Source organism: Artemia sp. Qi Xiang Cuo, chromosome 6 (assembly GCF_049724085.1).
Source record: "Artemia sp. Qi Xiang Cuo chromosome 6, ASM4972408v1, whole genome shotgun sequence".
In the NCBI taxonomy this organism is placed as follows: domain Eukaryota; kingdom Metazoa; phylum Arthropoda; class Branchiopoda; order Anostraca; family Artemiidae; genus Artemia; species Artemia sp. Qi Xiang Cuo.
This window is the reverse complement of record NC_142799.1, coordinates 37,539,631-37,683,809: the sequence shown is the minus strand read 5'-3', so window position 1 is coordinate 37,683,809 and position 144,179 is coordinate 37,539,631. Positions and strand designations below refer to the sequence as shown.

At 35.0% G+C, this 144,179-nt stretch overlaps 2 protein-coding genes and 1 pseudogene across 4 annotated transcripts in view; 1 reads left to right on the top strand and 2 right to left on the bottom strand.

Annotated features, from left to right (window-relative positions):
• The window catches only part of LOC148951192 (membrane metallo-endopeptidase-like 1), a 130,355-nt gene extending 97,150 nt beyond the window's left edge, over nt 1-33,205 (bottom strand). Inside the window, exons 1-4 of the mRNA XM_089091022.1 lie at nt 33,183-33,205; nt 8,684-8,778; nt 3,794-3,955; nt 3,012-3,095 (exon numbers count right to left, since the gene is read on the bottom strand). Coding sequence (XP_088947148.1) covers nt 3,012-3,095; nt 3,794-3,955; nt 8,684-8,778; nt 33,183-33,190 — 349 coding nt within the window. The 5' untranslated portion in view covers nt 33,191-33,205. The remainder of the gene's footprint in view (nt 1-3,011; nt 3,096-3,793; nt 3,956-8,683; nt 8,779-33,182) is intronic.
• Nucleotides 33,206-41,283: 8,078 nt separating this feature from the next.
• LOC148951190 (prefoldin subunit 2-like) lies at nt 41,284-118,785 on the bottom strand. Of its 3 annotated transcripts, none has more exons than XM_089090174.1 (4): nt 118,718-118,785; nt 76,307-76,459; nt 69,574-69,697; nt 41,284-41,501 (listed from the first exon to the last, which is right to left on the bottom strand). In XM_089090174.1, the coding sequence occupies exons 2-4, from the start codon at nt 76,435-76,437 to the stop codon at nt 41,334-41,336; spliced, it is 423 nt and encodes a 140-aa protein (XP_088946300.1). In that variant the 5' UTR covers nt 76,438-76,459; nt 118,718-118,785; the 3' UTR covers nt 41,284-41,333. The 3 variants fall into 3 exon arrangements, with proteins under 3 accessions (XP_088946300.1, XP_088946302.1, XP_088946301.1); XM_089090176.1 differs by having other exon boundaries at nt 118,727-118,745; XM_089090175.1 differs by lacking the exon at nt 118,718-118,785 and adding an exon at nt 103,321-103,398.
• Nucleotides 105,943-106,131, top strand: LOC148951191 (small nucleolar RNA U3; annotated as a pseudogene).
• Nucleotides 118,786-144,179: the final 25,394 nt, after the last annotated feature.

Below are 144,179 nucleotides of genomic sequence, written 5' to 3'. Positions count from 1 at the left end.
ACCATTGAGCCGGGTCACTCCTTACTTACAGTTCGTTACCACGAACTATTTTATATCGCAGATAAACGCTTTTGACAACCTTGGACTTTTGGTAATGGATTCCATCGCAAGTATTCGTAAACCTGGATATCAATTTTCATTTTATTTTAAAGTGGGGCCTAGATAATGACCTCATTCTTTGACCAAGTTTCAAACTCTTTGAATCTCGAGCCTTAGCGATAGTATTTTGAATTCGTACAAGTCCTTGTATATTACGAAATTATGTTATTTTCTTCCAGCCAAAAAGAGACAATAAATTTCCTAGGACTTATCAGGAGTGTATTAACTTATGCAATATTTTCACTCTAGTTTTTACAAGACCTAATTATGTTGAGCATTCAAATGTTTTATTTATTTTGAAAATCCCTTTATCAGATTTGAACTTCATTTTTATTTTGACTTCAGAATCATTATTTGTCCTAATATATACAACTGCTTTTTGCTTATCAGTTATGATGCATGGCGAAACATTTTTCTTTAAACAAAACGATAATTCAAGAGCATAACTACGAAAATAAAGTAAATCAAAAGGATAAGAGGATGTCTCAAATATGTTTGCTATAGTTCATATAAAGGTTGTTATTTCCATTCCAACGCTGTTGTGTAAAGTACGCATAATCCAACCTATCTATTAATCTATTGAAATATTGTGGAGAGACTTTATTTAGAGCTGAGTAATAGATCTCACATCAAGCTTATGACCCCTCCAGGTTTTCATTAATGAGAATCTGGATGATCCAGGTTGGTGACAGGAGCAGTGATTCTCTCGCAGACTTCCACTCTAACCTACCAATTTTGAAAAGACCATTTGATTTTTCCATTTATCTTTCACCTCCGCAGTGTCATAGCCTGGATTTCATTTAGAAAGGAGAAAAACCCTTTTTTGGAAGGGGAAGAAATTCACCCTAAACTCTCCAGTTTGATGGGGGGAGGGGCCTTCAAAACTGCTTCCTATCTACATCACCAAGAAGAATAACAAGATTCACCCTAAATTTTTGGCTACTTCTGTCTCGTGCTCTGATTTATCTGATTATTTTTGAAAGACAAAGTCCACGGAAGATACTTTCAGGTCTGTGAACAAAAATATACACAAGAACCTGGGACAGAAAACAATCACCCTCTTTCGCACAGAGTGCTAATATAAAGATTTTTGTTCTTTACTTATGTTCAATTTTCATTTCTTAATCGTTACATTAAAATTTACTCTGCATAGTGTGGTTTTTAATCAACTCCCAACTCAAGCAACTGGCATCCTAGGCAACAACTTCTATAACACAACACTCAATCTACAAAACAATAAAGTCAGAGATATCCAGGAATTGTAAACGAAAAACTCCAGAATATGTCCCATACTCAGCATGCCACCAGTCTTTAAACCGATCTAATAACTAAGTTATATCAGTGCTTCCATTCCACTAATGTGGGAATAAAGTATTTACGTGCGAAAAAAAGAGTAGAATTATAGTAGGATACAATCCGGAAGTAAGTATGTTATCGTTCTTACTATTTGAACAGGAATGTTAACAAAATTGATTGATTCTTACGATATATTACCAGTGTTTCCACTTCAAATTTTTTCAATTCCTAAGAGGCTGCTTGAAAATCCCTAAAAATCCCTATTTTCAATACCAAAATCCCTAAAAGTTTACCCATGGAAGTCCAAAAATCAACCAAATGACACGATGAGCGCTAGTCAACTTTAGCACTCCACTTGGCGTCTTGATGGATGTCACCCAGTTCCAAAAATCAAACCTTCAGTCCTTCCCCGTTGGTTATTTTGTTTCAAATTTCGCGGGTCTATCCAAGTCCGACAAAAACAAGAACGTTTGTCAATTGCTTTTCCCGAAATCCCGCAGTTGTATGCAAAATTCCTATTTCCATGACAAAAATCCATGGGCTCGGCAAGGAAAAAAGTGAAAAATCCAAGTTTAAAGTAGAAATAAAGTACTATAATAGGTCTAAAAATATTAGAAAAGAAACGTTCAAAATAAAGTAGTCTACTCTAAAATATAGTAGAAATGGACGCACTGGGTTATATGTACCTTCACCTTAAAGAATCAATAAATAGTATTGACGGGATAGAACCCTCAGGGAGCTGGGTGCCATGGGCGCCCATATGGGGGGGGGGCTCTTGCCCCCCCCTGGCAAAATGATGCTGCCTTATTTTTATATTTTTTTTCTGAGATTTCTATTATATAGCATTAAAAGTAGCAATTAGACGAAGTTTGCCCCCCCCTGTAATTCAGCTTATGGGCGCCCATGCTGGGTGCACCACGAGAGCTTTTGTTGAAATACTCTTGCATAGCATTTCTTTGCTTCAGATGCTCAGAGCGAGTTGTGTGTAAACTTCTTTGTCTAATTGTCTTGACAAAAGGAAGTCAAAGAAGAGAAAACTCCTTAGAAGACAAGTGAATAAAGTTTTAATAGACAAGCACTGAAGCTACATCAACCTTACCTTTGGGGGTAGTAATTGGTCTTTGATGGTTCTTCAGGCTGTCGTTACAGCCTCACTATGGGTCCTTTAAGTGGTACTAAGTTAAAGTTCTGGTGTCCTACCTTTTGGTTGTAATTCTAAAAACCAAAATGGCAATTATACCACATAAATCTTTAAATGACGAAGCATCTGCAATTTTAATTACGTTGAAGAAGCAAGAATTAACTATTTTGAAATTTCGTAAATTCCAAATGGTCTGTTTTTGTGACACCTGTTAATTGGAAAACTTTTTGGTGGATATGTTCAATCAAAATTAAAGATAAGAAATGAAGTAACTTTCTTAGATTTGATTCCTTATTCTTTAGAAACAGGGGTCGAACTAACTAACTTTTTCACGACAGCACAATTATTTTGCTTTAGAATATTGAAAAATCTACCAGTCAACTTGAAATACTCGTGTTTTTGTAAAAGTTATTCGTCTTTCGTTTTTAAGTAGATAGTTTAATTCTTTCGTTTACATTTTAAAGGCCATACTCACCAAAATCTAGACAGGCATTATATAGTTCCTTTGCTTGGTTAACTGGGACAGGGTCGGCTTCATCTACTGGGGCTTCAAGAATAGCTAAAACAAAGAATTACTTTTAATGTCTTTTCAATTTATTCATTTCCAAAAGAGGAGAATTAGTAAAAATTGTGTTATTAAATGCAGGCATTCGATTTGTTAGAACAGCCCGTTAGCCCTTCAAAACATATATTTACAGCTTGGTTATAACTCAATAATAATCAAATAAACATAAAATACAAAAAAAAAACGAACAACAAAATAGTAAGAAAAAAAGAACGTAAATAAGATAATAAGATAGTAAGAAAATAAGAAACTAAAAAGCAAAACGCAGGTAAAAAGGGACTGCTTTATTCAACGTGAGTTATTGCCTAGGAAATGCTCCTTTGCCGGGTACTTAATTTGATGAAAGGTTTCTGCCTCTTTAATGCAATCTGGGAATAAATAGAAGCTTAATTGACTCAGGTTTCTAAAATCCTGGCTTGTTCCTCCTATAATGAGAACAGAAAACAAATCTTTTGAATAAAAACCTTAATAACCTTCAGCAGTACATTATTTTCGGCCGAGGGGCTTAAAAAATGTTAAATGAAAATATTCACAAAAATAGATGGTCATGGTCAAAGGATTTTTGCACCCACTCAACAAAGAGTGGGCGCAAATCCCCCCTCCTTTTTCTTACGAATCGGGTGATCGCAGAAAGTTGTGAAAGGGCTTGCTTTCCATTAGGACAAGATATTGGAAGTGAAAAGAAAACTTACTTTTTAAAATGGCATTAAGCTCGTTTCTCAGAAGATCAAAGTTTCCCCATCTTGACTTCTCCTCAGGGATAGGATTCTTCTCTATCCAACCTCCACAGGCATACTGAAAAAAGTCAACACATGGGTCGGCTGTCTGGTCCATAGCCTCAATCAATTCATTTGCTTCATGAAAAAGTTTCGTAAGCAGAAAAATACATTAGAAAGGAATTGGTGATAATAGTTAATAGGTAACATATAATTGATTGTAGGAAAAGGAAATCAGATTTCCAAGGATATTGGAGAAGAATAATAGAGGGACATTCGTTTTTTAATGATATTAAAATAAAAAAAATTGTCTTCTTGCAGTTACAAATTACTGTTCAGTTGATTCTGAATGAAAATCACTACTTTCAAAAGAGTCTTGTGCCAGAAGTAATTGTCACTAACACTCGTTTGTCCTAATTCAGCCATTTGGTTTTTGGCATTTTCCTGTTAATCATTGTTTTTCTATGTATCTCTTGTAGGTTTATGCAAATTGGGTCTTAAGTAGGTACAAGGTACTTCCGTTTCTCAAAAACTTATTTTCTGGGTTGTCAAGTTTACCAGTAGTTTTTTGACGTTTTAATCTTTTACATTAATTTCTAAGTAGCTCATACTACCGTATTAATATAAGTAATTTTGCTTTGAGTAAGTTTTTGTTCACAATTTCCTGTAAATTAGTTTACGGCTAGGTTAAATTAATTTAATTAGTTTAATTATTTTGTTTTGTAAGTTATATTCTAACTACAAGTAACGTCAGTTATGTAAATTACAAGTTACAAGTTACACAAGTTTGTAAATTATATTGTAACTTTGTTTAGTTACATTAGTTAAATTATAACAAATTAGTTTAGTAACAATTAGTTTACATAAATTAATTTGTTTAAATTAGAGCAAGAATTCAAGAAGCAAAACTTTAGTGATTCAATCTAAAGAAGAGTTTTTTGCACGGGTGAGGGGGCAAATTCGAAAAATGCAAAACATTTTGATTATATGAACACACAATAGAAGACACGTTGCACATTTTGAGACTGATTGACAAGGTCTGCTACCTAAGGAAACCTACGCTGCAATGTTAAGTCTAAGCTATGTTAATGCTAAGTCTAATGTTAAGCCGATACGTCAGGTCAATTTACGTCACGTTAGATTATGTTTGGCCGATTTACTTAAGAGAATATCTCATCGCTTCAAAACATAGCCTGATGGAACGGCAAGTCCCATGTCGTTCAACTAAAACCGGTAGAACGCAGTTAAAATGGCTTTGATCTGGCTTGAGACTTTTACAAGCTCCCTTAAAAAACGGTATAGATACTCGCTATAGTTCAGTGGACCTGGAAAAGGCTGTTCCAAACTGGGTGATTATGGTTCGAAATCTTCTGGGTGCCCGGAATTAGTAGCTATACCTGGTTGCGAAGCCAGAAAAAGTAAGTGCACTTTGAGAAAAACTGACTAAATTCAATAAAAGTACTGACTGACAGAACAGGCAGAAGATTTCCTAACATCAGCGGGTGTTCCCCAATGTTGCTTCTTGTCACCCCACCTTTTTAACCCGTTCCTCAACGCAGCGCTATCACTTGCAAAAAATGTACACGGTGCAGAGATTGGAGGGAAGTTAATCGATAAACTGACGTATGCAGATGACATCGAGAAAATCAAAAGCTAAGAGCATCTACTCTAAGCTGATACCGATGAACTAGTGTCAAGAACTGAGGCTTTTGGGATGGCAATTAATGCAGCCAAACCCTACGGTTATGCAGGTGTCTAGAGACCCTGCTACAAGAGCTGTGCAGCTGACAATAAAAGGGGAGCCAGCAAAAAATGTTAACTCCTTTGTCTATTTAGGGAGGCTCCTAACTTTTGACAACGACTGTTCAACAGCAATCAAGCGGAAACTTGGCCTGGCTGGCGCCAGCTTCTAGGACATCTTGCCAATTTAGAAAAGCAAGGCCTTGTCAACTTCTCTAAAGGTACGACTCTTCAACTCCTTCATGATCCCCATCGCCTTACACTTAAGCGGAACTTGGTCAATAAAAGCTGATGATGAGCAAAGAATTTCCGTATGTGTAACTAAATACCTTAGACGCGTTGCGGGGATTACCTACGTTGACCGAGTCTCCAAGACTCTCAAACGAAGGCCTTCAAAGACTACTCCGTTGCCCCCGAACCATCATGGACCAGATCAAAAGCCAAGAAGTCCACTTGTTTGGCCATATTCAGCGAATGTCATCAAACCAGCTACAAAAAATTATCTTTGAAGGACGGGTTCATGCCACACGCACCCTGTGAAGACCTCATAAGAGATGGGCCGACAACTTCCCGGCCCATAGCCTCCCCCAGCTACTACATCTAGCGCCAAGCACAGAGAAATACAGGGAAGACAGAGGGAAATTCATCGTCTACTTAGAAGAGAAGAAGTCCCAATGCAGCCACAAAGGACATACGGGACGTAAGTCAAGTACAGTAAATACAAAATTAAACAAAATATTTATTATGTGTTTACCATTGATTTATTACTGGAATAAATACCAGATACTATATGAAAGGTTTTGCAATACGCTAGTAGGTGAACAGCTACAAGGAATCTGACAAAAATGATGACAACCAGTGTTGATATTAGAAATAAAATCTATTCATAACAAAATAAACGCACAATGAACACACAAGGCTCCTTGGTCTGTAGATGAGGGGGAAAGACAAACGAGCCATTTAATCTATAATTAAAAGATAGCAGATTAAAATTGCTGAATAGAAGAAAAAATAATCAAATTAAATACATTCAATGGATTAAATAAATGGATTAAATTCCAATCAATTCTACAAAACAAGAGTAACCTATAAGAAGAAGACTTTTTAACAATTTTTAGAGCAATCTAAGCGAATCCACCTTTGAGCTTATTCAGGCATCATATTCCAGACAATATGACCCGGTTTGCCTGCTTCAAACATCTTAGAAGCCCTTCCTTGCTGGTAGCAAAGTTTCCAGTGCAAGAAATTCGCAAATACACATTCTTTCTATGTAGTCTATTATAAACTTATATGTCTATGGTACTCACAATAGGTAAATGAAATACCATACAGTTTGTCACTTAAAAAAAATGTTTTATAGTATAAACTTGATAGAGAATTATGACATGTTAAGATACGAGGCACAATAAACTGAGAGCGTTGGTCTAGCAAATGGTCCCTATGAGCTACTAGCTGAACAGACAACCAAGACCAAACATAGCCACCTTTTCTAATAGAATCTATCTGCAAACGATGGGTATGTTACATGACTAAGGGTTATTGCCCCTGGGGTTTTAGGGGTGATGTCGATTCTGGAGGCAAACTTACTAGACACTCAATGTCCTAAAAAAATGTCACCTCGGATTGTCTATCCAATATTAGGGGATTAGAGGAGCCGGAAAGCAAAAAAGGGCAAAGGAGGGAGACTGTTTACCCTCCAATTACTTTTAGCACTAAAAAGGGCGCTAAAACTTTTAATTTAGAGTCAAATGAGCTCCCTCTCAAGTTTCTACGACCCCCGTTCATATGAAGTGGTCAGGGGAAAGGTATTTTGGCCCTTTTATTCCTCTTTGTCGGGTATCGTTTGGGTGGAACTGATATTGTTTTCTGCTATTTTTCCTCCTGCATTTCCTCCATGAGCCCTTTATAAAAAAGACTCAAGAGATATGAGTTTTGAGCCGACCCAAAAAGAAATTTGGCCCTATTTTGGGCCCATTTTATGTGGGTGCATTCCTAGGAACATTTTTTTTTTTTGTATATTGGGTTTCTCTAAGCTAAAGACTTATGACTGTAAGTGTAAAAGCCTATTTAAAAACTTGGAAAGAAAGGAAGTTTTAAGATTAGTCTCTGAGCAAAGTTACCCCCCTCCCCCTCTATATATTATTTTATAATAGAATAATATCCACTCTCAACTTGTAGCTTATACGGTTAGATTGCCATTAAAACAAAAAACTTTTTCCCACGCCTGTATAAAGAATTTTTGAGAATTTAAAATAAATGTTTGGGACAAAGAGATGAATCTAGGCACTATTAATAAAAACAGATTAGTACTAAGAACAAAGACTATTAAAATTGACAATGTAATAAACCTACATTGTAACGCATTACGAGTAATACTAAATTACTACAAGGAAGATACAGGGCGGCACGCATGATAAAAATGGCGGTTAAGCTCACCTTAGTTTCGGATGTTCAGGCTTTCACGACAATTCAAAGGCAATTTTGCCCATAGAGACAGAACGTCAAGAGGTTAAAATCTTGCCAGTTTTCGCTATTTATTCAATTCGTCCATTGAAACATCGTTTGAATCCATAAAACTGCGACTTCCGGTTAACGGCAAAATCAAGCTCAAAAATTTTACAGAATTTAGACTGTTCTTTTTTATATCTCAATGACTGTCAAACGTCCATACTCAGGTTTGTTGACAGTTTTGAATCGTCTATTATGCAGAGTAGAATAAGTCTGACCAGTTTGGACGTTTAAGTATCGCCCTGGCATAAGGGAGAAATTATCACACGACCAGGGCCGTATCCAGGATTTTTTCGGGGGTGTTTTACGCAAGGATTTTTTTTCGTGTACCCCGTACACAAAAAAAAAAAAATGCGTAAAAGTTTGTTTATATCCATTTTTGTTACTTTTTTACGCGTCAGACAAACATTTCGGGGGGGGGTCACCCCCCCCTCTGGATACGGCCTTGCACAGTACGCACGGTATAAAGCGCTTGGTGACAAGGACCTGCTTACTGATTTTAAGTGAAAAGTATAACTACAAAAGGTTTTGTCTGTTTTTCAATTTTGCGCTATAGTTAGTAAATTGTAATATTCAGAAGAACCGATTTCCCTAACACAAGAAAAAAAACTCACTTACCAGCAAAAGCGCATTCCGGGGTGTTACAAACTTCTTTTGTTGAAATCAAGCTCTTTGCATTAACTGCAACCACACAAAGTACTAAGCTCAGGAGCCTTTAAAAAAATACCACTGAACATAAAACATATGAAGACATGATTTACTTCATAATATCGGAGACGATAAAATTGAAAAAAAAAAAAAAATATTATGTGGAGTTCAAGACTTGCTAATTTCTCCACAAAGAAAAATTTTGGTTCACAAAAAGTTCTTTTGACAATGGTATAGGTATAGTCAGTCATTTTAGCCAAAACAAGGTAAGAATCTTGGAATTTGAGATAGTCAGCAATAAACTCGTACAAGTCTTTATTGCGACACCCTAAAATTTGTCTCCAATCCTAAATATAGTAGGGCATCCGCGATTACAGATTTCAGAGAAAGGTCAAAGGGAAAAAAGTGATGTTTTTCACATTCTTTGAAATATCTCGGTTCCTGTGACTTTTCCATTTCACAATCCCCACCGAAAACAATTTTGGAATTTCTATCTTTTACCGTTACTGAGAAAGAGGCCGCTGACTTCGACCCCTCCCCCAAAACACGACTTCGAAATCAGGAGTGTTGTCCCCAATACAGTTACGAGGGGCATTTTTTTTTTTTTTTTTTTTTTTTTTTTTTTTTTTTTTTTTTAACAAAACAGTAATAATGAAAGTAGAATTACAGTACATATCCATCAGATAAGTGAGCAGGAAGTTATTTAGAGGTCAAGAAGCTATCTTAGTTGAACAAGATTATAATAATATTCAAAATTATGAAATAAATAATTACATTCCTTATATTTTGTCTGCTTCTAATATTACCAAATATCAACACAAATATGTTAGTAAAAATATATTTAATTTCCCTTGATTCTCGGTCATTTAGATCAAACGCTACTAATAAAAAAAACTGTATTTCCCAAGGAGGAGGAAGGTCTAAAAAAGGATATTCTAGTAAATAAAACTGTTTTGTTCATTGTAATGATAGTACTAGGAAAACAAACCTGGCTGAAAATGTACTGCCAAAAATCATACAAAGCGGAATATATATAAAACCTTGTTCCTGTGGCAAATTTTATATGGACAGAACACAGTGAAGTTTAGAAAATAGACTACAACAGCGTAAAAATGTAATAGATTCTTCTCTAAATGTAATAAAAACCAGAAACCTTTGATTCAGCAGTCGCAGAACATTTGCTTGACCTTCCACACAATAGCATATGATTTGATCAGTCAAAAATAATTGATAATCGTGATGGGCTTTTACAAAGTTTTAGGGAAATAATAGAAATAAAAAAACCATGGGTGGGATAGTATGAATAGAGAAGAAGGGGAATATAGACTGAATCCTATTTATAAAGAGAGTCAAGACTTAAATGCTTCAAATAAAGACATTCCGGACAATCAGTCCCAAACGAGTTTGAACCTTATAAATAAATATCAAAGTGAAATGAACTTTGGAAAGAGTCAATGCGCTTCTGCTAGATTAGCAAACGAAAAGATACATGCACTTTATCGAACAGAATAATGTTTTCTTGGCCTGTATGTAATGATATTTGTTTTAACCTGGGCATATGTAAGTTGATTATTTCATTTTGCAAGATTTCATTATCAAACCAACTACATCTCTACTGTTGCTTGGATGCATTGTGATTTATCAGAGAGACAACCTCATTTGTCCCACTTGTGAGTAGGGAAAGAGGTACCATTTTGCTTGCTGCCATAGCAATTTCTACATTATTCTATAGAAGCTCTACGCCTTTTCAAAGAGATTCAGAGCTCCCTCACATAATGGAATTTGAGGGTCGATAAAGTGAAATTATGTCACTATTCTAGTTTTTTTTTCTAAACCAGTATTGCCTATAACTTAATAAAGGGTTAAGGTGATTAGCGATTACGAGCGAGGATAGTACGAATTGCTTGTGAAAAACCCCGGATGAATTAGTTGAAAATAAAGTTCTAACAAGAAATGTCTGAAAATTAACGATAGAATGACATTGTGACTTGACCTTGATTTACTTCTCCGATGTGGTCTGTATAATACAAAAGTAACATTTGAAAAGTATTGTCAATTTAAAATAGGATCTAATGTTCCCTTCGTTCCCCCATTTCTGAGGGCAGGGGAGGGTAGGAGAGGGGGAGGGGGAGTCAATTTTGGAGTTAAAACAAAAAATACTCAGAATCGAAAATAAATGAGATCTGCCTCAAGGGGAAAGCTCAGAAGCCCCTCGTTCCCCCATTTCTGCGGGCAGGGGAGGGGGAGGGCGAATCAATTTCAGAGGGAAAACCAAAAATACTCAGACTCAAAAATAAACGAGATCTGCATCAAGGGGAAGGCTCAGAGGCCCTTCGTTCCCTCATTTCTGAGGGCAGGGGAAGGGGGGAGATCTGCCTCAAGGGGAAGGCTCAGAGGCCCTTTGTTCCTCCATTTCTGAGGGGCAGGAGAGGGAGGGGGTCAATTTTGGAGGGAAAACCAAAAATACTCAGAATCGAAAATAAACGGGAATCTGCCTCAAGGGGAAGGCTCAGAGGCCCTTCGTTCCCCCATCTCTGAGAGCAGGGGAGGGGTGTGTGTGTAAACTTTGGAAATAGGTTTTTCTTGGTTAAAACCAATAATTAAAATTCTAAGTATATGTCAAAAGGTTCAATTCCTAGTTAAAATCCCATTTCCTTGATAACTAAATTAATTCTGAATATTTTCTGTAATTCCTGGAAGTTGACAGATTAAGGTGGAACAGTTCTGTCAAATGCCCAGATGTGTATCTGAATATAAGTTACCAATTTAGATTATTTGAGTCAGTTCGAATTCTGTATCTGTCCGCCATATGTACCTTCACTGTATTATATGTATAAATAAACGTTTTATACTCTAAACACAGACTATGTGATGGTTAGAGGCTCTAGGTATCCTCCATCGATAGAACCCAGATAATAGGTCAACGCTACCATAAGGCCCTAAAAAGAAGAAGTCTCACTGTACAGAGAAATAGACAATTCAGAGAGAAGTAAACAAAAAAAATTTACAAAGTGGTGGCAACAGTTTTTGCCGGACAGGATTGCAGTAAACATTTTATTTTGAGGCCCGTCACCTACAAGATTGCAGTAAACATTTTATTTTGAGGCCCGTCACCTACAGTGTCGTCGTTCCAACTTCAGTTCCAGGTTCCAGTTCAGATCTACTTCAGTTCGAGGTTCCAGCTTCAGTTCCAGGTCTAAGTTCATTTCTAAGTTCCAGCTTCAGTTCCAGGTTCCAGTTCAGTTCTAGGTTCCAGCTTCAGTTCCAGGTTCCAGCTTCAGTTTCAGGTTCCAGTTCAGTTCCAGGGTCCCACTCCAATTTAAGGTTCCCGTTCCAGACTCCAGTTTTTGAAAAAAAAAGTGAAGAACTTCGAAGGACAATTTTCGAAAGTAAGTCACGCATTTTAAGTTCGCACCCGAGTAGGAAATCTGTTAGGAAGGTTGAATAACGATTTTTCCTTGTTTTTAGACCGTTGACTTAATTAATTTGTTTTACTAATATTTTTTTTTTCTCGTTTAAAATGAGCGTGATTCCAATTTCAGATCCTTCAGATCCTGAATTTAAAAAAGATATTGCTTCATCCTTCTTCAAAGAAATAAGAAGTAAAGGTTTAAGTATCAATTTGAATTTTGATTCTTCAAGTCGGGACTATAATCCCACTTAAATTGTAAAATTTTTGACTACTGTGGGTAATTTAATGGCCAAAGAAAATGCCACGGTAAGAAGTAGTTTAAATATTTGGGATAATTCTGAGGATGATATAACAGATAAACAAATTGAGGATAAGAACAAGGAGAATTTGAATCAAAGAGTAATTGGGTCAGTAATGGATCCCCTGGGAAATATTCCAGTTCTTGAAAATGCAAAATTTATAAAACCTTTTTTAGCCAATTGAGAAGGGTAAAAACATTGCTAGGCTGGTCAAACTCGCAGGTGATAAATGCAGTACCGATTAGAGTAACAGGGCCATTACTTAATTTTTTTTGAGGATAGAGAGTCCTCCAATATTATAAATTCAGAGGAACCTGAAAAGGAAATGACGCAGGCATATTTACCAGGAAAGACAGCTGGAAAGAAATTCAAAGATTTAGCTGAATTGAGGCAATCATCCAATGAAACAGTGTATCAGTTATATAAGAGGGTGGAGATTGCCACAAAATCATATCGATCTGGGTATGGCAGATTAATATTAGTATGGCGGATAAATATTGAGAGATACTTATTAGAAAACCAGGATGTTTACAATTCCCTTTATGAAGAGTATAAGATAGCGCAGCGTTTTGAAGTTATTGAAGACGCAATTGGTGAAGAAAAGCAGGAATTTTTTCAGCAACCGTAGATACTGAATTTCGTTGGACAGGACAGAATGAAGAACTTCGTCAGAACTGGCCTGACGTAAAACGTGACCAGGGGGATAGGTAGATTTTTTTTTAGTGCAGGATATAGGGATCATATTAGGAATTTAAGTAGAAATTTTAGGAAAAAAAAAATTATGACTGAGAAACTGAGAATTTTTTTTATAAGGCATTGATCTAGAAAGGTATATTATCAAGAGAGACGAGAAATTTATTATTAGGAACCGACGTAATGAGGCGTTGTGTCGAGAGAGATAAGGCTGGTGAAGGGGCGAACTATGGTTGACCGAGGGACCAGATAAACTGAGAATTTATTAGGAACCAACGTAATGAGGCGTTGTGTCGAGAGAGATGAGGCTGGTGAAGGGGCGGACGACGGTCGACCGACGGACCAGCGGTTAACAGGTTACAGAGGATCCTGAGAAAGGAAGGTCTGAGCGGTTAACGGGTTCAGAGGATCCTGGGAAAGGAAGGTCTGAGCTCCCATGGGCGAAGAGAGAGGTAGGCGGTGGATCACCGAACCTCGAAAACCCTGCAGGTTTCGTACCATGGAAAATAGTCGACAGGGCGGAAAAGAGCGTGCCAGAAGTCGACAGGGCGGAAAAGAGTTCCGTGCCAGAAAGGAAAATAGTCGACAGGGCGGAATAGAGTTCCGTGCCAGGAGTCGACAGGGCGGGAAAGAGTTCCGTGCCAGAGAGGAAAATAGTCGACAGGGCGGAAAAGAGTTCCGTGCCAGGAGTCGACAGGGCGGAAAAGAGTTCCGTGCCAGGGGGAGTGACAGATAAAAATTTTGTGTCTTGGCTGCTGAAAATTTTTGACGGCCTGTTTCTGAAGGAAGGTATTCTTTATTGTTATCCGCTAGGAGGCGTTGGCAAGGACAAAGGGATCCCTAACACAGCTAAAATAGTCTTGCCAAGTGTCCTAGTAGATTCGGCAATAAAACTAGCTCATGATAGGAAAACAGAGAAAATCTCAAAGGTTACAATATAATAAAAATGCTGTAGAACAACCAGTATTTCGAGAAGGGGACTTAGTTTGAGGATAGCTTATTATAGAGAGAATTGAAACAATTATTGAGATAAGTAGAGTAAGATGATTATAGAGATTAGTATGTTATTGTAGTATAAACGGTGTTGGGAATTGATGTCAAAATGAGGATGTAGCTAGTTTTTATGCTGATTAACTGGACAGGAGAAATGATTTCTTTGAAATAGGAAAAATAGAAAGATAAAAATGACAAGCGAAAGATATGTTACCAACATTTCTCAAATGATGTATCTACTTCCTTTTTGATATCTTATAAGTAGTAAAAGAACCGAATAATTTGGAAAAGAAAGAATTAAAGCTTTAGGTAAAAGGAAAGTAAAGGAAAATCTCATTGTGTTTCTGTTGAAGATTATCATTTTTGTTTAAGTGTTCTGTTCAAATTTAAGTTCTTTTAAAAGATATTCTGACGATGTGCAAATTTTCCTATTAGGTGTAGCTATGCGACTTTTATGCGAACTCAGCAGGACAATATAAAGTGAAATGAAAGTGCCAATTGGAAAAATATAATATCTTGTGACTTGTTGATTCAGTTTTAGTGTCATTATTTTATTTTATGTTTTTGTTAATTGTACCTTTGTTTTAGGATATAAAATCGTTTTTTTTTGGAAAAAAAAAGATTTTGGAAACCCCGGAGAAAATCTATAAACTTTGGAAGTAGGGTTTTATTTGTGAAAAACAATAATTAAAATTCTAAGTATATGTCAAAAGGTTCATTTCCTAGTTAAAATCCCATTTCCTTGATAACTAAATTAATTCTGAATATTTTCTGTAATTCCTGGAAGTTGACAGATATAGGTGGAACAGTTCTGTCAAATGGCCAGATGTGTATCTGAATATAAGTTACCAATTTAGATTATTTGAGTCAGTTCGAATTCTGTATCTGTCCTAGCCATATGTACCTTCACTGTATTATATGTATAAATAAACGTTTTATACTCTAAACACAGACTATGTGATGGTTAGAGGTTCTAGGCATCCTCCACCGGTAGAACCCAGATAATAGGCCAACGCTACCATAAGGCCCTAAAGAGAAGAAGTCTCACTGTACAGAGAAATAGACAATTCACAGAGAAGTGAACAAAGAAACTTTACAGGGGGAGGTCAATTTTGGAGGGAAAACCAAAAATACTCAGAATCGAAAATAAATGAGATCTGCCCAAAGGGGAAGGCTCCGCGGCCCTGACGGTCCCCCTGGTCTGCGAGCCGGGTAAGGAGAGGGGGGAGTCAATTTTGTAGGGAAAACCAAAAATACTCAGAATTGAAAATAACTGAGATCTGCCTCAAGGGGAAGGCTCAGAGGCCCTTCGTTCAACCATTTCTGAGGGCAGGGGAGGGGGAGGGGGAGTCAATTTTGGAGCGAAAACCAAAAATACTCAGAATCGAAAATAAATGAGATCTGCCCCAAGGGAAAGGCTCAGAGGCCCATTCGTTCCCCCATTTCTGAGCGCCGGGGAGGGGAGGGGGGAATCAATTTTGGAGGGAAAACCAAAAAATACTCAGAATTGAAAATAAATGAGATCTGCCTCAAGGGGAAGGCTCAGAGGCCCTTCGTTCCGCCAATTCTGCGGGCTGGAGCGGGTGAGGGGGGAGTCAATTTTGGAGGGAAAACAAAAAATACGCAGAATCGAAAATAAATTCGATCTGCATCAAGGGGAAGGCTCAGAGGCCCTTCGTTCCCCCCATTTCTGAGGGCAGGGGAGGGTGAGGGGGGAGTCAATTTTGGAGGGAAAACCAAAAATACTCAGAATATAAAATAAACGGGATCTGCCTGACGAGAAAGGCTCAGAGGCCCCTCTTTCCCCCATTTCAGAGGCCAGGGGAGGGGGAGGGGGAGTCAATTTTGGAGGGAAAACCAAAAATACTCAGAATCGAAAATAAAGCATGATCTGGAACGATTTTCAAAATCAAATTTAATTTTCATTGAATACTTTTCATTTAAACTTAAAATACGCTAAAAGATGGTTCTTGTGAAACTATTGCAGTTTATACAAAAATGAACGATTTTCAAAATAAAACTTAATTTTCATTGAACACTTTTCATTTAAACTTAAAATACGCTAAAAGATGATTCCCGTGAAACTATTGCAGTTTCTATAAAAATGAAGGATTTTCAAAATCAAATTTAATTTTCATTGAATACTTTTCATTTAAACTTAATATACGCTAAAAGATGACCTCCATGAAACTTTTGCAGTTTCTATAAGAATGAACGAATTTCAAAATCAATTTAATTTTCATAGTGCTGTACTGTGGTACGAATTGCTTGTGAAAAAAACCAAATGAATTGGTTGAAAATAAAGTTTTAACAAGAAACGTCTGAAATGTATTTTTTGTGGGGGGTGGGGGCGATGACAGATTGTTTTAGTTAAATGGAGTCGAGTCGCACGAGGGGTCAGTTGCACGAGGGTTCAGTTGTATGGGGTTTCGGGTATACAGGGGTGCAGTTCCATGGGGGGAGTCAGTTGCACGGGGGTTTAGTTAAATGAGGCTTGAGTTGCGTGGGAGTTGAGATGCACGAGGGTTCAGTTGCATGGGGGTTCAGTTACATGCGGATCCAGTTACATGGGGATTAGTTAAATGCGGTTGAGGGTCAATTTTGGAGGGAAAACCAAAAATACTCAGAATCGAAAATAAACGGGGTCTGCCTCAAGGGGAAGGCTCAAAAACCCTTCGTTCCACCATTTCTGAGGGGCCGGAGAGGTTGGGGGTCAATTTTGGAGGGACAACCAAAAATACTCAGAATCGACAATAAATGAGATCTGCCTCAAGGGGCAGGCTCAGAGGCCCTTCGTTCCCCCATTTCTGAGGGCAGGGGAGGGGGGAGGTCAATTTTCGAGGGAAAACCAAAAATACTCACAATCTAAAATAAATGAGATCTGCATCACGGGGCAGGCTCAGAGGCCCTGCGTTCCCAAATTTCTGCGGGCCGGGGAGGGGGAGGGGGAGTAAATTTCAGAGGGAAAACCAAAAAGACTCAGAATCGAAAATAACCGGGATCTGTCTCATGGGCAAGGCTCAGAGGTCCTTCGTTCCTCCATTTCAGAGGGGCAGGAGAGGGAAGGGCAAACCTAGTTTTTTTTTAGATTTTCGTGGGTGTTAGGTTCCTGGGATTTATTATTTGAGAAGTTAACTTTAGTATTTCATAGTTTGACTTGCCTGAAATCATGAATTAGAATATTTAATTGGCTGTCTGGGGATTTTCAGACCTAGGTTTTTTAGATTTTCGTGTGTGTTTGACTCCTGGGGTTTATTATTTGAGAAGTTGACTTTAGTATTTTGTGGTTTTACGTGCCTGAAATCATGAATTAGAATATTTAATTAGCTGTTTGGGTTTTCCGACATAGTTTTTTAGATTTTCTTGGATGTTAGGTTCCTGGGATTTATTATTTGAGAAGTTAACTTTAGTATTTCATTGTTTGACTTGCCTGAAATCATGAATTAGAATATTTAATTAGCTGTTTGGGGATTTTCAGACCTAGGTTTTTTAGGTTTTCGTGGGTGTTTGTTTCCTGGAGTTTATTATTTGAGAAGTTAACTTTAGTATTTTGTGGTTTTATGTGCCTGAAATCATGAATTAGAATAGTTAATTAGCTGTTTGGGTTTTCAGACCTAGTTTTTTAGATTTTCGTGGGTGTTAGGTTCCTGGGATTTATTATTTGAGAAGTTAACTTTAGTATTTCATGGTTTGACTTGCCTGAAATCATGAATTAGAATATTTAATTGGCTGTTTAGGGATTTTCAGACCTAGGTTTTTTAGGTTTTCGTGGGTGTTTGTTTCCTGGAGTTTATTATTTGAGAAGTTAACTTTAGTATTTTGTGGTTTTACGTGCCTGAAATCATGAATTAGAATAGTTAATTAGCTATTTGGGTTTTCAGACCTAGTTTTTTTTAGATTTTCATGGGTGTTAGGTTCCTGGGTATTTATTATTTGTGAACTTAACTTTAGTATTTCATGGTTTGACTTGCCTGAAATCATGAATTATAATATTTAATTGGCTGTTTGGGGATTTTCAGACCTAGGTTGCTTTCGAAAACCCGGATGAATTAGTTGAAAATAAAGTTTTAACAAGAAATTTCTGAAAAGTATTTTTTTGGGGGGGTGGGGGCGATGACAGAGTGGATGTCTTAGACTAGTTATAATGCTGTACTCTGACATAGAGAAAATCTAAGTATAAGAATGAATAAATTCTCTATCAACATCTATTGACGGATACTTGAGATAGCATTGACAAAATCAAAGTATCATAAGTAGCAAACTCTTTTTTGAATTCAACTCATGGATACACAATACAGATATTATAAAAAAATTTGTAATTTCCAGACTTCATTTACATGCAATACATACCGAGAGTTCAATGACTCCTCCCCGCAAGGACTTCCAAGGGTTTTATGACTCCTCCCCACAAGGAATTCAGATGGTTTTAGGACTCATCCCCCTAGCCATAACTCCATTCAACCTTGAGCGAAGATATAAAAGTTTGATGAAGTATTTTTCTACTTAACAACTACATTAATAACTTCCAAGATGATAGGACTGTATGACACAGAATTTATCAGTTACCGAGAGTTCAATGATTCCTCCCCGCAATGACTTCCAAGGGTTTTATGACTCCTCCCCGCAATGAATTCAGATGGTTTTAGGACTCATCCCCCTAGCCATAACTCCATTCAACCTTGAGCAAAGATATACAAGTTTGATGAAGTATTTTTCTACTTAACAACTACATTAATAACTTCCAAGATGATAGGACTGTATGACACAGAATTTATCAGTTTGAAAAAATCATCTTGTGGTGTTATATTTGAATGTGCATTTTTATTATTGTGTATGGAACTCGAAGAAATTGACTGTTATCATTAGATAATGAACTAAAATATGTTTGAGTATGATAAAAACTTGTGTAGTACTACTTTACGTCATATAAAAAGACTGAGATTCTACGATAGAGTGATTACACCACTTAATAATGCTGGTCAGGAACTGAGAAATGTTCAGGAGGAACTCAGTGAAATTTGCAGCTTTTTCGGGGTTGAAGCGCTCTACGTAAAGGGCAATGTACCTACAGATAAAGTTTTAATTCAAAAGTGTGACCCTAGGATTCCACTTTTCAATCTAGAAGAGTTTAAGTGTCCTAAATTTGAAGGGGGTTATCACCGTCCTGAAAACGAGGTTAGGTTCTTTGCACAATGGATACCTAAGAACATACCCGATCGTGATAAATCCATAAGACATGGTAAAAACTATTCTATATCATGAGACCATCGTTTGTGGATGTTTAAGAGTGAACTCTAAGTACTATTTTTATGTAAACATTTGTTGTTGTTTTTTTTTTTTTTTTTTTTATAAAAAAAAATATGTTAATAAGTTTAAGCAATAAATATATTTAAGCTTAACCCGTCTTTATTATTTAGAATAGTTCTATTGTAAACAAGTAACAAACTCTTTCCTGAAGTCACCTCTTGGATACACAATGCAGAAACTTCATTTAAGAAACTATGAAAAAATTGTAAGTAAGTAAGTAACAAATTATTTCTTGAAGTCACCTCTTGGATACACAATACAGAAATTTCATTAAAGAAATTATGAAAAAATTGTAAGTAAGTAGCAAATTCTTTCTTGAATTCCCCTGTTGGATAAACAAAGACATTTCGTTCAAGAAATTATGACAAAATTCTAAGTAAGTAACAAACTCTTTATTGTTTACACGACTTAGATACACGATGTAGAAATTTAATTCAAGAAATTATGAAAAAATTCTCAGTAAGTAAAAATTTCTTTCTTGAAATCAACTCTTGGATACACAATACGGAAATTTCGTTCAAGAAATTATGAAAATATTTGTAAGTAAGTAACAAACTCTTTATTGATTTCACCTCTTGGATATACAGTACAGATACTTTATTCAAGAAATTATGAAAAAATCGCAAGTAAGTAACAAACTCTTTATTGTTTTCACCTCTTGGATATACAATACGGAAATTTCATTCAATGAATTATGAAAAAATTGTAAGCAAGTAACAAACTCTTTCCTGAAGTCACCTCATGGATACAAAACGCAGAAACTTCATTTAAGAAATTATGAAAAATTTGAAAATAAGTAAGTAACAAATTCTTTCTTGAATTCGCCTCTTGGATAAACAAAAGTCATTTCATTCAAGAAATTATGACAAAATACTAAATAAGTAACAAACCCTTTCTTGAATTCGCCATTGGGTTGCACAATACAGATATTTAATTCACGAAACTATGAAAAACATTGCAAACAAACTCTTTCTTGAACTCGCTTTCTGGGCAGACAATACAGCAATTTCACTCAAGAAATTATGAAAAAATTGTAAGTAAGTAGCAAACTGTTTCTTGAATTCTCCTCCTGGATGCACAATACAGATATTTCATTCAAGAAATTATAAAAAAAATTGTAAGTATGTAACAAACTCTTTCTTGAATACACCTCTTGGATACCCAATACAGAAATTTTATTCAAGAAATTATGAGAAAATTCTAAGTAAGTAGCAATCTCTTTCTTGAAGTCCTCTCTTGGACACAGAATACGATACGGAAATTTTATTCAAGAAATTATGAGAAAATTCTAAGTAAGTAACAATCTCTTTCTTGAAGTCCTCTCTTGGACACACAATACGAATATTTTTATTCAAGAAATTATAAAAAAAGGAAAGTAAGTAACAAACTCTTTATTGATTTCACCTCTTGGATGCAAAAAGAGACATTTTATTCAAGAAAGTATGACAAAATTCTAAGTAAGTAAAAAACTCATTCTTGAATTCGCCGTTTGCATGCACAATACAGAAATTTCATTCTATGGGACCTCTACACGTGATTAAACACGTTTTGAAACTACATGCTATTACCTCTACATGTGATTAAACATGTTTTGAAACTACATGCTATTTGCTTGCCTTTCCTTGGTACCTTTCCAAACGAGCGGGGATTCCCTACGAGTTCCTACACATTGTAAAAAAGTGAACAGTACGAAAACTCCACGTTTTCAACCAGACTGGTTTCTTAGACAACACCCAGACTGGTTTTTTAGACAACTTCCATTTTTTGGGACCAATCAGAGACAGCGAAGGTTGCTCAATATACGATACGTTGATTGGTGATTGGTTACACACCGCGACGGCGCATACATAGTGAGAGAGACATGCAAAGTCGACATAGCTTTATTTCATTTTTTTAAGGTTAATTTATACGAGGTTACGTGCACGCACGTAACCTCGTCTAAATTAACCTTAAAAAATGAAATAAATCCATGTCGACTTTGCATGTCTCTCTCACTATGTATGCGCCGTCGCGGTGTGTAACCAATCACCAATCAAGTTATCGTACATTGAGCAACCTTCACTTTCTCTGATTGGTCCCAAAAAATGGATGTTGTCTAAAAAACCAGTCTGGGTGTTGTCTAAAAAACCTGTCTGGTTCAAAACGTGGAGTTTTCGTACTGCTCACTTTTTTGCAATGTGTAGGAACCAGTGGGGAATCCCCGGTCTGAAAACCCAAACAGCTAATTAACTATTCTAATTCATGATTTCAGGCACGTAAAACCACAAAATACTAAAGTTAACTTCTCAAATAATAAACTCCAGGAAACAAACACCCACGAAAACCTAAAAACCTACGTCTGAAAATCCCTAAACAGCCAATTAAATTTTCTAATTCATGATTTCAGGCAAGTCAAACCATGAAATACTAAAGTTAACTTCTCAAATAATAAATCCCAGGAACCTAACACCCACGAGAATCTAAAAAACTAGGTCTGAAAACCCAAACAGCTAATTAACTATTCTAATTCATGATTTCAGGCACGTAAAACCACCAAATAATAGATTTAACTTCTCAAATAATAAACTCCAGGAGACAAACACCCACGAAAAACTAAAAAACATAGGTCTGAAAATCCCCAAACAGCCAATTAAATATTCTAATTCATGATTTCAGGCAAGACAAACCATGAAATACTAAAGTTAACTTCTCAGATAATAAATCCCAGGAACCTAACACCCATGAAAATCTAAAAAACTATGTTTGAAAACCCAAACAGCTAATTAAATATTCTAATTCATGATTTCAGGCACGTAAAACCACAAAATACTAAAGTTAACTTCTCAAATAATAAACCCCAGGAGTGTAACACACACGAAAATCTAAAAAACCTAGGTCTGAAAATCCCCAAACAGCCAATTAAATATTCTAATTCATGATTTCAGGCAAGTCAAACTATGAAATACTAAAGTTAACTTCTCAAATAATAAATCCCAGGAACCTAACACCCACGAAAATCTAAAAAACTAGGTTTGCCCTTCCCTCTCCTGCCCCTCAGAAATGGAGGAACGAAGGACCTCTGAGCCTTGCCCATGAGACAGATCCCGTTTATTTTCGATTCTGAGTATTTTTGGTTTTCTCTCTGAAATTGACTCCCCCTCCCCCTCCCCTGCCCTCAGAAATGTGGGAACGAAGGGCCTCTGAGCCTTCCCCTTGATACAGATCTCATTTATTTTCGATTCTGAGTATTTTTGGTTTTCCCTCCAAAATTGACCTCCCCTCCCCTGCCCTCAGAAATGGGGGAACGAAGGGCCTCTGAGCCTTCCCCTTGAGGCAGATCTAATTTATTTTCGATTCTGAGTGTTTTTGGTTTTCCCTCCAAAATTGACCCCCCACCTCTCCTGCCCCTCATAAATGGAGGAACGAAGGGTTTTTGAGCCTTCCCCTTGAGGCAGATCCCGTTTATTTTCGATTCTGAGTATTTTTGGTTTTCCCTCCAAAATTGACCCTCAACCGCATTTAACTAATCCCCATGTAACTGGATCCGCATGTAACTGAACCCCCATGCAACTGAACCCTCGTGCAACTCAACTCCCACGCAACTCAAGCCTCATTTAACTAAACCCCCGTGCAACTGACTCCCCCCATGTAACTGAACCCCTGTATAACCGAAACCCCATACAACTGAACCCTCGTGCTACTGAATCCCTCGTGCGACTCGACTCCATTTAACTAAAACAATCTGTCATCGCCCCCACCCCCCCCCCCCATCCCCCCAAAAAAAAATACTTTTCAGACGTTTCTTGTTAAAACTTTATTTTCAACTAATTCATTTGGTTTTTTTTCACAAGCAATTCGTACCACAGTACAGCACTATGAAAATTAAATTGATTTTGAAATTCGTTCATTCTTAGAGAAACTGCAAAAGTTTCATGAGGGTCATCTTTTAGCGTATTTTAAGTTTAAATGAAAAGTATTCAATGAAAATTAAATTTGATTTTGAAATTCATTCATTTTTATATAAACTGCAATAGTTTCACGGGAATCATCTTTTAGTGTATTTTAAGTTTAAATGAAAAGTATTCAATGAAAATTAAATTTGATTTTGAAAATCGTTCATTCTTATAGAAACTGCAATAGTTTCACGGGAACCATCTTTTAGCGTATTTTAAGTTTAAATGAAAAGTATTCAATGAAAATTAAATTTGATTTTGAAAATCGTTCCAGATCATGCTTTATTTTCGATTCTGAGTATTTTTGGTTTTCCCTCCAAAATTGACTCCCCCTCCCCCTCTCCTGCCCTCAGAAATGGGGGAACGAAGGGCCTCTGAGCCTTCCCCTTGCGGCAGATCTCTGTAAGGGGGGGGGGGGTCTTCGCATGGTGAGTAAACCATGTCCAAAAAAATCCCATATACCCAAGTACCCCTAAAAAAGCAACAATAGACGAAATGAACCAAGTGAGAGATATATTTACAAAATCCTGATTATCGTAATAAAATATACAAGACAACACAGGTATAAGAAAAACTAAGATTTTATTATTAAAGAAGAGAACCTTTTAATTAATAGTTATTTCATATAAACTCAATTTTCAATGATTATTATTCATAATCGAAGATCATTTCTTCTTCTATAATTGCATGAAGTAAGGTTTTTATTATTATTTAAGGAAAGCAAGCATAATAATTAGCATATTAAGACTAATATGTTCCTGCTTACAGGAACTTAATAATAATATCAAAGAGTAGGATATATATATGTATATATATATCCATTTACTAAGATTTTATCATAATAAGATTAAGAAAGAGCAAGGAACATATTAGACTTACATTCTACATGCATACGAAAAGCTTGAGCAAAGCCAAAAACCCACCTGACTTCTATGGTCAGTCTCATGCTATATAAAAGGATATGTTCTGTCAACAAACGTATCTAAATTCAAACCTTCTAAGAAAGCGTGTCTTGCAAAATAAGGAAACTGTCTTAAAAAGAGAAAGGGTTACAAAATTAGTTCATCAGAAATATACTCTGAAAGAACATTGGCTTAAGCCGGATTCGACCAAATTCATAGCAACTTGATATTAAATTTTAAAATTAGAAGGACATTTCTTACAAATCCGACCTTGTAATATAAGCTTGCGTAAATGTTTTTAAAGATATTATTATGCTGATATCTTCAAATAACTATAGAAAACTATTATGGTCTTCCCACTCAATGGCGCTGGCCTTTACACGGATAAATCACGAGACAAGAAACAGAGAAACACAGAATTAAATACATAATTGGTATACAGCAATAGAAAATCAATTGAACTTTAGGCTGCAATGCTATTGAATGAGTAAGTGACCAAGAAATTGCAAGACCATTAATAGACAGAAGATTATCAGCACAAGGTAGCTTCTGTTCGCTAACCTTTAATGATTTAATACTCTTTTATTATTTACGGTTATGGGTCTATTTTCCTCACATCTGTTATCGTGCATTATCTTGTCATTAAGTAACACAGAAACTTTTTACAACACGATTCACTTTTCTTTTCTTCACGCCAAGTTAACGTAATAAGGACAACGAAAGACTATAATTTTTGTTATAAATAAAGGGTTCTATTATTACATACATTGTTATATTAATTGGTGCTTAAAAGTTAATAGAAACTCAGTAACTAGGGAAGAATCACACATAACCCAAACATCAAGCTAAAACATAACCAAAACCACCTATCACAACTAAATCCGTCACCGTCTTTCTAAGTTAAGTACTAGCTACATCTATTCCGTTGGGCTAAGGGCAAGAGAAGAAAGCAAGAAAAGATCAATTCTAATGAATTGCAATTTTATATTTTTATTCAGTGACCATACTCAGTTGACCAGTTCACTCTTAATTTGGAATCAAACTTCTCGTCTTATGTATTTGTGGTTTCCTAATAATATTGGAATCCTTTTGCTACAATAGCATAATTAACTAAATTAACTTATCCGTCAATTCCCAAACAAAATGCAATTTAGTCATTTACTTTTTTTCTCAGATGTTTAAATAAATTTATATATTTATATGCATATTTTTTTTTCTGTTTATTATTTGCGCGGTACACAATTCAAAATTAACAACAAATTCCTTAATAACGAAGTCCTTATTTTAAAAAACACAAAACTGTCGAGTTTTCACAACGTTTTCTAGTAGCTGGTTTCGCTACTGAACAATAAATAATCATGAAATAATTTTTAGTTGCCTGGAATCATCACTGTAGGCAAACTTATCAAAATAGATGGTTAAGAGAGCACTTTTTGGTTTAGCCTAGAATGTTTATTCGGAGCATACTGTATTCTATACAGAATGCCATCAATCTTTTTTTTAATAACACTTTAATAATATTAACGAACCACGAAGAGACTTTCTCAAATATCATATTCTTTTTTTTTCAATATACCTATCATCAAAATTAAAAATTCTGTATACACTATTCACACCGCGGATTGGCCAATCCTTCAGGTTCCCTGGTTCACACCAGGTATGGGGGGTCAGTATCCTCTTATAACCTAGCGGGCTTATCATCTATAGAGCTCCTCTTTTGAGCACGGTTGTCTTTTAACACATTTAGCTCTTTCAATAAATCAATATTAAGTCTCGTCTCGGGATCCCGTAATTGTCCGTGGTTTAATTCCTCAGATTGCAGACCTAAGTAATCTACATTAGGATTACTAATAAAAAAAATGCCCGCTGCTAAAATTTCTAGTTCGTTAAGAACCGGATATAAGGTCTGACTGCCGTCTATAATCTCTCGACTTAGCCTTCATAAAATATTAAGTATCATCTTAATCTCAGGAATATGTTTCATGCGTAAATAAAGGATTATCCATAATAAGTAATGACATCGGGTACATCTTTCTAGAGAGATCCCGATCTTTACATAAATATCTAAATTTTTAACATCCGCATAAATATTACACAATCTTCTCCAAATAATACTGAATCTGAGAGCTCTTCAGAGTTTTATATAAGCCGTATGGCTTCCTAACGATAGAAGACTGCTTGGAAAATGGTTTAGAGAAAACTCTACTAAAAAGAAAAAAAAACGACTCCCATTCTTCCGTCATCCTTTTCATGACAAAGAACAGCCCCGGCTCCATTTTCAGAGGAGTCAACAAATAATTTAAAAATAGGAATATTTTCAGGCCCGTCTATTCTTCTATAGCATCCAATTTGGATACTTGAGGTCTAATTTTGTCAGGCGACATGAAATATCTTAATACAGGAATATGTTCTTTAAAACTTATGATTTAGAAGCTAATAACTAATTGTTGTGAGTTTTTAAACGCCTGAAAAATATCTTGACATGAAATAAACGCTCATTAGGTTAGGTTTTATTTAGTAAATATATCATTAAAAAAATGAAAATGAAGGAACGGTAACTTTCTAGAAATAATTTATCCATGAAGCTAGCGAAAGCTTTTGGCCCAAATACACTTCCTTGTGGTATTCTTGTGTATCAATGGCTGCGGCCAGTTAAAAGGTGATAAAAACAAAAAGAATTTTTGGTACCTTTCATCAATGGAAATTTGAAAAAAAAAAACTGCGCAGGTCAAAGTCACTATATAACAGTACTTTAGACAAATTTTTAAAATTTAAGAATTTCAAGGTATTAGGAATGCTTTATTTCAGGTTATTATTAATTTTACGTAAATTAATTAGAAATCGAGTATTTTCTCTATTAAGAGCCTCATTTTTACTGACAGAATGTTTCCTTATAAGGAAAAGAGGAGAAGGGAAAGGATATGCCCTTTACTCTACTATATTGGATTTCAGCATATAAATGTTCTTTTAGCACAAAGCCATTTAATGAGGGATTCTAAACTGCTTAGGTAATTTAAATTATGTTTCAAGTGGTGCATCAAGGCTTAAAACCCGTTAAATTATTTTTACATCGGTCATACGCTTCTTTAGAAAAGCAATTGTCACTATTTAAGAGCAATTGAACTAGCTCTCGGAAAACAATTATTTTTTTAATTTTAAAGTTAAACGTAGTAAGAAATTCTTCATATTCTGGTTTTTGAACAATAATTAAATTATTGTCCTCAATTATTGAGATATTTTCTTTATTAACTAGCTTACAATCTATACTTTTTAAAATCACTAATACATACCTATCTGCTAATCCATCACTAAACCTGCTTAATCCTTAGCCTTGGTTCAAAATTCTAACTTCCTTTCACTAAAGTGAAAGGGACTGTCTAGTCCTTCCATCTTTTTGAAATTTAGGAGTACGGCGAAAAGCAATTGTCAACTACCAAAAATCCCCGAAAAGACTAAGTATTATTTTACAATCTATCATTTTGAAATATTTGTGTAATATATGCGCAATCCTTTTTTTTTTGCGAATAAATATTCTTATACTCTCAGGTAATTTTTGTTCAAAGGCCTCTTATTTAAATAAATCAATAACTGAAAGGAGGCATGCCCTCCCCGGGACATTTTTAACTAAAGAAGAGTAGGTCTCAAATTCTGCATTAATACGCATAAAAAAAAAATCCTACCACCGGCTCATTATTTTCATGTGTAACTTGCATAATATGTTAAATGTTTTCGGTCGGTGAAATTTTATTAAGAAAAGCAGAGGTTTAATGAACTTCTTTTTATAATGGACAATGGATAATACTATAAGCTACATGTTGGAATACTGGAGCTGGCGTAGCTCCTGTATTTAGATTAGAAGCTTGCCCAAGGGCTGAAGCTTCCGGTTTATCACTTTCCCGAGATAGGGACATTACTTAGGGAGAAATTAATTACAGCTTACCAAACTTAAGCAACCAATTAATCCTGTTTGAGTGAACTGGAACCGAGGAAAAGGCAACTATCTATACTCGACCAACCAACAATTCCTTTATGAGGGTACCAAATTGAGCAATATCCAAATATTATTTGACAGTTTTTATTATTGCGGTTAGTCTTAGTTTTATAAATCTAAAAAAAAGCATAAGCGTACAGGCACGCAGTGAAGACGGAGAAAAATTAAAGGGATTCAATTAATTATGGTAATTTAAGTATTAAAAAATCTACAAAAAGGATTTATAATCAAGATTCTGCTCTCTCAAAATTAAGCGTAGCGTTAAAAAGAGGCGCTTTTAATGCAATAGAATCGCATCGCGTTTTCGCTGCCACCATTTTGTAGGAGGGGGAGGGGTCTTCTCATGGTGATGAATACCTGCCCAAACTCAGCCAAGAGATCCGAGTACCCCTAAATAAGCCTCAATAGACGAAATGTACCAAGTGAGAGATATCTTGACAAAATCCTGATCATCGTAATAAAATATACAAGACAACACAGGTATAAGAAAAACTAAGATTTTATTATTAAAGAAGAGAACTTTATAATTAATAGTTATTTCATATAAACTCAATGTTCAATAATTATGATTCATAATCGAAGATCAATTCTTGTTCTATAAGTGCTTGAAGTAAGGTTTTTATTATTATTTAAGGAAAGCAAGCATAATAATTAGCATATTAAGACTAATATGTTCCTGCTTACAGGAACTTAATAATAATATTAAAGAATGGGATATATATGTATACATATATATCCATTTACTAAGATTTTAACATAATAAAATTAAGAAAGAGCAAGGAACATATTAGACTTACATTCTACATGCATACGAAAAGCTTGCGCAAAGCCAAAAACCCAACTGCCTTCTATGGTCAGTCTCATGCTATATAAAAGGATATGTTCTGTCATCAAACGTATCTAAATTCAAACCTTCTCAGAAAGCGTGTATTGCAAAATAAGGAAACTGTCTTAAAAAGAGAAAGTGTTACAAAATTAGTTCATCATAAATATACTCTGAAAGAACATTGGCTTAAGCCGGATTCGACCAAATTCATAGCAACTTGATATTAATTCTAAAATTAGAAGGACATTTCTTACATCTCATTTATTTTCGATTCTGAGTATTTTTGGTTTTCCCTCCAAAATTGACTCCCCCCTCCCCCACCCCTGCCCTCAGAAAAGGGGGGAACTAAGGGCCTCTGAGCCTTCCCCTTGGGGCAGATCTCATTTATTTTCGATTCTGAGTATTTTTGGTTTTCCCTCCAAAATTGACTCCCCTTCCCCCTCCCATGCCTTCAGAAATGGGGGAACGAAGAGCCTCTGAGCCTTCCCCTTGAGGCAGATCTCATTTATTTTCAATTCTGAGTATTTTTTGGTTTTCCCTCCAAAATTGACTCCTCCCTCCCCTCCCCTGCTCTCAGAAATGGGGGAACGAATGGGCCTCTGAGCCTACCCCTTGGGGCAGATCTAATTTTTTTTCGTTTCTGAGTATTTTTGGTTTTCCCCACCAAATTGACTCCCCCCCCCCCTCCCCTGCAAGCCGAAATGGGGGCACCAAGGGCCACTGAGCCGTCCCCATGAGGCAGATCTCATTTCTTTTCTATTCTGAGTATTTTTGGTTTTCCCTCCAAAATTTACTCCCCCCTCCCCCTCCCCTGCTCTCAGAAATGCGGGAACAAATGGGCCTCTGAGCCTTCCCCTTGGGGCAGATCTCATTTATTTTTGATTCTGAGTATTTTTGGTTTTCCCTCCCAACTTGACCTCCCCCCCGCCCCTGCTCGCCGAAAAAGGGGAACGAAGGGCCTCTGAGCCGTCCCCTTGAGGCAGATTCCCGTTTATTTTCGATTCTGAGTATTTTTGGTTTTCCCTCCAAAATTGACGCCCGCCCTCTCATGCCCCTCAGAAATGGAGGAACAAAGGGCCTCTGAGCCTTCCCCTTGAGGCAGATCTCCCCCTCCCCTACCCTCAGAAAAGAGGGACTGACGGGCCTCTGAGCCTTCACCTTGCTGCATATCTCGTTTTTTTTTTCGATTCTGAGTATTTGTTGTTGTCCCTCTGAAATTGTCTCCCCCTCCCCCTCCCCTGCCCTCAGAAATGGGGGAACGAAGGGCCTCTGAGCTTTCCCCTTGAGGCAGATCTCATTTATTTTCGATTCTGAGTATTTTTTAGATTTACATCCATAATTGACTCCCCCTCCCCCTCTCCGACCCTCCCCTGCCCTCTGAAATGGGGGAACGAAGGGAACGTTAGATCCTATTTTAAATTGACAATACTTTTCAAACGTTACTTGTGTATTATACGGACCACATCGGAGAGGTAAAGCTAGGTCAAGTCACAATGTCATTCTATCGTTACTTTTCAGACATTTCTTGTTAAAACTTTATTTTCAACTAATTCATCCGGGTTTTTCACAAGCAATTCGTACTATCCTCACTCGTAATTGCGAATCCCCTTAACCCTTTATTAAGTTATAGGCAATACTGGTTTAGAAAAAAAAACTAGAATAGTGACATAATTTCACTTTATCGACCCTCAAATTCCATTATGTGAGGGAGCTCTGAATCTCTTTGAAAAGGTGTAGAGCTTCTATAGAATAATGTAGAAATTGCTATGGCAGCAAGCAAAATGGTACCTCTTTCCCTATTCTTGTGTTTGTTGTGGTGCTATTGCAGGATGAACATTTTCGTATTGGACATTATTAAGATGCGTTTTTATCGTTTGTGAGTTTGCTTAGTTTTTTTCCTTTTCTTTGTGTTTTGTTTAGCTTATTTTAATTTTTTTTTCGTTGATAAGGTTTCCGGATATGAAGCCAAAATATTAGGAATTCTATTATTACTAGTTTTATTTTTTCCACTGTCTTATTTGAAATATCCTACCCGTTTCTCTTTATTTTCATTTCGTCTTATTAGTTAGGGGAGTAGATATTTTCGTGTGTTTGTGAACGGGGGGGGGGGGTCGGGAAACTGATGCTCCAAAAAGCGCAACTTAAAGCGAGGTCCATGAGAGGTCCTTCTTATCAAGGACAAGGGTCTGAATGACCCAGCAGGTCCGCTTATAGTTAGTATACCTCAGATTTAATTTGCTAAACAAACACCAATAGAAATTTTATTTTAAAAAGTTTTTTGTCGATGGAAGTAAAGGTCAATATCGAAACTCGAACGAACAATAATTATTATATATCTGTGGAGTCTGCCACCCCTCAAACCCCATCCTTCGTGCGAAATTTTGACTTTTGTATCTCAATGTTTTAAGAATGGATGTTTGAACACAGGAGAAGCGTCATAAAAAGTATTTTTCAATGATGAAAAAAAATTATTTCGGTTTTATCTTCTTCAGATAGTAAACTGTCGACCTTGAAACATGTTAAAAGGTAAAAGCATTTTCTATTACCCCCTGTCTATATTTATTGAATTCTAAAATACTTGATAGAAAGCAATAGTCAAACTATAAAGCAAAGAGTGTATTTAAGGGGGAGACAGCCCTGCGTACACAAAAGTTTATTTTTGTTTAAAGTTCTAACACTACTCCTTACTTTCAAGTGATAAAACTCTAGCTTTAGTCGTGGTCGTATTAAGGATTTTTTTTCGGTGGGGAGGGGGGGGGGCTCCAAAATGATTTTTCGGAGGCATTTTTAAAAAAAACTTTAAATTCACATCAAAAATTTGTTTACATTCATTTTTGTTACATTTTTACGAGTCAGAAAAAAATTTCGGGAGTGAGGGGGGGGGATCAAACTCCCTCCCCCCAAGATACGGCCTTGGCTGTAGTTATATCTAATTCCAGAAATGAGCTGAGCTATACAGTTGCCCAACTTGGCACATAATCCTACAGTAGTATCTCATCAAAACGAGGTGACATAATTTTACTCTTCCTTTTTTACTCTTATTTAGATACTGAGGGACATATGTCTTTCATACTCTGGCAATAAGCTCGTAAAACACCATTTTATTAAATACCCCATACCCATACCGTTGGTAAGTTAGAAACATATTGGACAATTCATTCATTTCCCATTAAATAGTTTGACTCCATACAATAAATTAACCACGCTTAGACTACCTCTAGCCTTCCCAACTTATGAGTTTGTATGTGAAGCACATTTAACTTAGTCCCCATCAGAAATCTGTCGGGTTTAAATTCACTCACTTCATCTAATCAAATAGTTCAGAAGTTCAAACATCCCTTGTTAGTCTCAAACTAATGCCACAGTGTTCCGGGGGTATTTAATATATCAATGCCTCTGCTAAATTCGAGATCTCACAGTTGGTTTTTACTTCCGGAAACTTCTCTCTCTCTTCTTCTTCTTGTCTCTAACTCCCTCTCTCCTGACCTTATCTCTGTCACTCCGTTATATCTGTACATTTCAAAGGATAAATACGCTAGTGTTCTTATTTTAAATTATCTCATTTTTTGTATTCCGAAATGTTTCAATCCAGCTTATCTTTTTTTTTCTTTTTTTTTAATAAGGAATTGTACCCAGTACGGATTTTTCTAATGTTCAAGGTGTTTATCTATGCATATTGGGAAAAAAACCAATTAGCTTATCATTAGTCGCCTTTAGAAAAATATCTAAATGTTTTTGAGTTGTTTTTCTTGCGTGTTCCCGAAAAATTGTATACCCTGAAAAACTAACCACTATTTATAATCTGTTTTGCAGGTAAATATTATCAATAACGAGTGGATGTCTAAGTTTGATGATCCTTTTTTACAGCTTCAATGTCACCTGTCTATATTGTTCTAAGGATAAATAAACTATGGAACCAGAGAATAGATCCAAAAGAAACTTCCATGAAATCCTCTTAACTCAGCGAAAGCTTACTCGTATACCTTGATGGTATTTGGTTTGGGATGATCCCTGTGGACTTGAACCAAGGAAAAAGTTACATTAAGCAAAAGACTTCTGACATTATAAAGTTTATCTTTTAATGCTATACTAATAGAAAAATATACTATCCTACCTCATCATTTTGAAAGAGAATCCAAAGACGGACTAAACATGGAAAGTTGAAAGAAAACTTATAATAGAACTTATCAGTTGATCTATCAATTATCTAACAACGTAATTTTCCAGTCACATGATTTACGAGAATTTAAAATCCTAAATCTTTTTTTTTTGTATGCAGGGAATTATTTTGATTTATTGTAAAAAAAAAAAAAAAATTAGGAATTAACTAAAACAAGTGGGCGTAACTCACCTTGCAGGAAACGGCGCAGTGTGTCGTATAAAATCACAGCCGTTCAAAGGTAAAAGTGCACATGCCCTTCTTATTATTCCAAGAAATCACTGTTCCATGTTTATGCCACTTACAAGTCTTATGATCTAAACCGGATTTACAGCGGAAGAAGACACTCGCTAATTACGGACACAAATTTATAAGATAAATAAAAGTGGGAGTTTCAAAAACCTTAGTCTTTGAATTAATTCTGCTCTCATTTTGCGTAGTTCTTCGTGCACGATCCACAAAGACTGTTCACACGTTGTCGTACCCAAAACGGAAAGACATATTTGATATATTCGTTACTGTGAATGTCCAAAATCTGGTTAATGCCGACATTCAACGGTGAATGTCCGAAATTCCTTTTTCTCTGCTTGGATTCAATTAGCTTTACGAATCAGTTTTTTTAGTCTTATGCAAGTTTTGATGGCAAAAGTTAAAATTGGGCTAGGTTATAAATCTCAAGAGATGGGTTAAAAACCTAACCTAACCTGTCACCATCAAACATTGCATAAAACTAAAAAAAGCTGACTGGCAACGCTGACTAAATACAAGGAGAAAAAAAAAAGTTTTTCCGACGTTCACCGGTGAATGTCAACATTCACCAATTTTGGACATTCACGGTAACTTATTCATAATTTAGCTGGATATCAATTATAAGGCTAAAAACTTATCGCAGGAGCAGTGTGTTTGAGAATTCAAGTGATAAAAGATTAAAAGAAAAAGGGATAAATAAAATCACAGTCAGTGGGAACTGAGCCCACGAACTATACCAGAGTTTGTATTCGTATACAAAAGAAAAACCTCCCAGTTAACTTTTTCACAGCGTTTAAATTTTGACTTTACCGTTCCAGTTTACTGAAAAGAAGTTCGATATAATATTTATTCCCACCATGGCCCATTTGCTAAGCTGCAGTAAAGGAATATGTTTATGGAAATGCAACCAGTTGACAGATCCCGTAGAATAGTGCTTTCCAAACTTTATTTTACCACGACTCCCTTAAAAATAATTGATCGTATGGTGCCTCCCTTCCATTTCATAAAATAATATTTTTAGTACTACAAAATTTATTAAGACTAACTCTTACAAATAAGACGAAAAAAGAGTTTATATTGCTATTTTTTTTAATGAGATGGATGTGTTTGCCTTTTGGCGCAGTTTATCAAATCCCGGTGTCAATGATGAGATGCCAACCCGAAGCTCCTTTTCTACAACCAAACGAACACGATGTTTCGATTTCATTTTAGCTAATGCAGAAAATCATGTTTCGTAAAAAGAAGAATTTACGAACGCCATTAATACTTTTAACGCTTTACTTTCCAAAATATTATATTGATTCTTAATATCTAGTCAAAATTGAAGTATAGATGCATTCTGAAATTTTTGTTTTAAATAAGTATCACTGGATAACTCAATCAAGCTTTCTTTCTCATTACTTGTTAATTCAAATTCGTCATTTTTTCATCGATAAATGAATTCTCTATCCATGCATATTATGTAGAATCAAGAACATCAAAATAATTCGAGAAGTGAATTGGTAAACCATTCAAGTGTTCAACAAATGGATTTTTGTTTGTTTCTATGTTATCTTGGGCGATTAAATTTAGAAGTAGAAGCACGTCAAACTCGTTCTTTTCCGAATTGCCTTCCATAACTCCATTTTTATGAATGCTTTCACATAAGGTTTTTTAGTTAATAAATGCATTTTTGACGCTTACATCGTTTCATTAAAAACACTAAATTTTGCTAAGGTTCCCATCAAACAGGTCAGTTTAATAATTAAATTACCATCCCTAAACATGTTTTTTGGGTACTTACGCATTATATGGGCCTTTACAAGGAAACTAGTCACGAACAACCCACCAGACGGGTTAATTCAAGAGACCGCTATAGAGTAATGGAATGCAAAGCGTGGTTTTCATTGCGTTTACGATATTTAAACTGTTGTTTTCCTGGGTTTAGGGGGGAAGGTAACTAGGTTAGGTTCGGTTACGTATTTAATATATGCTATGCTTTACCCCCCCCCCCTAATGGGCAAATATATAGCCCAAGTTTGTTTATAAACTATTATACATTCATCTTATTTTATTTTGTTTTATTAGCATTAACCAAACTTGACTTTTTAGAAGGGCTCATACAATGCGTAAGTACCATTTTTTGTGTCCCGCTTTTGATTTTCTTTGATAAAAATTGCAATAATGGATTGTTTTTTATATAGTTTATAATTTTTGTTACTTTTGTAAAAACGTCTTTAAGTTCCTCACTCATATTTTTCGATACGAGAGAGCATTCATTACGTCGGAAGTACATCAGGCCTTTTCATTTTAACTAGTGCTAGAAGGCCAGTTTTGTGTCCTGACATTGACTTTGCAACGTCTGTATAAAACCAAACGCAATCATTCCACAATATGCCTTTCTCATTAACAAAAAGTGTCAATTATATTAAAAATTCTACTGGCATTGGCTTTTCCAGGAATGAGTTTGCAAAAAAAAAAATATCTTCAGTTATATTATTCTCTTCAACATATAGAAGATATATAATAAGATATGCGGTATCAGCTATATCAGTTCCTTCTTCTACTTGCAAGGAGAATTTTATAGTGCGTATCTAAGAAACTAATTGATCGCAAAGATGGTATCAGACGATCGTCTAATTGATCGTCCTTGAACGGAGTATACAACAGAATCTGTAAAATCTTGCTAACTTTACGTTGAAACTGCGAACCTCGCTTTTGTTCAGCTTGGGCCTGTAAATCCCGTCAGTCAAGAAACGGTCAAGATATTTTGCGTGACAGCGCAATTTTAATTTCATATGATTTTTGTCAATCCTGGATAATATTCGTGCCTCTCTGGGGAGGGGCGCCTCCTAGTTTAGAAAACGCTGCCCTAAAGGAAAGTTTGCCATTTTCGAAATAAGTGCGTAAAATATCTTTTCGTTTTTGGACAAGAGGATTTGTATTTCAGCGGTATATTATGCCTGCTATTAAAGTGTGTCTCCAGTAAAATCTTCCTTTGCATAAATGCATGTGGAATTAGAATTTTTGACGGGCTAAACTCAAATCTATATCTTCTTTCTACCACAGAAATTTACTTATATCTAAAATTCATAATTTAACAGAGTTCAGCAAATTAAAGATTCCTCTGGATAAAATGCCAACAATTTTACAATTAAAAATACAAAACGCATTCTTAACACTGAAATGCGCACAATGTTTAACCCACAGTAGACAGAATATACTAATTATATAGACTGTGGTTTAACCGTTTAACACAAAGCTTAATATGTACAGAATTTCCCATTCCCCTACCTTGTTCGGAAAAAATAAAAGAATCCTAGATTCAGAACATTGCAGTCTTTTACGTCTTGGTGACATTTCTTCCAGCAAGTACGCACTGATCCTAAAACCCGTACAGATGTCACCTTGTGAAAGCAAGAATGTCGTAACTGACACCCCTAGTTAAAATTGAGTTACGGACCCTACCAGAGTTTTTTTTTTATACGAGCTTTCTAATGGTGTAGTTCCTTTGGTTGTACGATGCCTCCCAGCTGAGTAAATCAAAAATTCAACTCTGTCGTAAGTGCATGTTTTCACTTTTGTGAAAGCGGAAATTGTCGTAACTGACGGGGGGGATTAGCCTCCAGTCAGTTACGACATCAAATGAACAAAGTGCTGGATTTTCAGCAGGCCTCCAAGATCTATGAATACGCTAATGATCCATTTTCCAAAGTTAAACAACTTTAGTTTAAACAAGGCTACTCAAAAAGAGTCGGTTACAAACTGTCGTTTTCTGACGAATCAGTCTCTGAAATAAACATTGCCTTGGAGGGTAAAATTAAGGCAAGGGTGGTTGAGTTTATTGTTATCCCAAAGCTGTCGGATTTCAAACCTGTTATTCATATTGAAAAATCAAAGATGTGCGGTTAGTCTACAGGTTTATTCCTCCTCCAAATGTGGAGTACTACAGTTGTGTTTTTGCAAGTATGAATCAAGACAACAACCACCCACCCACTGCAGTACAGAGAGCAATCCCAGAAGAAATTGCAACCCCCTCCCCCCATTACAAAATATAAGAAAGGGGAAAAGCAGTCAGTAAAGACCCAATAAGCTACCTTGCTTTTTTTTACAAAGTAGTGAAAATTTCTGAAGTTGTATTATAATCACTATGTATTAAATTCAGTTTAAACGACCAAAGTAGTACAAAACGGTAGAAACGCCACGTCTGAGCCTTAAGATAAGCCTTGGCTATTCCTGAGAAAATATTGATGAAAAATTATCGTAACAAAATGGAAAAGGAAGCCTAGCACTCTGCGCTTTTGTCGTAACTACTTTAGCAGCACAAAAAGGCGGGCTAATTTGTCGTATCCGTTTTTTGTTCGACATTTTGAGCTAGTGCATCTTTTCCAACAGGACCAAAATTCTACCAAGAGGTTTCCCTTACTAGCGGCTTTAAATCGGCGTTCCATCCGTTTTTCTATCTACCATACGTTCAGCTCCGCAAAAACGGATTTTTTCAATTGCGTTTCTCTCGGAATTTTAAAAAGTGCGGTTACGCACTTTTTTAATTCACAAGCGCGGTTACGCCTTGTGAAAGCAAGGCGACCAGTTGCTTTGCTTTCACAAGGCGACTTGGTTATATAATTTTTGTAATAGACCCTAGTGAAAAATAAAAGACTGGTCGCGATGCATCAATTTGGATTATTTTGCTAAAAATATGGATCAACAGCCTTTACTATAGGGAGAGAACATTATTTTTTGTCTACAATCCACTTAAAACATGAATAGAAGAAAAACATGGTTTTTCTTTAATCCAAGTAAAATAAAATAAAGCATAATAAAATAAAGATAAGCATACCTCATTTGGAAACCGGTCCAGTCTTTCACTTTCTTGTCGACGGTACGAAAGTTTTCAGTTTTACGTTAAAAATGTACACGAGTTAACCCTATCTTTACCCAAATGCTAAGAAATAGAATATAATTAGCAAGGATGCAGCTCTGTTTTCGACCTGATGTGGCCGGAAAACAGAGTTTGCCATTTAATACCAAAGATGACCAAGAGACAACAAAATGGACTGCCGACCAAAATGTTCCTCAATCGATCTCATGTACAAATTGGATTTTCTTTTCAGAAAACAACGTGCTATTTAGCATGAACAGATAGGTGTCATTCCTATCTGCTCTACTTTGATTACAACATTCTTATTTTATTGCCAAATTCTCATTTTATCTGGATTATTGTTTTTAAAGGAATTTTGCTACCTCCCATACTTTCTTATCGGAACACCAGAAACAGCTGTTTTCTTAGGAATTGTGCTGATTTTGGCTGTTTTTGTAAGGCATTACAGGATATCGTATGGGCTGGCTCCTACTTCAATTCAATTTCTTCGAAAAAAAAATCTGAGGAACAAAATGTACGAAAAAGGTTTTGGCCATTAAGCTCTGAGGAGCCCACGTTGGTAAAATAAACAAAAATATTCAGCGTAAAATGAACAGAAGCAAAAAAAGAGAGAACATACAGATTTATACAACTGTTAAAATCCTAACTTAACGTGATAATTTTATATCTCCGCAAGTAGAAAATAATAAACACACTTACACAAAATACAACTGAGCAAAAACTATCCAAAAAAAAGAAAATCTAGAGAGCAACTGACAACCATAATTAGCATAAAACATGCTTTTTATATTCTTTTTGAAAGTTTTAAGATTAACAATACTTTGTAAATCATTTGGGACTTTATACAGATATTTCGGACCCTGGATATCAAAAGAGGATAAAACACCTATTTTTGCTGTGCCAATAAAAAAATGGTCGATTCTTAACCGAGCTTTTCTCCTTTTGTACTGCTTTAACACTAACTTTTTCTGCATATTCTATTTCCTATTTCTTTTTAAAAACCGCAGAAACAAAGAATAGCCAACAATCAAAGTTTTTTTGGGAACAACATAACACTGGTTTCAGCTAGTATGAATTTATAAATAATATAACAAATCATGGCGGTAGGATTCAGTAATGACATGGGTATACAAACTTATGAATAGATAGCCATTAATGGCTGGAAAAATGCTTTGGGATCTAGATTGTTGTTTTAAATAAACATTGTGGAAATGATACCTCCCAGAATATTTGTTCCTTTTTTTAACCATTTGTGTAGCCTCCCTGCGTTTCAAAGCGCACCATGGAGGATGATTTTGTTCCGGGAGGAGGGGAGGGGGAGCAAACTTCTACGTACATTCTTGTGGCACCAGATGCCATATACATATAAAGACACTATATGCCATATATATTATTTTATTTTATTTCCTGGCGTATTGGAATTCGTAAGCCGTGGAATGGTCAGTGGGAATTCCTCAGGTAAAGGAATTAACGGACACCCTAACTTTACATCCCAAAAGGTGATTTTTAGCTTGACCTTTGTTTTTCTTTAACAGTGACAGAATTGATTTTAAAAATTTTATCGACAGTTTACACGACGGGTTGAAACCTCGAAGTATATCTGCGGGTAGCCCTTAGGTAAAAAGATGCTTATTTTCATAATTGTGCTTAAGTGGGCTTCACAGTTTTAACTGAAATAGAAGCCGAGGAAGCAATTTCCCATTATCACGTTGATGGAACAGGCAACTGTGCCGACAATTCTGCATTGTGCAAGTCTTCGTATTCGTTATGCAAACTGTTCCAGACACCTATTTATTCCTATCCATTTTTGCTGTCAAAATTCTGTCTGTTGGTCAAATTCAGTTTTGATTACACCTAGCATATCTTCCTCGGCCTTTCAAAATATCCATTTTTCAGAGCAATACTCGATAAAATTTAATACTGTGGTTCCTAGTACCCTAATCTCAGCTCCAAGACTTACCTCTGATTTCTACCAAACTCTTTCAACTGCAAACTTGCGCCTTGGCTTTTCTACCATTCCTATCTTTACTCATCCATCATGATTACTAATATTGGTCCCTAGGTATGTGAAGCCCTTGACTTGGTTAATTTCCTTGGTAGCTAACATGATCTCTTCATCCTCATTAATTCTTGATTTATTTCTTTTTACCATTAATCTTCAATCCTGTTCTTGCACTCTGAATCCTTACAGCCCCCAAAAATTCATTTTGCTAAAATAGTTACCGAGGACGATCAGTTTATCTGTATAACGTAAGTGTAGGAACGAGAGTTTTGCCTTCTTATTTATTTCCAAGTTTTACTATAAGCCTTCGCTGTTTCCCTTGAAAGAAAAGTCACATAAACTAGGATAAAATACAAATCTATTTCACTACAAGTCAGCTGCTATTATTGCTTCCTACCTTTACTGCAGCAATATTTTCCTCTCGCAGTCACTTTAAGCTACTTATTTGGTAAACCACACAAGGATAAGACCTTCACTAGAGCTTTTTTATTGGCTGAATGAAATGCCCGTTCATAATTTACAAACTAAGGACTAAAGACGTATGATAATCAGCATTTCTTGATTACTAAACTGAAGCGTGAAGTCAGGCATACGCCTGCACTTCCTTTCCTATAACCATACTGTTCTTTCTTTGAAACTTTATATACAGTATCTATTAGCCATGATCATACTAAGCAATTTGTTTTCAACAAAATTCAAGTTATGGCACAAGAGAGACAATAATATTGTAAGGGGAAATTCAAACGATGCTTCTTTTAGAAATGTGAACTGGCAATCCTTAGAATTTGTAATATGGCTCATTGTCAAGAGTAAGCGGAATTTGGAGAGGCATTTACCACGCTCAGGTTAAGTTTGCTGGACAATTAGTTTATCTTTCTATTACGAGCGATTCTGATGGGAATTCAGAAGTATCCTAAGCCATCTAAAGAAAAGAGACAAACTCCTTAACGTGCAAAGAGCGAATCTTTATAAAACGAAAGTACAAAATTTGCATTTAAGACTTGGATTGTACCAAAACACCTTGAGTCGCACGAGATTCTTTCTTTTCCTGTGGTATGTCATCAACACCTTTGATCTTGATATTGTGCTTCTCTTTGTACTCATTTATTTCTTGCCCCTTTTCAGTTACTTGTTTTTTCAATACTTCAATGGCACTCGTCAACTAAAATAAAAAAATCAGCATTTTCTAATCGGTAAAACTAAACATTGCTCTAACCACAATATAACTCTCCTTGTAGGAACGTTTTTGTCAGTTCCTTCGTTTCTTTCCCCAAAATACCAACACCACACTGAAACACTTCTCTGGTGTGACCAGGGTGACGGACGTAGTCCACACGCATCACGGTCATTTTAAAAACATAACTCCCCAGCATCGCTATTTTGGACCAGTCCGCTTGCGCACTAGCGTGGATAGTCTTTGATTGGATGAACCTGATCGCAGGACATCTCTTTCCAATAATCACAGACGTCTTTCACTGATGTATGTTACTATAAGAGAAAGAGGTATTTTCTGCCTCTTAGTCAAAGCCCCACTGACAGTCAATACCACCCCTTCTTCCCCTATCAAAATGATAATTCCACGCTATTATTGGTTGAAATTTGAGACAGACGGTCTCAAATTGTAAATTGATGGTTCAAATTTGAGATAGATGGCCAAAATAGCAATACTTGAAGGCTACGCAAACGAGACTGGTGGACAACGTTCGCAATCAGGGTAACAATTTTGGTCAATTGAAAATTTAAATATATCCATTTACTACGCATAATATGTAACTACGCCCCATTTTCTGTGAGAGAGGCAAGAAAAATATTATATGAAAAAAAAATTGTGTCTTAAATCGATGGATATCATTTCATGGGTATTAAACACAGTTCAACCATATCTTCAGTTTGAACGCCCGGTTGGTATGAAAGTAAAGTTTACGTGTGACGAATGGATTGAAGAACTACCAAATAAGCCTCCCCCTCCAAAGCTTCCAGATGTACTAAGAAATGAGTGTTTTATTGAAAGTGTTTAGTTTACTTATTGATTAATTATATTCTCTTTTTCACTTGATTTAATCAAATAGATACAGAAAAGTTGATAAAGATGAATTTGAAATGTTTGGGTTAATGCTGCTTTTTATTTGTGGCTAAAGAATTAAAAATTTTTGTTAATGAGCCAATTCTTTGAGTGGGTGGTAGCAGGTTGATGTCTTTTTGAATGGTTCTGCTTTGTGTCATGAAGCTTTCATCAATATATTTTTTTTAATTGTATGTCCGTTTTGACGGAATATATGTATATATATATATATACATACATATATATATATATATATATATATATATATATATATATATATATATATATATATATATATATATATATATATATATATATATATATATATATATATATATATATATATATATATATATATATATATATATATATATATATATATATATATATATATATATATATATATATATTTTTGTATTTATCTAGGTCTAGATATTTTTAGGTCTAGAAATTTTCAAAAATGAACCTTCAATGTATATTTTTAAGGAGGATACATTACCCTTGTATTGTGATAAGGGCCACTTTGGGCTTAATATTTTTCATTTGAATTGCCAGGGACTGAATTTTGTGCATAATTTTTATCGGAACTAATAAATACAAATGGCTTTCAGGGGATCGCTCTGAAATGTGGTTAAAAGATAATAACTCGCAATTACTAGGTATCCCTGGTTACAATTATATCTACAATTAGGTATCCCGGATTACAAATATACGTAAGGAATCGAGAGCATTACCAACACGGAGGCCTAGCAGCTTATATTGAGGCTGAGTATAAGGCTTCAATAAGAGAAGATCTTACAGTATATAGAGAAAGTTTGCGAGTGTTTTGTTCTGCATGTTATTAGAGAGAATTTGAGCTTTTTTACTGTTCTAGTATATAGACGTCCACAGAGCCTGTTCCATGACTTTATGGACCTATTTGAAGAACAATTAATGAAATTCACGATTAACTCTATGCCATGTTTTATTATGGGTGACTTTAATATTGACCTTATAGATCAGTCATCTGCTAGCACTAAATAGAAGTCTATCTAATGGGTTTCATCCTTGTATAAATATCCCTACAAGAATTGTACTGAGGGACCCGATTGATGTATTTCTTCGCCTTAGACTTGTAACAGCGGATGAAATTAAAAAGATTGTTTACGGGTTGCGTAGTAATTCATCTGGTAGCGATCACATTATTTTAAAAACGCTTAAATTTATTTTCCCTGTTATATCTGAAGTTCTATGTGGATTAATCAATGAGTGTTTTTTGACAACTATTATTAATGATTTATTAGATAAAGGTTTTAAAGTAGGTGCTGTATGCTTAGACCTGATGAAAGCCTTCGGCACTGTGGATCATGAACTCTCCTTAAGAAGTGTGATGTGTATGGTTTGAGGGGAAAATCTTTAAATTTTTTAAGAAGTTTTTAAGTAATCGTTATCAGTATGTCCAACTAAATAATTATTCTTCAGGAAAAAAGCGTATTGAAATAGGTGTTCCGTAAGGATCAGTTCTTGGTCCTATATTATTCTTGATATTTTTTAATGATCCACCAAATTGTCTAAATAAATCTTGCTATAGAATAAATGACCTAATGGTAAACCCGAATAATGAAACAGTTTCACTTTTTGCTGATGACACAACAGCCATTAGCACAGCTAAGACAGCAGAGCTGGTGCAGATTTCCATGAAGGAATCAGTTAATAGAATTGTAGCATGGCTGAGGGTAAATAAACTAAGGATTGACATGGCTATGTCTAACTTCATTATTTTCTCGTGATCACCAAACTTTTACCCATGGGTCAAGGAATTAAATATGTCCAGTGATGTTATAAAACGGACTGCGTCTTTGAAATACCTTGGGATTGTAATAGACGGCTCTATCTTTTAAGAAACATGTAACTTTAACTGGCAAAATTCTGGCAAGAAATCAAGTTATAATGAAGAAACTCAAACATTGTTTTCCTAAATCTGTCCTTTGCCATCTTTATTTTTCTTTAATATACCCGTATATACTTTATTGTCTGGTATATGGCTCTCTAGTTTTTCTTCTATCCTAAAACCAATAAGAGTTTTACAAAATCATGCAGTAAGGATTTTAGCCGGCATAACTCCACGTAAGTCTGTTCGAGAAATTTACCCAACTTTGAACATTTTGCCGGCTGCAGGCCTTCGAGAATTCTACGTATTGTGGTTTATTTTTGGACTCCTGCAGGATATTCAGCCTTGTTGTTTTGGTGATTTATTGTCCATTAGGTTTACTGTTCATTCTCACGATACAAGGGGTAGTGTTGACTTCTATGTACCTAGATACATCTCTTCCAGTTCATGTGTTTCTGTTTCTTACAGAGGAACGCGAATATAGAATAGTTTAACTAGTAATATTAAGATTATTGGAGACCCCAATATATTTAGAAAAACCATTAAGGAACTGCTTTTTGCTGAATACGAGTTTTGATTGATCGATTTATTTATTGTGGGGGCTTTTTTGATATGTTCTTCTCGGAGGAAACGTATAATATATGATATTCTTTTGTGTTTATTATTTAGTGTGATGGTATTAGTGGTGTCGGTGGCCATGTGCTCTTTTTGTTTTCAGGATTTTGTTTTCTCTACCTCCCCCACGGACAAGCTTTGCTTTTTAGGTGAAGTAGCAGTTATTTTTGTTTATATGTTTTGTCAATAATCCTTCTTTGTCTTCTTCTACTATTAAAAATTTTCGCTCTTTTACCAGTTTCTTCTACCACTACGGCCGAAAGAAGCTGTTCTCTACTAAGAAAATTGCAAAACATACACAGTCGTATCTACCTAACGGAAGGTAGCTGGAGATCAGTGGCGACTGGTTTAGGCGATGTTCCGGAATATCTAAGAATAAAAAATATTATTTTACGGGTCCTTTTACAAATTGTTCGTCCTTGAAGAAAAAGTTGCCTCGCCCCCAATGGCATTCTAATTTAGGCTTATAATGAAACTAATTTTACAAAAAAAAAAGTATTTCAGATGAAAGTACAGAGAGAAGCTGAAACATGAAACGAAAAACAAATACTGCTTCGCGGTTTATCCAACATATTTTTAAAACCGTTTCAAACTAACTGGTTCATGATATTTCCCTACATTTGTAGAATTCTGAAAAACTAGCGCTTTACTGAAAGCACAAATCCGAAAAAAAAAACAGAAATAGAAACAAGAAAAACCTTTAAAACCTTTAGAAAAACGCCTAGAACCAGAACTGCCAATATAAAATGAATGAATTCCAAAAAGAACTGAAATTACAAGGGATAATCAAGTCAAACTCAAAACGAGGAAAAATTACCACAAAAACGAGTAGGGCTAAGGACATATGGGTATACTAGAGAAAAAATACATGATTTTTTCAAATATACAATATGTTGAAACAAATGAGATACTTTCAATACATCCAACTTACAACTTACACACACACAAAAACTTACACACACAACAAAAACTACAAGTGGCCTGCAGAAAATAATAGAATATTTTACATGGCTCTCTATAATCTTTTACCTGCCATAAAATCAATAAATTTTACGATACGATCTTAACTAAAACACTCAAGAAAGCTAAGTTTTCAGTAAGGCGTTAGTTTTTCCGAAAACCCAAAGTGATTTTTTTTTTGTCTCATATGGTACTTCATGATGGCGTTTCCAAGTCGACTTCGTAGAAATCGAATTAGATATAAAAATTAGATATACATATTATGTATACAACGTAGCTTTTAAAATAGCCTTAAAAAGCTCTCCATCATGCTACATTAGCCTTCTAGTTATGCTAGTCAGCAGAGGATCTTTGAGTAATATTAAGGAGGACTGGGTGGAGAGAATATTAAAGAGGAGGGATTATACACCTCAGAATTAGAGTTTTAAACCATGGAGATTATCATAGTACTCTTTCCATTCTTAGGAACCTTTTCATTACGGATATGGCACCCAAAGGGCGATTTTCAGGTACCATGTGGCACTTTACGATGGTGTTATCAAACCAACGTTATGAAAAACAAGTAAATATAAAAATGAGCTTTTAAATCAGCCCTTAAAAAGCTCTCTATGATGTTCCAGTGCTCCACTAGAGGCGAAGAAAAATATCAGAAAAAAGAGGACATATCATTGCTATCCATGTAAAAAAGTGATTTTACTTGTTGTTCAAGGTGGGGGATGTAAGTTTCCTGTACAGGAATTTCAACAATAGCAATTCCAATGGTGTACTTTTAGTTTTGCTCCGACGCCATTTTATACGGGTTTCAGACTCTTTTTAAAATTCCTGCAAATGTTTTCAAAATATCTTTACTACTAAGATCAATCGAAACAATAGTTACCATTCCTGAATCAGCTACAAGGGGCCATTTTTTCTAACAAAAAGTTTTTTCTTAACTCATTTTCAAACTTTTTGTTACTATGGGGCGTGATTCGTTCTTTACTAGATTGTAGCTACCACTGCAACCATGATCAAACTATACTTGAAATCAATTACAGAGGTTGGACACAATAAAGACCGAAAAAATATAGATTGTTAATAGTAACCAGGAACCATATCCCATTTCAGCACAAGAAGCAACTAAGATTATTGAAAAAATAAACAGCAAAAATGATAAAAACGAACGTCAACTTCCTGATATGTGATTAACTTTGGAGAAAGCTTTTTAACCCTTCAATTCGGAAACAGCAAATGATTAATAGTCAACTATTGAATCAGAATCAATTCTAATACCAACTTTAAAAGGAAATGTGGCTACTTAAATCTGGTAATTATTACCAATCCTGTAAGTTAAAAAGAAAGAAAAAAACAGTCAAACAAAATGGTATAAGTATTATTGGAATCGTAATACAATCGAAGATCATATCAAGTCGAGAAATGAAGGTAAAATTAGAATTAGACTCAGAATCGGGAAAAATTTGATAACAATTCTCAAAAAAGAAGGATAACACTGGCCTACATGTAAACCCAACCAAAGCGGAGCTTTTTTGCCATTGTGGTCACAGGTAGCAATACAATCCTTGCATTCGTACTCAACTGGGTCAAGCTACTCTTCGCAATAACTCCACGAAATATACAGCAGTCGAATATGGTTGCGATTCAAGAATGACAAACGGACTTACCAGTCAAACATTCCTAAATTGTTTTTTGTGGGCACTGTAAAGCAGTCGCAGGAAAAACATCGCAAACTACCATGTTTTGAGTCGATTATGCATTAAGAATGACTAATATCTTCTACAATTTCCCCATTCCAGGAAATTTCAGCACTACTGAGAGGAAAATCCCAATCAGCTGCCATAAATTGGCCAAAAACGTGCACCTTGGATTTCAAAATCCCGAAATTGGCGGTATATATTAGTAGAAGGGGGGTGCCAGTCGTGACGGGGCTCCTTATATGGGCATAGAATACTGACGGGGCTCCATATATGGGCATAGAGTCATTAGGGAGAACACGTGGTTAATGGGGTCAATGACCTAAATAATCAAAGTGTGTCAACAACAACAACATCGACCTTGACATTCGCTGAGAGCGTGCACTTACAACAACAACAACATCGACCTTGGAACACCTGTGCTGTCGACCTCAATTCACCTATCGTGAATCAATAATTTCCCTTAGAAACAACAAATTAATTCCCCTTTCTTGACAGATCAATCAACCAATGACATCATCTGTCAGACTTTAAAAATTTTCGCCTAGAAACGATTCTCCAGGAATAGATCCAAGTCATTAATGTCATTGCCTCGGAAACAACTCTTTTGGTCGAAGTCCAAAGGATATTAATAACCAAAGGCCATGGAAACAATTCTCCAAGAAACATCTTAGCGATGAATTATTTTAGCGCGGGAATCAGGTTTCTTATTAATTTGAAATGCATTAGCGCAGAGATGCCAAAAAACAAAAGGAACACGCTGAAATTACGTTTAGGGATTATTTGAGCGAAACCGTTTTAGACAGGCTATGGAACTATTTCGGCGAAACAGTTAGAGACATTTTGAAAGAAGATTTTAGGAAAGGTTTTAGAAGAGAATATGAGGGTGAAACTCTGTGGTCGTTATAATACACAAGTTCCATTTGAACAGTGTTGTGAGGTCCTCTACCCCAACCCCAAAGGGTTCCGATCCCCCACCCCAACCCCGAAGGAAGCCCCGGTACTCAAAGGTCCCCCAAGCTCCCAAAGGGCCACCGGCGCCCCCAAAGGCCCTCCTCAGACCCTCAAAGGCCCTCCTCTGGTCCTCAAAGGGCCCCCGGGCCCCCCAAAGGCCCATCGAGCTCCCAAAGGACCAACGGGGTCCCAAAGGCCCTCCACCGGTCCCCAACTGTCCCCCAGCAACCCAACTGCCCCCCCGGACCCGCAAAGGCCCTCCCTGTACCCCAAAGGCCCTCGCTATGCCCCAAAGATCCGCCCTGTGCCCCAGAGGGCCGTCCCCGGCCCCCCAACGTCCCCTCGACCCGCGCCCTGCTGCTAGGGTGCGCCGGAAGCCCGGAACACGCCGCAGGATGCGCCGCAGGTCAGGAAAGCGCCGCAGGGATGCGCCGCAGGGAGGCACCGCAGGATGCGCCGCAGGGATGCGCCGCTTTTTTTGTTAGAGTTCTAGTTTACTTTGCTTTTTATTTTCTCTGGAGAAATTAGAATTGAATTATGTTCTTTGGTAAAATTCAGAAGAGAACTTGAATATTCACGATCAAAGTATAACTTTTCCTATCTTCAATGAAAAATTTGGAACAGAACTTTAAATTTTTTCATCTCTATGTGAAAAGTCGGAACTGAATTTAAGAAAATTTAGAATTAAAGTGAAACTTTTTATCTTCATGGAAAATAATCACAATCATAGTATAACTTTTCCTATCTTCTACTGAAAAATTTAGAACTGAACTTTAAATTTTTTCATCTCTTTGAGAAAGGTCGGAATTGAATTTAAGAAAATTTAGAATTAAAGTGAAACTTTTTATCTTCATGGAAAATAATCTATGGAAGCTTTTTATTTTCTCTGGAGAAACTAGAATTGAATTATGTTCTTTGGTAAAATTCAGAAGCGAACTTGAACTTTTCTATCTTCTATGAAAAATTTGGAACAGTATTTTAAATTATTTCATCTCTTTGAGAAAAATCTGAACTGAAGTGTAAAATTTTATATTATTTTAGGAAAATACAATTGATCAATAACTTATTTCATTTTCATTGAGAAAATTCAGAATCAAAGTTGAACTTTTCTTCTTCCGGGAAAATATTTGGAACAGAAGTTTAAATTTTTTCATCTCTTTGAGAAAGGTCGGAATTGAATGTAAGAAAATTTAGAATTAAAGTGAAACTTTTTATCTTCATGGAAAATAATCAGAATCATAGTATAACTTTTACTATCTTCTACGGAAATATTTAGAAGTGAACTTTAAATTTTTCATGTCTTTGTGAACTTAAAACTGAAGTGGAAGCTTTTTATTTTCTCTGGAGAAATTAGAATTGAATTATGTTCTTTTGTAAAATTCAGAAGAGAACTTGAACTTTTCTATCTTCTATGAAAAATTTAGAACTGTATTTTAAATTCTTTCATCTGTTTGAGAAAAATCTGAATTGAAGTGGAAATTTTTATATTATTTTATGAAAATAGAATTGATATGGGTACACACACAAAAACTCACACACACACAAAAAATCTTACACACACACACAAAAAAACTTACACACAAAAAAAAACTTACACACACACAAAAACTCACACACACACAAAAACTTAAACGCACAAAAAAACTAACACACAAACAAAAACTTACACACACACATAAAATTACACACACACACAAAAACTTATACCCAAAAAAAAACTTACACACACACAAAAACATACAAAAAAAAAAAAAAATTACAAAAACAAAAAAAATTGACAAAAAACAACCAATTAAAAAAACAAAGAAAAATTAACCCACACAAAAAACTTACACACACACACAAAAACTAACCCACACAAAAAAAAACTTACAAAATAGCACAAAATTACACACACACAAAAACTTACACACACACAAAAACTTACACACAAAACCAAATTATTTCAAACACACAAGAACATACACACACACAAAAACTTACGCACCGTCAAAAAATTACACACACACAAAAACTATTACACAAACAAACATACACAAACACACAAACTTACACACACACAAAAACTTAAAAACACACACACACACAAAAACTTACACACACACGCAAAAACTTACACACAAACAAAAAAACTTACACGCACACAAAAACTTAAACAAAACCAAAAACTTAAAAAAAAACAAAAAATTAGACAAACAAAAAAACTTAAACACACAAAAAAAAATGACACAAACATAAAATTACACACACACAAAAAACTTACACACACACACAAAAAACTTACACACACAAAAAAAATTACACACACATAAACTCACACACACACACAATGACTTACACACACACACACACACACACATATAAACTTACAAACACACACAGAAACTTACACACACACGAAAACTTACACACACAAAAACTTACACACACACACACACACACACATACACAAACTTAAACACACAAACAAACAAAAAAAAACTTAAACACACAAAAAATTACACACACACACAAACACAAACAAAATTACACAAACAAACAAAAAACTTACACCCACACACAAAATCTTATACACACAAAAACTTACACTCACACACAAAAACTTACACCCACACGCAAAAACTTACATGCACACAAAAACTTACATGCACGCAAAAACTTACACACACGCACAAAAACTTACACACACACAAAAAATCTTACACACACACAAAAAAACTTACACACACACACACACACACACAAAAAAACCAAAAAAAACCAACACAAAATAACTACAAATAAAAAAACCAACAAAACGAAAAAACAAACAAAAACAAAAAAAAACAAAAAAACAAACACAAACACACAAACAAAAAAACACAAAAACACACACACACAAAAACTTACACAATCATATTAAAAATTACATGCACACAAAAACTTACACACACACACACAAACACGAAAACTTACACAAACACACGAAAAAACAAACACAAACAAAAGCTAAGACACAAAAAAACTAACACACACACACACACACAAAAACTAAAACCCACACGCAAAAACTTACATGTACACAAAAACTAACATGCACACAAAAACTTACACACACACTAAAACTTACACACACGCACAAAAACTTACACACACACAAAAACTTACACACACACACTAAAACTTACGCACACACACACACACACACACACACACACACACAAAAAAAAAAATTACACAATCAAAATAAAACTTACAATCACAAAAAAAATTAGATGCACAGAAATTCTTAAACACACTCACAAAATAATACTCGCACACACAAAAAATTACACACACACACACGAAAAATTACACACACACACTAAAACTTACACACACACACACAAAAAATAACACACACACAATAAAACTTACACACACACACGAAAACTAACAAACACACTCCAAAACTAACACACACACAAAAACTTACACACACACACACACACACACACAAAAATACAAAAGCAAAAGAAACATAACAAGAAAAAAAAAAATAAAAATAAAAAAAAAACAAACAAAAACACACACACCAAAAAATTACAAACACACACTCACGAAAACTTACACACACACGCCAAAACTTACACACACACAAAAACATACACGCACACACACACAAAAACTAACACAAGCACCCTACAACTTACATTCACACGAAAACTCACAAGCACACAAAAAATTACACACACACACACACACACACACACACACAAAACTCACACACACACACACACACCAAAACATACAAACACACCCACAAACACACACACACACAAACTTAAACACACCCACTCACAAACACAAACACACTAACAAACAAAAAAACACAAATAAAAAGAAACAAAAAAAGAAACACACACACACACACACACACACACAAAAAAACTTACACACTAACACAACAAAACTCACACACACACGCACAAAAAATTAAACACACACAAAAAAACAAAAAACTTACACACACACACACGAAATCAAAAACACAAAAGCCAAAAATAACAAAAAAAAAAAAATACACACACACACACACACACACACAAACTTACACACATACACAAACAAAACTTACACACACACACAAACACACACAAAAATAAAAACACACAAAAAAAATTAAACCCACACACAAAAGCTTAGACACACAAAAACTTACACACACACACAAAAACTTACACCCACACGCAAAAACTTACATGCACACAAAAACTTACATGCACACCAAAAAATACACACACACACACAAAACTTACACACACGCACAAAAACTTACACACACAAACAAAAACATACACCAACAAAAAAAATTACACACACACACACACACACACACAAAAAAAACTTAAAAAAGACATTGAAAAATAAAATTCTCACTAACTATTACACACACACACACACACGAAAACTTAAACACACACACGAAAAATATTAAACACAAATAAGATTATACACACAAAAACTAACACACACACACACACACAAAAACTTACACCCACACGCAAAAACTTACACCCACACGCAAAAACTTACATGCACACAAAACCTTACATGTACACAAAAACTTACACACACACTAAAACTTACACACACGCACAAAAACTTACACACACACACAAAAACTTACACACACACACACGAAAACTTACTCACACACACAAACACAAACAAACACACACAAAACTTACACATGCACACGAAAACTTACATGCACATAAAAACTTACATGCACACAAAAACTTACACACACGCACAAAATCTTACACACACACACACAAAAACTTACACACACACACACGAAAACTAACACACACACACACACACACACACATATACACACACACACACACACACATACCCACAAAAAACTTACACATGCACACGAAAACTTACATGCACACAAAATCTTACATGCACACAAAAAATTACACACACGCACAAAATCTTACACGCACACACAAAAACTTACACACACACACGAAAACTTACACACACACACGAAAACTTACACACACACACACACAAACTCACACACACACACACATGAAAACTTACACACACACACACGAAAACTGACACACACACGCCAAAAATTACACACACACAAAAACTTACACACACACACACACAAAAACTTACACATTCACACTAAAACTTACATGCACACAAAAACTTACATTCACACAAAAACTCACACACACATACAGACACACACAAACAAAACACACACACACACAAACAAACACACACACACACGAAAACTTACACACACACGCCAAAACTTACACACACACAAAAACTTACACACACTCACACACACACACACACAAAAACTTACACATGCACATGAAAACTTACATGCACACAAAAACTTACATGCACACAAAAACTTACACACACAAACACACACACACACACAAAACTCACACACACACACTAACGAAAACTCACACACACACGCCAAAACTTACACACACACAAAAACTTACACACACAAAAACTTAAACAGACACACAAACACACACACACATAAACACAAAAAATTACAAATCAACACAACAAAAACTCAAACACACAATCACAAAAACTAGCACACACACACACAAACACACACAAACTTACACACACACACACGAACACTCACACACACACGCAAAAAATTACGCACACAAAAACTTACACACACACACACACACACACACAAACATACACACAAACATACACACACACACAAAAAACTTACACATACACACACACACACACAAAATGACAAACACACAAAAAAAATAACACAATAAAACAAAAGCGTAGAAACACAAAACTTACACACACACACAAAAACTTACACCCACATGCAAAAAACTTACATGCACACAAAAACTTACATGCACACAAAAACTTACACACGCACAAAACTTACACACACACACAAAAACTTACACACACACACAAAAACTTACACACAAACAAAAACACACACACAAACTTAAACACACGCACAAAAACAAACACACAAAAACAAAAACACACACACACACAAACACACACACAATCAAAAACACACACACACACACACACACACACACACACACACACACACACACACACACACACACACACTGACACAATCACACGAATACTTAAAAGAACAAAAAATAATACACACACAAAATAACAATAAATATTAAACACACACAAGTCAAAACTTACACACACAAAATCATATACACAAAAAAACTTAAACACACACACACAAAAACTTACACCCACACGCAAAAACTTACATGCACACAAAAACTTACATGCACACAAAAACTTACAAACGCACAAAACTTACACACACTCACAAAAACTTACACACACACAAAAACTTAAACACACACACACTAAAAATAACGCACACACACGAAAACTTACACACACACACACCAAAACTTACACACACACACAAAAACTTACACACTTACCATATCACAGTTACATTGTCTTAATTTTTCAAATTTCATTTTGAATTTCTGTCGTGAAATGCAAGAGTTGGAATATTTCAGTAGTGACTTGTTGTGCTTTACCATATCACAGTTACATTGTCTTGATTTTTCAAATTTAATTTGGAATTTCTGTCATGAAATGCAAGAGTTGGAAAATTGGGGTCTTAGTCCACCAACCCGAATGGTGGAAATCCTCTGACTCAGTATTGGGGTTCCATTCCACCAGCCTGAACGGTGGAAATTCACTAGCTCAGAATTGGGGTCTTAGTCCACCAGCCTGAATGGTGGAAATCCACTAGCTCAATATTGGGGTCTCAGTCCACCAGTCTGAATGGTGTAAATTCACTGTTTATGTTAGGTTAGTTTAACTTATCATTAGGGCTCATGATAAATTAACCTAACCTTTTCCGGTAAGTATGGTTAGGTTAGGCTAGATTAAGTTAGGTTTGGTTAGCCAACGTACGCTTCACTTAGGTTAGCTTAGGTTGTGTGAGAGACAGGCAAAAAGTTAGGTGTATGATTAGGTTAGGTTAGATTAAATTAGGATAGGTTAAGTTAGGTTAGGCTAGGTTAGCCTACGTACGCGCGCGTAGGTAGGCTAACCTAACCTAACCTAATCATACACCTAATTTTTCTCCTGTCTCTCACCTAACCTAAGCTAACCTAAGTAAAGCGTAAATGGGCTAACCTAACCTAACTTAACCTAACCTAACTTAATCTAGACTAACCTAACCATACTCACCCGAAAAGGTTAGGTTAAATTATCCGTATCGCTAACTATAAGTTAAAAAAAAAAAAAATAAAAAGTTAAATTAAATCATTAATAAATGTATGCTTAGACACCCAAATTTAGATAGATGATTTAAACCATTAAGGCTGGTGGACTAAGACCCCAATTCTGAGCTAGTGAATTTCCACCGTTCAGGCTGGTGGACTGGGACCCCAATACTGAGCTAGTGGATTTCCACCATTCGGGCTGGTGGACTAAGACCCCAATTTTCCAACTCTTGCATTTCATGACAGAAATTCAAAATGAACTTCGAAAAATCAAGAGAATGTAACTGTGAGAAGGTAAAGCACCACAAGTCACTACTGAAATATTCCAACTCTTGCATTTCACGACCGAAATTCAAAATGAAATTTGAAAAATTATGAGAATGTAACTGTGATAGGGTAAGTGTGTAAGTTTTGTGTGTGTGTGTATGTCTTGGTGTGTGTGTGTGTAAGTTTTAGAGTGTGTGTGTTATTTTTCGTGCGTGTGTGTGTAATTTTTTGTGTGTGTGTGTAATTGTTTGTGCGTTTGTGTAAGTTTTTGTGTGCATGTAAGTTTATGTGTGAATGTAAGTTTTTGCGTGTGGGTCTCAGTTTTTGTGTGTGTGTGTGTATTTTTTTTTGTGTCTAATATTTTGTGTGTGTAATTTTTTTAGTGTATGTGTGTTTGTTTTCGTGTGTGTGTGTGTGTGTAAGTTTTTGTGTGCATGTAAGTTTTCATGTGAATGTGTAAGTGTGTGTGTTTGTGTCTGTGTGTTTGTGTGTGTTTGTTTTTGTGTGTCTGTGTGTGTGTGTGTCTGTGTGTCTGTTTTTTTGTGTGTGTATTTTTTTGTGTGTGTGTGTAAGTTTTTGTGCGTGTGTGTAAGTTTTTGTGCATGTGTAATTTTTTGTGTGCATGTAAGTTTTTGTGTGCATGTAAGTTTTTGCATGTGGGTGTAAGTTTTTGTGTGTGTGTGTAAGTTTTTGTGTGTCTAAGCTTTTGTGTGTGGGTGTAAGTTTTTGTGTGTGTTTGTAAGTTTGTGTGTGTTTGTGTGTGTGTGTAAGTTTTTTGTATGTGTGTGTGTTTGTGTTTGTGTGTGTGTATGTTTGTGTGTGTGTGTTTGTGTGTGTAAGTTTTTGTGTGTGTAATTTTTGGCGTGTGTGTGTGAGTTATAGTGTGTGTGTGTGTAAGTTTTGTGTGTGTGTGTGTGTGTTTGTAATTGTTTGTGTGTGTGTGTGTGAGTTTTTTTGGTGTTCAGGGGTAAGTTTTTTTGTGTGTGTGTGTTTGTGTTTGTGCTTGTGTGTTTGATTTTTTTTGTGTGTGTAATTTTTTGCGTGTGTGTTTGAGTTTTAGTGTGTTTGTGTGTGTGTGAGTTTTGTGTGTGTGTGTGTGTGTGTGTGTGTGTGTGTGTGTGTGTGTGTGTGTGTGTGTAGTGTTTTGTGTGCATGTAAGTTTTTGTGTGGTTTTTTGTGTTCTCGATCTTTTTTATGTTTTTGTGTGTGTGTGTGTGTGTGTGTGTGTGTATGAGGTTGTGTGTGTGTATTTGTTGGCGTTTTTTTTATTTTGTTCGTGTGTGTGTGTGTGTGTGTGATATTTGTGTGTGTGTGTGTGTGTGTGTGTGTGTGTGTAATTTTTTTTGTGCATGTAAATTTTTGTGTGCATGTAAGTTTTAGTGTGCTTGTGTAAGTTTTTGTGTGTGTGTGTGTAAGTTTGTGTGTGTGTGTAAGATTTTGCGTGTGTGTGTCAGTTTTAATGTGTGTGTCTAAGTTTTAATGCGTGTGTGTTTGTTTTTTCGTGTGTGTGTGTGTACGTGTTAGTGTGTGTGTGTAAGTTTTCGTGTGTGTGTGTAAGTTTTTGTGTGTGCGTGTAAGATTTTGTGCGTGTGTGTAAGTTTTTGTGTGCATGTAAGTTTTTTTGTGCATGTAAGTTTTCGTGTGCATGTGTATGTTTTTGTGTGTGTGTGTGTGTGTGTGTGTGTGTGTGTAAGTTTTCGTGTGTGTGTGTAAGTTTTAGTGTGTGTGTGTTAGATTGTGTGTGTGTGTGTAAGTTTTTGTGTGCATGTTTGTTTTTTTGTGCAATTAACTTATCGTGTTCTTGTGTAAGTTTTTTGTATGTGTGTTTGTGTATGTGTGTGTTTGTTTATGTTCGTGTTTGTTTTTGTGTGTATGTGTATTTTTTTGTGTTTGTATGTGCGTAAGTTTTCGTGTGTGTGTGTGTAAGTTTTTGTGTGTGTGTAAGTTTTTGTGCGTGTGTGTAAGTTTTAGTGTGTGTGTAAGTTTTTGTGTGCATGTAAGTTTTTGTGTGCATGTAAGTTTTTGCGTGTGTGTGAAAGTTTTTGCGTGTGGGTGTAAGTTTTTGTGTGTGTGTGTGTGTGTAAGTTTTTGTGTGTGTAAGCTTTTGTGTGTGTAAGTTTTGACGTGTGTGTGTGTCAGTGTTCATGTGTGTGTGTGTGTGTAATTTTGTGTGTGCATGTTAGTTTTAATGTTCTTGTTTTTGTTTTTGTGTGTGTGTGTGTGTCTTTGTCTGTTTGTTTTTTTGTTTGTGTGTGTCTTTTTTTGTGTGTGTGTGTAATTTTTTTTGCGTGTGTGTGTTTTTTGTGTTTGTGTGTGTTTAATTTTTTGTGTGAATGTAAGTTTTTGTGTGCATGTAAGTTTTTGCGTGTGGGTGTAAGTTTTTGTGTGTGTGTGTAAGTTTTTGTGTGTCTAAGCTTTTGTGTGTGGGTGTAAGTTTTTGTGTGTGTTTGTAAGTTTGTGTGTGTTTGTGTGTGTGTGTAAGTTTTTTGTGTGTGTGTGTAAGTTTGTGTGTGTGTGTGTGTGTGTGTAAGTTTTTGTGTGTGTAAGTTTTGGCGTGTGTGTGAGTTTTCGTGTGTGTGTGTGTTTATGTTTTGTGTGTGTGTGTGTTTTTGTTATTTTTTGTGCGTGTGTGTGTGTGTTTTTTTTGTTTTTTTGTGTAAGTTTTTGTGTGTGTGTGTGTGTGTGTGTGAGTTTTTGTGTGTGTGTAAGTTTTGGCGTGTGTGTGTTAGTTTTAGTGTGTTTGTGTGAGTCTGTTTTGTGTGTGTGTGTGTGTGTGTGTGTGTGTTTGTGTGAGAGTGTGTGTGTGTTTGTGTGTGTGTGTGTGTGTGTGTTTGTAATTTTTTGTGTGCATGTAAGTTTTTGTGTGCATGTAAGTTTTCGTGTGCATGTGTAAGTTTGTGTGTGTGTGTGTGTGTAAGTTTTTGTGTGTGTGTAAGTTTTGGCGTGTGTGTGTAAGTTTTCGTGTGTGTGTGTGAGAGTTTGTTTTTGTGTTTGTGTGTGTTTGTTTAAGTTTTTGTGTGCTTTTTTATTTTTTTGTTGTTTTTTTTGGTCTTGTTGTTGTGTTTTTTTGTGTGTGTGTGTGTGTGTGTGTAAGTTTTTGTGTGTGTGTAAGTTTGTGAGTGTGTGTGTAAGTTATAGTGTGTGTGTGTAAGTTTTAGTGTGTGTTTGTAAGTTTTTATGTGTGTGTGTAAGTTTTAGTGTGTGTGTGTAAGTTTTAGTGTGTGTGTGTAAGTTTTTTTGTGGGCGTGTATGATTTGTGCGTGTGTCTAAGTTTTTGTGTGACTTTAATTTCTTATGTGCATTTTATTTGTCGTATGAATGTTTAAGTTTTTTTTTTTTGTGTGTGTGTGTGTGTGTGTGCATTATTTTTAGTGTGTGTGTGTGTAAGTTTTTGTTTTTTTGTAATTTTTTGTGCGTGTGTGTAAGTTTTACTGTGTGTGTAATTTTTTGTGTGAATGTAAGTTTTTGTGTGCATGTAAATTTTTGCGTGTGGGTGTAAGTTTTTGTGTGTGTGTGTGTGTGTAAGTTTTTGTGTGTATTAGCTTTTGTGTGTTGTAGTTTTCTTGTGTGTGTGTGTTATTTTTATTGTGTGTTTGTTTGTGTGTTTGTTTTTGTGTGCATGTTAGTGTTCGTGTGCATGTTTTAGTTTTTGTGTGTATGTGGGTGTGTGTAAGTTTATTTGTGTGTGTAAGTTTTTTTGTGTGTGTGTAAGTTTTTGTGTGTGTGTAAGTTTTTTTGAGTGTGTTTAAGTTTTTGTGTGCATGTAAGCTTTTGTGTGCATGTAAGTTTTTGCGTGTGGGTGTAAGTTTTTGTGTGTCTTAGCTTGTGTGTGTGGGTGTAAGTTTGTTGTGTATGTTTGTAAGTTTGTGTGTGTTTGTGTGTGTGTGTAAGTTTTTGTATGAGTAAGTTTTTTTTTTTGTGTGTGTGTGTGTGTAAGTTTGTGTGTGTGTGTGTGTGTATGTGTGTGTGTGTAATTTTTGGCGTGTGTGTGTACGTTTTCGTGTGTGTGTAAGTTTCTGTGTGTGTTTGTAAGTTTATGTGTGTGTGTGTGTGTGTGTGTGTAAGTGATTGTGTGTGTGTAAGTTTTTTTGTGTGTGTGTTAGTTTATGTGTGTGTAAGTTTTGTGTGTGTGTGTAAGTTTTTTTGTTTTTGGATATGTTTTTTTTTTTGTGTTAGTTTTTGTGTGTGTGTATTTATTTTTGTGTGTGTGTAAGTTTTTGTGTGTGTGTGTAAGTTTTTGTTTGTGTGTAATTTGCTTGTGTGTTTGTAATTTTTTTTGTGGGTGTAAGTTTTTTTTTGTGTGTATTTTTTTTTGGGTAAGTTTTTGTGTGTGTGTAAGTTTTTGTGTGTGTGTTAGTTTTTGTGTGTGTGTAAGTTTTTGTGTGTGTGTAAGTTTTTATGTGTGCGTGTGAGTTTATGTGTGTGTGTGTAAGTTTTTGAGTGTGTGTAAGTTTTTGTGTGTGTGTAAGTTTTTTTTGTGTGTGTAATTTTTTGTGTGTGTGTGTAAGTTTTTTGTGTGGGTGTAATCTTTTGTTTGTGTGTAATTTGTTGTGTGTGTGTAAGTTTTTGTGTGTGTGTAAGTATTTTTTGTGTGTGTAATTTTGTGTGTGTGTGTAATTTTTTGTGTGTGGGTAAGTTTTTGTGTGTGTGTGTTAGTTTTTTTGTGTGTGTGTGTAATTTTTAGTTTTTGTGTTAGTTTTTGTGTGTGTGTTTAAGTTTTTGTGTGTGTGTATGTTTTTGTGTGTGTGTGAGTTTTTTTGTGTGTGTTTGTTTTTTTGTGTGTGTAAGTTTTTGTGTGTGTGTATGTAAGATTTTGTGTGTGTGTGTGAGTTTTTGTGTGTGTACCCATATCAATTCTATTTTCCTAAAATAATATAAAAATTTCCACTTCAATTCAGATTTTTCTCAAACAGATGAAAGAATTTAAAATACAGTTCTAAATTTTTCATAGAAGATAGAAAAGTTCAAGTTCTCTTCTGAATTTTACCAAAGAACATAATTCAATTCTAATTTCTCCAGAGAAAATAAAAAGCTTCCACTTCAGTTTTAAGTTCACCAAGACATGACAAATTTTAAGTTCACTTCTAAATTTTTCCGTAGAAGATAGGAAAAGTTATTCTATGATTGTGATTATTTTCCATGAAGATAAAAAGTTTAACTTTAATTCTAAATTTCTTAAATTCAATTCCTAACTTTCTCAAATATATTAAAAAAATTAAAGTTATGTTCCAAAAATTTTACCAGAAGAATAAAAGTTCAAATTCGATTCTGAATTTTATCAATGAAAATGAAATAAGTTATTGATCAATTCTATTTTCCTAAAATAATATGAAATTTTACACTTCAGTTCAGATTTTTCTCAAAGAGATGAAAAAATTTAAAATACTGTTCCAAATTTTTCATAGAAGATAGAAAAGTTCAAGTTCTCTTCTGAATTTTACCAAAGAACATAATTCAATTCTAATTTCTCCAGAGAAAATAAAAAGCTTCCACAGATTATTTTCCATAAAGATAAAAAGTTTAACTTTAATTCTAAATTTTCTTAAATTCAATTCCAACCTTTCTCAAAGAGATGAAAAAATTTAAAGTTCAGTTCTAAATTTTTCCGTAGAAGATAGGAAAAGTTAAACTATGATTGTGATTATTTTCTATGAAGATAAAAAGATTCACTTTAATTCTAAATTTTCTTAAATTCAGTCCCGACTTTTCACATAGAGATGAAAAAATTTAAAGTTCTGTTCCAAATTTTTCATTGAAGATAGGAAAAGTTATAATTTGATCGTGAATATTCATGTTCTCTTCTGAATTTTACAAAATAAAATAATTCAATTCTAATTTCTCCAGAGAAAATAAAAAGAAAAGTAAACTAGAACTCTAACAAAAAAAGCGGCGCATCCCTGCGGCGCATCCTGCGGCGCTTTCCTGCGGTGCCTCCCTGCAGCGCATCCCCTGCGGCGCTTTCCTGACCCGCGGCCCATCCCTGCGGCACATCCTGCGGCGCTTTCCTGGCCCACGGCGCATCCCGGCGGCGGTTCTCGGGGCGGGGGGACCTTGGGGGGCGGGGGGTGGGCCTTGGGGGCCCCGGGTGGCCGTTGGGGGCCCAGGGCGGCCCTGTGGGGGGCCGGGGGGGCAGTGGGGGCCCGGGGGGACAGTGGGGGACCGGTGGAGGGCCTTTGGGACCCCGTTGGTCCTTTGGGAGCTCGATGGGCCTTTGGGGGGCCCGGGGGCCCTTTGAGGACCAGAGGAGGGCCTTTAAGGGTCTGAGGAGGGCCTTTGGGGGCGCCGGTGGCCCTTTGGGAGCTTGGGGGACCTTTGAGTACCGGGGCTTCCTTCGGGGTTGGGGTGGGGGATCGGAACCCTTTGGGGTTGGGGTAGAGGACCTCACAACACTGTTCAAATGGAACTTGTGTATTATAACGACCACAGAGTTTCACCCTCAAATTCTCTTCTAAAACCTTTCCTAAAATCTCCTTTCAAAATGTCTCTAACTGTTTCGCCGAAATAGTTCCATAGCCTGTCTAAAACAGTTTCGCTCAAATAATCCCTAAACGTAATTTCAGCGTGTTCCTTTTGTTTTTTGGCATCTCTGCGCTAATGCATTTCAAATTAATAAGAAACCTGATTCTCGCGCTAAAATAATTCATCGCTAAGATGTTTCTTGGAGAATTGTTTCCATGGCCTTTGGTTATTAATATCCTTTGGAGTTCGACCAAAAGAGTTGTTTCCGAGGCAATGACATTAATGACTTGGATCTATTCCTGGAGAATCGTTTCTAGGCGAAAATTTTTAAAGTCTGACAGATGATGTCATTGGTTGATTGATCTGTCAAGAAAGGGGAATTAATTTGTTGTTTCTAAGGGGAATTATTGATTCACGATAGGTGAATTGAGGTCGACAGCACAGGTGTTCCAAGGTCGATGTTGTTGTTGTTGTAAGTGCACGCTCTCAGCGAATGTCAAGGTCGATGTTGTTGTTGTTGACACACTTTGATTATTTAGGTCATTGACCCCATTAACCACGTGTTCTCCCTAATGACTCTATGCCCATATATGGAGCCCCGTCAGTATTCTATGCCCATATAAGGAGCCCCGTCACGACTGGCACCCCCCCTTCTACTTATATTTCAACATGAATCCCAAAATTAAATATCTCAAAACTGAGCAACCTGCCTATATAAGAGTTTTGAGCAGCTTTTATGAACCTCCGCTAACTCGGTTGTCACCGAAGTAGTTCATACGGCGAAGCGATATTTTGCAAGAATAGGCTTACAATTAATGCTAAGAAGACTAAGTCATTTAGACTCGAAATACATGAAGGTCGAGAGGTGATGTTCGGTAGCGAGAAGATCGATGAACTGGATAGCGTCAATTAACTAGGTAGAAAAGATGTGGATGCAACGAAGATGCAAATAGTAGAATTGTTTAGTTGAAAAAAAAATTGCAAGAACAAGAAGAAAGTCTTCGAACTAGGAATAGAATATTGAAAGCTGCGGTAATGACAGTGGTCAAGTATGGTTCTAAAACTTGAGCGCTATGGAAGGCAGATCTGTTAAATTTCTCCCAGAGCCATTTTCTACGGAGAGTTTTAGGGACTGTTTGACAGACTGTATGTTAGACAGCAAGTTGTGCGAAAAATATGCAAATATCCAACTTTCTAGGGCTATAAGGAAAGAAAGGTAGGGATGGCTAGTACAGGTTACGAATGAAGGATGACAGATTACCCAAGATTGCTCTTTTGGCTATCCACCTGGGGTAGAACAAAGAGCAGATCGTCCCCGAATGGAATGAGCAGGGACTATAAGGATGGATTTCAAGGAGATTGGAACTGCTTGGGAGGGGTAAAGGGTGAAACTTTGAATAGATTTCAGTGGAGGAGACCTGTGTGGTGATGTGTTGGGCTCAGATGGCTTGATGCTGTAGTGAGCTGGCAGTAGTAGTAGTAGTAGTGCTTGCAATGTAATGTTAGACAAAATTTGAATTTCCAGTCAGTGTTTTCGGTTAACAACAGTTCTGTCTAATAAACTGTTGATAATAATTTTACTAATAGATTTTGAGTGGATAAAAAATTACATTATTATCCCTACGAATTGAATATCTGCGTAATTTTCAGCCTTCTACAAGGCTGGGGTATCCTGAATCCCATCGTGTAAATACCTTTGAATATACACGGGTCTTAATCCACAATTTCATTAAAAGAGTTTTTGATTTATGTTTTGTTGCAATTGTTCGTTTACATGCATAAATGCATGGTAAGGTCCTTTATTAAAAAGTTTTTCTGAGTTAGAAAAAAAGGTAGAAAAATTCAAAAATAGCCCCCCCCCCCCAGCCTGTTTCTGATGTAATACAAACACGCTATTTGGATAACCGGGGTACGCAAGGTTTCTCTCGTTCTACATCGCTATTTCATTGGGAATAGATTCTAGTCTAACACGCCTCACAGCGCCAAACATGTTAAATACATTGGCGAACAAATATCTATACCGATCCTCTCTACCCACTCTCCACAATCGAAATTTGACTTCCTCTTACCCCGTCCTCCCAACACCCCCTTAAAGTTTCAGCTTGATTCCCAAAGTCGTTCCCAGGATATCGAAGATATGCTGTTTTTATCACCTGGGATGAAAAGAGCGTATCAGCATCTTTTGGTAAGCTAAGGTAATATTTTGACTTACCTCACTACTTAACAGTGAATAGATATGAGTCCCATAAAAGAAAAATAATACAAAAACTTTTAGGTCCATCGGATAAGAGACATTTTCAGGCCTCACTCCTCTGCCCCTTCACCCCAGGTCAAAACTTGAAGTCCACTTACCCCCCTAAAACTCCCTGAATGTTTAAGCTTAATACCCCAAGCCTTCCCAAAGACATTGCAGATATGCTATAATTTTGATAACCTCGTACCATGTAGTGTCTTTGGATTTACCTCACTACTTAGAGGTGAAAAAATCCTAAATTCCATAAGGGCTTCTAGTGCTTAAACACTTAGATGCATTGGAGACAACCATTTTAGCCACTCCTCTCTCTATAAAAAAAAATTGGAGTCCCCTTACCCCTCCCCCAAATTAATTAAAATTTTGAAAACCTAAAGCCATTCCCGATATATTACAGGTATACTATTTTTATGCCCTGGATACGAACAGGGCCATTAAATTTACCTCTGCCCCTCCCCCGAGTCAAAATTTGGATTCCACTTGATCCCTTACACCCCCAGAAAATTTAACTCGATCTCCCAAGCCGTTCTTAAGATACTGCGGATACCGCTAACCGGAATAATAGATTCTAGTGAATGCTGAAGATATTCTAGTCCCACTGGGACTGAAAAGTGCCAAAAACTTTAGACAGATTTAAGACAAAGTATGTTCGGCCCTTTTATGCAGTCTCACTCAATTTAAATTTTGATATATAAGTGCCCCCCCCCCCCTCCAAACCAAATCCCTGAAAGTTTCAACTTTATATTCCAAACCGTTCCCAAAATAGTGCAGATACGTATTATGGCAACCTGGTAATACGTAGTGTCTTTTACTTTTGATCTACCTCGCTACTTGACCATGAATAAATCTCATAACGGCTTCCAGTCAAGAAAAGTTTCATTTTAAGCCTTCCAACAAAATGACTGAATAAAAAGACTATCTCAAAATGTGGATTCAATATCATTCCACTTACGTCGGGGGAAGATAGCAGAAAAGGGTACGGGAGGGAGACTGGTTGCCTTCAAATCACTTTCAGCCCTTTTGAGGGCATTAAAAAACTCAATTTCCAATTGAACGATCCCCCTCCCAAGAAAAAGTACAACAATCCTTCCATGAGAAGTGGCCAGGCAAAACAGGGAATAGCAGGGGAGCTGGCTGTCCTCCCATAAACTTTCGAACCTTAAAAAGGGCACTGCTCCTTTAACTTGCAATCAAATGAGCGCCCTTCAAAGTTTCTACGACCACCCCTTCCATACGAGGTGGATGGGAAAAATTAATGTATAAATAAAAAAATAATACAATGAAGGTTTGTGGCTCATTAATTAGGTCTCTGTTATAAACGTAATTATTTGAAAAAAACTACGTTTTCTAAAGAGTTAAAGAGGCTGAGTTACAAGGTCGAACCTTAAAACGTACAGGGTTTAGGAGGCACAGTTGGGGGGCTACCACCCCCCAAACCCCCCGCTTTCGCAGCCTTTAAATATAAAAAATTTTTTTATTTAAACTGAAAGTAAGGAGCGAAATTAATACTTAAAACGAACAGACCGGATTCCGTAGATGAAAGAGGCTGGGCCCTCCTCAACGCCTCGCTCTTTACGCTAAAGTTTGACTTTCTCACAACTCTTTTTTTAAACAATAAAAACTTTAGCGTAAAGAGCGAGGCGTTGAGGAGGGCACAGCCTCTTTCATATACGGAATAATTTCTGTTCTTTTAAGTTTTAATGTCGCTCCTTACTTTCAGTTTAAAGAAATTTTTTTTATATTTAAAGGCTGCGAAAGCGGGGGTTTGGGGGGTGGTAGCCCCCAACTGTGCCTCCTAATCCCTGTACGTTTTAAGGTTCGACCTTGTAACTCAGCCTCTTTAACTCTTTAGAAAACGTAGTTTTTTTCAAATAATTTCTGCACGTTTTTGTACAGTTTATTACTTATTATTGCTTGACTAACTGTTAGCTGATCGTGTCAGGAGTTAAAGTTGGGGGGCTGCCGCCCCCAAACCCCCCGCTCTTGAACATTCTTGTGTTAAGGCTTTTAATTCCTGAATACTCAAATCACGTCGTACAGGGTGCCTCCTAATCCCTGTACGTTTTAAGGTTCGAACTTGTGACTCAGCCTCTTTAACAGCCCCCCAACTGTGCCTCCTAATCCCTGTACGTTTTAAGGGTCGACCTTGTAACTCAGCCTCTTTAACTCTTTAGAAAACGTAATTTTTTTCAAATAATTTAAAAAAGAAACTGAGTTTCTTTTCAAAGTATATAAAAAAGTTGCTCTGATGGTGAATCGAACCCGAGTTTTCCGCCTGAAAGTCTGAAATCTCAGCCGCTGGACTATACAAACACAATAGTAATTGTTGTTTAGCAAATAGAAGGTATTTTCGACGCAAGCAAATTCCCAAAAATCTTGATATGTGGTTTTTGGAAAATAGGGAAGGAGTGATCAGATTGAGCTGAAATTTCGACGATAAGCTCCCAGGCCCCAGGAAAGCTTATCCTCTAAATTTCAGCCCGATCGAGACAACGTTAAAGGGGGGTTGTGGAGGGAAAAATTAACATGGGCTAATATAGGAAAACGAGGTTTTTCGTAAATGTAAATTCGGTGGATAATTTTTTCGGTCTGAAAATATCAAAAGGCCCTAAGAGGTCAAATTCTGCTTCAAATGAGTACTCATGCACCTGGCTTTGTGGCCAACTGTGGTCTTCAGGCGTGTAGAATAAAAAAAAAGAAATGTATTTTAAGTGGCTATATTTGGTTTTTTGAAAACAGAAGGAGTAATTGGATTAAGCTGAAATTTCGAGGATAAGCTCCCGGGTTCTAGGAAAACTTACCCTCTAAATTTCAGCCCAATCGGACAACTTTAACGGGGGGCTGTGGTGGGAGGGTCCAAACTTCCGGCCCAGTTTACCCCATGAAGATAAAGTCGGAGGAGGATGAAATTTTGCAAGTTTCTTAGTTTGAGCTTGGGCTACAAAATGCAATTACCGCCGTCTCTCTGCGACCTCTAGGACCTGAAATCGCTTAACATTGTGGTGGGTCGCCTCTTTATAGAGGCACAAGTGTGCCTCCTTGATAATCAATAGCATCACATTGCTGAAAAACAAAGTGAATAGATTAAACCTAGCTTAAAACCGTAAATACAGATTGAATAATTCAGCTGATGGGAACCTTGGAGAGAGAGCATATTCCCTCGTACTTCCAAATCAAATTCTAGCAGATTTAATTTTCAAACAGTTCGTGGTAACTAACTGTAAGTAAAGAACGAACCGGCTCAATAGTAATCGAAACACTAAAAAACGGAATTTTAATACCAATAGATACATCAAAGGAATTTTTATACTGATTTCAAATATAAAAGTTTCATCAAGTTTAATCTAACCCATCAAAAATCACGAGCCTGAGAAAAATTTGCCTTATTTTCGAAAAAAAGGGTAAAACATCCCCATAAAAGTAATATAATCTTAATGAAAATCACACCATCAGATTCAGCGTATCAGAGAATCCTACTGTAAAGGTTTCAATCTCCTGTCCGCAAAAATGTGGAATTTTGTTTTTTTTTTGCCAGAAGAAAGATCACACATGCGTGTTTATTTGTTCTTTTTTTCAGGGGTGACAGTAAAGACCCAGTGATCCTAAGATATCGCGAGAGGGCTCACTGGAACGAAATTTAAAAGTTCTAGTGCTCTTTTTAAGTGACCGAATAATTGGAAGGCAACTAGGCCCCCTCCCACGCTCATTTTTCCCGAAAGTCACCCGATCAAAATTTTGAGATAGCCATTTTGTTCAGCATAGTCGAAAAATCTAATAACTGTGTCTTTGAGGGTGACTTAATCCCCCACAGTCCCCGGGGGAAGAGGTGCAAGTTATGAACTTTGCCATAGTTTAAATATAGTATTGGTTATTGGGAAATATACAGACGTTTTCAGGCGAGATTTTTTCTGGTGAGGGGAGTCGGAGGGAAGGGGTTACGTAGGAGGATATTTCTACGGAGGACTTTTTCATGGGGGAATGCAATTTTCCATGAAGGGCGCGCCGGATTTTCCAGCATTATTTAAAAAAAGATCATAAATTAAATAAACAAAAACAAGTTTTTTTTTCAATTGAAAGTAAGGAGCAACATTAAAACTTAAAATGAACAGAAATTGTTACGTATATGAGGGGGTTCGCCCCCTCGTCAATACCTTGGTCTTTATGCTAAAGTTTTTTTTTTAGTACTTTCAAAAGAGCTACTCATTCTAATTAAACGGCTTTTGTGATTCAGGGAACATTCTTAAAGAATTGGAACAAAATTCGAACTTTAGCGTAAAGAGCGAGGTATTGACGAGGGGCAAAACTCCCTCATATGCGTAATAACATCTGTTCGTTTTAAGTTTTAACAGTACTCCTTACTTTCAGTTTAAAAAAATTGTTGTTTTTCTTTATCTAATGTTTTGCTAAGAATGATGATGCACTCAAATTTTAAAGAAGTTACTGCATGACAGCACAAAAAAATAAACAGAACACAGGAATAGAAACACATTTATCGAAAAAAGGTTGTTAGCTCTAAAGAGCCAAATTCTAATTTTACAAGCGAAGAGAAATTCAAATACAAAAAAAAGTACAGTTCTCGCAAACTACATACATAGATCGGTTCCTCGATTTTCATGAGTGAATGAGTGCTAGTAAACTCGAGACAGTATCGAAAAAACGATAGAGACTAAAAATGAGCAGAAGGTGTGCAGCGAAACAAGATTGAATATGAGACACTAGATACACGCTTCAATAAAATGAAGATCAGCTAGGTCTTTGGCATTTCCAACCTGAACAAGATAACAAATGGTCAAACAAAAACATTTGAAAAGAAAAAACTTACTTGTTCTCTATTCACCACTAACGATGGCAATACTTCTCCAACATTCCGTTCAACCAGAACGCCTCCAATCATCCTAAAGCATTTACGACTTTTGTCTACTTCATTTAACGTTTCAATGACTAATCTGAGGAAGTAAATTATATTAATAAAAGTTCCTGACTGATATTTGTTTAACTTGAATCTAAAAAAAGCAATTGTTTTCTGTGATTATGCAAAATAGCTCTAAAAGCACGAGACTATTTTTTTTTATTGTATTTAAAGTTTAAATTACTAATTTGAGGGAACAGGTCTGCTAAAGATCATACCTGGATACAATGAAATTATGCAGGGAACGCTCTGCTAAGTAAATTTACTAATTTCGGCCAAGAGACAAATTTGGTATTCATTTACCCCCCCCCCCCCTTCGAAAATCTTAAGATGTCAGTCTATATTATGTTTCAGCCTGGAATTTATCTGTGTTAATACAGACTGTCTAAAGGGAAAGACAAAAAAGATGCAGGAAACATTTTTGGGTTTGCTCTTCTTTAAGCGTTATTCTTCTTCTTTTTGTTTCTTTTTAATCATGAATGGTAATGAAAATGAAAAGCTACCAAGAAACGAAACCAAAACAAAGAAATGAATCTAAAAATGACAAACGGGTCTATGACCAGTAAAACGAAACGAAGAGAACAAAAACCAAACGAATATTTCGCCCGTATAAAACAAGGCATGTTCAGCAAAGAAAAAAACAACAACATAAAAAACAACTAGAATCTAAAACTAAAATAATGTAAATACAAATTTATATAAATATATATACAAGTGACAAGTGACAAAATATATATATAGTCAGAAAACAATTCCGTCTAGGTATTGCCACTAAAAACTTACAGAAGAATAGCGAGGTATCTGGAAATTCGAAGATTTTTTGTTAACTAAAAAAAAAAACAATGCCCGTTTTTCCAAGTTGTAAGTACTATTATTAGGTTAATGTAGTGTTTCATTTAAGTTTTTTATGGTGATCGCTGATCAAAGGTTATGTTATTTGTCCTTTCATTTATGTTATTTTACTATGTTCATGGCCGTATATTTAACTTTAAAATACACATCTATCTAATATGAAGAATAATTGTACCAAACACATTTGTAGATATACAGTTCATTCCTCATGCTTTCTGTTTAGAAAAAAACCTTTGTTGCACAATCAACAGGTCACTAATAACAATCTAGAAGTTTATCTATACACGGAAAAACAGGAAAATAAAGGAATAGTAATTCATTGATTAGCTTTTCCGTTTTCCTGTAAAATTAGATTAGGTAGGAAAAGGTCTTTTGAACTAACTTATCTTCATTCCCTGATTGAATCTAAGCATCTCAGGCTGTCATATTAATAAACTTAAGAGTATGGAAAAATTAAATATTAGAAATTAAGGCCAGACAATATAGCAAATTAATTAGATTGCTGGCGTTACAAAAAGAAAGTGTATGAAACAGCTATGAAACGAAAAATTTTTCAGACTAATTAATGCAAGCAATTCTTTACTGTAGCAAAAAAAATGTTAAGAATAGTTAACACCTAGTTTAAAATGCAATCTGAAATAAATTGATCATCATAATATATAATAATAGTATGTAAGGAAGATACCATCAGAAAACAGCATAGTGGACAATTTCCAATAGTAATTGAAAAGAATCCTCTCCAAATTGTCATGTGCCCAATGTTACAAAAAGAAGCTTGAAGCATGAGCGAAAAAAACCATGAGCAATTACCCAAAGCTTTTCTGCAAAGGAGAATCTGCTTTCAAGTCTTTTCGCTTTGGAGTTTGAGTGCCTTTAATCCACAGTTTATATAATTATCCAGTAAGTTTACCGCAGATGATCTGGCTCTTCATTCTCGGTGCGAACAAAAAGCTCCTCCCACTTATTTGAGCACTTATTGTCCACTTATTGGTGAGCCGGCCAAGTGGTTTTGTCAGTACTTGTTCCGTAGGTGATTATTCTTTGTCTACCCGTGAAAAGTTCTAATGCCGCTTATGTTTATACGTTCTCCGGAGCACTCGCACCTTGGTCCGGGTTTTTATAATGGGTGAGATAGGGAAAGATCATACTGCTAATTATATAAACTGTGCTTTAACCCTACCTATCGTAGGTGGCCACGACTATAGGTTTCAAAGGGCAGAGATAAAAAATATCGAAGTTTTGCACGTTTTTTACAAATATCTCGGTTCTTGTAGGTTTCATGCTATTTGAATTAGTTAAAAAATATTGTGGTGGACTAAACTCTATAATTTTTTAATTTTTTTTTCGTATATTCAACCATTTTTAAGATAGAGGGTAGTGAGTGTGCGGTGTTTATCTACATAGAGTGCTATTCAACAGTAATACCGATTAAAAAATGCCGTATAAGATGTAAAAATTATTTATAAATGAGAAATAAAATCGAATCGAAAAAAAAAACATGACTGGAATCGCCATGGCGGAGAAACTTCTACACAAGACTTACCGGATACTTCTTTTTTTTCAGTGCTAGCTTGGCACTCGAACACGATAGAGTGGTGAAAATTCCCGTACTACTATGACTCAGACCTTTAACTATTTAGTCGTAAAATGAGCAACTAGCATTCTATTTTTAGTATTTTTCGAACCTAAGCAAGACCTAAGTATCCCATCCTTCCTGTCTGAGCAAATTCTCGTACATAGAACTGATTACTTTAATGTATACTCACGCACTTCTCAATTATTCACCCAAAAGTGAAAATTTGGTCACCACATCCTCTCCCCTTCCTGAAACTACGCTGGTCTTCTCTTAAAACTTTATCTACAGCATCTCTAAGCCAAAAAAGTATTATCATACAAAGTAATTTCCTTCCTACAGAGATCGAGACCAAGCAACTACACCAAGGCAGAAATATGGTCTTAAAATAAAAGGATTTAATGTACAGGTTATTGCAAAAGCGATAGGTTATATATCCTGGCTCAGGTGAAATGGATAGAGGGAGCAGAAATAGGAATACTAATAGGCTTCTACAATTTTGGAGTAACAATAATCTAGTTATAACCAATAAAATAATTAGTCATAAAATGGCCCACAAGATAATATGGTGTTCAAATGATGGTGGGACGGCCACCCCTATTATGTTCTTGTTAATTGTTGATGGATAAGGATCGATAAAGAACAGTAGGGCATAGACGAGTGATGTTATTGAGGGTAAAAGTAGACATTCTAGTAGCAGTGTCTAGTTTGTGGAAGGCATTAATACATTGGTGTTAAAAGTATGAAGGTTGTTTAAAACGAAAAATTTAGGAGGAGTAACTACCTTCTGGTAGTTATGACGTTGATAGGCTCCAGAATAAGAATTCGAGAGGAAAACACTTTAGGCCTGGTAAAAGAGAGATGGGGTTTCTACAAAATTTCCTCAGTGATAGACCTTAAAAAAGTAAAACCGAGTTTAAAATAGAATGCTAGTTGCTCATTTTACGACTAAAAAATTAAAGATCTCAGTCATAGTAGTATGGGAGTTTTGCCACCCTCAATGATGTTCCAGTAGCCAAACTATCAGTGGAGGAAAAAATGTTTAGGGCCGACGCTATTTTTAGGGGTTTCAGGCTATTTGTCAAAATTCCCATACATTTGTTTTCGAAATAACATGCTACAGTTAAGACTTATCGAGATATTAGTTACTATCTCTGAATCAGCTACAAATGGCCATTTTTCTCACTAGCCAGTTTTTGTTAGAACACATTTTTAAGTTTTGGTTACAATCGGTCGTGGTTCGTTTTTTACCAGGTTGCAGCTACTCATGATAAACAGAAAAGTTTGTACTACATAATAGGGGTCTATATCATTCCAAAGTATAAATTTTAACCTTGGGAAAGAATCTAAAAGTTTATAGATTTTCACGAAGATGTACTTCATTATTTTCTACCTAAAATGAAATTCGTATAAATGAGAATTTCATTTAAACGTAATTAAAGCAAAAATTATTAAATTTACTACTACTACTACTACTACCAAGAACTCACCATAGCACCAGGCCGCCTTTGGCCAACACAGCTACGCACGCTCCTCCTCCATCCCAATCTATTTGAAGCCTCTCTTTTTACACCCTCCCAGGAAGTTCCCATTTCATTTAAATCTTTCTTTATAACGACCTCCCACCCCAGACGAGGACGACCTACTTTCCGTTCAGCCCTACACGGTTGGCCGAAAAAGACAATCTTCGGCAATCTGTCATCCTTCATCCGTAGAACGTGCCCTAGCCATCTCAACCTTTGTTTCATTATAGCCCTTGAAGACGGGATTCAACCACATTTTTCGGACAGCCAACTGTTTGAAATACAGTCAGTCAGCTGGGTACCCAGAACAATCAGTAGGCAATTTCTCTGGCAAACATCTAGCAAATCTTCATTCGCTTTTCGGAGCGCCCATGCTTTAGAGCCATATTTCACCACTGTCATCATTATAGCTTCCAATATCCTAATCTTGGTTTGCAGACTTATCTTCCTATTCTTCCGAACTTATTTTAACTGTGAAAAAAAACCCTGAGCCTTGGCTATTCCACTTTCAACATCTTCACTGCTCACACAGTCTTTACTACTAATACTACCAAGGTAAGTGAAGCTGTCCACCTGTTCAATGTTTTCGTAACCCAACGTCACCTTTTCATCTTCACTTATTCCTAGCCTTAGTGACTTAGTCTTCTTAACATCAATTTACAAACCTATTCTAGGACCCTGAGGTCGCAAAACCTCTAAAAGTTTATTCATTTTGCTCACTTTCATCTAGGATGCTTAAATCATCAGTACAATCTAGGTCCAGGAGAGTCTTTCCTCCCCATTTGATTCCGTGTTCTCCCATTGCCTTTCCTGTGCTCCTTAAGATAAAGTCCATCAAAATGATCCATATAAAGGGAGATAGAACACAACCCTGCTTAACTCCTGAATTAATACGAAACCAGCTGCTAACCTCATTTCCTACCTTAACTGCAGCAGTGTTATAACTACTAAAACTCTCTATAAACAAGATTGAACACCTGATCGTAACCTAGAGGGCTGTAAGTCAAAGGTGTTTGGTGGATAAATCGCTCCTCAACCGTTGGGTTCCGAGTAGTAGGTAGATTCGCGCGTCCTTCGCTCCTCCTAAACTGGCACTGTTCTTCTCTTAAAACTTTATCTACAGCATCTCTCAGTCTAAAAAGTATCATAATACTAAGTAATATGCTACCTACAGAGACCAGACTAATGCCTCGATAATTCAAATATAAAGTAATGCCTCGATCATTAAATATAATGCAATCATTATTAAAAATGAAAATTATTTATAATTATATATTTATAAATAGTTTATATATTTTATATGGCATCTTTTTGATCGGGATTACCACTTTATCTTAAATAATACTCTATATAGATAAAAACCACACACTCAGTGCCCTCTTTTTCAAAAATGGTTGAACGAACGAAAAATTTTTAAACAAAAACTGTAGAGAATTTAGTCTTCAAGAATATTTTCAATAAATACAAATAGCATAAAACCCATAGGAACCGAGATACTTGCAAAAAATCAATTTTTTTTACCGTTCTTTGAAATCCGTAGGCGCGGCCACCCTATAATAGGTAGGGTTGGAGACAGGTTTTAGGGGGTCAATATAATGGTTTATGCGAGATTATAACTGACTATTTCAAATTCCGAGGTTGTTACCCTATTTTAGCTGAAATGACTACACTAAGAATGTTTTGTCTAGTTGTGAGTTTTCATTGAAGCGGTTCATTGATTTAAAATTATTATTTCTTTATAATTTTCTTTTGACTTAAAGTTTACTTATTTCATAATCATTTTTCGATTGTGTTAAACCTGAAGAAAGCGTAAATTCAAGGTTGTGACTGTATTTAATGTAGGTTTATTTTTATTTATGTTTTGTTTGGCGTATTTTGAGGTGGCCCCAATAATTTATTTTCTTCTTAGAAAAAAGGGGATACAACACGGGCACCAATCCACAAAAATATTAGGGGGGACAGGGGGAGGGTGTTTTCCAAAATCTAGGCGGGGAATTTTTTTTTTTTAATGAAAATACAAGAAAGGTATTTTGCACTGGGAATACTAAAAAGAGGTATTTTCCTAAGTTTAGGAGGAGGGGGCAAAAAATCTGCAACTGGTACACAAACAGAATAAGTTTTTAGTTCCAAATTTTGCTGGTGGAATTCTTTTGACGAATTGAGGAGGGAAAGGATCCATTCCAAAAACCATATAGGTCCGTTGGTATGGTATAAACCAACCTGTTAGGGTATAAGCTGCAAACAATAGCTTTACAAAACGGCCCTGGCTGCTTCAGAAGTATCTTGACAAAGCAACTATGTTGTTACTCTGCAAGTATAACCTTTTGAACCCAACTTTTCCACCCCTACTGAGGAGATTGCAGTTATTATTCCTCAAGAGTTGAGTTGATAAGGATAACTTACAGCAATCACTAATTAATTTCTAACGAGCAGGAGCGTTTAGCGAAAACTTTATATGGCAAAAGATTGCCATGTGAAACGTAGTTTTGAAAAGATTAATCCCCAGAAACAGAAGTCGGTAGACTTCCTTAAGTAGAGTTTCAATCATACACAAGCTAAACTGATAATCACCTTAGATTAGAAGTGCATCATCAATCTTGCTGGCGCTAAAAACAAAACTTGCTAAGCATAAATAAAAAGTTAATACAGTTGGTTAGATGGCCTATTAAAAAGCTAGAGGACCAAAAGAAATAATTACTTGTGCTCAGTTAGATCCATCTCTAGCTCTTGTAATTTGTTGATTAAATTTCTTTGTGTTTGACGTAGTGCTTGAAAATGAGCCACAATTTCTTCATTCGACTTCTTCTCTTTCTTTGTCTTTTCAGCCATTTTGTTGGGAACTGTTTTATATCTGGAAGTGTAAATAAAGAGATGTAAGTACATAATTAAGCACAGTAAAATACGACGGTGCTAATAGTCAAACATAGAGGGGGAAAGGTGAGGTCCGTCTAGTGTTGTTAATGGTAAAATTGGTAACGGTATATTGGGTATTTTCATATTTTTCCATAATTTTTCGGACCCCCTAAAATTGGTAGTTTACCTATTTTATGCATTTTACTGATATTTTAAATATTTTACCGACATATTTTACGGCACCTTGTAATTATCATGGTGCATAACTACCCAAAGACTGAGAGAAACAGGTTTTAATATGATATTGTTATTGTGATTTTTAATGGAGACACAACAGAGAGAAAAAATAATATAATTGTTAATTGCACTCATTAATTTCGTTGTGAAGTGTTTATGATTAAGTGATAAATTCGTATTTAACTAGGCCTTCTCTTACAGAACATCACCTCATTAACATTTGTTTATTCTCTTTGAACGAACAATTTACGTAATCTTTCCCCTAAACAATTAAAGGAAGCAATATTTTTTAGCCTGTGGGTCTGTAGCAATGCTACCCAGTCTAAAGGCTAGAACAGACGTAGCTTTTTCAGCGCCGATTCGGTAAATCAGTGTCGATTTGCAAAGAAACGGCGCCGATTTGAGCTTGAAAAATTTTCTGGTTTTCGGAGCCGATTTGCAAAAACAGCGCTGAATTTCATCGGGATTATAAAAAAAGTAATCTTTAGTCGTTTCCTTCTCATCGATAGGAAAATAGAAAAATTTGATTATTGAATAATAGCTAAATATTTAATAATGAAAGAATTTAAGATTTAACTAAAATTTTTCAATGAAATATATATTTGAAAATAATATATATTTTAATAATAAAATAACTTAACAATAATAATAAAATAACTAAATAATTAGTTGAGATCAATCATACAGCTATTGATAAGCTGCAGTTGACAAATCCTTGTACATGATTTTTAGTTTTGAAAATCATAGGCGGCGCAATCGCGTAAAGTAAAGAACGATGTTGGCACAACGTGTTATTTATTTATTTAGACCAGGGCACTTCGTATCGAAGGAGTTGTCGTATAAACTTCAAGAGGGGCTCATTTGATTGGAAATTGGAGTGGCTTGTGCCCTTTTTAATAGTCAAAAGTGATTGAAAGGCAACAAACACCCCTTTCACACCCATCATTTCCCCAAACACATCCAATCACAATTTTGAGATAGCCATTTTTGTTCAGCATATATGATTTCCAGATATAAATTATATTTTTGAGGAGGACACTCCCACACAACCCTCAGGGCAAGGGTTGTAAGTTATGCCATGGGGGCATATAAGAATTTTACTGAAAGTGTTGTCGTAGAAACTTCAAAAAGAGCTCATTCGACTGGAAATTCAAAGTACTAGTCCCCTTTTTAACAGTCGAAAGTGATTGGCGGGCAACTAACCCCCCTCTCACGCCCACCTTTTCCCCTAACACATCCAATCAAAATTTTGAGATAGCTATTTTGTTCAACGTAGTTGAAAGTTCTGAAAATTAGGTCTTTGAGGATGACAACCCCCCAGAGCCCTCAGGGCAAGGGTTATAAGTTATGGCCTGGGGGCATATAGGCTAAGGTCTTCATAGAAAGCGTTGTCGTAGAAACTTCAAAATGGGCTCATTCGATTGGAAATTGAAATGGCTAGTGCCATTTTTAATAGTCGAAAGTGATTGGAAGGCAACTAACACCCCTTCCATGCCCACTATTTCCCCAAAGACATTCAATCAAAATTTTTAGATAGCCATTTTGTTCAATCTAGTTAAAGTTTTGGAAATTATATCTTTGAGCAGGAAACTCCCCCACAGTCTTCAGGGCTATAAGTTATCTGGAGGCATATGAAGTTTTCATTGAAAGATTTCTCGTAGAAACATCAAAAAGGGATCATTTGATTAGAAACTCAAAGGGCTAGTGCTCTTTTTAATATTCGAAAGTGATTGGAGGGCAACTAACCCCCCTCTCACGCCCACCTTTTCCCCAACCACATCCAATCAAAATTTGAGATAGCAATTTTGTTCAACGTAGTTTAAAGTTTTGGAAATTCGGTCTTTAAGGGTGTCGACCCCCCCCCCCCCACAGCCCTCAGGGCAAGGGTTGTAAGTTAAGCCCTGGGGGAATAAAAGGTTTTTATAGAAAGCTTTGTCGTAGAAACTTCAAAAAGAGCTTATTCGATTGAAAATTGAAATGGCTAGGGACCTTTTTAAAGTTCTTTCGAAAGTTCTAGAAATTAGGTATTTGAGGATGAAAACCCACCCCCCACAGCCCTCGGGGCAAGGGTGGTAAGTTATAACCTGGGGGCATATGAAGTTTTTTTTTATAGAAAGCTTTGTTGTAGAAACTTCAAAAAGGGCTCATTCGATTGGAAATTCAAAGCGCTAGAGCCCTTTTTAATAGTCGAAAGTGATTGAAGAACAACTAACCCCCTCCCCCCATTTCCCCAAACATATCCCCAAACTCTCACGCCCCCCATTTCCCCAAACACATCCAATCAAAATTCTGAGATATTCGTTTTGTTCAACGTAGTTGGTAGTTCTGAAAATTAGGTATTTGAGGATGCCACCCCCCCCCCACACACAACCCTCAGAACAAGGGTTGTAAGTTTTACCCCGGGGCATATATGGTTCTTATAGAAAGTTTTGTCGTAGAAAGTTCAAAAAGGGCTCATTTAATTGGAAATTGAAAGGGCTAGTGCCCTTTCTAATAGTCGAAAGTTAATGGAGAGCAACTAACCTCCCTCTCACACCCATCATTTCCCCAAACACATTCAATCAAAGTTTTGAGATAGCCATTTTGTTCAACGTAGTTGAAAGTTCTGGGAATTATGTATTTGAGGATGCCAAACCCCCGAGAGCCCCCAGGGAAAAGGTTTTAAGTTATGCCCTGGGAGTATATAAGGTTTTTATAGATAGCATTATCGTAGAAACTTCAAAAGGGGCTCATTCTATTGGAAATTGAGAAGGCTAGTGCTCTTTTAAGTAGAAAGTGATTGGAGGGCAACTAACCCCCCTCTCACGCAAACTATTTCCCCAAACACATCCAATCAAAATTTTCAGATAGCCATTTTGTTCAACGTAGTTGGAAGTTCAGGAAATTAGGTCTTTGAGGATGAAACTCCCCCCAGAGCCCTCAGAGCTAAGGTTTTAAGGTATGCACTGGGGGCACCCACCATTTCCCCAAGCAGATCTAATCAAAATTTTGAGATTGCCATTTTTTTCAACATAGTTGAAAGTTTTGAAATTAGGTCTTTGAAGATTACAACATCCCCCCCCACAGCCCTCCGGGTTGTAACTTATGCCCTGGGGGCATATAAGGTTTTTATAGAAAGTGTTGTTGTAGAAACTTCAAAAAGGGCTCATTCGATTGGAAATTGAAAGGGCTAGTACCTTTTTTAATAGTGGAAAATGATTTAAGGGCAACTAAACCCCCTCTCACACCTACCATTTGCCCAAACACATTCAATTAAAATTTTGAGATGGCCATTCTGTTTAACGTAGTTTAAAGTTCTAGAAATTGGGTCTTTGAGGATGACAACTCCCCACAATCCAAGGGTTTTAAGTTATGCCCTGGGGGCATATAAGGTTTTTATTATTGGGAATTGAGAGGGCTAGTGCCCTTATTAATAGTCAAAAGCGATCGGAGGACGAATGCCCCCCTACCCATTATTTCCCCAAACGCTTCCGGTCAACGTTTTGATATAGCAATTTTGTTGAACAAAGTTGAAGGGTCTAGAAATTATGTTTTTGAGTTTGAGAACCCTCCAATAGCCCTCAGGGCTAAGGTTATAAGTTATGCCCTGAGGGCATATCATTTCATATAGAAAGTGTTGTCGTAAAAAATTAAAAAAGGGCTCTTTCGATTTGGAATTGAGAGGGCTAATGCCCTTTTTAATAGTCGAAAGTAATCAGAAGGAGAATCGCCCCCCCCCACAGCCCATCATTTTCCCAAACATTTCCAATCAATATTTTGATATGACCATTTTATTCGACGTGGTTGAAAGGTCTAGGAAATTATGTCTTTGAGGTTGATAACCCTCTCCCCCCGAGCCCCCAGGATAAGGGTCGTGAGTTATACCCTTGGGGCATATAAGGTTTTTATATAAAGTTTCGTCATAGAAGCTTTAAAAAGGGCTCATTTGATTGGAAGTTGAGAGGACTAATGCCTTTTTTATTAGTCGAAAGTGGTCAGAGGGCAAATGCCTCCCTCCACGCCTACCATTTCCTCAAACATTTCCAATCAAAATTTCGATATAGCCATTTTGTTAAGCCTATTAGAAAAGTCTGGAAATTAAATCTTCGAGGATAATAAATCCCCCCAGCCCTCAGGGCAAGGATGTAAATTTGGCCCTGGGGACATACAAGGTTTTTATAGAAAATGTGGTCATCTAAACTTCAAAGGGTTGGATTGGTAATCAGACACTCTAGTGCCCTTTTTAATAGTCAAAGTGATCAGAGGGCAGCTACCCTCTCCTCCCCCTACACACACGTCATATTGTCCCGAAATGCGTCTAATAGAAATTTTGAGATAGCCATTCTATTCAAAATATCTTATAAAGTATAAATATCATATAACAAGGCTTTTGGGGTTGAAACAAACCCCAAAGACTAGGGACAAGGGTTGTAAGTGGTGCCCAGGGAGTGTTAAAGGTTTTAATGGAAGGGATGGTTGTTTAACTTCAGAAGAGGCTGACTATTTCTCCCTGAAAAGACTAAGTCAATATGAAACGAACAGAAATTAATCAAAAAACTTTTTGCACAAAACAAGTTTTTAAAAAAAAAAGAATTAAAGAACTCCATTAAACCAAAAATTAACAAAAATATAATCAAATAATCTACTAAGCATACAACTACCACAAATCAGTATTAATAATAGATGAAAGTCAAAACAAACAGAAATTAAAATAAGTCAAACTCAAAACAAGCAGAAATTAATTTAAGTAGGATTCTAAACCCTATGCTTTCTAAAAGCCAGAACATGATTTGTACTTTGCTGAAAAAAATTATTTTAAATATTTTAACTTTTATAACTTTAAGAAATCAAAAATTAATTAAGATTTTAAGGAATAAATATCAGCATTATGTACATTAAAATGACAAATATATATATATATATATATATATATATATATATATATATATATATATATATATATATATATATATATATATATATATATATATATATATATATATATATATATATATATATATATATACATATATATATATATATATATATACATATATATAGATATATATATATATATATATATATATATATATATATATATATATATATATATATATATATATATATATATATATGTATATATATATATATATATATATATATATATATATATATATATATATATATATATATATATATATATATATATATATATATATATATATATATATATATAAGTAGAAAGCTATCTTATACTCCAATCCCTCACCCCTGCTGCCACCTACAACTTTTTTACATAATTTATGCATGTTTTTATGTCTGTTTGTTATCAGTGAGAATGAAAAAACAGGATTTTTCTCACTTTTATGGATGTTTTTTTTGGACGGTTATGTGTGTTGGTCAATTTATTTGATGTTTTTCATGGATGTCAACATCAATTTATGTCTGTTTTATGGTTTTTGTCAGTGAGAATGAAAAAACAGGAATTTTCTCACTTTGTTGGATGTTTTCTGGATTATTGAGCCTAATGGGGAACAGGGTCAATGACACTTCGTTCAAGATCAATTGATTTGTTGTTTGGCGAATGTTAAGAGTTTCCAGGAATTGGAAACAGTTAGATCACGTGTTTCCTTCTCAGCCAATCAGCGAGTCGGTTACATCCCCTTTCTCAGCCAATCAGCGAGTCGGTTACATCTCCTTCTAAGTCAATCAGGAGACCGGAAATATTAGAAAAAGAGGATTGCAGGTTAGGTTAATTTAGATTTTTAGTTTATTATTTTATTAGTTATTTAGTTTAGATTTTTAGTTTATTTTAAGTTTATTTATTACCTTTATTTTAGTTTAGTTTTAGTTAGTTTAGTTTTAGATTAGAGTTTTAGTTTAGCTAGTGTTACTTAAGAGTTTTAGTTAGAGTTTTAATTTAGTAGCTTAGTTCAGTTTTAGTTTAATTTTAGTTTAGTTTTAGATTAGTGTTTAGTTTTAGTTTAGAGTTTTAGTTAGTTTAGTTTAGTTTTAGATTAGTGTTTTAGTTTAGCTAGAGTTTTACTAAAGAGTTTTAGTTAGAGTTTTAATTTAGCAGTTTAGTAGTTTTGATTTTTAGTTTAGTTTTAGTTTAATGTTTAGTTTTATTTTAGTGTTTAGTTTTTTTTAAGTTTATTTATTACCTTTAGTTTTATTTTATTTTTAGCTATTTTATTTTTAGATTAGAGTTTTAGTTTAGCTAGAGTTTTAATTAAGAGTTTTAGGTAGAGCTTTAATTTAGTAGTTTAGTTTAGTTTTAGTTTAGTTTAGATTTTTAGTTTAGTTTTAGTTTAATGTTTAGTTTTATTTTAGAGTTTTAGTTAGATTTTCAGTTTAATTTAGTTTTGTTTTAGGTTAGTGTTCAGTTTTAGTTTAGAATTTTAGTTAGTTTAGTAGTTTAGATTTTAGTTAGTTTAGTAGTTTAGATTTGTAGTTTTAGATTAGTGTTTAGTTTTTAGTTTAGAATTTTTAGTTAGTTTAGTAGTTTAGATTTTAGTTAGTTTAGTAGTTTAGTTTTTTAGTTTAGTGTTAGTTAGTTTAGTTTTAGATTAGAGTTTTAGTTTAGCAACAGTTTTGCTAAAGAGATTTAGTTAAGAGTTTTAATTTAGCAGTTTAGTTTAGTTTTAGTTTAGTTTAGTTTTTTAGTTTAGTTTTAGTTTAATGTTTAGTTTTATTTTAGAGTTTTAGTTAGATTTTCAGTTTAATTTAGTTTATTTTTAGATTAGTGTTTAGTTTTAGTTTAATGTTTAGCTTTATTTTAGAGTTTTAGTTAGATTTTCAGTTTAATTTAGTTTAGTTTTAGATTAGTCTTTAGTTTTAGTTTAGAGTTTTATTTAAGAGTTTTAATTAGAGTTTTAATTTAGAAGTTTAGTTTAGTTTTAGTTTATTTTATTAGTTACTTAGTTTAGATTTTTAGTTTATTTTAAGTTTATTTATTACCTTTATTTTTAGTTTAGTTTTAGTTAGTTTAGTTTTAGTTTAGAGTTTTAGTTTAGCTAGAGTTTTACTAAAGTGTTTTAGTTAGAGTTTTAATTTAGCAGTTTAGTTTAGTTTTAGTTTAGTTTTGATTTTTAGTTTAGCTTTAGTTTAAGGTTTAATTTTATTTTAGAGTTTAGTTTATTTTAAGTTTATTTATTACCTTTATTTTTAGTTTAGTTTTAGTTATTTTAGTTTTAGTTTAGAGTTTTAGTTTAGCTAGAGTTTTAATAAAGAGTTTTAGTTAGAGTTTTAATTTATCAATTTAGTTTAGTTTTAGTTTAGTTTAGTTTAGATTTTTAGTTTAGTTTTATTTTATTAGTTAGTTTTATTTTGGAGAATTAGTTTATTTTAAGTTTATTTATTACCTTTATTTTTAGTTCAGTTAGTTTAGTTTTAGATTAGAGTTTTAGTTTAGCTAGAGTTTTACTAAAGAGTTTTAGTTAGAGCTTTAATTTAGCAGTCTAGTTTAGTTTTAGTTTAGTTTAGTTTAGATTTTTAATTTAGTTTTAGTTTAAAGTTTAGTTTTATTTCAGAGTTTTAGTTAGATTTTAAGTTTAATTTAGTTTTGTTTTAGTTTAGTTTTGAGTTTTAGTTTAGAATTTTAGTTAGTTTAGTAGTTTAGATTTTATTTAGTTTAGTAGTTTAGATTTTTAGTTTAGTTTTAGTTTAATGTTTAGTTTTGTTTAGAGTTTTAGTTAGATTTTCAGTTTAATTTATTTTAGTTTTAGATTAGTATTTAGTTTTTAGTGTGGAATATTTAGTTAATTTAGTAGTTTAGATTTTAGTTAGTTTAGTAGTTTAGTTTTTTAGTTAAATTTTACTTAGTTTAGTTTTAGTTGGAGTTTTAGTTTAGCTACAGTTTTAGTTAAAGAGTTTTAGTTAGAGTTTTAATTTAGCAGTTTAGTTTAGGTTTAGTTTAGTTTTTTAGTTTAGTTTTATTTTAGAGTTTTAGTTAGATTTTCAGTTTAATTTAGTTTATTTTTAGATTAGTGTTTAGTTTTAGTTTAATGTTTAATTTTATTTTAGAGTTTTAGTTAGATTTTCAGTTTTATTTAGTTTAGTTTTAGATTAGTCTTTAGTTTTAGTTTAGAATTTTTAGTTAGTTTAGTAGTTTAGATTTTAGTTAGTTTAGTAGTTTAGTTTTTTAGTTTAGTTTTAGTTTAGAGTTTTAGAATAGCTAGAGTTTTACATAAGAGTTTTAGTTTGAGTTTTAATTTAGTAGCTTAGTTTGGTTTTAGTTTAGTACAGTTTAAATTTGTTTAGTTTTAGTTTAGTAGTTTTAGTTTTGTTTTAGTTTAGTTAAGAGTTTTAGTTAGAGTTATAGTTTAGTTTTAGTTTAGTGTTATAATTTATATTTTGTTTAGTTTTAGTTCAGTTTTAGTTTAGCGTTTTTAGCTAGTGTTTAGTTTTAGTTTAGAATTTTTAGTTAGTTTAGTGTTTAGTTTAGTTTAGTAGTTTAGAGTTTAGTTTTAGTTAGTTAGACAGTTTAAATTTTTAGTTAGTTTAGTAGTTTAGTTTAGTTTTAGTTTAGTTTAAATTTTTAGTTTAGTTTTAGTTTAGTTTTAGTTTAGTTTTATAATTTATATTTTGTTTAGTTTTAGTTCGGTTTTAGTTTAGCAATTTTAGATAGTGTATAGTTTTAGTTTATTAGTTAAGTTTAGTTTTAGTTTAACGTTTAGATTTATTCTAGAGCTTTAGTTAGATTTTCAGTTTGATTTAGTTTAGTTTTAGATTAGTGTTTATTTTTAGTTTAGAATTTTTAGTTAGTTTAGTAGTTTAGATTTTAGTTAGTTTAGTAGTTTAGTTTTTTAGTTTAGTTTTAGTTTAGAGTTTTATTTAAGAGTTTTAATTAGAGTTTTAATTTAGAAGTTTAGTCTAGTTTTAGTTTAGTTTAGTTTAGATTTTTAGTTTATTATTTTATTAGTTACTTAGTTTAGATTTTTAGTTTATTTTAAGTTTATTTATTACCTTTATTTTTAGTTTAGTTTTAGTTTAGTTTTAGTTTAGAGTTTTAGTTTAGCTAGAGTCTTACTAAAGAGTTTTAGTTAGAGTTTTAATTTAGCAGTTTAGTTTAGTTTAGATTTTTAGTTTAGTTTTAGTTTATTTTATTAGTTACTTAGTTTAGATTTTTAGTTTATTTTAAGTTTATTTATTACCTTTATTTTTAGTTTAGTTTTAGTTAGTTTAGTTTTAGATTAGAGTTTTAGTTTAGCTAGAGTTTTAGGTAGATTTTAATTTAGCAGTTTAGTTTAGTTTTAGTTTAGTTTAGATTTTAGTTTAGTTTTAGTTTAATGTTTAGTTTTATTTTAGAGTTTTAGTTAGATTTTCAGTTTAATTTAGTTTTGTTTTAGGTTAGTGTTCAGTTTTAGTTTAGAATTTTAGTTAGTTTAGTAGTTTAGATTTTAGTTAGTTTAGTAGTTTAGATTTTTAGTTTAGTTTAGTAGTTTAGATTTTAGTTAGTTTAGTAGTTTAGTGTTAGTTAGTTTAGTTTTAGATTAGAGTTTTAGTTTAGCTACAGTTTTGCTAAAGAGTTTTAGTTAGAGTTTTAATTTAGCAGTTTAGTTTAGGTTTAGTTTAGTTTTTTAGTTTAGTTTTAGTTTAATGTGTAGTTTCATTTTAGAGTTTTAGTTAGATTTTCAGCTTAATTTAGTTTATTTTTAGATTAGTGTTTAGTTTTAGTTTAATGTTTAGCTTTATTTTAGAGTTTTAGTTAGATTTTCAGTTTAATTTAGTTTAGTTTTAGATTAGTCTTTAGTTTTAGTTTAGAATTTTTAGTTAGTTTAGTAGTTTAGATTTTAGTTAGTTTAGTAGTTTAGTTTTTTAGTTTAGTTTTAGTTTAGAGTTTTAATTTAGCTAGAGTTTTATTTAAGAGTTTTAATTAGAGTTTTAATTTAGAAGTTTAGTTTAGTTTTAGTTAGTGTGTAGTTTTAGTTTAGAGTTTTAGTTAATTTTGTAGTTTAGATTTTTAGTTTATTTTAAGTTTATTAGAGTTTTAATTTAGAAGTTTAGTTTAGTTTTACTTTAGTATAGTTTAGTTTAGATTTTTAGTTTATTATTTTATTAGTTATTTAGTTTAGATTTTTAGTTTATTTTAAGTTTATTTATTACCTTTATTTTTAGTTTAGTTTTAGATTAGAAATTTAGTTTAGTTGTAGTTCATTGTAATTGTTTTTAGTTTTAGTTTAGTGTTATAATTTATATTTTGTTTAGTTTAATTCAGTTTAGCTAGAGTTTAGTTTTAGTTTAGTAGTTAAGTTTAGTTTTAGTTTAACGATTAGTTTTATTTTAGAGTTTTATTTGGATTTTCAGTTTAATTCAGTTTAGCTAGAGTTTAGTTATAGTTTAGTTTTTAGTTTTAGTTTAACGTTTAGTTTTATTTTAGAGTTTTAGTTAGATTTTCAGTTTAATTTAGTTTAGTTTTGGATTAGTGTTTGGTTTTAGTTTAGAATTTTTAGTTAGTTTAGATTTTAGTTAGTTTAGTAGTTTAGTTTTGATTAGTTTAGTAGTTTAGTTTTTTAGTTTAGTTTTAGTTTAGCTAGAGTTTTAGTTAAGAGTTTTAGTTAGAGTTTTAATTTAGTAGCTTAGTTTGGTTTTAGTTTAGTTTAGTTTTATATTAATGTTTAGTTTTAGTTTAGAGTTTTAGTTAGTTTAGTAGTTAAGAGTTTTAGTTAGAGTTATAGTTTAGATTTTTAGTTAGTTTAGTATTTTAGAGTTTAGTTTTAGTTAGTTAGACAGTTTAAATTTTTAGTTAGTTTAGAAGTTTAGTTTTAGTTTAATTTAGTTTAGATTTTTAGTTTAGTTTTAGTTTAGTTTTAGTTTAGTGTTATAATTTATATTTTGTTTAGTTTTAGTTCAGTTTTAGTTTAACGTTTTTAGCTAGAGTTTAGTTTTAGCTTAGTAGTTAAGTTTTAGTTTTAGTTTAACGTTTAGTTTTATTTTAGAGTTTTAGTTAGATTTTCAGTTTAATGTAATTTAGTTTTAGATTAGTATTTAGTTTTAGTGTAGAATTTTTAGTTAGTTTAGTATTTTAGATATTAGTTAGTTTAGTAGTTTAGTTTTCGTTTAGATTTTAGTTACTTTAGTAGTTAAGAGTTTTAGTTAGAGTTATAGTTTAGATTTTTAGTTAGTTTTGGTTTAGTTATTTAGTCTAGATTTTTAGTTTATTATTTTATTAGGTATTTAGTTTAGATTTTTAGTTTATTTTAAGTTTATTCATTACCTTTATTTTTAGTTTAGTTTTAGTTAGTAGTTTTAGATTAGAGTTTTAGTTTAGCTAGAGTTTTACATAAGAGTTTTATTTAGAGTTTTAATTTAGTAGCTTAGTTTAGTTTTAGTTTAGTTTAGATTTTTAGTTTAGTTTTAGTTTAATGTTTAGTTTTATTTTAGTGTTTAGTTAGATTTTCACTTTAATTTAGTTTAGTTTTAGATTAGTGTTTAGTTTTAGTTTAGAATTTTAGTTAGTTTAGTAGTTTAGATTTTAGTTAGTTTAGTAGTTTAGTTTTTTAGTTTAGTTTTAGTTTAATGTTTAGTTTTATTTAGAGTTTTAGTTATATTTTTAGTTTAATTTAGTTTAGTTTTAGATTAGTGTTTAGTTTTAGTTTAGTTTTAGTTAGTTTAGTTTTAGATTAGAGTTTTAGTTTAGCTAGAGTGTTACTTAAGAGTTTTAGTTAGTTTTAATTTAGTAGCTTAGTTCGGTTTTAGTTTAATTTTAGTTTAGTTTTAGATTAGTGTTTAGCTTTAGTTTAGAGTTTTAGTTAGTTTAGTTTAGTTTTAGATTAGTGTTTAGTTTTAGTTAGAGTTATAGTTTAGTAGTTTAGAGTTCAGAATTTATTTTTATTTTAGTTTTAGTTAGTTTATTTTTCGATTAGAGTTTTAGTTTAGATAGAGTTTTACATATGAGTTTTAGTTTACTTTTAGTTTTTTTTTTTAGTTAAGAGTTTTCGTTTTACTTTAGAGTTTTATCTAGAGTTTAGTTTGGAGTTTTAGTTTAGTTTTATTTTAATGTTCTAGTTTAGATTTTAGTATAGTTTAGTTTAGTTTTAGTTAGTTTATTTTTAGTTATGGTTTTGAAGTGTCTAAAAGGGAAAATAAAGGCCGTTGTTCGTGTAGTTTCTTCAGTGTCATAACGCCAACTAATAGTCTTTTCTACTGTTCACTGGAAGATATACTGTAATTTCTTTGTTGAAAATGTCGGTGACTACACGTAGATCCTCGGGTGTGCTCTGATTAAGATCCAGCAAAATGTAGTCGTAGGGTTTATTAGTCGCCTGAGTTTACACTGACAACAGAAATTTCGGAGTGCCTGGGTATACCTGTTTATTGAGATTTATGAGCGAGCTAGAATCCCCAACGACTTGATAGATAATATAGATAGTGCAATTCAAAGCAAGGGTTCGCATACATTTGCTCTGATGAAACAGATTGTGTAGAACTAGGGTTATGGAAATCTGTTCATGATGAGAGCAAACAGTGAACAGCTGTAGCATTTCCTGTGAGAACTGTTCAATGGATTCATCCAAATCATCAATAATCAACCACGAGTTCGATTCAATACTATTGAAAACATCAAGTCCCCGTATGAATTGTATTGGTATGGTTGTGGCTATAGCTTTTATTTTATCGTAGGACTCCTGCCAAATACTATAGCAATAGTAGATTTTTTTCGGCTTTTCCAAAAACATTTTATAGCAATTTTGAATTATTTTAGCTAAGCGTGCTGTTTTCCCCGACATTAAGGGACCACACAGAAATGATCTGAAGGGTGTTTTAAATTGATACATGCTACTGCTGCTACTGCTGACAACAGTTGGACTGTAACTAACTGTAAATCATACGTGTCCAATGAATAAGTAATAGCAGTAGTAATTTTCCCAAAGATCTATCTACGTTAACAAGGACAAAAAAAAACAATATTTCATGGCAGCATTTATTTCGGCAACATGAAAACTCTATTTGTTCAACATGAGCAACAACGATAAAATAACACTATGTTCAACAAGAACCTGACAATATTTCATGTTCATTTATTTTGGCAACATGAAAACTATATTTGTTCAACATGAACAACAACATAAGAATAACACTTTATGTTCAACATAAATAAAAACACTTTTTGTCCATCAAGAATAACACTTATTGTCTTTAAAAACACTTTTTATCCATCAACACTTTTCTGTACAACACTTATTGTCTTTAAACACTTTTCTATACAACAACACTTTATGTACATTAGTACACACAGTAGCACACTTTTCTGTACAACACTTGAAAACAACACTTAAAAAAAAACACTTGAAAATTGAACTAGCACAGTTGAACATTATGAATTTAAAAATGGGGCCCCCCCAACCCCCGGGGATCGTGGGGCCGAAGGCCGGCTGCGGGCGGGACCCCCCACCCCCCCCCCGGGGGCCGCGGGGCCGAAGGCCAACCGCGGACGGGACCCCCCATCCCCCGGGAGCCGGCCGCGGGAAGGGCCCCCCACCCCCCGGGAACCGCGGTGGAAAAACAGTACAATAGTTGTCGTCACTGCTGCTACGGGTTAGTGGTTGGGTTAGTTGAGGTTAGTTAATTTATGAACGGGTTGGTGGTGGTGGTTAGTTAATTTATGAATGGGTTGGTGGTGGTGGTTAGTGGTTGGGTTAGTTGATTAGTCAGGTTAGGTTAATTTATCCAGACCAAGTTGATTGCGATAGTCTATGCATTCAACTCGGTCTGAAATACGATAGTGGCCATGAGGCAGGACACTCACACCATTCTCGAGCACATAGACTTTGTCAGATATACACGACATTGCATTCTTTTCCACTCTCACAGTATAATTTCTATACTGTAGAGAGCGAATTGCGAGCACTTGTGCTCTCGGCACTAGGCTACTTTCTACACAGTCTCTGTACACGCTCATTTTGAAATTGATCTTTACAAAATGAGTAGGCACCCCTTTACACGCCTTCTTTTCATCTCCACACTTAATTTTAACACAATAAACTTCAGGGCTCAGGAACAACCCCCTGGATATCAAATCACTCCCCGTCTCTGATTTTAACATTAATAGTTGGTTGGGGGCTTGACATTTGACCAACTCGGGGTAGAGTGATGGATTCCAGTTGGTGAAATCCATCCGCGAGCTGATGTGTTCCCCCTTTTCTAGATCAACCAATAAATCTTCGGTCCCATTTACCTTTATCAGCAGAGAATCTGTATCCCCATAGTAAACTTGAACCTCCCCCTCCCGTGGCCATTGCACCTTGCACACATTGTAAAAAAACGACAACATGAGCTTTTTGGAAATTTCCAGTACTGAACTGCCGCCCGCTATATTCTTGTTCAGTACCACATTTCGCTTTCGCCTGTGTGGAATAACCATGCCATTCTCTATGCTTGTGAACGATGTAAAATTGGGGTCGGAAATAAATCGTGCACACTCTAGAGGGTCAGTCACGACGTCGCAGCGAGATCTGTTACGTACGCTTTCACACATTTTGCCAAACGCTGAATTTAGGATGAGTTTGTACATTTCCTTCTCCACCTTTAAGTTTGCCCTAGAGCGTTTATCGCTCGTCGAGAGCGTCGCAGCGATAAAAATCTTTAAATATGGTCGCTGATTGAACTGCAGGACCCTGTGTATTTTGGTGATCTTGAAACCATTGTTCACCATCCAGTGCAAAAGCACATGGTGAACAACGATATTCTCCTTAGGGTCCAAATCAGCAATCAGTTTTCGCTTAGAGGGAGTCCAGTGCATCCCTATATCCTCAACTACTGATCGATTCTAGGGGCTCAATGAGTCCCTGCTCACGGGTCGATCGAGACAGGGAAAAACAAAATCTTTGACGGAGTCATGAAGCGCCAGTGGAATGTGTCCGTCAATTTAAAAGAACCATCCTTGTGGCCCATTGTCCTCGACGGTGGTAATTTTGGGGAACTCATAAGGATTCTCAAGCCATTTATAGTTCCCATACGGCAAAGATTAGTGAGACATTGCCGAGGGGTACAATGAGTTCATGTCCAAGAACACTGCATTTGACTTTGCACCGGTGCTGTTTTGTCCGCTCGGATTGGTTGACAAGACGCGGTCCCCATGAAAAACATACCCTCCCCTCATTGAACGCTCTACAAAAAGATGCTGATCTACATCTGTGATTAGGCCTATTTCCTCCCAACTAATTTTTAAAGTCAAATCCATCACCAAATCTGGTGTTGAAAAATAGTAGCCTATATCTAACCCGAACTCTGAATAGATTTGGTCTGTGTTCTTGCAGACTATGTCTAACATAGTTATAACGTCTCTGGCCAAGTACATTTAGCAATACTCCCAACCATTTTTTACAATTCCACCTTTAGCCCATACTTTCTTGGCAAACTCATATTCCTCGGATGTGCATTCACTACTGGTCAGTGAATTTTAGAACTCTTCAATTGAAGGTGGTTTCACCTCACTTAAGCGAGTGCCAGAAAAGTAATAGTCGTATGCATATATACCTTTGCAGGTCAACAGGTCATAAATTTCACTGTCTGGAAAGTGCTGTTTAAGCAAGGGAAAGCTATCAAAATTGTCACTTTTCTGCACTTGAATCAATTGACTCAATACCTTGGGAAAAAAAATAAAGGAATCTAAAAACCTGATTTTATTCCAACACGTATGCTCATTATCCACTGCCTGTGATTTTAGCTCGAGAAGCAATAACTTTCTGGCAGATTTTGAAATAATGTTATAGGTAAATGAACTGTTTACCCATGGACTGTCTACTCTCCTTCTTTCTCTATACATACGTGCCAGTGCAGGTAAAATAAAATTTAAGTCGTAATTTGAGTTGTGGATAAAAAGAGGGATAAAAAACTGCTGGCTAACATTTAAGTTACAAGATTGATGCGCTAGCCCTCTAAAATTACTACCCCCTGAAGATATTTCCTGCCACAAGTGATTATGATCCCTGACTTTCCCCCTCCCACCACCCCCTCTTTTCCCTTTAGTCCCCTTAACCCCCTCTACGAACTCCCTCTTACAAACCCAACATATTTTTTGATTTTTAATCGCGAGACGATAATCTGCAGACAACACCATTGGATAATGTGTATTTCTCAAACTAGAAATAGCACCATTAGTGGTGCCAATTAGTTTAGTCAGTGCCTTGATCATGCACTCCCCCTCATCCAAAGTTTCTGCTATTTCTAACAATCGCGTAGTGTTAGAACTATGTCTTTGCGCATGAGCATAGGACACCGCAGTAGCTTGATTTTCTTTAATTCGATTTGAAAATTGGAAATCATTCACCTCTACCAGCTTACATTCACAGTCCAAAGATATTTTGTTGCACTGGAGGAGGGTGTTTTGGAAATTTTTAAAACGTAAAATGGCCCTATCCCCTGAAACCGCTTCCACTGTCTCGTAGCCATGTCGGCTACAATGCCTCATGTGATTTTGCAGCTTTAAATCAGTCCAAAATCTAGAGAGGCATGTTGGACAGTAGAAACATACCCCCTTATTCTTACCCTCCCCCAGAACTCTACTGATGTCTGTGATCGGGTTAAAATGGCCAATTGAATTGGCAAGGTCACTAGATGGGGGTGTATACAACAACCAAACCCAGTGTCTGACCAAATCAATTGACGGGCCCCTTACAGGGAAGACCACCCCCTTCTTTTTTAAACGAACCCCATCTTCAAATTCAGTTTCATACGGAACCACAGTAACGCCGATATTTAAATGGGCTTTAGCCCTTTCAAAAATTTCAATAGATCTTAGCGTTACTGGGTATTTCCCTTCTAAACATGTAAACTATACAATTGGAAAATTAAGCTTGTAATTCTCATGTACGGCCCACTTTTTAATCTTTGTCGTTTTGGTGTAACGTGCTATAAGTTCAACTGCATGTAGTATGGGTTCGTAATAGAAACATTGATGACCTGCGTCGAGTAAAGTTAATTTGACACCATTAACACACTCAAGATCTGTATTACACTTTAAAAAAGTCTCCCTCTCATATCCCCCACCTGCCCCCCCCCCCCCCTCTTAAAATAAAATCTTTCTTAAATTTGCAAATATTCACACTTAAATTTTCAATAAATAAAACCACAGACCCACTCCCATTCTCATTATAATTTTCAAGATGCGTTATAATTTGACCTACCCTCTCCGAAAAAACACACTCAAAATTTTTTAAATTTGGATAAATTAAACGTATCTCGGAATGTACATAATCATAATAAACTTCGCTTTTCCCCTCATTTAAATAAAACCCCTTTAAAACACTTGAAAACTCAATTGAATCCCTCCCCCACAACTGAATTTGGTTCTCCAGCAGTACACGAATTTTATCTACATAGTCATGCACAATTTCTACGGGATCACACACATATTTTCCCCCCATAAGTGACTTAAAAGGATCCCCAAAAGTCGCAGTGTAGACAACTATATTATTTAATATTGAATTTGACATCTGAAAGTCTGGAAATGTTGTACCCCCCTCCCCCGCGTGGCTATTATCAACTCCCCCACCCACACGTTGTTCAAGCTTTAGGGTATGTGAATGCTCCACTTCAATTGTTTGAAGTGGATTCGTTAGGTTATCGGGGGCTGGAGGAGGAGGAGGAAGAGGATTCCCTGTTAATTCCCGGGTAAAATCGTCCAAAAGCTGTAGCGTGTTTGGGCTCAAGCCCCCCTGCTCAACTGAGATATTATATAAATTTAAAAAATCATCTAAAAACTCATAAATTTTAACGACGACGACGGTATTTCCAGTGAATTGTTGGAGAGGTCCTCTCCTTCTCCAACTGATGATGACGAAGACAATGAATATGGGACCAAAGCAACCTATAAATGAAAAATAGCTTATTTTCAAAATGTTCAAATAACCCCTACTGTTTTTAAAATTTGGATTATTATTTAAAACGCGCTTAGTAGTAGCAGTAGCAGTATGCACATAGTAGCATTTGGTTAATTCAACTGAAAGAAAATTCAACTTAACGAAAATCTAAAACGCCGCTTTACATAAAATTGACCATTTGATTTTGTTCAAACAACTCGCCTCCCAATTTCTACTATTTAATGCCCCCCCCCCTCCGAGCCGGCCATCGCGGCGCTTTCCCGCAGCGCTTCCCGCGGTACTTCTAGGGCCCGCAGCGCTTTCTGTAATGCTTCCCGCAGCGCTTCCCGGGCACTTCCAGACCCCCATCGCATGGCTCCCAGCCCCTTTACATAATGTTCAAAATTTGAAATATTGTTAGACGGCATAAGTCACTATTTCTCTCTAATTCCCAGTTCTACAGGTTCGGTGAACTTCTCATTAGCTCTCAAATATTGTAAGCCGCCGCGCGAGTGTTCCGATTTCCAAGACTGAACTTCAACAGGCAGGAAAATACGCAATTAAATGCCGGGAACCGTTAACTCAGTATATTGTCAACAATGTTTCCCCTCGCGAAAATCTCGGCAAGGGTTTGTTATATTGGAATCTATTTTAAAAATATCCTTGAGCAAATGATGGGATTCATATGTGAAAGATAGATAAGTGGGAATAATCTCTCAGTTCCTTCTTCTCTTCAAACTAGATAATATTCAATTTTGAAAAAAATAGCATTCACAGAGTTTCATAGTGGAGAGCATTAATTGACTAGAAATTACCCATGAATAATATTCGCTTATGAGATAGCGGCGAAGAGATAGCAACAGTGCAGTGGGGGGAACAGAGAAAATACCAAAGATTAGAAAAAAGAGCGGTTTGACAAGCAAAAAAAAAATACATTATATTTAGATATCTCTGAGGGGGGGGGGCAGAGAAAACAATGGTTGGGGGGGGCGAGAGGTTAATATTTTAATATCCCGCTGAGATAAGTTTATATTAGGTTGAAAATAAAAGTTTTGTTTTTATATATTTCTATAAGATCGGCTGAGAAAAAATGCTCACATTTGCAAAGTCCGAGGGCAGTATTTGAGTGCCGGAAGGCCCAGGCGAAGCATGGTGTACCATCGGCGGACCTTGTGTTGATGGGGCATTGACTTTGCCAGGAGCGCGACTCGCCATCGTGTATGAAGCTGCCCATTCACTTTTGAATTTCCTGCTAGTGGATGGACCATCGATGTTACAATCCTGTGCAGATTGGGCTGCGGCTTGGTCAGGTAACACATGTTTAGGAGGCTTCGGCCAGCGACCATATTGGACAACTGTCGCCTTCGCAGGGGGCGCATTATTACCCCTTGCTCTCTTACTGGGTGGTGGCGGACATTCTTCACAATCTGCTGTCTTCGCAGGGGCCGCATTATTACCCCTGGCTCTTTTACTTGGTGGCAGAGGACATTCTTCAAAATTTGCCTTAAAGAAGAGAAAAAATTTAGTCTGGAAAATAATTTCCCCCTTTTTTTAAAGAAGGAAAATTAGTACCCCATCCCCCCCCACTAACCATAATCACTTGTCTAGAAAAGTATTTGTCTCATTTCAGTAAAGCACATAGTAAAAAAATTTCGCGGAATATACTAGTTGCATTCTTTTGAATCTGTTAAAGAAAAACCATGGCTTTCGGAGCAGCTCAACATTCAGCCTATAAAAGTTAGTCGAGTTTGCTTCTCAGTTGGGCAGATAATTTCTTATGTTTTTGCGTGTTTGTTATGCTCAGGCTACCCTCTACCTTGAGCATGCCATCGTTTGATACATTTAAAACATTAGCGGTATTTTTTTTTTATCTTTCCTTATCCGTTTTCGGTAGCTGGTATTTACCCCCACCCCCAGAAAAAACAGCCCGAGGAAAATAATCCCCACGGACAATATCCCTGAGAAAAGACATGGAAAAATACCCCCTCCCCCCCCCCCGAAAGATATCGCATCCTTTTGAATCTGAGAATGATGAATTAAGGCTCACTAGGCCGTTCAAAATTCAGCCTATAAAAGTCGGCCTAGTTTGTTTCTAAGTTGTTTGAAGAATTTCTTATTTTTAGGCGTTTCTGTTCTTTTCTGGTTTTAATCTGCATTGAGCATGCCTCGTTTGATGCATTTAAATTATTAGCGGCATTTTTTTATCTTTCCTTATACTTTTTCGGTAGCTTGTATTTACCTCCACTCCCAGAAAAAACAGCCCGAGGAAAATAATCCCCACAGAAAATGTTCCGGAGAAAAGACATGGAAAAATACCCCCTCCCACCCCCGAAAGATATCGCATCCGTTTGAATCTGAGAAAGATGAATTACGGCTCACTGAGCCGTTCAAAATTCAGCCTATAAAAGTCGGCCTAGTTTGTTTCTAAGCTGTTTGAAGAATTTCTTATTTTTAGGCGTTTCTGTTCTTTTCTGGTTATAATCTGCATTGAGCATGCCTCGTTTGATGCATTTAAAGTATTAGCGGTATTTTTTAATCTTTCCTTATCCTTTTTCGGTAGCTGGTATTTACGTCCACCCCCAGAAAAAACAGCCAGAGGAAAATGATCCCCACGGAAAATATTCCTGAGAAAAGACATGGAAAAATACCCCCTCCCCCCCCCGAATGATATCATCCCATGCAGCAGATTGGTGTCCAATCTCTTTGAAAATAATCCATTTCACTTCTCCAAAATAGAGCATTGCATAGGACTACGATCAATTTTTTCAATTGTCTGAAAAATGTGTTTTTAATTTAACGGAGAAAAAGTTCCTTTGTCTTAGCACCGCGTTCATAAACACATAGGAAAAGGGGACAAAACTCATTATGTCAAACCAGAGCGGCATATTGCATTAAGAATTGGTAGAAGTCAGTGGACACTTTAAATCACAATAGAGAAAAGCTAAATTTATCGAAAAGATAATTATTTCTTTTTGCGATAATTTTGATTGTAAAAACAATGGGGGGTGGGTTAGGTTTTGAGGGTAAAAGGAACATATTTTAAGTTTTCTAGCGAATATAAAAGATTGAATAGTGATGTTTGTATTAGAGTGGGAGGGGGGAGGGGATTTACCTGAATATACTAGAGGGTGACCAAGGAAAATAATTTTATTTGAAAATAAAAAATGAAAATGTACTAAAACAGAACTTACATGGTAAATTGAAGTTGCCAAGGCTTCTAATTCATCAATATTATCCATTCTAGTTGTTTGAACTGTGTCAAAATACTTTCTGATAATTTAATCACATTGCATGCCCGTTATATACGAAATCTCAAGGGTGAATTGTTATGTAACGGGGAAAATCATGCAAGCAAGCCTCTGATTGGCTGAGAAGGGATATGTATCCGACTCGCTGATTGGATGAGAAAGAAACACGTGATCTAACTGTTTCCAGGATTCCTGGACGGCATAACATTCGCCTCGAGCATGCACTTACAACAACAACAACAACAATCAATTGATCTTGAAAGAAGATGTCACTGACCCCGGTCCCCGTTAGACTCAATAATCCAGAAAACATCCATCAAAGTGAGAAATTTCCTGTTTTTCAAATTCTCACTGACAAAAACCATAAAAAAGACATAAATTGATGTTGACATCCATGAAAAACATCAAATAAAGTGACCAACACTCATAACCGTCCAGAAAACATCCAACAAAGTGAGAAAATTCCTGTTTTTTCATTCTCACTCACAAAAACCATAAAACAGACATAAATTGATGTTGAAATCCATGAAAAACATCAAATAAATTGACCAACACACATAAATGTCCAAAAAAAACATCCATAAAAATGAGAAAAATCCTGTTTTTTCATTCTCACTGACAAAAACAGACATAAAAACATGCATAAATTATGTAAAAAAGTTGTAGGTGAAAGCAGGGGTGAGGGATCGGAGTATAAGATAGCTTTCTACTTATATATATATATATATATATATATATATATATATATATATATATATATATATATATATATATATATATATATATATATATATATATATATATATATATATATATATATATATATATATGTGTGTGTGTGTATTTTTATACATTTTTATATAAGCTCTCAGTGGCCCTAAAAGGGGGGAAGGGTCTTGCGGCTCCAATAGCATGTATTTGTATATCCGTTAAAACTGTTCTTTTTTTCGTATTTTTGTTTGGAAAATAAAACAAAATTGACAGAAATATTGAAAAAACAAAAGTTTGGCCCTTAAATTTTGAATTATATATTTTAGCAGACCCCCCTCCTAGGTTTTATTTAAAATGAGGATAGATCCTAATGTCTGCAGTGACAGGTTAGTTTCTATCTACGATATCTCCAAAGATCATAATTATTTGGCTTTTAACATCTCCACACATAAAATTGAGTAAGCAAGACATTAAAGGAATTCTGGAAAATTTACCCTAAAAAATTCACCCTTCGAAATTTCCCTCCTCATGGAAAATTCTCCCCGCAAAAAAATTTCCAACAGAAAATTTGTCCCCGCCCCATCCGAAAGATGTATGCATACTTACCAATAACAAATACTGTACATAAGGAATGGGCAAATTTTAGAACTTGAAGACCTTTCTCTAGGGGCTGGGAGGGGTTACGATATCTCCAAAGATCATAATTATTTGGCTTTTCAACTATGGTGAACAATCCTAGAAAGGGCTTATGCCAGATTTGCCATTTCACTCACTCAGACTGTCTTTCTTGGCTTTTTCTACAATTAGCGTATGGCTTGATGTCCACCCGTCCATACTTCATTCCTAAGGGATGAAAGATTGGATTGACGCGTGACGAACAATGTCCACTGGACTTGTATGCAAAATCTGGGAATAAATTTGCTTGGAATCACAGGCGAACAAAAAGGTGGTACAATTTTCTTCAAAATTGTAGGTCAAAGCAGGTTACCGGTTCATTAACTTAGAAAGTTCACTAACTGTTCTTGGATTCTGTAATACTGCGTTGAACATTCTTCTAATTAAAAATCAAATAATGATTTTTTCTCCACACATAAAATTGAGTAAGCAAGACATTAAAGGAATTCTGGAAAATTTCCCCTAAAAAATTCACCCTTCGAAATTTCCCTCCTCATGGAAAATTCTCCCCGCAAAAAATTTCCAACAGAAAATTTGTCCCCGCCCCATCCGAAAGATGTATGCATACTTACCAATAACAAATACTGTACATAAGGAATGGGCAAATTTTAGAACTTGAAGACCTTTCTCTAGGGGCTGGGAGGGGTTACGATATCTCCAAAGATCATAATTATTTGGCTTTTAACATCTCCACACATAAAATAGAGTAAGCAAGACATTAAAGGACTTCTGGAAAATTTACCCTAAAAAATTCACCCTTCGAAATTTCCCTCCTCATGGAAAATTCTCCCCGCGAAAAAAATTTCCAACAGAAAATTTGTCCCCGCCTCATCCGAAAGATGTATGCATACTTACCAATAACAAATACTGTACATAAGGAATGGGCAAATTTTAGAACTTGAAGACCTTTCTCTAGGGGCTGGGAGGGGTTACGATATCTCCAAAGATCATAATTATTTGGCTTTTCAACTATGGTGAACAATCCTAGAAAGGGCTTATGCCAGATTTGCCATCTCACTCACTCAGACTGTCTTTCTTGGCTTTTCCTACAATTAGCGTATGGCTTGATGTCCACCCGTCCATACTTCATTCCTAAGGGATGAAAGATTGGATTGACGCGTGACGAACAATGTCCACTGGACTTGTATGCAAAATCTGGGAATAAATTTGCTTGGAATCACAGGCGAACAAAAAGGTGGTACAATTTTCTTCAAAATTGTAGGTCAAAGCAGGTTACCGGTTCATTAACTTAGAAAGTTCACTAACTGTTCTTGGATTCTGTAATACTGCGTTGAACATTCTTCTAATTAAAAATCAAATAATGATTTTTTCTCCACACATAAAATTGAGTAAGCAAGACATTAAAGGAATTCTGGAAAATTTCCCCTAAAAAATTCACCCTTCGAAATTTCCCTCCTCATGGAAAATTCTCCCCGCAAAAAAATTTCCAACAGAAAATTTGTCCCCGCCCCATCCGAAAGATGTATGCATACTTACCAATAACAAATACTGTACATAAGGAATGGGCAAATTTTAGAACTTGAAGACCTTTCTCTAGGGGCTGGGAGGGGTTACGATATCTCCAAAGATCATAATTATTTGGCTTTTAACATCTCCACACATAAAATTGAGTAAGCAAGACATTAAAGGAATTCTGGAAAATTTACCCTAAAAAATTCACCCTTCGAAATTTCCCTCCTCATGGAAAATTCTCCCCGCGAAAAAAATTTCCAACAGAAAATTTGTCCCCGCCTCATCCGAAAGATGTATGCATACTTACCAATAACAAATACTGTACATAAGGAATGGGCAAATTTTAGAACTTGAAGACCTTTCTCTAGGGGCTGGGAGGGGTTACGATATCTCCAAAGATCATAATTATTTGGCTTTTCAACTATGGTGAACAATCCTAGAAAGGGCTTATGCCAGATTTGCCATCTCACTCACTCAGACTGTCTTTCTTGGCTTTTCCTACAATTAGCGTATGGCTTGATGTCCCCCCGTCCATACTTCATTCCTAAGGGATGAAAGATTGGATTGACGCGTGACGAACAATGTCCACTGGACTTGTATGCAAAATCTGGGAATAAATTTGCTTGGAATCACAGGCGAACAAAAAGGTGGTACAATTTTCTTCAAAATTGTAGGTCAAAGCAGGTTACCGGTTCATTGACTTAGAAATTTCACTAATTGTTCTTGGATTCTGTAATACTGCGTTGAACATTCTTCTAATTAAAAATCAAATAATGCTGAATTTATAGGTGCTAAATTTATAGAATTTATAGTGACGCTTTGACCTTGAAGTGATTATTTCGTTTAGTATAAATACAGTTTGTTTTAATTTAGATATGTTAGTAGCTTAGTAACACTGATGATGATGACCAGTTGTGTCATCAAAATATTTAGAGTCTGTTTTATATTTTTGTTTCACTGTCTAATAAAAGGACCTATCCCTATTTGGAACTCTTATTGATTTCGTCATAGAAAAGGCAGTGTGGTCATGGAAAAAAAATACTAACGTCGTATATATGGGATGGGGAAGGCAGACCAACTTTAGAATCAGCAATATTTCATTTGCTATTAGAAGAATAAAATGATAAATTTAGCACCTATAAATTCAGCATTATTTCATTTTTAATTAAAAGAATGTTCAACGCAGTATTACAGAATTCAAGAACAGTTAGTGAACTTTTTAAGTCAATGAACCGGTAACCTGCTTTGACCTACAATTTTGAAGAAAATTGTACCACCTTTATTCAACGCAGTATTACAAAACTCAAGAACAGTTAGTGATTTTTTTAAGTCAATGGACCGGTAACTTGCTTTGACCCTGAAGTGATTATTTCGTTTAGCATAAATACTGTTCGTTTTAATTTAGATATGTTAGTAACTCTACTGATGATGATGACCGACTGTGTCATCAAAATATTTTTAGTCTTCGTTTTATATTTTTGTTTCACTGTCTAATAAAAGGACCTATCCCTATTTGGAACTCATATCGATTTCGTCAAGTATGCATACATTTTTCGGGTGGGGCGGGGACAAATTTTCTGTTGAAGGGATTTTACGCGGGGAGAATTTTCCATGAAGAGGGAAGTTTCCAAGGGTGAATTTTTTAAGGAAAATTTTACACTCGGGGCATTTTCCAGAATTCCTTTATGTCTTGCCACATAATTTGAAGTATTTCCGGGCTCATTACTTGCAATTACCGGTGTTAGCCAGATTCAATTAAAAAGGTATTCAGCAATTGTTAACATTTATGGCTGGAGGGTTTTTCTTCTACTCTCAACAAAACGACTCCTTTGTTTATAGTTTTTCTGTGAAACAACATTTGGTTAAAATTTGAACCTTACACAAGAATTTATTTTTTTTATATAAATCATTTTAAGTACATTACTAAACATTTAATTTATTTATAAAATCTTTATTACAAACTTAAAAATATTCTACAAGTCTTAATAATATATTGTATAGCAACTAAATAAATTTGTCAAAATTTTAACTGCAAATTCGGAATAATTTTCTTATCATGTTTGAGACTTAGTGAATATCCTCTGGTAAGTGAAATAGAAACTAACCTGCCACTGCAGATATTGCTATCTATACTCATTTTAATTAAAAACCTAGGAGGGGGTCTACTAAAATATATAATTCAAAATTTAGGGGCAAACTTTTGTTTTGTCATTATTTCTGTCAATTTTGTTTATTTTCCAAACAAAAATACGAAAAAAACGAGCAGTTTTAACGGATATACAAATACATACTACCGGAATCTAGGGGAGCCGCCAGACCCCTCCCCCTTTTAGAGCCACTGAGAACAGCAGGTGCTTGCTAATGGCAAAAAATTGTTAATGGAAATAATGTTAATAACGTAAATAATGAAAAATAATGTTAATTAAAAAAGAGGAACATCTGACGCAATTTATTTCAAAACACTTCAATTTTATAAAACTAATTCCTTTCCATTTAGATATAAAATGCTTTTATATCTATAAGTATATATTAGAATAAACAACAAACGGATTACAATAAACAATAAACTAATTTTGTGAGCAGTTTCAAACTGAATTTAGTCAGTTTAAAACGGACGCTACTATTGTTAAGGATGTAAAATCACTTATGACGGGGTGCCTAAAGACTATTCACCAATCACAACCAATTTATACACTTAATTTCGTACCTTAACTTCGTAAGTAGCTTCATACCTTTAATTCTTTTCAGCTTTTCAAGTTACGTTGTTGAGTTCTTAAATTCCATTTTAAATTCAGCTCAGCACTACTAACCTTGAAAAATGAACGTTTAAGCCTTATATCTTTAACGTAGAATCAATACGTTGCTGCCACGTCTAAAAGCCGTATATGACGTTTTCAAATGTAGGAGAAAATTAGAAAGAAAAACAGTTTGCTAAGCTTTTATGAAAGGTCAGCACGCTGAAACAGATAAAAAAGATCAAAAGGTGATTGGACATTCATTGTCCTGTTGATTCACCCTTTGACACCAGCTTGAAAAACTGTTTTTGGCAATCCTCTTAAAAGTATTGAAATGTCAGACACAATTTATTGGCACAACAATGGCTATAGCCTACACGTACTGGCTCTGACAAAACTGCGACCCTTATTTCGTGCCCCATATTAAAAAAAAATCCATTCCTGACATGTAAAAAAAAAAACATTTTTTCCACACTATTCATTCTCAGTCATCTGATCATAAATTTATTTTCCTCCTCAGAATTTAACAGAATAAGATCACTCGTTCAAATCCCGTATGGAGAAAATACATGCGACAACCAGCATGATTGATCAAATAGGACGCATTGAAAAGTAATCAAAATTATAATGGAATGAAGGAACACATTATTTTAGCACCACTCAAAAAAGGATTAAATAAAATTAATACTGAGATTGTCGATCACCTCCAAAGAGAATACAAATCTGATAAAATTTATGATTCTGTGAAGTATATACAGTAAGGAGGAATTGAGTTCACGCCAGAATTTCTAAATTCAACTGAAATTGCTGATTTACTATCCCGTGACTTAAAACTAAAGAATAACACGATTTTTATGCTAATACGTAAGTCGAAAACCACATAAATACAATCTTGTCGCATGCCGAATGCCAGGGTTTACAAGTTCTTTTTCAATTTTTAATAATTAAGTTTGAAAGGATGGTAGACTTCCCTGCATTTTGAGCAAACATGGGTACGGTATTGCAAAACGAACAAAGATGAAATTATACAAGCAAGTTTTTTAATGAAAGCTAAGACGCACTGTAAAAAAAAAATTGATTTCCAACAAAATGTTTTGCTCGAATTCAAACAAGTCAAAAAAATCCAATTTTTCTGTTGAAATTGTGACTTGCTTATTGAATTCCAAAAAATTATTGAAACTATTAAAATTTATGCACTTTTCAGTAGAAAAAATGTAATTTATGACGCAAATAGGTTATATTAATCAAAATTTGACTATGGTGTCATTTAAAGTGAATTTGTGTGCAAATGTTCTTATGAACATGCATAAATTTATGTACGAACATTGTTAGCTTACAATTAATATTTTGGAGCAATGGAAGAATATCATATGGATTTTTTAATCAGTAATGGCTTATGGAATAGTTACAGTGTACTAATAAAAGAGAAACAATCTTTTTTGGCCTTTTCTAAATAAACACAAGGTCGGACTTGTTATACTACTACTACTACTACTAACAACTCATCACAGCACCAAGCCGCCTGAGGCCAACACAGCTACGCACGCTCCTCCTCCACCCCAATCTATTCAAAGCCTCCCTTTTTACACCTGCCCACGAAGGTCCCATTTCCTTTAAATCTTTCTTTATGACGTCCTCCCACCCTAGACGGGACGACCTGCTTTCCATTTATTCCAATACGGTTGGCCGAAAATAACAATCTTCGGTAATTTGTCATTCTTCATCCGCACAACGTGCCCTAACCACCTCAACCTTTCTTTCATTATAGACCTAGAAAGCGGTATTGAACCACATTTTTCGTATAGCCTATTGTTTGAAATACGGTCAGTCAGCCGGCGTCTAAAGGTCGACAAAATCAGCTTTCTGTGTATCAAATCTTACCAACTAAAAATGAAGCTATAATGACGCTTAGATTTGTAATGATTGGGAATCTATTGGAATCAAAACAAAAGCCAACCATCCAAGGTGATTAGGTGAATCTCCTCAGTTTCAAACTTTTTATTGAGGAAAAAGGAGCCAGCTGAGAGAAATTAAAAGTAAGTAGAAATAAAACATTATATATATATATATATATATATATATATATATATATATATATATATATATATATATATATATATATATATATATATATATATATATATATATATATATATATATATATATATATATATATATATGTATATATATATATATATATATATATATATATATATATATATATATATATATATATGTACAGGGGCGTCGTTTAGGGTTGGCAAGGGGGGGTGGTTGCCCCTCCCCCAATAATGTGGAGAGAAAAATATTATACATCCCATGCGTTTTGACTATCCAGATACGGACCCCTCTTTCCCCCCCCCCCAATAAAATTGCTTGAGATTCGAAAAGAGAAAAAAAAAAGAGAAAAGGGAAAAAGAAAAAAGAAGAGAAAAGGAAAAAAAGATTATGAAAATCGTATTGATTATCCTCCTATAGTAAAAATCGATGCTTGACGGTGCGCGTGCGGCGTAGCCGCACGCGCAAAAAAATATTTTGAGCATTTAGTAAAAACAGATGCAATCTAGTAAATTTTTCCTCTCCGATTTAGTAAATTCTTTCAGGTCAGGGTGGCAACCCTGTATCATACTTTACGGGATTATTTCTGTAGTATGAATACTTGGGTTTCACTGGAAACCGACGATCCCCCTAAACCTTATGATGAGTGGAAAAGTCTGGCTATGAGCAGGAGAAGGACCTGTTTCAGGCTTATATCTGAAACTGATCATTGATGGCTATTCCCGGCAGCTGTTGGAACATTTAACTAGTTTATTGCTCAACAAGATCGTAGGCTAAAGCAATATGAACAACGATAATAATGGAAATCCAACAAAAGGATGGAAATCCAACATGTTGTGTATGAAAATTCAATTCGGATATGGGAAACCAACATTTTTGTTTCTCAACAGATTGGATATTCAATAATGATAATGGAATTCCAAAATGGTCTCTAATATTCAATTTAAGCTGTTGAAATTCCAATTTTGCTCTTGATAAACCTTACAAACGATTTTTTTGAATATCAAACAATTTTTGTTTACAGTACGGACATTAGAATATAAAATGAACAATAGTTGTTCCTTGTATAAGTAACGCTACCCCTACCCTGGACTCTTTATGATAAAGTTTTATAATCAAACAGTTCGTGGTAACGATTTGTAAGTAAGGAGCGACCCGGCTCAATAGTGACCGAAAATCTAAAAAACGGAATTTTGATAACAATAGATATATCAAAAGAATTAACTTTTTATGCTGATTTCAAATATATAAATTTCATTGAGTTTAGTCTTACCATCAGAGGTTACGGACCTGAGAAAATTTGCCTGATTTTCGAAAAAGGGGGGAGCCCCCTAAAACTCAAGTGATCTTAATAAAAATCACATCATCAGATCCAGCATATCAGAGAACCCTAATAAACGGGTTTAAAGCTCCTATCTGCAAAAATGTGGAATTTTTTATTTATTTTTTTCCTAGAAAAAAGGTCACGGATGCGTGTTTATTTGTTTTTTCCAGAGGTGATAGTATCGACCAAGTGGCCCTAGAATATTAGGAGAGGGCTCGTTCAAACAGAAATTAAAAGTTCTAGTGCCCTTTTTAAGTGACCAAAAAACAATGGATGGAGATTAGCCCCCCGCCCCCGCCCCTTTTTCCCGAAATCGTCCGATCAAAATTTTGAGATAACAATTTTGTTCATCATAGTAGAAAGGCCTAATAACTATGCCTTTGGGTATAACATGATCCCACCCCACAGCCCCAGGGGAAATGTCTATGTTATAAGATTTGCCCATTGTTTACGCATAGTATTTGTTATTGGGATGTATGCATGCATCTTTGGTGGGGGGGGGCAAATTTTTTGCTGGGTGTTTTTCCATCGAGGAAGTTTCCATGGAGAGGGAAGTTTCCAAGGAGTGAACTTGCCAGGGGAAATTATATTATACAATGGGGGAATTTGTCAGAATTTTTATACTAAATTTTTTTTATATGTCTTGCTTTCTATTTTCCGTCTCAATTTTACGCGCGGAGTTGTTAAGAGTAATTGTCCTGGTTAAATTTTCACCAGGAATGAATTGTCTAGAGGATTTTCCGGTAGGGAGGAGGTTTCTCCGTGGAGGTGGGGCATTATTTTTCTGGCAAGTTTTTTTCAACTGAAAGTAAGGAGCAACATTAAAACTTGAAACGAACAGATATTATTACGTTTATGAAGAGGTTTGCCCCCTCCTCAGCACCTTGCTCTTTACGCTAAAGTTTGCATTTTGTCCCAATTCTGTAAGAATGACTCCTGAAACACACGGGCCGTTTAATTAGGACAAGAAGGTGTTTTTTTCAAAGTACTGAAAAACTTTAGCGTAAAGAGTGAGGTGTTGTGGAGAGGCCAACCCTCTTAATAAACGTAATAATTTCTGTCCGTTTTAAGTTTTAATGTTGCTCCTTACTTTCAGTTGAAACAAAATTTCTTTTTTTATTTTACGTTTCAAAAACACGTCTTGTCCAAATCAGCGGCCCGTGTGTTTGAGAAGCCAGTCTTAAAGAATTGGACGGTAATCCCAAGTTTAGTGCATAGGGTGGGGGAGGGGGCTGAGGAGAGAACAAGCCCTTTCATTTAGGGAATAATTAATGTTCGTTTTGAAGTTATAGTGTTGCTCTTTACTTTAATTGGGATTTTTTATATTTTATAATATTAATGAATATATGTTTAATTTATTCTTTAGCCTTCGATAGGAGAAACCTTTTTACTCAACAACAATGCCAATTTTATAATTAAATAAAATAGTTCCAGCAAAAAAGAGACTGATTTTTCTACAAGACTTCGATCTTGAATGGTCTAATATGGGAAAACAGAAAGTCCGTCAATGGCAAACAGAAAACTTTTAGACTTTTCATGCCAAGTTTTGTATAACATTTTACCATTAAAAAAAAATTCTATGACAAATATTTTGCATCGCATAATAGCAAACTTCAAATTGTTAACTTAGATTTTTTACCGTATTTTTTTTGTACTTGAAGAAAATTTCAAATTGACTTTTAAGTTTCCTTAACATATCATTAATTGACCCACGAATTACAAATATATATTTTATGAGGAATAATTTCTGAAGACACAACATCTTAAACAATTTTTGAAGGGTTGATCCTATTTAGGTTCATAAAACACTTGGAAAACTTGTTCGTATGTCAATTCTAAATTCTTGGTCAACCTACCTAAAACCATAGGCCAGTGTGCCTCGTTTGCTTCTCAGCCCAGGCAATCTAACGTTAACAGTCCTATTTCAATTTTAAATTCTTGGTCCACTTGCCTGAAACTCTAGGCGGGCGGGCCTTTCAAAATGGTAACACACAAGTATTTGTCCAATAAGAGTCATACTTACTCATGCCATTTGACCAAACACTTGGAAAACTATAGGTTTTACCATTCGCCTGCGAGTCCAGGGGACTTGTTGGTCATGTGTCAAACCTATGACACGATATTGCACCTCTAAACCAAAAAGAGCCAAGCCTATTAGGCTTAGGTTTAACTTGTTCGCCTGTGAGTCCAAGCAAATTCAGTCCCAGATTCTGCAACAAGTCCAGTGGACATTGTTCCTCACGCGTCAATCCAATCTTACATCCCTTAGTTCTATCCCTTAGGAATGAAGGATGGACATCAAGCCATACGCTAATTGTAGAAAGTGAGTGAGATGGCAATTCTGGCATAAGCCTTTTTTAGGATTGTTCGCCATAGTTGAAAAGCCTAATAATTATTATGTTTGGAGATATCATAACCCCTCCTAGCCCCTGGAGAAAGGTCTTCAAGTTTTAAAATTTTCCCATTGCCTATGTATAGTATTTGTTATTGGGAAGTGGGAAGTATGCATACATTTTTTGGGTGGGGTGGGGACAAATTTTCTACTGGAGGGATTTTACGCGGGGAGAATTTTCCATGAGGAGGGAAGTTTCCAAAGGTAAATTTTACAGGGGAAACTTTACACTAGCGGAATTTTCCAGAATTCCTTTTATGTCTTGCTTACTCAACTTTACGTGTGGAGATGTTAAGGGTAATTGTCTGGGGTAAATTTTCACGAGGATTGAATTGTCTATTGAATTGTCCATGGGGAAGAGGGACCTTTCCGTGGAGACAGAGCCAGATTTTCTGCCATTATTTAAAAAGATCAGAGATTAAAAAACAAGTTTTTCACCTGAAAGTAAGGAACAACTTTGAAGCTTAAATGAACAGAAACTATTACTTATATGAGGGGGTAAACCCCCTCATATGTATATTAAAAACGTAACCTTATTTATTGCACTAAAACTTGAGAGGATCAGAAATTATGATGCATGAGAGGAAAGACAAGACCCCTGTACTTAACCTAATCCATAAGTCTTATTTTAAACGCTGCTTCGTCAATAATTCCTTCAACATCTCCATATTTTTCCTGTATTGATAATTTGAAATATTTCCTAGCTCCTAACTAGAACTACCTGCGTTAGCCAGATTCAATTAAGAAGCTCTTCATAAATTGTTCAATTTTATTGGTGGTGGGTTTTTCTACTACTCTCAAAACAAAACGACTCCTTTGTTTATACTTTTTCTGAAACAACATTTGGTTAAAATTTGAACCTTACACAAGAATTTTTTTTTATATAAATCATTTTATGTACATTTTTGAACATTTTATCTATTTATAAAATCTTTATTACAAACTAAAAAACATTTTAAAAGTCTTAATAATATATTGTATAGGAAGTAGATAAGTTTGTCAAAATTTTAACTGCGAATTTGGAATAATTATCTTATCATGTTTCAGACAGTGAATATTCCCTAGTATGTCAAATAGAAATTAACCTGTCACTACAGCTATTACAATCTATCCTCACTTTAAATAAAACCTAGGAGGGGGTCTGCTAAAATATATAATTCAAAATTTAAGGGAAAACTTTTGTTTTGTCAATATTTCTGTCAATTTTGTTTTATTTTCCCAACAAAAATACGAAAAAACGAGCAGTTTTAACGGATATACATATACATACTATCAAAATCCGGGGGAGCCGCAAGACCCCTCTCCCCTTTCAGAGCCACTGAGAGCAGCGGGTGCTTGCTAATGGCAAAAATTGTTAATGGAAATAATGTTAATCATGTAAATAATGTCAATTAAAATAAAGAACATCTGATGGAATTTATTTCAAAACACTTCAATTTTATAAAATTAATTCCTTTCAATTTAGATATAAAATTCGTTTATATCTATAAGTATATATTAGAATGAACCTTCTGTTGACAATCTAGGACTATAGATTTAAATGGTGACTTGGTTGAGAATTCTTCTCTAAAACAAGCAAGGCAAACTAAATTTCGTTGATATTGGTAAGACAGAACCCCTGATAGAGGGAGTTAAATTCCTATTTTTATAACTAATGCTGCATTTGCAATAACTTTTCTTTTTGAATACCACTGAACATGGAATAGATAAGTTTCACCTCTCCACAACAACAAAAATTATAGCAAGAGAGAAAAGCGACTAGAAAAGTATATTGTTAAGAGACAGTGCTCTCAAAAATAAGGAGCAACCCGGGATAATAGTAGCTTAACTCTGAAAAAGGTATTTTTGATTTAAATTAATACATCTAGGAATTTCCTTTCTAGGCTGATTTATAACATATAAAGTTCAGCCAGTCTAATATTACATGTCAAATGTTACGAGCTTAGATAATTTTCTATTTAATATACCCCAATGGTTACCTCCCATTGTTAAGTTACATTTTGCCCCGTTCAATTTTATCTTACAAAAGTTACTTGCCAATACACCTGTTGCAACAGTCTCTCTCATTTCGGCAATAATTCATGTACGAAAACAACAGGTTATAAGTTCTGTTGCTTTTGCAATTTAAAAAAAGAGCCAGTGGAAATAATATCAAGCTGCTCACTCCTCACACAATCATCAGTCAGCGACATATTGCCACAGGTTCACGTACCTACACCGACTCTTCAATTATCCATGGTGAAATTCCTTCAAAACTTGCTTTGGCGTTTGTAAATAGTGCTAGTGCTATAGGATGACAGACAAGTTCCCCAAAGAAATTTGAAATGTTTGGACTTTCTTCTCTTGTGTGTAAAGTAAATGGAATTCCATCGTACAATTTATACTTTGATAAATCCCATAGAACACTATATGAATTGACAATGCAATCCCTATATCAAGATTCACAACCATTTGAAAATGGTGAAATCAATACAGTGTCTGCAAAAACTCATGGTATCATTGCATTGAACTTGTCTGAAACTCAAGATATTAGTATTGTCCAAACCGGTACTTTACGTTTAGAGTGTAACTTTGCCGATCCATTGACGGAAAGTATAGCATTAATCTCGCTAAATTAATTTGACACCTATTGGGAAATCACCCCAAATGGCAGTTTTCTATTAGACGTGGCACCATGAACACAGATCAAATAGTCAATGTATTCGATTTGGATTTGTACATATCCAAATATAAAACAAATTGCATACCCTCAGACTTTCCTTGAACACACTCATGACGCCGGCGATAGGATTATCATTGTTAATAGTAGCCTGTCAAATGTAAATACAGGTCATTGGCTATGCATCTTTCAAACAGCGATGGATATTGAACTTTTCAATCCTATTCGCCTACCATATTCATTCTAAACGCCTCATATCAAAAACTTCCTTGAGCGAAGTGGAAAATCTATTATTAGAAATTGGAAGCAAGTACAAGATTTATCAACCAAAAGCTGTGATTTTCATGTTCTACTATATTTTAATTTTTGATTTTATTTTATTTTTGTGGCTATACTTACAGTAAATTTCTCAGCATATGTAGACAATCCTTGAATGAATAACTACATAGTAGAAAATACCCTTTCCTACCTGTCTAATATTGATTTCAGTGCCCTAAGAATAAAGTATTTTAACAATGTTTGTGAATTTGTTTATTAATAAAAACATGCATGTACAATAAAAGTCTTTGTCTTTGCCTTTTGCATTACTTCTTTTACTTGTAGGTGGTCATTGACAACAAGTAGTGGTAGCAGATTATTGGGATTCAACTTGTACTGATCTTTGTGGGCAAAGTCAGGGTCACATTATCTATAATACAATGTAACTTCACTTTTATTATATCTCTTTTTAAAGTCAATGATACTATTATGGTTTATATTGTAAAATTCACATGCTTCAATTTGTTTATTTGGAGCAATGTCACATAAGGTATTCTCATATGAAGAATCACTTTCTGTAACAGCCAAATAAAAATCAAAAGGTTTATAATCATAGTAGCCATTGTCTTCACAGCAATGATGTAGAAATCATACTCCCTTGTGTTTCCAGCAATTAAAATGTAGACCAGGTTCTTCTTCCCCAAAAACTTTAAAACCATGATGATACTATTCTCTTAGAAACAAACTGAAATCACTTCTAGGATTTTTCACATCATACCAGGGTAAGTATTTCCCTATTGATCACATCTGTCTTAGTGACAATTGGAGCATAGAAAACCTGGAGAAAACCTCGAAAACAATTGGAGCATAGTCTGTAACTTGCACAGCATATTCTCTATGCAATTTACATGGATTGCATAATCTACACTTTTCATCATAGTCATCAATAATAGGGCATTTCTCACAGGATGACCAGCTGGCCATTGTATATAAACATAGTGGACATGTGTGGAACATTTTTCACTGTTGACTCTCTCACTGCCAAATAGAAACTAAGTTGCAATCAAAAACGGAATGTTCTTTTTACTTCCAGAGAGAGGAGGAGTAATTGAGTGATGTCAAACTTCAAATCCATTAAAACTGTTTGGACAGAGTTTTTTAAATTGTTGATTTCTTTTGTTATTGTCATGAAAACAGAGACTGAAAAATCGTTCAAATAGTCTTCAATCAACATAGAAAACTTGAGCGTCTAGGGATTTTTCAAGAGCAAATCCACAATATCATTTTGTTTTGTCTTGATTAGTATGCCAATAAATTGAGTAACTACATTTGGCCCACAACACATATGCATCATACAATATTCCAAAGCTAGAGACTCATCTTTCATGATATTGTCAAGCATTCTTTGAGAGAATATTTTCTTTTCCACTGATAACTTTTTAAACTGATCATTTAGATTCAAACAATTTTCCAAAGTAACGAGATTCCACATGATTTATTGCTTCTAAAATCTATTCATGTTTTAATCCTGACAGTCTCACTGCTGATTATAGACTTTTTTTCTGCTACGAGTACCCTCTCTTCACCAATTGGTTCACTAGAAAAAGGTCCAGTAAACTACAAAAAAATATCTAACAAGAAAAAAATATTTTTTGATTTCAAAACATTTTTATTTTATAAAAGAGAAAAGTAACATGGTTATCTCACTCTTTTTTCACATACTGATTAAGATCATTGTCTTCAATATATTTCACCAATGCATTTAATCCATCTCGTAGTCTATGTATATGCATTATATTCACGTTTCCTATGAAACATGACTGCTCCTGCAACTTGAATTTGCTCAATGATATCAAATATCTTGCATACATTTCATCCTATTCAAGGGTAAGTTGACAACCTCTTGTAATTTCTACTACAGCATTGGGTACTCTTGGCTTCATTTCACTACTGCTAGCACCTTCAACATCCAACAGAGTAAAACCACTCATATTTAATACTAAAATATGTTTTCTATGAACAAAAATCTATATTCACAATGCTATCATTCTGAACTCTTCTTCACTACTGTTCTTAAAAAAAATTATACCCTGGAGAAACAAAAGAACTACCCAGTCCACTACCTGGTAAGAGGATAAACAAACTTGTGTAAGCTGAGTAATGGCTAAACCTACCAGGCCTGTAGAATCCACAAGGCTTTTATGCAGTGAAGCATAAAACCCTGCACATAAACAAACCCTTGTGTAGGCCAAGTAATGGGAAAACCTTTGTTCTTGGGTTGCAAAGGTTTTTGGAATCAAAACAAGTCTTGTGTAAGTCCTACCAAAACAATTGCTGTTTAACCTCCAACCCCATTGTTGTCAGATTAAAAGGTTTTTGGAACCAAAACAAGTCTTGCGCAAGCCCTACTAACTAGTGTTGTTGAGCCTCAAAAGTACATCATTGACAAGGTTATTTGAATTTACATAGGCAAAGATTAGACTAACGTCTAGGAGAAAGTCCTGAGGGAATTACATATTTTTGAGGGGATACTAAGATAATTTTTTTACATGGGGTTTTCCACTTGACTAGTGTCTTGGGAAATGCCTTGATGGTTTTTCCTACCTGGCTTGTAGGTTTTTAGACATTAAAATTTGCATGAAACATACTGCTGCTGAAAGGAGTGCCTGAAAAAAACTACATGTGTTCTAGGCTTAAGGCCCAAGACAAAATCAGCGTTTTTTACCAAGTATTTTTTTTTGTTGTTGCTACTCTACTGCAGACATTCTAGGTGGTAAACATTCTACTGTTGCAACGTTAGTTGATCATAATAGATCATAAGCCTTTTTGTGTTTTCAATGAAAACAATTGAAAAAGACAATGTGACCCCCCTACACAATAGAAAATAAATTGTATATCCCTCCTGTATATTTGTAAGAGTTAATTACACAGTTAAAGACTGTAGACTATAGATTATCTTTAACTGCAAACAGAATTTTATTTCAGGTCATATCCCAACATTTAAAAATTACAAACACCTCTACTTTAATGCACTCTATTGTTCTGATATGCTTTGTTAAGTCAGACAACCTTTTATCCCCAAGGCACACTTGGAGTTTTTACTGAGCGTTTCTTGGAGATATACAGGATAGTATTGCAATGGACACATTGGGCAAAAAAAAGTGACATTTATATCTGCATCAGCATGCTGTATGAAATGTCAGTAGGATAAAGTGAATCCAAGCAATATATGCATATTTTTCTTTCAATTTAGAAAGTTTTGGCTCACATATATGCAGTACCAACCCCATACTCTTTATCTATTGTTATCAGTTTTACCATGCAGCACTAGGAGACTGAACTTGGCTTGGTGAAGGGAATTTTGAACATAAAAAATATTCAGACCCTGATTTACATAAACAACTTTTGTGTTATTTTTTTAGATTTTTTTTACAAAGAAAAAAGGAGAAGGTAATTCTCAAACTCTAGGTGTAAATTTTCCCCATCCAATTGACATCCCTGGCAAGTTTTAATAAATACAAGGTTTTTACCATAATATTGCCAAGAATTGTTCAGATTTTCTAGATATTCTTAATAATAAAACTTAACAGGTAAGTCAATAATTCACCTTTTTTTGAACGTTTTAAATTAAAAATACTGTTGCTACTTCAAATGTAAGTGGACAAGACCCTTTTTTATTATTTTTATCTTAACACAATGGAAAAACAACACAAAGTACACCTTTTGTGTGCCATGTGGCACCTTATAAATGCTTTATTAAGTCAAATTTATAAAGCATAATTAAATATAAAACTTAGTTTATAAATGAGTCTATAATGAGCTGTCTATGATGTCAATGTGTCCAGCCCAGACTTACCATTTCAAAAAAGCTACCTAAATTGCACTTTTAGTATACCATGTGGCACTTTGTGCTGGCCTATAAGAATTAGCTTTTATGAGTCCTTAAACAGCTCTCTAGTGCCTCAATAGCAACAAAGAAAAATAAGAGGACACATCACTGCTGCCCAGGCAAAACAAAATTTTCTTGTTGTTCAATGAGAGAGGTTATAATTTTCCTTCATAAGGTTTCAACAATGACAATTTACTTACTGTAATACTTAAATAATAATTCTCAATGCTTAGGCCGACTGTAATTAAAAGCAAACCTAAGAGGCTATAACTACCACTGCTTTCCCATGAAGGATATCCCCATGCCCTTTGACTCTCTAAATGCAGACCTCTCTTCCCCCCCTCTATTATTAAAAATGCTGGAGCTACACTCTTGCTCCAAAACCCCCTCCCCCAAATGTGCAAAAATATAGCCAAAATTATATATTTCCCAATGCATCTCTCTTGTTTCAATCCATGTACCTGTGAATTGAATCAACTGTGACAAAACAAGAACCAGAAAAACCAATGATGGGTTGCAGAAAGCATTGAAAATATAATTTGGGCTAAAATTCTGCACATTAGGGGGGAGGGGTTGGAGGTAAAGTATGGCACAGCTGAATGCAAAATGTGTTGTAGGTACTTCAAAATACCTTCCCTTGATATACTTTAGTCTGTAGATCCATCCCTGAAAGTTTCATTTTCCTACCAAACTTCTTTCTAATAATAATAATAATTTTATTTCAACCCTTCATACAAATACATGTAAATGCTCAAAGGAGTTATAAAAACAAAAGAAAAAAATAATGAAAAAATCACACAATACTACAAAACAAAATTAAACTGCAGTAACTATGGAAAAGAGAAAACAAACAAAATCAAAATCACAATTTTAATGCACAAGACTAGCCAATGGAAAGTTGTGTATTGTTCTATTTCAACTTTTGAAATGGGTATACAACTCATCCATTTTCTTACATATCTCAAAAATATAGTACCTCTGCAAAACATAAGAGTTTCTGAGCCATATGGGAATTCCCAATAAATATTTACAATACCAAAAAAAATTGAATGAATTTGGTTATGTTTGGTTTTACTAAAGCAATTTCTAAGCTAGCAAAAATTAGCTTGTCTAGAATTTTACCTCAGCTACAAATGGCAAGTTTTTTTCACTAGCCAGTTTTTTATTTAAAACCATCCTTTTAAATTGTTGATTACTAAGGCCTGTTTCGAGCTGTTTTAGCCCTTTAAGGGACAAAATGTAATTTCCTCCAGAAGAAATTATTGAATTATAAGAGCATACAAAAAGGTAAAATTCTACTTTAGCTACTTTTGGCTATCTTGAAAAGGGGTTAGGTTAGGAAAATGAAACTTTCAGGGATGGGTCTATAGGCTGAAGTATGTTCTAGGAAGGTATTTGAAGGACCTACCTCTACTCCTTCTCCCTCTAGAGGGTCCGGACCTTTGATGATCTTTTAAAATCTGTGTGTTACATAAGTGAAACCTTGCAAAATAGATCTTCTGGTTAAATGAAGAACAACAAAATTGTTTTCAGCTTCACAACTTTGCACATTCCCGATTTATAAGGTTTTAAAGACATGTAAATACATATCCCAAGTTTTGAAAAAAAAAAACATTGATATGGCTTAAGGTTCTACTCAAATAATAGTAATTACATTTTCAGAACTAAAGCCAGAGAAAAAGAAACTGATAACTAAAAACTAAGGTAAAATGTTGTTTTGTCAAAATCTTAATAGGTACAGACCTGTCATGTAGGCACATTTCAGGACCCTCTAGAGGGAGAAGGAGTGGAGGTAGGGGTAAATTTTTTCCAGTTCATATTATTGCCTTACAAATAAAGTGAACATACCACTCAATGTCTGTTTTATGCTCTTTACAAATATGATAATTGTTGTGAGCAAAGTTGAAGCTGAAAACAATTTTGTTGTACTTCATTTAAGCAGAAGATCTATTTTGCAAGGTTTCAGGTTTATAACACACAGATGTTTAAAGGTCATCAAAGGTCAGGACCCTCTAGAGGAAGAAGGAGTTGAGGTAGGTACTTCAAAAATACATTCCTGGGACATACCTTAGCCTGTAGACTCGTCCCTGAAAGTTTCATTTTCCTAACCTAACCTCTTTCCAAGATAGCTAAAGTAGAATTTTACTGTCAATAATATGAACTGAGATATAAATTTACAGGTAAATTTTTTGTTATTCATATTATTGACTTACAAATAAAGTAAACATACCTCTTGATGCCTTTTTTTATGCTCTTTCTGGTAAATTTTTACCAAATCATATTATTGACTTAAAAATAAAGTGAATATACTGCTTGATGCCTTTTTTTATGCTCTTTTCAAATATAGTAATAATTTTGTTGGAAATGAATTTTACCCTCACCCCTATACATACCAATTCAGGGTATATATTTGCCCATTAGGGGGGGGGCGCAAACTTAATTTCTGATGTAAATGGGAAGTAAGTTTAAACTTTACCCCTGCCCCCCTAATGTGCAAACATATACCCTGAATTGGTATATAGCCTATGGGTGGGGGTAAAATTCATTTCTGACAAAAATGATTATTAGGCTATATTTGGAAAGAGCATAAAAAAGGCATTGAGTGGTATATTCACTTTATTTGTAAGTTAATAATATGATTTGGTAAAAATTTACCTCATTTTATTCATAAGTCAATAATATGATTTGGTAAAAATTTACCGCAAAATAACCCTCATCTAGAACATTACCTCCATTTTAATAGATCAGACAACGTACACTAAAGATCTAATTCTGTTCTTTAGAAATGAACGCAAATGTAAAATATTTTTCTACCTAGTTAACCTTATTTAGAAACAGCCTTAATTTCAATACCAATATTATATCTGGTTAGAAAAGATAAAATTTAGTCATTAATTTTCTTTTGTAGGTAGTGCTGATATTAATAACAGAGAGTACGACAAAGAGCCAAATTATCGGGATCGTTATGTTTTTAGAAGTGTGTGCGGATTTTTTGAAAGTTTCCTATAACAAAACGCCTGAACTAAGATTTATTTTCTTCATGTCATTTTCGGGATAATTTTCTTGCATATAAGTGATTTATATATTTGATTATTGAAGTTTTTTATTTTTTTTGAAAATCATTTCAATTTTCTTAAGTGGTGTTCATACGCTTACTACGGTTTTGAATCAAATAAGAAATTCGAGATTACATGATGAACGAAACTTAAACCCAATTCCAAAACTGAAATCGATAGCTGTTAATTCACGTAAATAAGTATTTTGGACTCAATACATTTCAATCAGATTGTCAGTTATCGAATTTAGTTTTCAACCTGAGTTTGACGATACTGGACTTGACCTACAATTGAGGTCAATGTCCACATTACAGTTAGGGGACAACGCTCATGCGCTGCCTTAGTAAACAGCCATATGCCTTACATGTATTATTTTCTCCCGTTGTCTTGTATGGAATGGTTGATCGTGAAACTTGTGAGGGGGAGGGCTATTTGACTTGAAATTGAAAGTTCTATCGTTCTTTTTAAGAACTGACAGCGATTAAATTGCACCCAGACCTAAAATCTGACCATTTTACTACTTGCTCCACCCTTTTTTTCTCAACCAGCTTAATATTGGATAGGAATTCCGAAATTATTATAGGAATTTTGTATTTTTCGGGCTTCATTTTTAGCCAAATCAATTTTTTTTAGCTTTCTTTACGTATAGGGGTCCTTTTGATCTAAAGACTTGTAGATATGTTTCACTTTGACTGGATAAAACTTTTTGGGCCTGTGTTTACGTGGCCTGTATCCCGAGCCATTTTTCGTCATTAGGGTTCTCTTGGCCCAAGGGCTTCGACTGTAACTTGACAGTCGTTGGAAAGAAAAAGTTTATGGTGCTATGTTGGACTGGATTTTCAGGTCAACCATCTTTTTTGTCTTTTTTTGTGCAGCAGTGTCCCCTGGGGGAAAAGACTTCAAATGTTAGCTTCCGACAAATAAGAAAAAATGCTAATTTTAGGGTTTATTTTTCAGGTGGTCCGTCCCTCCATTCTAATTTTTATGCATTAGAGTCACCTTTGCTTGAGAACTTCTGAATGTAAGTTCCAAGCTTGGAAAAAATGTAATGGCCCTTTTGGGTGAATTATTGGCAATTTTTTCTATAAATTTGGGTTTTCTTCGCTCAAAGACTTGGGGCTCTCTTGACCATCAATCCCTATCCTCTTTAGAACCAGTTTTTGGGGATGGGGGTAATGACAAAATTTCCTAATTTAGGACCCTTGTCCACTTGGGTTAATATGAGTTATGCCATTTCTAGAAGAATATTTTTGAAATTTGACTATTAAGAGACATTTTCACATTGGACAACTCTTGCTATCTCGAAATTTGATGCTATGTGGGTCTTGCGTGAAAAAGGACACGGGAGATACGCTTGTTGCTCCCAATCAATATTGGTCCTTAATTAGTTACTAGTAACTTTCATTTTCATCGGATGAGCTTCCTCTAAAGTTATAATGACCCCATTCATACAGAATCACAAAAAATACCACACGGGAGACACTTCGCTCTTTGCTAAGTTAACGCTAGTGAATTGACGCTTTTTTCCTGATGTTCCCTTGTTTGTTTTACCTGCTGACTTCACCTTACATTTTGATCCCTTTTTTAGGATTAGAGCAGAAATTTTGTTCATCTCTGTGATACTTAATCTGTATTTATTTTAAAGAGAAGTTTTAAGTCCAAATCCATTTTGCACAAAGTGGACCCTGGCTATCTGAAGAAAAATACTGGCAGGTTAAGTAGGATTGCTTAATTTAAGCTCGTTGGTCTAATGGTGTCAAAATTATGCTATCTTTACCCTGCCTATATTTTAACAGCATAAAAAGACAACTAGGCTTAAGCAGTAGTTTCGGGTTGCAAAGTAACGAAAGGCTAAATCCTAGATGACGCTAAGGAATTTTCGTTTCGACTTTAGCACCACTTTCCACTTAAGTTCTCGTACACTTTAGCCTGGTTGGTTTACTGTGTTTTTTCACGCAAACAATTGCAAGGATATGGGTCACAGCGAGAAACCAGTTTAGTGACAATTCCGTCACTATTAACATTCTTACCATGAAGAGGCTTTCTACTATTCACGTATATTGGCAATGTTGATCAGCAGCATATCCTTCGACACATCTCAATTAATTTCTTTTTTTGATGCTTTTACTAGACCTTGGTATCTTTACATGCGTTTGCTTAAACACAAAGCTTAAGTTTACTACGAAAAGACATAAAAATGACAGCTGGAAGAAGAGAGGCGCTTTAAACATGTTAGTTCTATTTGCTCTATGATTCTCAACCCCTTGTATCACAATATTTTTCCAGTAGTACAGTCCAGTTTTACCAACCCCTTCGACCTTTGCGGATTTGATCCAGCAGAAAAAAACATTTATGTAAATCTGTTGACTCGATATTTGATTTTGGGGGGAGTAGTGAGGCTCTGGTTGTCTTCATAGGCACATGTCTATTCGTTACCTAAATCACATTTGGTGTTACCATACTTCTTCCTATTTGGTATTGTTGTCTTCAAATGGTGTTATCTTTGTACCAGAAAGAGCAGAAGACTATGTAAGCGTAAATTTTTTTCGAGAATCCACGCTACAGAGAAATTCCTAAAAAGACACGGAATGAGTATTATATGTTGAATTTATGAAACTGTAGGGAGCTGTGTTACGATATTGTCGTATTTCCCACCAGACTGGCGTATTTTGATGCTGACTGGCGGGAAAATTCCAGTTAAACCACCAGGCGTAAATCTTGGCGTGTTTTATTTGATCTGGTGTATTTTTGGGGTGAACTGCCTTATCGCGTAGAAATTATTTTCTTTATTTGAATCCAATAATTCTTCGTCATATAACGAAGCTGTAATCTCTGCATTCTACTCAGCAGTATTAGCATATTCTTTTCTTTCATAATAATTTCGTTACTATCCATCAAAAACTAGACCAGACAAAGAAAACTGACTAATATCATTTTCCCATCTGAGACAGTGGCGTGATTTCGTAAAAATCCTATGAGGGGGGGGGGGGCAAAGTTGGAGCCAATTTTCCCAAAACAAGTGAAAATGACAGTGAAACTGAAAAATGAGTCATATATTACCATAAAGGAAAAGATATATTAAAGAAAACTGACCTGTTTCTCTGGATACTTGAATTATGCAGGCTTATCTTAATTTTGACAAGAGTTTTTGCAGAAACTAAATTTCAGCTGAGGGGGGGGGGGGAAACTTGGGTCTGGAGGGTCAGTTGCCGGAGATTTGGGGATTTGATATATAAAGGGTAAAGGTCCAGATTAGTGGGTCTCCACAATTATGTACTTCAACCCTTTCCCTCTTCAAATGGCACTTACCTTTGATGATCTTAAATTTTCTTTGTGGTATTAAAGTGAAACTTTCAAATATTGATCTACAGTTTATATGGGGCAGGAGGAAAATGTTTTGAGCCTCATACCGTTTCTAAATATAGATTTTTATATCTCTAAAGACTCATAATTTCTATTTTTTAAATGTGAAAAAAGTTCTGGTGTGGCTTAAAATTATGCTGAGACCATAGAAACTATTGTATCAAAACCTTTAGCTGAAATAAGAATGTCAAAAAACCACAGCATAAGCTATTACCTTCAATAGCTTTCCATCTGATTTAGGACAATAGGCTAGGCTTAGGACTAATGATACAATATAGGCTCTATGTCTGTCCAAAAGTTTTTTTTTATTTTTTATGTTTTAATTTTTTTTTTATTGGCTTTACTGTGCATTATGATCCAACTGTTGATGAGAAATAGGTAAAAAAAATAATAGTTTTACCAAAAAAATCACTAAACTTTCGTATATAGCTATGGCTATAACTGGTATTATCAGGAAGGAGGGAGTTGGAAGATAATTTGAGAGCTGCGTCAACAATTTAATACAATTCGGAAATTCTGTAACACATATTTGGAAAGAGTATTGAATGGGGAAATAGACGGTATATGTTTTTATATGGTTTCTGTCTTATGCGTCTTCGTAGGCCAAGGGCACCTGCATAAAATTTTCCAGGGGGTAGACGCCAAAGGAAGTAATGCCACACGGTGGTAGAATTGGATTCAACCAAGTTGAATCGCTTTATTTGTAATGAAATTATGCTACGTTTGGTGATCTGTAATTGTGTAACGGCTATAATGGGTGGCGTGTGAGTCATTGTTTAGGTGGGGACAGGGTAGATTCCTACAAAAGTATATTTTAATGGACAAACTGCTTACTCTTCATGAGGACTCGGATAAATGTTGAAAGAGGTAGGGGAGAGTAAGAATTAATTAAAACGTTCCTTCATACGACTAATGTGTCACATTCCCATGTCTATCAGTAGAAAAGTAGGAAAGATAAGGCAAGCGATCCTTAACCCTACCTGGAAATTCCTGTGGGGCGGCAAACGCTACTAGGAGCGCGCCCTTCTAATGATTTCAACGGGGAAATTTTTCTTTTTTATTTATACCAAGAACTTCGATATATTTAAACAAACTATATACAATATTTTTTCAGGTAGGTCAATTACATTAAAGAGGTTGTGGTAGCTTCAGTTTTGTAGATTCATGTAGAAGACCCAGATTCTCAAAGAATTTCCATCCATAAAAACAATAATCCTCCTTTTCAAGCAACCAAAATTCTTTCGTAGTAATATTAACAAGGACTTATCACCAAAATTACTATTCATCGCTAATTTTTAAGTATATTCAAATCTTATCTAAAATTGAAATTGCAAATTTAAACGTAGGACGGTACTAATCAACGTACTATAATTGATTTACACACCTTAAAAGCAATTGACCAGGGAATTAAGGGACCGGTACCTCAAATTATATCTTGGTTAGGCCTGGGTATGATTTCGAAAACAATCAAAACTTAAATAAAAAAAGTGGTTTTCAACAGAAAGCAAAGACCAGATTTGAAACTTGCTTTTTACTTTAGTTGAAAAACCTTTTCTACTAATTTAATTACACTTCAGCAGTACTTCTGCAATTTCGTTCCGGAACTCGGAAAGTGACACTGGTCCACTTTTTCATCTTTGTTTCAATTCGATATAAGGCGACGAGATGATCCAGCTTGTCTACTCCTCCCATGTTGCGGTTATAGTGACCAATAACGTCAGGTTTTTTCACATAAACCTTCTCCTTCTTCTCGTTACTCCATCTTTTCACTACTCCACCTGCACCTGCATCGCAATATTTCGACGCCATGTTTACTGCGCGGTTGTCAAACCAACGCACAAGGATGAGTCCCTTTTCAATGCCGCTAACTTCTTCCCACGACCATCATCCTTTCTTCCTAAGATCCTTCTCATCTGCAAGCTTTGCTTTAACTATCCTGCCCTTTCTGACAGTTCCTGCTGCCAAGAAGCCGTATGCTGTCAACTTTTCAAACAGTGGTAACGTTATAAAGTAGTTGTCGAAATACAATTTGTGATAGACATGCTTGTCAATTTTCTCCAGTAGACTAAGAACAATGGCTCTTCCCAAACCTCCAGCTGTTTTTCTGTGCTCCTCCCCAATAAGTGTACTCTTTCCCTGATAAACTTCAAAGTCATACGTGATACCAGAAGAACCACAGAAAACTAAGTTTTTCAGCCCCCACGGTCTTTGCTTTGACTTTATGTATTGCTTCATCCTTGTTTGGCCTTTGAAGGGGATCATCTGCTTGTCTACACATAGGCTTTCCTCCCTTTCAAGGTCCAAACACCGCGCTCTAACAAGGGATAACGATCTGTTGGAAGTGTTCTTGCGACTATGGGAAGAAAGTACTTTTTGTTCCAGTAAAGTCGTATTTGCGAAAGATTCAGGGACCCCATAAGGACTGAGATCCAAACCATTTGGCGTATCTCTTGGGCCAGAATTTTGCCTCTGGCTGCTATAGTTTTACCGTGTTCCTTCATATGGTATAAGTCCGTCTTTTCAGCCATAGTCTCAAAAACTCAAGCGGAATATACTTGTAGAAGTATTCGACAAAAGTAAGGCCCTCAGTCTGACTTGTGAAACTTCTGACAGCCCACTAGATGGCGCTAGTTACTAAATAGAACTTTCATAGATTAGTTTCAGCTATCTACATTTAAATGATACTACAAAAGTAGACAAATAAATGAATACCTACTTGAATTTCTAACTAGAAATTACACAACTCCAGCAGCCCTTTTCCCACTTTTTTTCTGATTAAATTTTCGTCCACTGCAATGTTCCGAACAATACGTGTGATACATAAATAGATTGGTAGATGTCTCAAGAATACAAAGAACATAGTTTTAGCTTTAGTTACTACTTTTCACACTAGATAGCGTCTGGTGAGCAAAAATTAGCCACAAGTCATTTGACGGGCTCCCTGGCGAAAGGGCTATATCAACATAAAAAATGTGATGATTGACACACGGGATAGATTTAGCTTTATATGTGGTCTGGTTTAATTGGTCGTTGTGGGGCTTTCTAGTGCATAGGCTAGTGGTCCATGGGTGCCCATAGGCTGAATTTTAGGGGGGACTTACCTGGTCTGATTGGCACTTCCAGTGCTGTATAATTGAAATCTCAAGACAAAATATCATAGGCAGCACGATAGCGCTGCCTAAGTAAAGAGCGATGCGGGCACAATTGTTTTGTTTTTTAGACCAGGGCACTTCTTATAGAAAGAAATGTCATAGAAACTTCAAAAAGAGCTCGTGGAGGGCAGCCACCTCCCCTACCCCACTTCAATCACTTCCCCAAACACATCCAATCAAAATTTTGAGATGGTCATTTTGTTCAGTGTAGTTTAACGGTCCGGAAATCATGGCTTTGAGAATGACAACCCCCACAATCCTCAGAGCAAGGGTTGTAAATCATGCCCTGGGGGATATAAGGGTTTTTATAGAAAGGGTGGTCTTATAAACCTCAGAGGAGGCTCATTTGATTGGTAATCAGAAATTCTAGTGGCCTTTTTAACAGTCAAAAGTCATTGGAGATCAACCACCCCCCCCTGTACATTAATAATTTCCTAAAACACATTCAATCATCATTTTTGAGATAGCCATTTTGTTCACTGTAGTTGAAAGGTCCAGAAATGATATCTTTGAGGATAATCCCCCCCCCCATATAGCCCACAGGGCAAGGGTTGTAAGTTACGCCCTGGGGGAATATAAGGTTTTTATGTAAATGGTGGTCATATAAACTTCAAAGACGGCTCATTGGATTTGTAGTTAGAAATTATAGTGCTCTTTTTAAGAGTCAAGAGGATCAGAAGGCAAATACCCCCCCCCTCCACACGCACACACATCGTATTTTCCCGAAACTTATCTGATAGAAAATTTAAGATGGCCATTTGTTGTCGTTGAAACTTCAAAAAGGGTTCAGTCGGCTGGTAATTGAAAACGCTAGTACCCTCTTTAATAGTCAAAAGTGATTGGAGGGAAACCATCGCCTCCCCCCACGCCCATCATTTCCCCAAACACTTCCAGTCAAAATTTTGAGATAGTTATTTTGCTTGACGTAGTTTTAAAGTCCAGAAATTATGTCTTTGAGGATGAGAACCCCCTCACAGTCCTCAGGGCAAGGACTGTAAGGTATGCCCCGAGGACATTTAAGATTTTTATGGAAAAGGTGGTCACATAAACTTCGAAGGGGGATCATTGGATTGGAAATCAGAAGTTGAAGAGTCACTTTTAAGAGTTAAATTTATCGGAGGGCAGCTATACCCCCCCCCCCTCAACTCAAATTTTCCCCAAATTCATGCAATAGAAATTTTAAGATAACGATTTGTTCAAAAACAGTCTAAAGATCTCATAACACAGCCTTTGGGGTTAACACAACCCCCCAGAGTATAGGGGTAAGGGTTTTAAGTTATGCCCCAGGGGTGTAAGGTTTTATGAAGAGGAGGTTTTGTGAACTTTAGAGAAGACCCACTTGATAGGAAATGCTTAGTTCTAGTTCCATCTTAAGAGACAAACGTGATGGAGAGAAAATAGCTCCCCCCTGATATCCTCTTTCCCCCAAAGACATTCGATCGAGATTATGAGATAGCCATTTTGTAGCCAATAGTCCAAAAAAAATATAACAATGTCTTCAGTAATCAAATATAAGAAATGTTTAGGGGGACATTGAACTAAATCAAAACAAACTATGAGCATGTGGACTTTCAAAAAGGTGACAAAGCAATATCGCAAGAACAACTTATATTATTAATCTTTTTATTAATGTGTATTATTAATCTTTTTATTATGTATTATTAATTAATTTGTATTATTAGATCTTTAACAGTAAGTTGTGGGGGATTTTGAACCAGCCAGAGGGCACTATGTGTATACTTTTAGTACTACAACTATAGTTACTGTAACTAATGACGCTAAGAGTACTAAGGTGAAACTTCTAGGAATTCTTTAGGGGGCGTTCCAATTAAACAAAAAAACTGTATACATGCAGGTTTTTTCAAAAAGGCATATAAGCTGGAAACTATAAGCCACTCTATAATAGCTGGAAATATCATTGAAACATTTAAAAAAGCTAATTCGATTGAAAATTAATAGTTCTAGGGTCCTTTCTATGAGTAAAAAGAGATTGGAGGGCAATCATCCCATCTCTCAAACCAATTTATTTTCCAAATACATCCAGTCAAAATTTTGAGATAACTATTTTGTTCAGTATAGTAGAGCGGTCCAGCAACTATGTCTTTAGCGATATTGGGCATGTTATACCCCCACAATTATGCAATTGGCCAATTATGCTATAAGAGATAAGATAAGATTTATTACGAAAAGCCTGTGGGCCATAGCAACACATAATACAGTCTACAAACAAAGCTCAGGAACAAAATACAACTTTAGATAATAAAAATCAAAAAAAGAAAAAAAGAACAACAAAACGACAAAAAAGAAACACGCCAAGGTTCAACATTTTAACCAGCAAACACTAATAATAATAAAATTCAGATTCTAAAAACCACAACAATCTATCTCCTCAAATATGATTCCCTATGTTTAATCCCTAAACGGAGAAACTTACACAACTGTTTAATAGCACATGCGTTTCTCTTAGCCATCTGCTCAATTAACCAGCATTCACTCCCAAAGACTCGTCCAAAATATTCATTCCGCAACTCAGACAGCTCTTCACACTCTGATACAAAATGAAATAAATTCTCATTCATACATCCACATATTGGGCTTAAATAAGGGCCAGCCGCCAGCCTAAACTTTCCCAAAAATTTCTTTCTGTCATCTAAATCCAAACTATCCCCTCTTACCAAAAACAAATTCTTCAAATCCTCTTTATTCAACCCAAATTTAAAATAAATCTCCTCCTCCAACAGTCTTTAGCTTGGGAGTAAAACCTCAAAGACATAGATTGGTCCTTATGAGCTTGCCACTCTTGGATTTCTTGGTCATTCAGGGTTTGCTGGACTTCCATCCATAATGACACGGTTTCACTCATAGGACCTTTTCCTTCATTCCACATCTCCAAATCGGACACGAAGGTCCAGTATCTTCTTGACCTGATTTCGCCATGAATCACGTCTACCGTGCTTCAAGCTCTCCAAATAAGCTGACTTAAGAATAACTAAATACTACTTTAAAACTAAATCAAAAGGCATTGTGTTTGCGGTTGCCAATAAGACACTACAGCAATATAGCGAAAACGACTGGGGGTCGACTGGTTTTCCCGACTGGGGGAAAACGACTAAGTCGAAACTTTTGGGGCTACTACTATTACTACTTTTGCTCTTACTTTTAAAATAAATAAATAGATTGTAAGTGCATCTAGGTTGTCAAAGAGCATAGATAGAATCTTTTGGGAATGCTATTTAGCTTTATTTTTTCAGGTCAACTTGAGGAGGTATAAGATAAAATTGAAAAATACTATTTGAGTCAGGATTAAAAGTTGTCGAAAAAGTTTCTTCCAACATAGAAATAGCAGACCAAACCATGGATTCTAATAGAAAAAAAATTCGAAAAGATATAAATATTATTTTTTTCATGAAAATGACTTTGTTAATAAAAAACGAACAGAAATTAATCTGAAAAACTTTTTCCACAAAATAGGTTTTTCAAAGAAAAGTAAAGAGCTCCATTAAGCCAAAAATGGCCAGAAATAAAGTCAAGTAATAATCCAAGCGTAAAACTATCGATAAATAAATGAAACTCAAAATGGACAGAAATTATAGTAAATAGCCAAATCAAACTCGAAATAAGCAAAAATTAGCAATAGTAGGGCTGACAACCCCCATGCCTTCTCAAGACCAGAACATAATTTGCGCTTAACTGAAAACAAAACATGCTTAAATGTTTTCACTTTGTTTACTTAAATTAGCAAAAAACTTTTTTTTACTCACTCTTTTTACCCTTTTTTATTTTAAGAAATAAACATCAGTATAATTAAACTGACAATCCATGGTCATTTGTTTGTTGTTGTTTTTTTTCAGTAAAGCCTAAGTTATGTTCTGGTCTTGAGAAGGCATGGAGGTTTTCAGCCCTAGTAATGCTAATTTTTTCTGGTTTTGAGTTTGACTCGGCTATTTATTATAATTTCTATTCGTTTTGAGTTTATAGGTACATTAAACTGACAATCCATTGTCATTTGTTTTTTTTTGTTTTATTTTTTAATTAGAGGCCTAAGTTATGTTCTGGTCTTAAGAAGGCATGGGGTATGTCAGCCCTAGTAATGCTAACTTTTGCTCGTTTTGAGTTTGACTCGGTTATTTATAATAACTTGTATTAGTTTTGAGTTTCATTTAATTGTTTATAGTGATTTGTGTTAGTTTTGCGATTGGAAGATTATTTGACTATTTCTGCCCATTTTTGGCTTAATAGAGCTCTTTACTTTTCTTTGAAAACTTATTCTGTGGAAAAAGTTTTTTAGATTAACACAAATATATGATACAGTCATTCAGCCAGGGGGGGGGGGCTGGCACCCCCTCCCCCCTTGCCCCCTCTTATGGGCGCCCATGTAGTGGTCCTCAAGTGGAATTGTTTGGTAAGGGATCCTGTTCCATGTGTTGGTTATTAATGTCTTCTCATGTATCGTAAATATGTTTAGGTAATGCTGGATGAAAGCAATGGTTTTGTATATAAATAGAATGGTGTTTGTGCTTTTTAATTTAGTTCACTTTTAAATCGAGATATATAAGCATATTATAATGAACAGACAGATGAATTTTCAGTTCGATGTAAGTTCTATTAAATCTTTGTATTGTAAAATAAATTGCCACAATAGATTTAGGTAATGTCATCAATAATCAACCATGAGTTTGGCAAAATACTATTTAACGCGTCAAGTCTTTGTATGAGTTTATGCTTTGTGTAATACATTTTATTTTGTCATAAGACTCATGATAGTCGTTATAAGTAGGGACCCATTAACAAATCTTACCAGTATAAGACCACACGACCATTTCTAGGCCAATCAGAGGGCTAGAATACGACCAGTACAATACCCCATGTTCTTTGAAATCCGACCTGGGGTTACATAAGAGCAGATTTTTGGGAATTTCAGCATTTAATTTTACGTAATTTGCTTGTCGCAATCAAAGCACCGGACGCATTATCTGCTATGACACAATTTCATCTCATGAACATTTTTTATAATGTTTGTGCTTCAAACCTAAGATAGCAGTTTCAACACATTATAACTTTGGTGTTTGATGCTTTTGTATCTCAGTCAATAAATTGAATTTGATTATAAGTTGAATCAATATAATACAGAAACATTAAACATGTATGGTGTTCTCGATTGCTAATTCATTGTTTTAAAGAAGTCAGACTGCGGTACAATATTTTAATGCGCATTTTTATTGTTGGCTATAGATCATAGTGGAGTCTCTTGCTATCACTGGTATATCAACTATAATACGTATGCTTACAATAGAGATTAGTGGAGTATGACTTTACGAATCATAAACAAACTAGGCTTATATGATAGATTGATCCCTCCATCCTATGAAGGAGGGAAGGATCTATCCACGGTACAACAGGAAGTTGGAGAAATATGTAGTTTTTTCGGTGTGACAGCACTATACGTGAAAGGCAATGTACCTACTGATAAACTTTTAATAGTCAAATGCAAATCGAATATTCCATTATTCAATTTGGAAGATTTTATTTCCGAATAAAATACACAATCTTGAGGATGAATTTCGATTTTTTAGCAGAAGGGCTCCGATAGATATTCCTTCTCGGGATACATACATAAGATCTCCGAGGAAGAACAAGAAGAACAACAAAACCCGTGATATAGATTGGGATCACACCAAGTCAGTGACGAATGATGAATTATTATAATGTATGACGAGGTTGTTAAAAGTTGTGTATACCCCTGAAATGGAAATATATGACATCTGGAGAAATACTTTAAATGCAATAGTGAAGTATATTGAGGACAATACGTTATATCGGTAATTGTATATGTGTAATATAATTTTGTTGTTATTATGCTCACACTTACAATAAAATTGTTTCAAAATCGAAAATGTCCCCTTTCTTTTTGTTAGATTTGTTTTAAGTAAGTTATCGAATATTCTTGAAGTAGAACGCATCGTGGTTTGTCCAGAGTCAGCAGCGAGCATTGACCTCAACCTCTTAGGGACCCCTCTCCCTAACCATAAAGGGTCCTCAGTAGAAGTGACCCTATAACTCGTGACGGGAGTCCATATATGGGCATAGAGTCCCTAGGGAGAATGATTGCGTAATCGGTCAATGACCTCTTTTTCCAAGGTCGATTTATTTGTTGTTTCTATGTGTAATAACTCCGGAACGAAGGTTGCACATGTGCATTGAATTCTAACGGGAACAATGTTATTGATCTAGGACTCGAGGGAGAAGTGAATTTCCGAGAACTTGATTGCGTAATCGGTCAATGACCTAAATTTCCAAGTCAACAACAACAACAACGACCTTGAAATTCGCTGAGAGCGTGCACTTACAACAACAACAACCTCGACCGTGGAACACCTGTGCTGTCGACCTCAATTCACCTATCGTGAATCAATAATTCCCCTTAGAAACAACAAATTAATTCCCCTTTCTTGACAGATCAATCAACCAATGACATCATCTGTCAGACTTTAAAAATTTTTGCCTAGAAACGATTCTCCAGGAATAGATCCAAGTCATTAATGACATTGCCTCGGAAACAAATCTTTTGGTCAAACTCCAAAGGATATTAATAGCCAAAGACCATGGAAACAATTCCCCCAGAAACATCTTAGCGATGAATTGTCTTAGCGCGGGAATCAAGTTTCTTATTAATTTGAAATGCATTAGCGCAGAGATGCCAAAAACAAAAGTAACACACTGAATTACGTTTAGGGATTATTTGGGCGAAACTGTTTTAGACAGGTTATGGAACTATTTCGGCGAAACAGTTAGAGACATTTTAAAAGATGATTTTTGAAGAGATTTTAGAAGAGAATTTAATGGTGAAACTCTGTGGTCGTTATAATACACAAGTTTCATTTGAACAGTGTTGTGAGGTCCTCTACCCCAGCCCCAAAGGGTTCCGATCCCCACCACCCCAACCCGAAGGAAGCCCCCGGTCCTCAAAGGCCCCCCAAGCTCCCAAAGGGCCACCCGCGCCCCAACAGGCCCACCCAGCCCCCCCACGGCCATCCCCGGGCCCCCCAAAGCTCCAACGAGCTCCCACAGGACCAACGGTGTCCCAAAGGCCCTCCACCGGTCCCCAAATGTTCCCCAGGCCCCCCACTGCCCCCCCGGCCCCCCCAACGCCCGCCCAGGGCCCCCAAGGCCCTCCCCCGGGCCCCAGACATGCACACAAAAACTTACACACACACAAAAACTTACACACACACACAAAAACTTGCACACACACACGAAAACTTATACACACACACACATGAAAACTAACACACACACGCCAAAACTGACACACACACACACAAAAACTTACACACACACACACACAAAAATAAAATAACACATTCATAATAATACTTACATGCACACGCAAACTTACATGCACACAAAAACTTACACACACACACACACACACACACACGAAAACACACACGCACACTCCAAAACTCACACAAACACAAAAACTTACACACACACAAAAACTTACACACACGCACAAAAACTTACACACACACACACAAAAACTTACACATACACACACACATGAAAACTTACACACACACGCCAAAACTTACACACACACACAAAAACTTACACACACACACACACACACACAAAAACTTACACATGCACACGAAAACTTACATGAACACACAAACTTATACACACACACACACACAAAAAACTTACACACGCAAAAACTTACATGCACACAAAAACTTACATGCACACAAAAACTTACACACACACAAAAACTTACACACACACACAAAAAATAACACACACACAAAAACATACACAAACACAAAAAATAAAAAAAACACACACACGACAAAACATACACACACACACGCAAAAACTTACACAAACACACACAAAAACTTACACACACACACACACACACAAAAACTTACACATGCACACGAAAACTTACATGCACACAAAAACTTACATGCACACAAAAACTTTACACACACACACACACACAAAAAATACACACACACACACACACACCAAAACACACACAACCACAAAAACACTAACAAAAAAACAAACAAAAAAACACTAAAACACATACACACACACAAAAACTAACACAAGAACACAAAAAAAACTCACACACACACTCACCAAAACTTACACACACACAAAAACACAAAACAAACACACACACACACGAAAAATCACACACACACGCAAAAAAATGAACACACACGAAAAATTACACACACACACACACACACACACACACACAAAAACTAAAAAAAGAACACAAAAAAAAACTCAAACAAACAAGCAAACACAAATACAAACAAACAAAAACACAAAAAAAAACAACACACAAACAAGAAAAAATAAAAACACACGACAAAACATACACACACAAAAACTTACATGCACACAAAAACTTACATGCACACAAAAACTTACACACACACACACACACACACAAAAATAACACACACAAACACACGAAAACTCACACACACATATATATATATATATATATATATATATATATATATATATAAAAACTTTCCACAAAATAAGTTTTTCAAAGAAAAGTAAAGAGCTACTACATTAAATCAAAGATGAGCAGAAATGAAGTTAAATAATTGTTCAAACGTAAACTTATGTCCAATGCCATACTAGTTAAAGTGACAAAAACTCTTTCCCACAAGAGGACACTTTTCAACTAAAAGTAAAGAGCTACTAAATCAAAGATATGATGAAATAATAACGAATAATTGTTCAAACGTAAACTTTTGTTTAGTAATAAACTGATTAGAGTGTTAAAAAACTATTACCTACAAGAGGACACTTTTCGAGCAAAAGTAAAAAGGTACCAGACTTAACCAAAGATATGATGAAATAACAGCGAATAATTGTTCAAACTTAAATATTTTCTATTATGGGGCTAGTTGATTGTTGAACAATTATATCTACCAAAGGTTCAATACCTGAGTTAAACTAAGAGGTTTCAATTTCAGGAAAAAATTACATTTTGACAACATTTGGCAATTTACCAAATTTAAAGTTTTGTTTAGTTTCAAAATGTTTTCTGTCACTCATCTTCTTTTAATCATTCACAAACAATACTAAAGATATGATGAAATAATAACGAATAATTGTTCAAACTTAAATTTTCTGTATTACGGGAATAGTTTATTTTCGAACCATTATATCTACCAAAGGTTCAATACCTGAGTTAAACTAAGAGGTTTCAATTTCAGGAAAAAATTATATTTTGACAACATTTGACAATTTACCAAATTTAAAGTTTTGTTTAGTTTCAAAATGTTTTCTGTCACTCATCATCTTTTAATCATTCACAAACAATACTAAAGAAAACCACTTCCCACGGTTTATTGATTTTAAATTATTAAGAAGGCTATTATTTTATTGAAATATACATTTTACATTTTTAAATTTCATGCTTTTGATAAGTATCTTGTCCTTTTGGTGTATATTGCAGCTGAAGGCTTATCGCAAAATCACTGTTTCAAGTTTTTTCATAATTAAAGGATACGAATTAGAACCATGGGAACGTAATTTCGTCGTATTTCGCTTATTTTCGTTGGAAAAAAACACTAAAAAAACCATATTAAGAGCTATATTTATGAGTCTTTCACTGAAAATTCCTTTTTCGTACCAAGCCCTGACCCCCCTAATTAAAGGATATGAATTAGAACCATGGGAACGTAATTTCATCTTATTTTGCATTTCCCACAAGAGTAACACTTTTCGAGTAAAAGTAAAGAGCTACCAGACTAAACCAAAGATATGATGAAATAATAACAAATAAGTTTCCAAACTTAAATTTTTTTCATATCTCTGACACAAACTTTTACAGTATTGAAAAATTATGAAAAAGAAAAGACTAAAAATCAGTGTAAGAACGAGATAGGTAGGAAAAAATGCTTACATTTGAATAATCCATCGGGGATTGGGTGCTCGAAGGACCAGGTAGTGCATGTTGGAGGGTGAAGGGACCGGTGGCCTTACATTCTTGTATAAATTGGACTGCGGCTTGTACAGGCAGGGTCGGTCTTGAATAGTCAATATGAAGGTTGGATTGGCCAGTGTATTTGGGGGGCTTCGGCCAGTGATCATACTGCACAACTGTTGCCTTCGCGGGGGGCGCATTATTGGGCCTCGCTTTCTTAGTGGGTGGCGGTGACAGACATTCTTCATAATTGGCCTTAAAAAGAAGAGAAAAAAGTTAGTATTGAAATAATTTGCCCCTTTTCACAGAAGGAAAAATGAAGAATTCATACATATTTTCAACAAGCTAAGGGTAAGTGTTTTAAATATGAACCATTCTGTCGCAAAAACACACAAAAGTTAGAAAAAATACAAAATATTCCTTTATTACCTCTGCAAAACGGTTAAAAATGAAGAATTCATACACATTTTCAACTAGCTAAGGGTAAGTGTTTTAAATATGAGCCATTCTATTGCGAAAACACACAAAAGTTAGAAAAAATACAAAATATTCCTGTATTACCTCTACAATACGGCTAAAAATGAAGAATTCATTTACATTTTAAAATAGCTAAGGTAATGTTTTTTATTTCTTCCCAAGTCTATATCGAAATAACACAAAACTGTTAAAAAATGCAAAATATTCATTTATTGCCTCTGAAAAACGGGTAAAAATGAAGAATTCATACAGATCTTCAACTAGCTAAGGGTAAATGTTTTAAATATGAGCCATTCTGTTGCGAAAACACACAAAAATTAGAAAAAAATACAAAATATTCCTTTATTACCTCTGAAAAACGGCTAAAAATGAAGAATTCATACACATTTTCAACAAGTTAAGGGTAAGTGTTTTAAATATGAGCCATTCTGTCTCGAAAACACACAAAAGTTAGAAAAAATACAACATATCTCTTTATTACCTCTGCAATACGGCTAAAAATGAAGAATTCATACACATTTTCAACTAGCTAAGGGTAAGTGTTTTAAATATGAGCCATTCTGTTGCGAAAACACACAAAAGTTAGAAAAAATACACAATGTTCCTTTATTACATCTGCAAAACGGCGAAAATTGAAGAATTCATACACATTTTCAACTAGCTACGGGTCCGGGTTTTAAATATGAGCCATTCTGTTGCGAAAACACACAAAATTTATAAAAAATACAAATATTCCTTTATTACCTCTGCAAAACGGCTAAAAATGAAGAATTCATACACATTTTCAACTAGCTAAGTGTAAGTTTTTAAAATATGAGCAAGTATGTTGCGAAAACACACAAAAGTTAGAAAAAATACAAAATATTCCTTTATTACCTCTGCAAAACGGCTAAAAATGAAGAATTCATACACATTTTCAACTAGCTAAGGGTAAGTGTTTTAAATATGAGCCATTCTGTTGCGAAAAAACACAAAAGTTAGAAAAAATACAACCTGACCCCCCTAATTGAAGGATATGAATTAGAACCATGGGAAAGTAATTTCATCGTATTTTGTATTTCCCACAAGAGGACACTTTTCGAGTAAAAGTAAAGAGCTACAAGACTAAACCAAAGACATGATGAAATAATAACGAATAATTGTTCAAACTTAAATTTTCTGTATTACGGGAATAGTTTATTTTCGAACCATTATATCTACCAAAGGTTCAATACCTGAGTTAAACTAAGAGGTTTCAATTTCAGGAAAAAATTACATTTTGACAACATTTGACAATTTACCAAATTTAAAGTTTTGTTTAGTTTCAAAATGTTTTCTGTCACTCATCTTCTTTTAATCATTCACAAACAATACTAAAGAAAACCACTTCCCACGGTTTATTGATTTTAAATTATTAAGAAGGCTATTATTTCATTGAAATATACATTTTACATTTTTAATTTTCATACTTTAGATAAGTATCTTGTCCTTTTGGTGTAAATTGCAGCTGAAGGCTTATTTCATCATATTTTGCTTATTTTCGTTGGAAAACACACTGAAAAGACATATTATTGAACTCACATCAAACATTGCCGGGCTTGCATTTGAAGAACCTTCCATTATTTTCTATCTTGTCCTCTATTTCAGCATATACTGACTTTTAAAGCTTTTCAGCACTCTTAAATATACTAACCTAACGGATATTTATTTACGAAATTGTGCAAACTGTTGATTTAGAACAATAATTACCTTTCTATATATCAATTAACACTCACTAGAATTGCCACTTTTCACTCGCGGAGAATGGTTTCAAAACAATACTTCTTACATCGCATAGACTATTTGTATCAAACGAGACATCTTCAATGCAGATTAATTAATTGTTACGTTCGATTTTGTTTTGGACACAGGAGAGCATCAATGGGAAGTGAGAATTTCTGTAAAACTATCAAAGATTGATTAGGTGTATGGTGACTAGCTTAATCTACGTACGAGAAAGAAAAGTTCTTAGGTGTGGAGCTCCCCCACCGCCTCAACCATCGCTCTTGAAATCCCTTGAATTAGGTTAGAGACAGACAAAAAGTTAGGTGTATGGTTAGGTTAGGTTAGATTATGTTAGGTTAGGTTAATTTAGGTTAGACTAGCTTAGCCTACGTAGCCCCCCCCCCCCCCAAAATAAAAAACCTTGACAAAAGAGGCTGCCGTTAATTAACCTAACCTAACATAATCTAACCTAACCTAACCATACGCCTAACTTTTTGTCTGTCTCTAACCTAATTCAAGGGATTTCAAGAGCGATGGTTGAGGCGGTGGGGCAACAGAATGGCTCATATTTAAAACACTTACCCTTAGCTAGTTGAAAATGTGTATGAATTCTTCATTTTTAGCTGTTTTGCAGAGGTAATAAAGGAATATTTTGTATTTTTTCTAACTTTTGTGTGTTTTCGCAACAGAATGGCTCATATTTAAAACACTTACCCTTAGCTAGTTGAAAATGTGTATGAATTCTTCATTTTTAGCCGTTTTGCAGAAATAATAAAGGAATATTTTTATTTGTTCTAACTTTTGTGTGTTTTCGCAACAGAATGGCTCATATTTAAAACACTTACCCTTAGCTAGATGAAAATGAGTATGAATTTCTTCATTTATAGCCGTATTGCAGAGGTAATATAGGAACATTTTGCATTTTTTCTAACTTTTGTGTGTTTTTGCAATAGAATGGTTCATATTTAAAACATTTACCCTTAGCTAGTTAATCTTGTGTAAGATTTCTTAATTTTGAGCCGTAATTCCGATGTTAAAAATTTACAATGAGCATTTTTTCTAACGTTTCTGTGTTTTCGCAATATTCTGTATATTTTATAAAACATTTACCCTTTAGATAGTTTAAATTGTGAATTTATTAGAAATTTTTTTCAGTAATTCAGTGTTAATTTCTTTACAGGTGGCATTTTTTCTAACTTTTGTGTGTTTTCGCAATAGAAAGGCTCATATTTAAAACATTTACCCTTTAGATAGTTGAAAATGTGTATGAATTCTTCATTTTTACCCGTTTTGCAGAGGTAATAACGGAATATTTGTATTTTTTCTAACTTTTGTGTGTTTTCGCAACAGAATGGTTCATATTTAAAACACTTACCCTTAGCTAGTTGAAAATGTGTATGAATTATTCATTTTTAGCCGTATTGCAGAGGTAATTAAGGAATATTTGTATTTTTTCTAACTTTTGTGTGTTTTCGCAACAGAATGGCTCATATTTAAAACACCTACCCTTAGCTAGTTGAAAATGTGTATGAATTCTTCATTTTTAGCCGTATTGCAGAGGTAATAAAGGGATATTTTGTATTTTTCTAACTTTTGTGTGTTTTTGCAACAGAATGGCTCATATTTAAAACACTTACCCTTAGCTAGTTGAAAATATGTATGAATTCTTCATTTTTAGCCGTTTTTCAGAGGTAATAAAGGAATATTTTGTATTTTTTCTAACTTTTGTGTGTTTTCGCAACAGAATGGCTCATATTTAAAACACTTACCCTTAGCTAGTTGAAAATGTGTATGAATTCTTCATTTTTAGCCGTATTGCAGAGGTAATAAAGGAATATTTTGTATTTTTTTATAAGTTTTTTGTGCTTTCGAAAAAGAATGGCTCATATTTAAAAAACTTACCCTTAGATAGTTTAAAATGTGTATGAATTCTTATTTTTTATCCGTTTTGCAGAGGTAATATATTTATATTTTGGATTTTTTCTAACTTTTGTGTGTTTTCGCTACAGAATGGCTCATTTTTAAAACACTTACCCTTAGCTAGTTGAAAATGTATATGAATTCTTCATTTTTAGCCGTTTTTCAGAGGTAATAAAGGAATATTTTGTATTTTTTCTAACTTTTGTGTGTTTTCGCGACAGAATGGCTCATATTTAAAACACTTACCCTTAGCTAGTTGAAAATGTGTATGAATTTTTCATTTTTCCTTCTGTGAGAAGGGGCAAATTATTTCAATACTAACTTTTTTCTCTTCTTTTTAAGGCCAATTATGAAGAATGTCTGTCACCGCCACCCACTAAGAAAGCGAGGGTCAATAATGCGCCCCCTGCGAAGGCAACAGTTGTGCAGTATGGTCACTGGCCGAAGCCCCCCAAATACACTGGCCAATCCAACCTTCATATCGACTATTCAAGACCGACCCTGCCTGTACAAGCCGCAGTCCAATTTGTACAAGAATGTAACGCCACCGGTCCCTCCAACCTCCAACAGGCACTACCTGGTCCTTCGGGCACCCAAGCCCAGACGGATTATGCAAATGTAAGCATTTTTTCCTACCAATCTATTTCTTCCAATGTTTTTAGTCTTTTCTTTTTCACTATTTTTCAACACTGTAAAAGTTTGTCTCAGAGATATTAAAAAAATTTAAGTTTAAATAATTGTTCGTTATTATTTCATCATATCTTTGGTTTAGTCTGGTAGCTCTTTACTTTTACTCGAAAAGTGTTCCTCTTGTGGGAAATGCAAAATACGATGAAATTACGTTCCCATGGTTCTAATTCATATCCTTTAATTAGGGGGGTCAGGGCTTGGTACGAAAAAGGAATTTTCAGTGAAAGACTCATAAATATAGCTCTTAATATGGTTTTTTTAGTGTTTTTTTCCAACGAAAATAAGCGAAATACGACTAAAGTATGTTCCTATGGTTCTAATTCGTATCCTTTAACTACTAAAAAACTAGAAAGTGATTTTACGATAAGCCTTTAGCTGCAATATGCACAAAAAGGACGAGATACTTATCAAAAGCATGAAATTTAAAAATGTAAAATGTATATTTCAATGAAATAATAGCCTTCTTAATAATTTAAAATCAATAAACCGTGGGAAGTGGTTTTCTTTAGTATTGTTTGTGAATGATTAAAAGATGATGAGTGACAGAAAACATTTTGAAACTAAACAAAACTTTAAATTTGGTAAATTCTCAAATGTTGTCAAAATGTAATTTTTTCCTGAAATTGAAACCTCTTAGTTTAACTCAGGTATTGAACCTTTGGTAGATATATTGGTTCGAAAATAAACTATTCCCGTAATACAGAAAATTTAAGTTTGAACAATTATTAGTTATTATTTCATCATATCTTTAGTATTGTTTGTGAATGATTAAAAGAAGATGAGTGACAGAAAACATTTTGAAACTAAACAAAACTTTAAATTTGGTAAATTGCCAAATGTTGTCAAAATGTAATTTTTTCCTGAAATTGAAACCTCTTAGTTTAACTCAGGTATTGAACCTTTGGTAGATATAATGGTTCGAAAATAGACTATTCCCGTAATACAGAAAATTTAAGTTTGAACAATTATTCGCTATTATTTCATCATATCTTTGGTTTATTCTGATAGCTCTTTACTTTTACTCGAAAAGTGTCCTCTTGTGGGAAAAATTTTTTTATCACTCTAATCAGTTTATTGCTAAACAAAAGTTTACGTTTGAACAATTATTCGTTATTATTTCATCATATCTTTGATCTAGTAGCTCTTTACTTTTAGTTGAAAAGTGTCCTCTTGTGGGAAAGAGTTTTTGTCACTTTAACTAGTATGGCATTGGACAAAAGTTTACGTCAGTTTTACTACTGATGACGGTCACTGTATATGTGACCGAAATATCTGGTATTTTTGTGAATTTCTATCATCACTGTCTATTAAAAGGATTTTATCCCTATTTGAACTTTTATTTATCATCTTTGATTTAATGTAGTAGCTCTTTACTTTTCTTTGAAAAACTTATTTTGTGGAAAGTTTATATATATATATATATATATATATATATATATATATATATATATATATATATATAAATATATATATATATATATATATATATATATATATATATATATATATATATATATATATATATATATATATATATATATATATATATATATATATATATATATATATATATATATATATATATATATGTGTGTGTGAGTTTTCGTGTGTTTGTGTGTGTAAGTTTTGTGTGTGTGTGTGTGTGTAAGTTTTAGTGTGCATGTAAGTTTTTGTGGGCATGTAAGTTTGCGTGTGCATGTGTAAGTTTTTGTGTGTGTGTGTGTATGTGTAACTTTTTGTGTGTGTCAGTTTTGTCGTGTGTGTGTTTGTTTTGGTTTGTGTGTGTTTTTTTTTGTGTGTGTGTGTGTGTGTGTGTGTATTTTTTTGAGTATCTTTGTTTGAGTTTTTTTTTGTTTTCTTGTTTAAGTTTTTGTGTGTGTGTGTGTGTGTGTGTAAGTTTTTTTGTGTGTGTATGTTTTGGCGTGTGTGTGTGATTTTTCATGTGTGTGTGTGTAAGTTTGTGTGTGTGTGTGTGTGTAAGTTTTTGTGCGTGTGTGTGTGAGTTTTTTTGTGTTCATGTGTTAGTTTTTGTGTGTGTGTGTGTGTGTGTGTGTGTGTTAGTTTGTGTGTTTGTGTTAGTTTTGGCGTGTGTGTGTGAGTTTTCGTGTGTGTGTGTGTGTGTAAGTTATTTGTTTGTTTGTGTGTGTAAGTTTTTGTGTGAATGTAATTTTTTGTGTGCATGTAAGTTTTAGTGTGAATTTGTAATTTTTTGTGTGTGTGTGTGTGTGTGTGTAAGTTTTTGTGTGTGTGTGTGTGTAAGTTTTTTCGTGTTTATGTGTTAGTTTTTACGTGTGTGTTTTTGTTTTCATGTGTGTGTGTGTTTAAGTTTTTGTGTGTGTGTATGTTTTTTTTCTCTTTTTTTTGTTTGGTTGTGTGTGTAAGTTTTTGTGTGCATGGATGTTTTTGTTTTCTTTTATTTTTTTGAAAGTTATAGTTTTTTGTGTGTGTGTGTGTGTATAAGTTTTTGTGTGAATGTGTAAGTTTTCGTGTGCATGTGTGTGTAAGTTTGTGTGTTTGTGTTTGTGTGTGTGTGTAAGTTTTGGCGTGTGTGTGTAAGTTTTCATGTGTGTGTGTGTGTAAGTTTTTTTGTGTGTGTGTGTAAGTTTTTGTGAGTGTGTGTAAGTTTTTTTGTGTGTGTTAGTTTGTTTGTGTGTGTGTGTGTTTTTGGGTGTGTGTTTGAGTTTTTGTGTGTGTGTGTGTGTGTGTGTGTATTTTTTTGTGTGTGTGTGTAAGTTTTTGTGTGCATGTAAGTTTTTGTGTGAATGTTAGTTTTCGAGTTTATGTGTTAGTTTTTGTTTGTTTGTGGGTTTGTATGTTTTTGTGTGTGTGTGTGTAATATTTTTAGTGTGTGTGTTATTTTTTGTGTGTGTGTGTGTGTATGTGTTCGTGAGAGTGTGTAATTTTTTGTGTGTGTGTGTGTAAGTTTTTGTGTGCATGTATGGGGACGGGGAGAGGGCCTTGGGGGCACAGGGAGGGCGTTGGGGGGTCGGGGGGGGCAGTTGGGGGCCTGGGGAACATTTGTGGACCGGTGGAGGGCCTTTGGGACCCCGTTGGTCCTTTGGGAGCTCGATGGGCCTTTGGGGGGCCCGGGGATGGCCTTTGGGGGTCTGGGGGGGCCTTTGGGGGCTCCGGAGGCCCTTTGAGAGCTGGGGGGGCCTTTGAGGACCGGGGGCTTCCTTCGGGGTTGGGGTGGTGGGGATCGGAACCCTTTGGGGTTGGGTTAGAGGACCTCACAACACTGTTCAAATGAAACTTGTGTATTATAACGACCACAGAGTTTCACCATTAAATTCTCTTCTAAAATCTCTTCAAAAATCATCTTTTAAAATGTCTCTAACTGATTCGCCGAAATAGTTCCATAACCTGTCTAAAACAGTTTCGCCCAAATAATCCCTAAACGTAATTCAGCGTGTTCCTTTTGTTTTTGGCATCTCTGCGCTAATGCATTTCAAATTAATAAGAAACCTGATTCCCGCGCTAAAACAATTCATCGCTAAGATGTTTCTGGGGGAATTGTTTCCATGGTCTTTGGCTATTAATATCCTTTGGAGTTCGACCAAAAGATTTGTTTCCGAGGCAATGTCATTAATGACTTGGATCTATTCCTGGAGAATTGTTTCTAGGCAAAAATTTTTAAAGTCTGACAGCTGATGTCATTGGTTGATTGATCTGTCAAGAAAGGGGAATTAATTTGTTGTTTCTAAGGGAAATTAGTGATTCACGATAGGTGAATTGAGGTCGACAGTAAAGGTGTTCCCAGGTCGATGGTGTTGCTGGTGTAATTGCAAGCTCTGAGTGAATGTCAATATCGGTGTTGGTGTTTTTGTCTTTGAAAATTATGTAATTTATCCATTAAACAAAAAAGTTATCGGAAATTAACTTCCCCCACGAGTCCTAGATCAATAACATTG

Coding starts and splice junctions, on each gene's coding strand:
- LOC148951190 (XM_089090174.1), bottom strand. CDS start 76,437: ATGGCTGAAAAGACAAAGAAAGAGAAGAAGTCGAATGAAGAAATTGTG. Junction 69,698..76,306: donor ATGGATCTAACTGAGCACAA/GTAATTATTTCT, acceptor TTACTTCCTCAG/ATTAGTCATTGAAACGTTAA. Junction 41,502..69,573: donor TAGTGGTGAATAGAGAACAA/GTAAGTTTTTTC, acceptor TTTTTATTTTAG/TTGACGAGTGCCATTGAAGT.